The sequence below is a fragment of the Lagenorhynchus albirostris genome, chromosome 11, assembly GCF_949774975.1.
Source record: "Lagenorhynchus albirostris chromosome 11, mLagAlb1.1, whole genome shotgun sequence".
Taxonomy (NCBI): Eukaryota; Metazoa; Chordata; class Mammalia; order Artiodactyla; family Delphinidae; genus Lagenorhynchus; species Lagenorhynchus albirostris.
Genome location: NC_083105.1, coordinates 63,930,253 through 64,068,314, shown reverse-complemented (window position 1 = coordinate 64,068,314; position 138,062 = coordinate 63,930,253). Strand labels below are relative to the sequence as shown.

Below are 138,062 nucleotides of genomic sequence, written 5' to 3'. Positions count from 1 at the left end.
ATTTGTGTGTATGTGTGGGTGTGCATTAAAAAAAATGATACAGACTACCCAATAACTCAGCAATTCCATCTCTTGGTATATATATCCAAGAGAAATGTGTTCATATGTCTACCAAAAGACACATGTTCAAGAATGTTCATAGTAATTTTATTCATTATAGACAAAATTGGAAACATCCTAAGTGTTCATCAACAGGAGAATGGATAAATTATGGTATACTCTAACAATGGAATACCACACAGCAAGTTTTTTTTAAATAAAAGAGCAAAATGCTGATAAATGCCACAAAGATGAATCTTAAAAATGTAATATTGTGGGAAAGCTGCCAGATACAAGAGAGTACACACTGTACGATCCTTTTTATATGAGGTTCAAAAACAGGCAAATGTAATCTACGGTGATAAGAGCCTCAACAGCCATCACTACAAGAGGCTGGACACTGACCGTGAAGGGGCATAAGGAAAACTTCTGAGTGAGGGTTGTTACAGACCTTAATTTGGATGTGATTACACAGATATCGACATATAGACATATGTGCCCCAAAATTACGGAACTGTACATTTAACATATGTGCACTTTATACAATGGAGTTATATCTCAATTTTAAAAAAAATTTTTTTAAGAAAAAAGATATCCAGAAGAATTACACCAAAAGCGGTAATGGCAGTAATGTCTGGGTGGTGAGAATACTAATATGTTTTGATTTGTTTTGTCTTGTTGCTTGTCTGTATTTTCTAATTTTCTCCAATACGTAACCACTGCTTCTGTAATAATAAAAAGTTATTTTTAAACTACATTCCAAATACTCAATAATATCATTTATGCTGCTTCAGGGGAAAGTCAAGAAATGTACTTGCTGTGTTATTCCTGAAGGAGACAGGGGTGTGGCCAAGCATAAGACAGAGGAATGAAGTACTAATCGCTGTGGCATCCGGGTGTGGAGGACTTTTCAGGGCAAGTCCCCTGTGCTGAGCACGGGGTGAAAGGTCAGGGTGGACCAGAGTATCCGGCCCACACGGTAGAATGGAAAGAACCCAGGAGAGAGAATCTGAAGATCTGAGTCTGAAACCAGATGCAGCCACTGATTGTGGCCTTTGAAAAGTCATTTAACTTCAGAAGTGGAAGGACTATGGGTTAGCCACAGGGCACGGACTCCCGACAGGTTCTCTCCACTGTGTGCTGCTTCCCTGTTTATAATAACAACTAACTTTTACATAGGAATTTACGTTTTATGAAACACAAATATTCCTGTTGAATTCTCACAGAACCTCTTGAGCAAGCACTGTTCTTCCCCCCCCCCCTTTTTTTTTTTTTTGCGGTACGCGGGCCTCTCACTGTTGTGGCCTCTCCCGTTGCGGAGCACAGGCTCCGGACGCGCAGGCTCAGCGGCCATGGCTCACGGGCCCAGCCGCTCCGCGGCATGTGGACCCGCGTCCCCTGCATCGGCAGGCGGACTCTCAACCACTGCACCACCAGGGAAGCCCCTTTCCCCTTTTTAAAGGTAAGAAAACTGTTTTTAAGTGACTTGCCTGAACTAGTGAGTGATAGAATTAGGACTTGCCTGACGGTTTTTGGACTCCAAATCCTGCATTCTTTCCACCAATGGCTTACCTAGGACCCTGACACTTAACTATACCCACCCCTCACCCTTCCCATCTGCTGACACCCGCTTCCAGCAGCTCTGTGGTTCTCGTGCATTCTTGGCAGGCCCTTATTTCCCAGGCAGGGACAGAGGGCTCTACACAGAGCTCCCCTGAATGACCTAGTGCTGACTCAAAGGAGGATCCAGACTCCTTTCGGCTCTGTGTTACTCCAGAGGCATGTAGGAGTTCACACCTGCAACGCTGGGCAGCTCCTCCAGTCAAGGGTCTTCCAGGCTCATTTCCCAACCTGGGTCCAGGGTGGCCGCCAGCCCCCTCTGCCCTCCTGATCCATGATGAGGGGCCACAACTCTTCACCAGTCCTCTTCCCTCTTCCCTAGGAGGCTTGTCCCCAAGGCCTGAGTCAGCGCTTCCCCATCCCTATCCAGTTCCAGCCTCTGCTTAATACCTCCAGTTCCTAAGGCCTCTCCCTTCCCAGGTGCCCAGACCTCATCCCCCGCACAGCTGGTGAAGGAACAGTGAGAAGCAGAATAAGAGGCAATGGTGAGCCCAAGGGGCAGCCGTCCCAAGCAGCTAGCACAACGTTCCCTTCAATAATTCATTCCCGGGGAGGCTGCGAGCACCATGCCCTCATTCTGAGCTGGAGATGGCTACCACAGCTCAGATCCTTAAAATGACAGTGGTGGGAATCAGGAGGGCTGGAAGGCCAGGGCAAGCAAGTAGAAGGGTACCCAGTCTCCAGCCCCACCACAGGCACCTCTTGCCCTACTTCTTGTTAGAGAGGGGCCGGATCCAAACAGAGGTCAGGGATCCCGTGATAGATAAAGGAGCCTAGAAACTGCAGCGAGCCAGAGGGGCAGAGAGGAAGGACACAAACTCAGGGCCTCATCCCACTCACTCCAGCTATACATCAGGGTCAGCCTTATCCCCATTGCTCTGAGCCTTCTTGAAGCCACACTCAGCCTCTTGTCAGCAGCGCCACCTTCCTAAAGGAGGCACAAGTCTCCTCTGTCCCAGCTTTTGGAAGCCCTGGGATGCTTCCACTGCCCCCACTTGGGGAACTCTGCCCCCACTTAGGCCTCAGTAATCCAACTCTCAGCACCCCTCCCGGGGATTCCCCACCCCCATCCCATCTCTTTTCAACCCCAACTTCCCTGCCTCTGATGTTTACAAAGCCTGTAAATATATGGGAGTGGAGGAAGGACTTGAACTGGCCCCTTGGGCCGTGCCGTGATTCGGGGTCCTAAAGTGTTAAGAGTTTGGCAAGAGCAAAGGAGAGAAGGAGGCAAAGTCGAGGCCAGCCCCCCTTCCCAAGGCCACCCTGGGGATCCTGCCTCTCGTACCCCTTCCTCCACCTGGGGCAGCCCTAGAGTACTGCTCCTGTCCCAGCCTTGTTCCTCTGTCCAGTGCATTTTGTGGAACTGGAATCACCAATCACATGCAATGGAAACTGAGATCTCAGACTAAAATAAACATATGTCAAGCACCTACTGTGTGCCAGGCTGAACCAGACTCCGGGCAGAAAGAGAACGAGAACTAAGCATCTCAGCCCTCTCGCCTTCCCTCCTTCCCAGGTATGAAAAGGAACCCCCAAATCCACAGAGCAGTCACACCACTTGCCCCAGAGCAGGCAGGAGTTGGGCCTTGGAGCCACAGTCGAGAGCCCAGTCCCTCTAGAGAGGCCTGGTGTGGGAAGGAAGCTGCAGTCTTGCTGGGCACTGTCAGCAATAAACTCTTCAGACTTATTTATAGCAAATGCTGCATCAGGGGATGGAGCCTGAAAGTGCCTAGAAGCATCAAATATCACCATGGGCCCAGAGGCAGAGCCCAGAAAAAGAAGACAGAGATTGCAGCAGGAGGGATTGAGGTTTGATGTTAGAGGAACTTCCCCAGAGTAATATCTGGAGTTGGCAATGGGGATTCCATGTGGAAACGACTTCCACAGAGCTTCCTCAGAAGCTCACGGTAGAGTAGGTACAAAGGGATGGACATGGTGATCTTTGTTCTCTGTCCTTTGTGGTACACAGGTTTTCAAATGCTGGGGCCACTGAGTACAGCTGTGCGAGTTGTGCCTTGCTGACAAGGCAAGTGGGGGTTGAAATCCAACTCCAGATCAGTAGGGCAACCACCTATGCAGAGCTGCATCTGCACAAAGCCTAGTCAAAAGGGCTAGCAGAGGCCCCGTCAAATATCCTGAGGTCCTGACAACTTAGGAGGTTAGAGAAGAGGGGGAGCTGACCCTAGGGAGAAGGGATGAAGGCTGCCTGGGAAGCCCTGGGGGCCTGCAGCTGAAGGGGCCAAGCTAAGGTATGGCTCACAGGAGTGCCTCCAGGCTAGAGGCCCCTCTGAACAGAGTGCCAGATACTGTGAGGTCAGGGCCAGAAGTGGGGGTACTGAGGGAGGTAAAGTGGGGAGGAAGACTGTGTGGGTCCTGGACAGGGCCCAGAGAGGGATACTCCTGCCAGGCATCTCACATGCAAGGGGCTGGGAGAGGACTGTTCTGGGGACACGGGGGCTGGGCTCCCGGCTCTAGCTCTGAGGTTCCTACCTTCTCTCAGTGGCAGAAGAGAGAGGGCTGTGTGCTCCAGCAGCTGGAATGGAAATGAGAAAAAGTGAAGGGTGCAGAGCTGCCCCTATGCACTTAGATTCCCTCTGATAGGATCAGAGAGAAGTCACTGATATTTCTATTTTAAAGTAAGCGGTGGAGGGCGATGGTGTTCTAGGCTGTAAGTTCTTGCAGAGGAGGGAGGGAGGGGGAAGCCAGGGACAATTGCTTGCCTTGGCCAGCACCTCCCTCCCCCACTTCTCCTATGGAAACTTAAGCTGCCCCAAGGCCCAGAGGAGCTAGTCCATTAGCTGTGGTCAGCGGGGGTGTAGGGAGGGGCCTCTCTCCCTCGGGGTCTTATTGCCAAATGACAGGCAAAGCTTCTGCTCCCTCTATTAGAGCCAAAACAAAACAAAACAAAAACCCTCCACGCACATTTTAAAAACACACACACAACCTCTTTATCTCCTCTGAATAGATGAAGCTGAGTAACTTGGGGGTAGGTGGGCGGTAGGGGATCCATGTACTAGACCAGAGAGGGAGAGGAGAAGATGCCCTCCCAAAGAACTTTTCGGGTTAACCCTGAGGAGGAGCTGGGGGTGGAAAGCGGAGAATTGATTCTCCCCCAATGTACCTCCCTCTGGAATAGGGGCAAGGGCAGGGTCAGCTGAACAGAGAGGGAGGAAAGTCTTCCAAAGATCCCCAGAGGGTGGAAGGATGGGGGGGGAGGGTCGGAAACCCCCAGGGGAAAGGACTTAAAAGAAGAGCCAAGGAGGAGAGTGGAACGCCCTCGATCTGAAAGGGAAGAGTTCTAATTGATGCCGAGAGAGACGTTGAGGACCCCGGGTCACTCCGCTTCAGGATGAATCTGTCTCCGCAGCGGAGTCGGCCGCCGCCTCCCTCCAGCCGCCGTTTTTGGTGTGGAGGAGTGTCCAGCCTGGGGGTATTGGGGGTTTGGAGGGACCAATGAGAAGTTGATCCGCTCACAAGGGTGCAGGGAGAGAGCTGGCTGGGGCTACACCCCTGCTCCCCCTTTCCCCCGCCAGAACTTGGGCTTGTCCTATTTGATGTGCCCGCCGAACGGGGCGGGAGGGGGTACCGGTCCCGCGACTCCGTACTCCCTGCTACCCAGGCCCGGCCCGGACGCTGCCGGGCTTAGAGGGGGCGCCCCTGGAGACCAGGATGGAGGTAGGAGCGGCCAGGGCCCCAGAAGATCCAAAGATCTCAAAGGAGCCCCACGGGGGTGGGGATAGGGTGCAGCCTGGAGTCCCATACTAGGGGTCTGGAGGTGGGACCGCAGTTCCTGGAAAGAAGAACGGGTGAGGGGATCGTCCTAGGCTTCGGAGGGGGTCTGGCTCCGAGTTGCGCCGCCTCTGCTCTGCCCAGGGCAGCGCCTCCTGCTGGCAGGGCCGGACCCCTGCCGGCCTACAGACGGGACCCCGGACGGGTGCCACCACCTGGAGGGCGTGTGCGACCTCCGGGTGAATGAGCCCAGGGAGCGCTGCAGCCGGTCGGAGAGGAGCCGCTTCGCCTCGCTCTTCGCCTTTGCGGGCTGAGTCCCGCGGCCCCGGAACCCGGGAGAGAGCAGTGACAGGACAGCTTCCCCGGAACCCAGAGGGGGCGCTTGACGCTGGAGCTAGCGAGCCGTACACAAGCATTCTTCCTTTTCGATCCTTTCCTCTGCTGAGGACAGGTCGAAGCCGTCGCTGGGACCGCGGCGCCTTTCTTCCTCGGGCGCTGGAGGATGGGCGCCGGGCGCACAGAGCAGGGGCCTAAAGCCCCGGAGTCCAGGCAGCCCCCCAGCTACTGCCGCCCTTCTGCCTGTGGCGGTGGGAGCTCCGGAGTCCCTATCTTTTCTAGGGAGGGGTTTGAGGAAGAAGATGGGGGAGGGGGGGTCGGAGAAGGGAGGCGAGATATAGGGATGGAAGGACAGTAGCAGGCAACCAGATGAAGAGAACATGGACCGTAGAGAGGAGGAAGAGACGGAAATGGAGAGAGCAGGACTGAAGGGCGACAGGGGAGGGAGAGAGTGACAGAGGCGGAGAGAAAGGAAGAGAGAAGGGAGGGAGGGAAGGAGGGAGGAGGAAAGGGGGAGGGAACCCGGAGAGAGGGAAGGGAGCAGCCGTCGGAGCCTGGCGGTCGTGGGGCGAGGCCAGGCGTGCAGGCGGGAGCCAGTGTGCAGAGCAGCGGCCCGGTCCTGCTCCTGCCTCGGAGCCCCTGGCCCGGGGGAGGGGGAGAGGCCGCCAGCCCGGTCTATGTCTTTTTCTGACTCCAGTGCAACCTTCCTGCTGAATGAGGTAAACGCGAGGGTCCCCTCCCCAGTGGGTGGGAGGAGAGCCCCACTGCGAGCTAGGAAGAGGGCCCGCATTTGCGGGACACTGCAGCGATGGGGAGGGAGGGAGGCCGAGTAGGTGAGGCTAAGGGTAGAGGTGGCAGGTAGAAAAGGAGGGAGCGGCCAGTGCTGGCAGCTTCTAAGCACTGGGACTGGGATGGGGTGGGGGCGGGGGGAGGGAGGACTGTCTGGGGAGCCAGGAAAGGGGCTAGATGTGAGGACTGAGGAGGACTCTGCCAAGCACCCCCCACCCCGCGCGAGCCCTCCCGGGGTTCCCTGGGGGCAGCCCAGCAGCTAAATGCTAGGGGCTTTGGCTTTGTCCAGATCTTAAATACTGCGGGGGAGAAGGACTTCCTAGAGGTCCTAGCTCCTGCCTCAGCTTCCCCATTCAACACTCAGGGATTGGGATCTGTCCCGCTTCCTGGTGCACTTACAGGAGAAGCCAGAATGCATTCTGGAGGCCCCCAAGAATTCCAACTCCCAAACCTGGTTATTCAGGCTCCCCACCACCACCAAGACCCCCATGTCCTGCTTGCATGCCTTGAGTACCTGCCAGCTACCACTCTAATGACTCTCTCCTAAGAAAGAGGAAGGCAGGAGGAATCCTCTCCTTGAATCCTTTCTCCCCTCCCCGCCCCTCAGCTTTCTCTTCTTATGCTCAGCCAGGGAAAAGAAAAGGGGTTAGGGACCACATGGATACTGACAGGCACATGTCTTGTTACATGAGAACTAGAGCAGGCAGGTGTGGGTAAGGTGAGAAATGGAAGGCGGCAGTGAGTAGCAACTCAGAGAGAAGGGAACCAGGGAGAGGCTCCGAAGCTCCTGCAGGACCCAGGGGATGGGCCAGGTATGAGGAACCTGAACACATCTCCGGGGGTGGGGGTGGTTAGCATGGTAATTCATGCTCTGTGAGCAGACTTAGACACCACTGTCCCAGATGGGGATGAAGACAACAAGGTGTGTAAGGAAGGAGTGAGGTTGATGGCAGATCCACTGTTACCTACAATCCCATGGACACCCTGGTGGTGGGGAGGGTCCCTAAAGGAGAGGCCAGGAGAGTAAATACAGGGATGGGGAGAATCAGAAGCCCCAGTAGCTGTATTCTTCATTAGAATCATCTCCCAGGAGAGAGCACCTTGAGGGTCTTATCGTTTCACATTTCATGCCTCCTTTCTGCCCCTCTGGAAGGACAGAAGGAATTGAAGAGACAGAGAATAAAAGAGGATATAAGGAATACTGAGGAACTGGGAGAGGGCACAAAGTGAGAAGACAGTGTCTGAGAACTTCCAATACAGAAGAATCCAACATATAACCAAACCCCAAATGGTGCTGGCCTCAGGAGAGGGAACCGTGAAAGCAGACTGCTTCCCCCAATAGTGAGCCATAGGGGCTCCAACAAAGTTGTTCACCAAATTCAGCAGGAGCAAGATGCTGGGCAGGGCTGGAATGCACCACTCACAGGATGGTGACAGACTAAAGGCAGACTAAAGATAGTCTTAAGATGAGGCCCCTTCTCTTTTTCTTGCTAAGGGAACATGAATCAGTGACATAAGTGGGAAGCCAATTGGTTCGGGTGGTCTTCCTCTCTCTCCCACGTACAGTGCTTCCTACCGTAGATCTCACCCAACCCTGTCAGAGTTTTGGTTTACTAATTCCTCCGTAGCCCAGGAAGAAAAGGGATGAGCAAATTGCGGATTCACCCTCGTGGGTGTGAGACACTGGGAGTGGAGAAGGACTGAGCTGTGAAGCTCTCCAAGTGTAACCCTCTGTCTACCTCACATCCACCCCTACCCCCAGGGGACGGGGAGGGAGGGGATGAAGGGGTAGGTAGGCCATCAAAATTCAAAGGAATAATTTTGCTCTGGAGCTCAAATGGGTGGATCTTTGAGGAAGTTTCCTCAAGATAAGGGCTGCTGTTCAGTCTCCAACGTCAAATCTGGGTGCCCCTTTTGAAGGAGACTGACTGGTAGAGCAGCACATGTGGCTCCAACCCCAGATACTAGGCACCCCAGCCCAGCCTCATCCTTTGGCTAAGGAGGGGATCTGGCCTTACACTAGTGACTCTGGGGACACTTGCCCTTCCCCCTCCCAACCCCCGCGTGGCCAGGCTCTCTCACCTTCTGTCCAAGCCACGACCATCCCCCGACCTCGGCTCTCTGGTTTCTTTCCTCTTCCCTTTAGGCTCGCCTAAAACAGCCCCTCCCTACGCCAGTTCCCACGATGCCTTGGCAATGCCTGGCACAGTCCTTGGCAAGGAAGTGAGGAAGGGAACCCCCATCCTGGCCAGACTAGGATGAAATCTGCCCGCGCAACAGGTGTAGGGTGGCCGGGCCCCAATCCTCCCCCTTCGCACAGGTTGCGCAACAAGGTCCTTTGCTGCAAGAGTCCCAGCACTGAGGGGACCAAGCGCCTGGGGGCGGGGGACGGAGGGAGGGCAGGGGCTACTTTCTCAGCATTGGCCTGGGGTCGCTAAATCCATTCCTCCCCAGTACCATTGCGGGGTTTACGTTTGGAGTCTCGCGTGCCGCCAGGGCCCAGACACCCCGCCCTCTCACCTGCCGCCCCTCCCCCGTCTGCCCCCCCGCCCCCGCCCCGCCTCTTCTGTCTCCCTCAGTCTCCCACTTCCCTGCCTCCCCTCTTCCTCCCTCTGCCTCTGTACCTCCTTTCTCTCTCTCTCTCTCTCTCCTGTCTCTCCTTAACCTGCGCCCTCTCCTTTCTCGGTGGGGTCTCGTCTCCCAAGCAGTCTCCGCGTCCCCTCCCCCGCTCCAGCCCTTTGTTTCCCGGCGGAGTATTTCCTGGGTTGCCGTGTGTCTCTGTCTCTGCATCTCTCCTCGCCCCGCCTCCTCCAAGCCAGGATCCGCCCTGCCCGCAGTCTCTCCTCCCCTTCCTCTCCGCCGCCCCTCTGCCCCATAGGTGCTTGGGGACCCACCTTCTACCCGGCTCCCATCGGCCACCTCTCCCGGCCGGGTCTCGGGCTCCGCGGGTGGCCGGCGCCCCCCGCCGCCCCCCGCGCCCGCCCCCGGGGAGGGGGGGCAGGTGGGCGGGCACTATTGTTGTCGGAGCCGGCGCCAGATTCCTCAGCCGCGCTCGGGGTGGGACCGGCAGGGTTGGGGGGGGGTAAGGTGGGGGGAGCGGTGATTTGAGCTCGGAGCAGCTGGTCTTCGCGACTCGCTCCCTCCTTCGCGCTCTCGCTCTCCGCCGCCGCCCGCAGGGCTGCGGGGCTCGGTGGCATCTCCCGGGCGCGGCCCGCTGTCCTCGCCCCTGCCTCGGGGCCGCCCCCGCCCCTGGCGCCGCTCGCTTCCCCCCACCCGGACTCCCCCATGTATGACGACTCCTACGTGCCCGGGTTTGAGGACTCGGAGGCGGTGAGTGCCCACGGGGAGGGTGGGGGTGGGGAAGTTGGGGTGACACCTCATCTCCCTTGGACCCTTACCCCAGTTCAGGACTTTGAAAAACGCCTCTGCGGCGGGGCAGGGCGTGTAGGAGGGCGCTCCAGGAAAGTGGGGAGATGGGTTTTCATGCCAGAGGCTCCCCAGTGCCCCCGTCCTAGAGCAAGGGGTATCGGGTGTATGCCAAGAGGGGCCAGCGTGGGGGAAAGGCTCAGAGCAGGTGGCTCCACAGCCCAGGACAGAAGGGTGGAGGGAGGAGGGGCTGGAGGCTGAGGGCACAGAGGCTTTAGAGAGGCCTCATGCAACGTCTGGAGTTCCTAAGGGAGGATTTATGGGGTCTGAACACAACAGCTACAGGAGAAGCCGGGGCCCTTGCAGAGGGGGACAATCCAGACCTCCTGTGCCTCAAGTAAAGGACAAATTAGGGAGCCTGGAGAACAGCAGAGAATCCGATACCAGCCTCTTCAGACAGACGGATCATAAAACTTGAGGACCTCCATTATCCCCTTCTGCTGTCCATCCCTGAGCATTGCCTTATCTCCTCACCCTGCCTCCAGCCCAGCTTCTCTCCCAGGCTGAAAACTGGGCACCCAGCACATGGATGAGCCAGCTGACTGAGCCCCATCCATTCCACTCCTCCTGCTGAGGCATCCTCAGAGCAGCGGGCATCCTGAGCTCCTGCTCAGCATGGAGGGCCTGGGGATGGAGAGGAAGCTCTTCGCTCAGAGAACCAGGCAGCTGATAAATATTTAATTCTCCTCTTTGCTTTTATCTCCTGACCCACTGAGACAAATCAGCTCATTAGGCAGTGATTCCCGGAGCTCAGAGCGCAGGGAGAGTGCCTGGAAAGATGGGGGCAAGGATGGGCAGCAGCAGCTCAGTCCCTTCTCTCAAATATCCTACAAGAAGACCTCCTTAGGAGAGCAACTAGATGGCTTAGGAGGAGTCCCTGATAGGTATGGAGGGTAGAGCACTCCAGAGTCGAAAGGGGAGTGTTGGAGTCTTCTCCCATCTCTTGCTGCGAAGTCCAAGATAGATGAGTCCTAGGGCTCAGAATAGGCAGCTGTCAGTCCTTTCCTGGGACTGGGCTCCTGCTGGGGCCCAGTTCCCCGTTGATTGGGCCTCTGGGGCTAATTACATTGCGGCTAGAGCAGATGATTTTCAAGGCTGTGGTAACACCTCTTTCTGACAGTTGAAGGGACAGCTGGCACGGCCCAGGGTGCCAAGGTGAGCTTGAGAATGAACCTCTCTGTGGGGCTGGAGGGCCGTAGAAGGTTCTTCCTGTCCCTGGTTGAGAAGGCTAGGACTGTTGCAAGGTGAAGCCTGACGTGTGGATGGTGTTCGGGGCAGCCTGCTAACCCATCGCTCGCTCCCCACCCTTCTCTGGTTCCTGGATTACCCTCCCCCACTTCCCTTTCTCTTGCCTGGCTCCTTGCTCTCCCCAGGGCCCCCTCTGAAGCAGTAGGAGGGAAATCAGGCTCTAAATAAATCCAACGGCTCATCTCCCTCCTCTCCTTCCCCCGTGCCAGGCAAGAGTGGAGCTGCAGCCTGCCCACACACTCACCAGGCAAGGGGGGCACCACCAGGGCACTGTGCCAACTCCTGGCAGCTCCCAAGTACTGAGGCTCTGGCTGTTTGGGCATAACAGGGCTGGAGGAGGCAAGACCCCAGAGTATGCTTGGCCGGGCAGCCCTGTTCCCGGAGTGATGGGTGAGCTCTGAGGACTTGGGAATAACGGAGAGGGGATTTCAGTCTGAGCACGACTCACTAAACATTTAGGGAGAGATCCTGTCATTCCCGTCTTAGGGTGAGAGGCCAGGTAACCCAGGTGCCCCAGGCAGGGACACAAAGATGACTAAATTAGGCTGAGATCCTGGAGAACAGAGAGTAAAGGTCAGACTCCTGTCCCAGCACAGGTCTGGGCAACTAGGAGGCATCTGATGTACACTTATCAAAGCGAGTGGTCATCCTGCCTTGCCTCCTGCCTCCTAGCCTGTTGGCCCCTATTTACTTCAGATAGCCATTTCCCACAGAGGTGTCTCCTGTGCCCCAGGCCCCTGGAAGGAGGACCCCCAGTCGACTGACAGTGCAAAGGTTCTTCCTGGGGCTCAGCTGCTCTTTATCCTGCTGCCAAGCCAGCCTTATTTGGTTCTCAAGAGAGATGGGGAACATTATCTGTAATATGCAGGACTTTCCCTCCTTGTGCTATCTTCATGCCTTGGGTCTACCACAGACATCGTCTTTCGCTTACGCTCTAGGACCTGGGCTGACATCAGTCTGATCAGTCCTCTTGCCCATGGCGGGGCTGGGGCAGGTGTGTGAGTTTGTCTTCCCCACCAAGAATCTGGCCTCCGCTGCCTTTATGCACAGTAGGCTTGAAGGAATGTTCCTCACCCTGAGAACATTCTACTAAACACACATACACATACACATTCCCACACGGACCCTTTAGGCTTCTGCCTTATCTCTGCCACCTGCCCCTCAGAATTGATGGAAGTGTCACTTTCAGACTTCTGCCCATAAAGAGGGGAAACTGAAGCAGGAAACAAAAGACTCCCTTTTCCCTAGACTGAGGGGGAAACCCAGCCAGCCTGACTTCTGTCCTCCTGCCCTAAGGTCCAGCTTCCTTTGTTCAGTTGTGCATCTCCCTCATGGCCTTGAAGGTGAGCTCGGCAACCCTCCAAATGCACCTTCATTGCCCAAAGGCCCTTCCAATGGGCAGGACTCTGACACTCTCCTGGCTCAGGTTACCAAAGACCCTTTCCCTGCATCCCCAGGGTTGCTGCTGGCTGGGTTGCCTGGCACCACCTCAGCCTTCCTCCAGGGCTGATATCCCCTTGGGCAAGGGGTGGGGAGATGTAGGCCAGGTGGTAGGTGTGGCCCCACCTCACCCAGGCTTAGGGAGATAGCTTTGTGTCACTTGGTCAGTCTGTCTTGTTTGCTGCCCACACCTGGCCAGTTGTCCCAGCAGGTATGAGAGGAAAGAAAGTGGGGGTGGGGAGAGTAGAGAGGGAGTAACTTTCTGGAGTTGGGAGCTCTGTGGCCTCCTCTTCACCCTGGAAGAGTAGGGACTGGAGGAGATGGGATCTAAGGGGGTGGGTGGCTATATCCTGACACTCAGGACCAGTGCCTTGCCAACCAGTGTCTCCTGACTGTTGCTGGCTGGCTGTACTCCTCCCAGGCATTTTAAGGAAATAATTTCCAAGCTGCTTTGCAGGCTGATGTGAACAAGAGGGCTGGGTCTTTGGATTCCGAAGATTCCAAATCATCTCCAATATATCATCTTCAGTACATCTCACTTCCCTCTGCCTAACAGGACATGGTCAAGGGGAGAAAAGGGAGGAAGGAGGGAAGGGAAAGCTCTATTCGAGGCTGCAGTATTAATAGGCTTGGGGGGAGGGGCCCAGATCACAGCACATATGGGTTGGGCCGGCTTTTCTGCAGCCCCAGAGGCACTGGGGCCCTTCTTGGGGAGACAGGGGGGACTGGCGGGCCCAGCCACCCCCGTGGAGCTGGAGAGGCCGAGGTTAGCGGAGGCACCACTGTAGGGTTCGGAGGTGCCTCTCTAGTGCCCTTCACACCTGAGCCCATGGGTCACAGCCTCTCCCCCATGCCAGGGTTCAGCTGGCTCCTATACCAGCCGCCCATCTCTGGACTCAGACGTATCCCTGGAGGAGGACCGGGAGAGTGCCCGGCGTGAAGTGGAGAGCCAGGCTCAGCAGCAGCTTGAAAGGGCCAAGGTATCATCTTGCCGGCTGAGGGCAGGACAGGCCAGACTGGGTGGAAACTTGTGCTAGGTCCTAAGTCTCGAGGGGTCAATGGGCAGGATGTGTGTGAGTGTGAAAGGGTGTGTGTGTGGATGGGCAGACTGATGGGGCCTCCGCCCTCTGCTGATGGGGCACTGAAACTGGAAGGGGTGCTCTGAGGCTCCCCTCATTTGCACCAATGGTCAAATTCTCCAGCACAAACCTGTGGCGTTTGCTGTGAGGACCAATGTCAGCTACTGTGGTGTGCTGGATGAGGAATGCCCCGTCCAGGGCTCTGGAGTCAACTTTGAGGCCAAAGATTTCCTGCACATTAAAGAGGTGACCACCCCCCTCCAAATAGAAGCCACTTAATCTCTCTGCTTTTGCCCCAGTTCCCATTCCTCTTGCTTCGGTCCTCATTTATAAACAAGTTCCCCAAGCTCCTCAACTCTTATGCTTAACACACCCCCATAAAACCCTCATATCCAAGACCTAATCTTCAGGGTCTCCATCCTCCTAAGGCCTGGCTTGGGCCTCAGTCTCCATATCTGTAAAAGTAAGCCATTAGATTAGTTGCATCTTAGGTTCCCTGTGGCAGCTGTGATGCCTCACGCTGAAGTCTTGGGGGTCTCAAACCTGGCTGCCCTTCCCTCTGGTACCTTCTCCTGCCCCCCTCCCCTCGCGCTGCCTTCCTCAGACCCGCTCTCCCAATGCCTCCCTGGCTCCTTCACGTTGAAGTGCCAGGACTGAGGCCTGGGTCCCCTCCTCTCACCGCCCCTTCCGCTCCACCCCACCCCCAGAAGTACAGCAATGACTGGTGGATCGGGCGGCTAGTGAAAGAGGGTGGGGACATCGCCTTCATCCCCAGCCCCCAGCGCCTCGAGAGCATCCGGCTCAAGCAGGAGCAGAAGGCCAGGTGAGAGCAGGGCTGTGACTCAATAAACATACACCCCAGACGTGTGCACTTTACCCACAGTCCACATCACCACACATGCACACACATCCCCCCCCACAAATATGCACACTCACACCTAGCGTATGCATTCATAAATGCACACACATCAAAGCTCACACACACAAATGCTCCCGTCACATGCACTTCCCTCACTAGCTAAAATGTGAGGAGACGTATACAACTATTAAATACTGTCTAGAACAGACACACAAAGACGCTTATTGACCTCCCTTTCTGCTCTTAGGAGATCTGGGAACCCATCCAGCCTGAGTGACATTGGCAACCGACGCTCCCCTCCTCCATCTCTAGGTAGCCTCCCCTCAACCCACCTGTCTTGGGTAGGTGGGTAACTCGGATACAGGGGGAAGGGAGAGTCTCCCAGGTGAACAGTGTGGGAAGGGGTTGGAGCTGGGAGAAGCCCAGGGTCTCCCCTGGGGACGGGAATACCGTGCCCCCAGGGCCTTTCCCCGCTTCACCAACTTTAATCTTTTATTTCCTTTTCCAAAAAGCCAAGCAGAAGCAAAAGCAGGTGAGTCAAGGAAGGGACTGGGGCTTGGGGGGCTCATGGCTTCTGGCTGTGGGGACAGGTTTCTGGGTAGTCATTGTTGGAGGGGCAAGAAAACACAGAGGGGAGGGGGCCCAGAACTTCTGAATCTGCCCCACCCCAGTCAGGTGAAGGGCAGGCCACACAGCCATGACTTTGCCTGAACTCAGGTCAATTCTGCAGGCGGAACATATTCCCCCCTATGATGTGGTGCCCTCCATGCGGCCTGTGGTGCTGGTGGGACCCTCTCTGAAAGGTTATGAGGTGAGAAGAGGTCCCTGACCCCAGAGTTGCCTCTACCAAACCTGCCACAGGAAGGGCCCAGGGACAGGGGGAGGGGATGTTTCCCCCCTCCCCATCCCCCAAGGTCTGGGTGTGGAGGGGCTGGGCTCCATGGCCGCACCTGAGGATGCTGCCCCCCTCCAAGACGGCCCCCAGTCAGTTGCATGCCTTTCCCCTCACCCCTCCCACCCAGGTCACAGACATGATGCAGAAGGCTCTCTTCGACTTCCTCAAACATAGGTTTGATGGCAGGTAAGCTGCCCTGGCCTGCGGAGGCATGAGAACCAGGGAGAAATCATTGTCTCCTTCCAGATGCCTGTAGCAAGGGCTTCTCTAAAGTGAAAATTGGTAGGACCTGGGTAGGGAGGGGCCTAGGCTTGAAATTTAAAGGTGGGTTGTGCTTCTCCATGCCCACCCCAGGATCTCCATCACCCGAGTCACAGCGGACCTCTCACTGGCAAAGCGATCTGTGCTCAACAATCCCGGCAAAAGGACCATCATTGAGCGTTCCTCTGCCCGCTCCAGCATTGGTGAGAAGTCCCCATTCCTGCTTCTCTGCCCACTCAAGCGTTAGTGAGAACGTTTCTCCTACCTTTCTCTTCCCCGACAACTGCATTCCTGCCCAACCTCTTCTCCACCTGCCCCAGGATTGGCAAGAACCAAACCCAGTCTCAATTCTCTGTTCCTCTGCCTGCCCAGGCTTTGATGAACACGCTCTCCCTCCAGTCCCTTCCCATCCACAATTTGGGAGCCCCCAAAGCCCTGTTGGAGTCAGATGGGGTGGAGCCACTGGTGAGCATTGCGGCTCGCTCCCTCCCTCCCACCCTCCATAGCTGAAGTGCAGAGTGAGATCGAGCGCATATTCGAGCTGGCCAAGTCCCTGCAGCTAGTAGTGTTGGATGCTGACACCATCAACCACCCAGCACAGCTGGCCAAGACCTCACTGGCCCCCATCATCGTCTTTGTCAAAGTATCCTCACCGAAGGTAAGTCAGTGGTGGTGATGGAGAAGGCCCACAGGGCTGCCCTCCTAGAATGTGGTACAACTCTGCTTGGTCCCTGCCCAAGGGCTCCTGAATCCCCTTTTCCTGCTGCCCCTTAACACAATTCTAAGTCATCCTCGCCTGCTCCTCATGCAGTATCGCAGGTCGGGGACATGCCCAGTTCTTTGTAGGCCCAGCTCTGCCCTTTTCCCTCAGGTACTCCAGCGTCTCATCCGCTCCCGGGGGAAGTCACAGATGAAGCACCTGACTGTACAGATGATGGCATATGATAAGCTGGTTCAGTGCCCACCAGTGAGTGGTACTCCTGTGCCTGCTCTTGCTTTTCCAGGGCTGGGGGAGTGATGGAGATGGGTGGAGGGCTCCTGCTGAGAAGAAGCCAATATTCCCCCTTTTCCTTCCCTCCAGGAGTCATTTGATGTGATTCTGGATGAGAACCAGCTGGAGGATGCCTGTGAGCATCTGGCTGAGTACCTGGAGGTCTACTGGAGGGCCACCCACCACCCAGCCCCCGGCCCTGGACTTCTCGGCCCTCCCAGTACCATACCAGGACTTCAGGTAGCCATTTCCAAAAGCACAGATGCTCAGGCTAAGCCAGCCAAAACAATGCCCCCTCCCTGCCCGGAGGATCACCCTTCGCCTCCAGTTTGAAGGCCAAAGGGTCAGACAGCAGAGCTAGGGCATATGGGCGAAGGCACTTCCTGATGAGAGGGAATAAAGCAATGAGATGCGTGATCAAAGGCTATTTCTTTAGGACTCCAAAGAAACACACTTTCCAAACCCTTCTCCTTAGTCTGTCTTGAAGGCAGAGCCTGAATTTTGTGGGAGTCAGAAGCTCCAGTTTTCCGTGTCTGAAGTGGGAGAATGCTCCAGTATGCTTCTCCTTCCTTGCACTATTTCGTGTCCGCAGGGACTGAGAGTTGAGGGGGAAGAAATCCCCACCCTGCTAGAGGTGGCAGGGAGGCCAAGGCGAGGTCCGCATGGCCTCACTTAGAGCTTCTGTCTTGCCCCAGAACCAGCAGCTGCTAGGGGAGCGTGGCGAGGAGCACTCACCCCTCGAGCGGGACAGCTTGATGCCCTCCGATGAGGCCAGCGAGAGCTCCCGCCAAGCCTGGACAGGATCTTCGCAGCGCAGCTCCCGCCACCTGGAGGAGGACTATGCAGATGCCTATCAGGACCTGTACCAGCCTCACCGCCAACACACCTCGGGGCTGCCTAGTGCTAACGGGCACGACCCCCAAGACCGGCTCCTGGCACAGGACTCGGAGCACAACCACAATGACCGGAACTGGCAGCGCAACCGGCCCTGGCCCAAGGATAGCTACTGACAGCCTCCTGCTGCCCGACCCTGGCAGGCACAGGCACAGCTATCTGGGGCACCCGCTCCAGGCAGGTTGGAGTTAGACTGGCATTAGGCTGGCACTAGGCTCAGCCCCCAAAACCCCCTGCCCAGCCCCAGCTCCAGGGCTGCCTGCAGTCCCAAGGTTCTGGGAGAAGCGCGGGGCCCCCTCACCTCCTGGGCACAGTGACCCCCCTAGGCTCCCATTCCAGGTACTAGCTGTGTGTGCTGCACCCCTGGCACCTTCCTCTCCTCCTGCACAAGAAGCTGCCCCACTGGGCAGTGCCCTCAGGCCAGGATCCCCTTAGCAGGGGCCTTCCCACCAGACTCAGGGAAGGGATGCCCCCTCAAAGTGACAAGGAGGTGGGGTGTGGGCAGCATGACATGAGGAAGAAACAAGGTCCCTGAGCAGCTACTATCCTAACCCAAGGGACTCAGGGGTTGTGCTTTGGGGTCTGAGAGCCTCCACTCGCCTCACTGCCACACATTAGAAATGAGACAATCAAAGCCCAACAGGGTGGCACTCCCATCCATCAGCTGGGGTGGGGCATCCACACACGAGGCTGGAGCACAGGCAGGCTGGGCTAGGGCCAAAGGCCTCACAGTTGAAGCCCTTGAAGGGAAGGGCTCTCCTCACCTGCCAGGAAGCTTCCTAACATCTGAAGGACCAGGACATGGTCAGGCCAAATGGCAGACGGGAGCCAACCTGGATGGGGGCTTTGGGAAGGGAGGGCGTGTGTAGCGGAGAACGTATGGACAGCTTCAGAGGCCTTCTTGCTCCACTCATTCTTTTGCTCTTGCATCCTGTCATCTCTGTTCTTGGCCTTCATGCCTCCTGGGGGATACGGGCCTCAGACTTTATTCCCTGATTCATAGCAGCTGCTTGTTAAGTTAGGGTTAGAGGGGGAGAGATAGGACCCAGTGGACAGCCCCCAGAGGCCCTGTGTACCCACCTTAAGGCTCTAGTGTGTGACCTACAGAGCATGCTCCACAGGACCCTGCCCCACCTCACCGTCATCACTAATAAACACCACGCACCATCCCTCGGGCTCCTGGTGTATGTCTGCTGGCTCAAGTAGCCAAGTTCCTCACTGCATGGCCAAGTCTGGAGGAGGTAAAGAAGTATCCTGGCCTCCTCTCTCTCACAAAGAACCCATTAAATGGGAAGGGAAAAGGACAGAGCGGAGGCACTATACTCCCAGGTACCCCTCCATGCCCAGGGCCTGGAGGGAAACTTTCAGCAGCACAGAAGGGACTTGTTTGGGGAGGTGGAGAAGAGGCTTAGTCACCTTACACGGTCCCTACCTCAGGCCAAAAAGGTCCTGAAGTAGTTGCAACTTGAACTCCAGGTACTTGCCCAGCTCTTTGATGGGTAAGGAAGAGCATGTGATAAAGAGTACTGGGGGAGGACCCAGGCCATGCAGCCCTCTAGCCCTCTCCCCACAACCTACTCAGCCGGGCCCAGCTCACCTTTCCGTGGTGCCTCTGGTGCCTGTCTCCACAACCTCCCATGAGCAGTGGGCTCGGCAGTTAGGGAGCCACAAGCAAAGGTCCTGAAGACTTGGTGTCAAGCACACTGCACCAGGGCGGGAGAGTGGTTCTGACTGCTTCACCTGCCAAAGTTTCACAACTGCTTTCCTTTCTCACCCTTGTGCAAAGCTCCCTGGAGGGTGTCCAGGCCAGAGCTTCAAGTTCTGTGAAGCCAGAGCAGGGGAGGGAAGATGCATCGCGGTCCTGCTGTCGGTGCCTTTCCATCTCCCCTCAGGCACCTCCTATAGACTTAAACTATCAGCTCAGACCCTAGGCTCTTCTTTGAATGTTGATTTTCTTTCATCTCCCAAGTGAATCCACTGTGTCCAATGCTGTCCTCCTGGTCTTCTGTGGTACCAGGGAGGACCTGGGAGATGAGTTTAGCTAGAACTAAGACACAGCCTTAATATTCGTGTATTTATTCTCAGAACATACAAACTCTTCTCAGAGAATAGAAAACAGAAAGTTCACTCTGACTTCAAGGACTCAGCCAGCTCCCCATCCCCACACCTGCTAAAAAATTCCCCGGGTGAGGGATGCCTAGAGTGCACAGTACCCCTCGGCACAGGGGCCGTGCACAACTCTAAGCAAGGCTCTCCACTTGTTCTATAATCCGAAAGGGCAAACAGCTGTCAAAATGACAAGAAGAGTCCAAGATCCATACTCCTCAGTGCCAGACCCCTGGGTCACCTAGGGCAACGATGGTGCTGCAGCTTACGCAGTCACGTCTGTGCCGAAGAAGTCCCAGCCCGGCAGCCAGGTTTGTTCAGTCTAGGAGGCAGTGCCAATTGGCTGCCCCCATACCTGGCAAGAGCTGATGGCCCAATGCAATTCCAAAGCCCGCCGGAGGGGCAGGGCTGGACCAAAACCTAGGGTAATTTGTTCTCCTTGCCTCCTAGCTTCCTCTCCTCTTACAGCCCCACACTCAGGCCTTCAGAACTGAGGGTCTGGGCCAGGGAGTCTGATTGTTTCCTAAGCCCCCATAAGAGTGCGGACCTGGGAAGAGACGTGAGGGTGCTGAAGAACAGGCTCCAGGGCACAGCCTTGAACCGCAGGGAGAGTGCTGTGTCAGGCAAAGATGGTCTCTTCCCGGCGCTTCTTGGTGAGGATGGTGCCCGGCTTGTGCTGGGCATCGGGGTGGTTGGCTAGCTCTGGGGGGCAGGAGGACACCGGGCTCTCCAGGATGGCTTGCTTCAGCTCATAGAACACAGCAGAGTCCTCTTTGGTGAGGAAGGTGATGGCCACACCACTCTTGCCTGCTCGTCCCGTGCGGCCAATGCGGTGGATATAATCTGGGGAGGGGGAGGAATGTCACTCAGGGCGCCAGGCCAGATGCCCTGGTGAGCAGTGCGTGAAGCCTCCACTTCTAAAGGCTTCATCCTTGCCACCACACCTCTGAGGGCAGTAAACACAGCTCGCGCTGCCTGAATCTGCAGTGCCCACGGTGCTCTGCCCGCTAGCACTGCTGATGGTGGCCATCCTACCACATTAAGACGGAGTGGCCCAGCTCCGTTCTTCTCCATACTCAGAAGACAGAGTGCAATCCCAGGAGCTGGGACAACACACCCAAGAGAGATACAGGGCAGGAGCTCTTCTCACTGGGACAAGCAGCCCTAGGCTCAGAGCTGTGAGACTTGACAGCAGGAGCCTCCTCAGTGGAGCTATTCGAGGAGAAACGGGCAAGGAATCTCCCTTTACCTGGATTGAAGCTGCTTTCCCCTGCACTTACCTTCAATGTTTTTGGCCATATCATAGTTGACAACCATAGACACATCTTGGATGTCGATACCACGACCCGCCACATCTGTAGCCACCAAAATATCCTTGGCCCCAGCCTTGAGGTTGGATAGTGCAAACTCTCGCTGCTCCTGGCCTTTTCCACCATGCAGCGTACAAGCATTGTACTGTTGGAAGAATGGTGAGGTGAAGAAAGAGCAATGGGATCATGGAAAGACAGAAGTTAGAAGGGAGTGGACTGGGAGGAGGGAGGGTTGCAGAGAGCAGCAGGCGAGATGGAAAGGGGAAGGAGGCAGAAGAGAACAAGGGCAACTGAAGTAAGGAGAGAACAGATGAGCTGAAGAAAGGGATAGGAGAGATTGGGGGTGGTGGTGAGGGGAGACACAGACAGGGCAAGGTCAAAGGTAAAGCAATCAGGGGTGAGATGTGGAACCAAACAGATGAGAAGTAGTGAAAGAGAGAATGAGGGTAAGAGATGAGGGTGGAAAGCAGGGACCAAGAAATTTAAGGAAGTTTAAGCCTGAGTGGAAAGGACACACCCTTCCCCTCCAACACCAGTATCAGGAGTAAAGGACACTCATCACTAACATCTCCCTCCTGACAACACCATCCTCTCTCCCAAACATAAATAAACACGAAACACTTTGACCCACTCTACTCCATATCCTCAGATCCTGCCAGGATGTGTCTCATAACCTCTCCCTGGCCCCAGCACACTTGGAGGAAGACCCAAGGCAGCTGTGGCTGGCACTGCTGGAATGGACAGGGAGTCACAGCAATCGACCAAGTCCTCTTTATCCCCATCAACCACCCTTTTCCCTCTGACCCTGGCTTGTTAAATGTTGGAGAGGTTCAAGAGTAGGTAAGCACTGAAAGCAGAAGCCTAGGGGGCCCGTCTAGTTTCAGAAAGCAGCACCAAAGAGACCAGGCATTGCTCTCCCTCCCCAGACACACCCCCATCTTCTCCAGGGATTTGGCCAAAACATCACAGCCCTTCTTCTGGTTGACAAAAATGATGATGGGGGGATCAAAGCCTTGCTCCAAGATTGCCAGCAGCTTTTTCCTGGAGAGAAGAGGAAGAGAAAAATGAGATGCATACTACCCTCCACTCCAAGTGAAATGCCCAACACTGATCTACAAACACCAATTCCAGGATCTCCAATGCCCAGCTCTTCAACACGGCAGAACAGTCGCCCTCCAGCCACCACTCGCACTAAAAAAAGCCTCTTCTCCATTCTGTTTCCCCTGGCTCAGCTGCCCCCATACCTCTTTTCAGACTCTGACATGAGGAAGACCTTCTGTTCCACACGTTCGTGGGGCTTGCCGGCAGAGCCAATGTACACCACAGCAGGTCGCCGAAGATAGCTCCGGGCCAGACGCTCCACCGCTGGGGGCATGGTGGCCGTGAACATGACTGTCTATGAAAACAAGAGGTTCAGCCCTGGGCCCAGGCAGACACATCACACATCCCACCATCAGCACAGGCAGTGCAACCCAAGCTGCAGAACAGAAAATGAGCCATGGTGTGAGTTTTGACAGAAGTAGTGCCTGACAGAGAGAGAACTGTCCTTTGCCTTCCCACTTCTTTTCCTCAGTGCCTGTTCAGCAGAGTACTTTACATCTTATGCTAACAGGAAGGGCTGAGAGCATTTGCCAGCACCTGTGGCGGGCAGTAGCATGACTGTTTGGAATCATTTTTCCAGGGCTAAGAGGCTACACTGCTAGGACTGTGAGAGGACTGTACATGGGGAGCCATGCCTCACCATTCTGGAAACATGCACTTGCCTAGGGCAAGAAGGGCCCTGGAGCAGGTCTGGCAACTTGCCCAACTTTTCCCAGCCTAGGGAAGCAGCCTTACTTGGCGGTACTTATGTTTTCCTGACTCGAAGTTGGCCAACATCTTCTCAGGGTCCTCGGCCTCATCCGTGTCCGGCTTCTGGTTGCTGACAGGCATGTGCTCCAGGATCTTCTGGACGTCTGGCTCGAAGCCCATATCAATCATCCTGTCTGCCTCATCCAGAACCACATAGGTACAGCGGCTCAGCACCAGGTAGCGGTTCTCCAGCACATCAATCAGACGTCCTGGAGTAGCAATCACTATCTGGGGGGTACAGTGGAATCATGTGTGGCCCCAGCAGGTACCCCTTTCTTCTCTCTTCTGTGAACTATCCACCCAATAGATCCCCAATGCTAAGGAACTTTGACCCCAACCTCCAGTTATGTTTGGTAGTGAAAGTTCCTGAGAAGTGGCATGAAATCACTTGTTGCTACCTTGGATTTTTTTCAGGAATGAATGGGGTCTCTGAGTAAGGTCCAGGGATTAGACAGAAGAGGCAACATCAACAGAACTTTCTTTGACGGAAGAGAGACTAAGCGATACTATGGAGGGGGTTGGATAAAGGGATTACACCAAGAAGCCTGCAGAAGACTTGATTCCTACAGCAGACTTCTCGTAAAAAGCTCTCCTCCCCTACCCTAAGAAGAAGGCAACACAAAATCAACGACATGGTCTTTCAGAGCGATTAAGAGCACAGCCTTCACATATGAATCTCAGCTCTGCCCATCACCAGCTGTGACTTTGGGCAAGTTATTAACCTGATTCTCAGCTTCACCTGTAAAATGGAAATACCGTTATCTATTCTCTTTAAGGTGGTTGTGAGAATTAATGATATACAGAGTACAATCCCTGGTGCATAAGTCCCCCATAAATAACAGCACATACATACATACCAGCCCCTTTCTTCATTTACTGTACATCTATGGCAGAAACTAGAAACAGAACCCCCAGACAGAGAGCCCTCCCAAATGGTGGGCTGGCTGCTGGCTAGGTGAACAAACCTCACAACCCATGCGCAGCCTGAAGCCCTGGTCTTCTCTGGAGATGCCGCCAATGACAGCCACAGTGCGGATGCCTAGCGGCTTCCCAAACTTGATGGTCTCTTCCTCAATCTGCTGAGCCAGCTCACGAGTGGGGGCCAGGATGATGGCATAAGGGCCCTGGTCTGACTCTTCGATCCTGTGGTAAATGGGGCATTCCACAGTTTCATGAGCTTTGGTTCTCATCCAACCACAAACAGGAGCAAGACAAAGTCACTCTTAAGGGCAACTAAAGGGAATGAGGAGGGTGGTGGGAAAAGAATGTAACAATTGCTCTTAAAAATCAGACTCCGGGATAGCCAAGCTCTCCAGGGAGTGGTCCTTGCCAGCAATAAAATCATACACTTCTTTGATATCATGATCCAATTATTCCCTAATATCTGACCCAGACTAAAGGCTTCTGATTATAGACTTAAAAAGAAAACCAAATGCTCATTTGCCATTTCACCAACTGGTGTCAGCTGATGTCACCTGTCAATTTTGGGGAGAGTGGTAATCCAGACCAGCAACGGGATGAGGAAGGCTGCTGTCTTGCCGCTGCCAGTCTCAGCCACTCCAATGATGTCACGATTCTGTAGCCCAATGGGAATTGCCTGACGCTGGATAGGTGTTGGCTCCTGTAGTGACCCAGAGACAGTAACGTGTACAGGCAAAATTATACTACCTGGGCTGCTGCTGACAGAGTGGGCACATATGCTAGCACAATGGGAGGACACCAAGCACAGTGAACAGGAATGGGACCCGAGAAGAAACACAATCAACAAACAATACTTCCACCAGAAACTGAGAGACGTCACCTTGGTGCCCACTGGCAGAGAAGGCACCGAACAGTCTAGGAACAAAGTTCTCTGTTCTCAAATTAAATCCGTACCCCCTAGAATCTGGGAACACGTAAGGCCTTCTGGGCCAATCTGCTCCTTCATACCTTGTAGCCACACTTATCGATGACCTCCAAGATGTGTGGAGGCAGAGAAGAGTCTTTCCAGGATCGGATGGGATTGGGGATCTTGCCACCTTTGGTGGTGATGCTGTAGTCCTCACGGAAGATCCGCCAGTCCCTGTCTGTCATCTCATCCAACTTCTTCTGGGACCAATGCCTATCATCCCAGCGTTGCTTGGCTTCCTTCTTACGAAGTTTGCGGAGTCTTGCCCTGGAGCAGGACATGGGGAATGAAGGGGTTCGTATCCTCCATCTCCTTCCTGTAGACTCGGCTCTGCCCAACCACCTGCAGCCCTGCCCACTCACTCCTCCTGCTCCTTTTCTTCCAGCGTCCGCCTCTTCTCCATTAGGTCTCCATAGAAACGTGACTGCTCTCGTTTCTGCTGCTTTAGGTCAATGCCTGCAATGAAGCCTCGCCCCAACAACTGCACCTGGTGCCGTTCTTTGTACCTGGGATTGAGACAGAGGAAGAGGAAAAGAGAAGGAGCTGCTAAGCACAAGGATGGAGGTGCAGACTACCAACATTACCAGTTCCCCTTCCAGCCAGGGTCCTTCATCGCCCAGAGGGCTGGCTAACTACTATTTTACCCATCTCCTCATCCCAGCCTATCTTACTTCTATCTCTGTAGTCACTGGTTCTCTCTAGCAACTGCCTAGTTTAAAAGACCTAGCACTGAGGCCTGAAGACACTCACAGGGGGTTGTAGTCAATGGAAGTGTCCTCAGATGCATCCCACTCAAAGACAAACTTGCGGTCATTGAGATGCCTCGTCCGGCGCCGCTTCTTGATGCCACCCAGGTAACGCTCCTGCCCGGGCACAGAACACAAAGCCCATCAAACGGGAGGCCCAAACCTCATATACAGAGATCAGACTGGCCCAACAAGCAAGCCTCCTTAGTGTGTGAGGAGCGTGGGGCCACGAAGACAGAGCTGAGGCCTGCACCTTAATGGCATGCAGTTCCTTGCTCTTATCCTTCTCCTCCCGGATTTTCTGCCGCCCTTCCTCATCCTCATTTCCATTGGTCTCCCGCTCCATCCTCTCCCTGCGTTCCCGACGTTCCCGTTCCTGAGGGTCTTCTGTAGACCAAAGAAAGCAAAGCTGCAGAAGAACTCAGTGGAAGAAAAAAGAGGGCATGGAGGAGATCCAGACAACAGACACCAAATGAGTAAAAAAATGGGGGGGGGAGATTTATGATACAAGGGAAATGGAGACCTAACAGAAAGATATTTTTCTCAGAAACTTGCCCCATCCTTCCTTCTTCCAAACTCAGAGCAAATAGCTTTCTAGCTCTCCTAAGTTACACCACAATCCCATTCCCACCCTTCCCTACCCTGTCTAGGGGCCACAGGGTAAGAAAACGAACCCAACATTTTCCTGCCCAAGTCTTGGAACTGTTTCCTTTTCTTCCTCTCTTCCTCAAGCATCCTCTGCCGCTCCTCCACCTCCTGCTGCCGTCGCTTTAGGGCTTCAGCCTCTCGTTCTGCTTTGGAGAGGAACTTGGGCTACAAAACAGATTACAACTGTAAACAATGATCTAGGAACAGGGTATAATCACACCACTGATGGCAAGATGGCAGGGAGCCCAAAAATATTTGCTCAGGCATTAAACATGTTAAGGAAAACATAAATAGGCCCAGGACCCTGTCACAGGCTAAACTGTGTCTCCCTCAAAATTCACATGTTGAAGCCCTACCCTCCAGTACCTCAGAATGTGACTGTATTTGGAGACAGAGCCTTTAAAGAGGTGATTAAGGTAACCTGAGGCTCCAAGGTTGGGCCCTAAACCAATCTGACTGTGTCCTTATAAAAAGAGAAAATTTGGACACACAGAGATACCAGGAGCATACACACACAGAGGGAAGAGCATGTGAATATGGAAAAGACATCCATCTACAAGCCAAGGAGAGAAGCCTCAGAAGAAACAACCCCATCTGATCTCAGACTTCTAAGCTCCAGAACTGTGAGAAAATAAATTTCTGTTGTTTAAGTCACTCAGTCCGTGTGTTCTGTCATGGCAGCCCCAGCCAACTAATACAGACCTTCAAGCTCTTACCTTAGCCTCAGCTTCTTCCTCAGCCTTTTTCTTGGCCAGAAGTTCCTCCAGGGATAATGGCTGGGCCTGAAGATAAAACACAGGACTTCAGTCCACAGAGGCTCTCTCCCTATGAAGAACAAAGTTGGGCTTGAACTGAAGAGCAAGATGAGGAAAAAAATCCTTCCTCTTTTTACCTTAGGCTTCTTATCACCATGTTCATCCTCTTCATCCTTCCTAGAGTCTCTGTCTTTCCGAGATTTAAAATCTTTTCCTCGGCCAGGAGATAAACTTAAAGGCAAAGGAACAGGAAAAGTCCATATCACTCTTAGCCTAGCCCCTGGATGAGGCTCAGACTGAGCTCGCCAAAAGAGGATGGAAGTTTTCCCACGACTCAGCAAGACTGGCCCACGGTCATCCAACATGTCCTGAAGCTCCTTTTGCAGACCTGGTCACTCTGCCTGCTCGGAAACCTAACAATGACCCTATCTTGGCCCCATTCTACCTAAATCTCCTTTTCTGAGACTATTCTCTTCTGGGAAGTGGATCTTCACTACTGATACCAAAAATTATTTCCTCCAAATATTACTCAGCAATAAAAAAGAAGGAAATATTACCATTTGCAGCAACATGGATGGACCTAGAGATTATCACATTGAGTGAAGCCAGACAGAGAAAGACAAATATATGGTATCACTTATACGTGGAATCTAAAAAATAATACAAATGAATTATTTACAAAACAGAAACAAACTCACAGACACAGAAAACAAACTTACGGTTACCAAAGGGGAAGGGGGGCGTGGAAGGCTAAATTAGGAGTATGGGATTAACAGATACACATGACTATATATAAAATAAACAACAAGAATTTACTGTAGGGACTTCCCTGGTGGCACAGTGGTTAAGAATCTGCCTGCCAATGCAGGGGACATGGGTTCGAGCTCTGATCCGGGAAGCTGTCACATGCCGCGGAGCAACTAAGCCCGTGCACTACAACTACTGAGCCTGTGCTCTAGAGCCCACGAGCCACAACTACTGAGCCTGTGCTCTAGAACCCGCGAACCACAACTACTGAGCCTGCGTGCCACAATTACTGAAGCCCGTGCGTCTAGAGCCCGTGCTCCACAACGAGAAGCCACGGCAATGAGAAGCCTACGTACCACAACAAAGAGTATACCCCGCTCGCCGCAATTAGAGAAAGCCCGCGCACAGCAACGAAGACCCAACGCAGCCAAAAATAAATAAATTAAACTTTTTTAAAAATAAAAAACATACAATTAAAAAATTTCTTAAAAAAAAGAATTTACTGTATAGCACAGGGAACTATATTCAATATCTTGTAATATCCTATAATAGAAAAAAACCAGAAAATATACACGTGTGTGCGTGTGTGTGTGTGTGTGTGTGTGTATATATATATATATATATATATACGCGAAACTGGATCACTTTGCTATACACCTGAAACTAACCCCATACTGTAAATCAACTATATTTTGATTAAAAAATTATTTCCTCCAAACAGCATATGCATGTCAGTAGAAAAAAAAAATCCTGCATTACTTGAGAATACACAATAAATTTAGCCGACATGGCCACCCACATACACCCTTCCCAGATACAGCTATATATGTCCTTTCCTCATCTCTCCTTCCTACCAGCCCCAGCAATCTTTCCCCACACCTGCTATAAGCTTAATATGCAAGAGATCTCAACCCCACTGCGTTTGTTGCAAAAATTCTATTCTTTGCCCTGAATTCTAATCTACAGATTCAGAGCCTAATAAACTTTGTATAGAAAGTTTCCAGGGCTTCCCTGGTGGTGCAGTGGTTAAAAATCCGCCTGCCAGGGGCTTCCCTGGTGGCGCAGTGGTTGAGAGTCTGCCTGCCGATGCAGGGGACATGGGTTCGTGCCCCGGTCCGGGAAGATCCCACATGCCGCAGAGCGGCTGGGCCTGTGAGCCATGGCCACTGAGCCTGAGCATCCGGAGCCTGAACGTCCGGAGCCTGTGCTCCGCAACGGGAGAGGCCACAACAGTGAGAGGCCCACGTACCACCAAAAAAAAAAAAAAAAAAAATCTCCCTGTCAATGCAGGGGACACGGGTTCGAGCCCTGGTCCGGGAAGATCTCTCATGCCACGGAGCAACTAAGCTCATGCGCCACAACTACTGAGCCTGTGCTCTAGAGCCTGTGAGCCACAGCTACTGAGCCCGCGTGCCACAACTACTGAAGCCCACACACCTAGAGCCCGTGCTCTGCAACAAGAGACGCCACCGCAATGAGAAGCCGGCGCACCACAACAAAGAGTAGCCCCCACTCGCCGCAACTAGAGAAAGCCCACGCACAGCAACGAAGACCCAACGCAGCCAAAATATAAATAAGAAACAAATTAAAAAAAAAAAAAAGTTTCCAGAACAAAGAGATCAAGATACTGGTGCATTAAGCTATCCCAACAAATATATGTTGTACATTCTGGTTAGAAAACTGAATGGTCCGATGGAGCTGTTTTGTTGGGTGGTAACCTTTTCAAACTAAATTCTAAGAACAAGCTGACCCTCAAGAAGTGGTGACTTCACTAACTGGTTATCCTTTCTAAAGAAGGTGTGTGCCTTCTAAAAAAGACAGTTCTACTATAACTGCCAATAGGATTCGCTATGGAAAATTTACTTTCCCCCGAAGCTGAGCCAGCTGAGATGCAGAGAGGAAGCGACCAGAGTGTTGCCCTAAAGCCCACTCCCACTCCCTCAGGTACCTGGATCGCTTGCGGTCCCGTCTGTGCCCATCCTTATCCCGATCTCGGTCCTTCTTATTCCGATCACGCTCCTTATCTCGCTCTCGTTCTTTGTGCCGGCGTTCTCTGAAGACAGCACATTTAGGAAATTACATGACACTTCCTGAGTCCTGAGTATCCTGCTTCACTGCAGCCCTAAGAAGGTTCCCATGCTCTTTTCTCCCCAAAGTAATATTTTACAAATTGGAAAATGTGTTTCCCAAGAAGTTATGAGGGAATTCTAAGAAGGTCTAAGAGCTCAGAGCTGTACTGCTAAGTATCAGTGGCAATGATAGGCCATGGATTATGTGAACAGATGAACTATCTTCCTTGATCATCTGGACCTTCATCTTACAAGTTCCCTATTAACCTTTAAGAACTAAGAGAAATGTATGAAAGACTAATGCCCTAATATGGAGGCATCAGAGGAACCAAGAATAAAGGAGTTTGAAATGTACACTCCCTTTTCACGTAACAAACAGAAAATTACTTTACCTTTCTGTGGACTTGGAACGGGAACGGGAACGAGAACGGCTGCCTCCTCGACGCCTTTCCCTTGAACGATGCCGTTTCCTATCTTTAGATGGGGAAGACTTCCGGTCTCGGTCTCTATCCCGTTCTCTGTCAGGAGTCCGAGATCGCTTCCTTTCCTCCTTGGAAGGTGATGCCTCACGGTCCTTCTTATCAGCCAGCTCTCCTGCCATCTGTCATGGGTAAGAGGAGTATTTATTATGTACTAGGTACTGCTCTAAACTTTTTACAAATAATTTACTTAATCTCAAAACAGCCCTCTGAGGTAGATATACTGGTATGCATGCTTTATGGATGAAGAAGCTGAAGCTCAGATGTATAAAGTAACTTGCCTAAGGACACACGGGTGTTAAGTGTCACAGTTTTAGGCAGTCTGGCTCCAGAGGCCCATTCTTATTCATTAATGCTATGTTATTTCTCTGGGATTCCTTTTTGTAAATATTCATTTCCAAAAGTATACAATGAATATACCTTATTTTTATAATTAGACTGCAAGAGTATTAAAAGAAATGTTAGTTAATGAATAGTGTACTAGCTATCTCTAGAAACATCTTGTTTTGCCTATCTTAGGAGTCTATTGTGTCTGCCAGCCCACCAGGATCAGTCAACATATATACATCTAAGGGAGATAAGTTCTCTTGAGCTCACAAAGAAAGCTCAAAAGAGAAAAAAGGAGTTTAACTTAAGAGATTTGGGATTATGATCAGCACCTCAAGGAAACCTAAATTCAAATAGAGAAACTCACTTTTACTCAGATTAAAAGAAATGTATTTCTAGTTATACAATGGCAAAAACTTTGTGAAGGGTACATAGGACTCCATACACTTTGGTTTTACGACTTCCTTCCTTCCTACAATTATTTTAGAACTTAAAATAAGGGAGGGAGGAATGGAGAGAGGGAAGGAGGGGAAGAGGGAGGAAGAAGTGTACCAGAAACTAGAGATCACAGACGTGCTGACTCATGTTCCCTACTCAGATTTTCACAGCCTTGATTATGATCCAGTCCCATGAAAAGTTTGAGCAGGAATTTGTTCTGTCCCCATACTGCCTAGGGGACATTGAACACCATGCCACACTGTCAACTGTCCTTCAGACTACAAAATTTACTTCAGCCAGGTGCTAAATTCAGACAGCAAGTCTGAATCTGCCTCTATTCCACCATCACCACCACCATCACTAAGCCTCAGGATATATTTTTCAGAACTTACTTTAACCCCAAATGGTTCCAGGGAAATAACAGTTCCCTAAGCTTTAGCTTATGATCCCCCTTTCCCATGTAATTCCTGACATATATTTTTAAGAAGGGAGAGTATGTAAAGAAGAGAAAAAAATGAACAAGTAGCACTTTCAAAAGGCGGAGACAACCCATTTTACCTCAAAATTGCCAGTACGTCATGCATATCACGTGGAAATTATACTTATGTCTCGTCCACTTATAGCCCTAAGAAAACAATCCAGGGACTTCCCTGGTGGCACAGCGGTTAAGAATCCGCCTGCCAACGCAGGGGATACGGGTTCAATCCCTGGTCTGGGAAGATCCCACATGCCACAGAGCAACTAAGCCCACGGGCCACAACTACTGAGTCTGTGCTCTAGAGACCGCAAGCCACAGCTACTGAAGTCCATGAGCCTAGAGCCCGTGCTCTAGCCCATGCTTCACCTCAACGAGAAGCCCGCGCACCGCAACGAAGACCCAATGCAGCCAAAAATAAAAATAAGTAAATAAAATAAAATAGCCCTCTTCTATTAAAGAAAAAAAGAAAACAATCCAGAGGAAAGGCCATCTTCTCTATAAAGCATCCTGGACATCAGCATTCTTTCGACAAATATTCACTGAGTACCTGGTAGGTGCCAGAAACTATTCTGCGTACTAGAGGTACAGCAGTAAACAAAACAAAGTCTCTGATCTCATAATGCTTAAATTCCAGTGAAGCAGACAACAGTTAGGCAGAAAGATAAGAGAATTTCAAACAGTAATGAGTGCTAATGAAGAGAGTAAAACAGGGTGACGTGATGGGGAGCAGTATGAACAAGAGATAGAAGGCTCTGGAAAGAATTTTTTAGATGACATGTAAGCTGAGACTTGAATGATGGGAAATAGAGTCTGCAAAAATCAGAGGAAGAATTTACTGGGCAGAAGGGACAGTAAGGCACTGGGGCAAGAACTAGCTTAGTATGTTTGCCAATTAAAAATAGACTCGTGTGGGACTTCCCTGGTGGTCCAGTGGTAAAGAATCTGCCCTGCAATGCAGGGGACGAGGGTTCGATTCCTGATCAGGGAACTAAGATCCCACATGCTGCGGGGCAACTAAGCCCGTGCGCCACAACTACTGAGCCCGCACGCCTCAACTAGGGAGCGCGTATGCCGCAAACTACAGAGCCCACGCGCTCTGGAGCCCGTGCACCACAACTAGAGAGAAGCCCACGTGCCGCAACGAAGATCCTGCATGCCGCAACGAAGACCCACCGCAGCCAAAAATAAAAATAAAAAATAAGTAAAAAAATAAAAAAGACTCGTGTGAGGAACTCCTTGGAGGTCCAGCGGTTAGGATTCAACGCTTTCACTGCTGGGCATGGTCTGATCCCTGGTCAGGGAACTAAGATCCCGCAGGCTGCACGGCAGGGCCCAAACAAATAGACTCATGTGGCTCAGTGGCAGTGACCAAGGGGGAAGACTGATTCGCGATGAGTTCAGGGAGGTAGGCAGGGGTTAGATCATGGAAATGTGTTTCAGGCCAGGGTAAAGGAACTTGGATTTTAATCTAACTGCAGTGGGAACCTTAGAAAGGTGATAAACAGGAAGTGATGTGGTCTTATTTTACATTTTCAAAGAATTACTTTGGTGACTTGCAAGAAAACATACGGTAGGGAGGCAACAGTGGACACAGAACCACTGAGAATGCTATTACAGTAGTCTACACAAGAGATGACAGTGGCTTGTTCTAGGAAAGTGGCAATGGAGATGAAAAGAAGTAGAGGGCTTCAGGGTACATTTTGAAGGCAGAGCTGATAGGACTTACTGATGAAGGGAGGAAACAAAGAGGAGAGACAAATGTAACTCCTAAATTTACGGTCTGACCAACTGGTTAAATGGTTCACGGTGCCATTAGTGACCAGAGGAGACTGGGGAAGGAAAAGACTTAGAAGAAATCAAAAGTTTCATTTTGACCATATTGAGTGTAAGATATCAATAAGAAAACCAAGTGGAGATTCCAGAAAGGCAGTTGAAAATGTAATTCTGCAACTCAAGAGAGAGTCTGGAGACAGTAACTTGAGTTATCAATATATAGATTGCTTTTAAAGCCATGGGACGCTAAGTGATATTACCTAAGTAGGCATTCTAGTTAAAAAAGAAATTAGAGGAGGACCCAGGATTGACCTCCGGAACACTGTAACATTTAGAAGTCAGGCACAGGAGGAGCCAGAGGGAAAAACTGGAAAGAAACAACAGCCAGTGAGAAATAAGAAAAAATAGTAAAGTACGGCATCACAGAAATCAAAAATGTGTTTCAAGGAGGGAGGGGTTACCTGTGTCAAGTGGAGAAAGACTAGAAGATAAAGGAGTGACCCTTGCATTTGGAAAAACAGAGATGGCTTGGCGACCTTTGACAAGAGCTGTTTCAGTGGCATGGAGGGAGTAGAAGGCTGAGTGGAGTGAGCTTAGAAGAGAATGAGAAGTGCAAATAAGAAGAAAGTAAACGTAGGGAACTTTTATTATAGGTTCCACTTATTACAAACCTCCACATCTTTGAGTTCCTCAGTTCTTTAGGGCAGGGGCAGAGTCTTTTTTTCATTCAGTGAACTATGTACTAATCAAGCATCCACTATATGCAAGGCACCATGCTAGGCGCTGTGTGAGTTACAAAAGGAAATCAGGAAGATCCTGTCCACAGGAAGCTTACAAAACAAAAGAGGGTTATGAGACACATAGCAAGATGCAGGCTCAAATGAATTATTGCAGGAGTTCAAAGAAGAAGTTTACTTTCACTTGTAAAAGGGAATTTGGAAAGACTGTAGAGAAAGTAGCTCTTGAGCACTGAAATATAGGTAGAATCTGAAGATGTATAACTGAAGGTGCCAGGAAGAAGTCATTCCCGGAAAAAGAAATAATACAGGAGGCGCAGAGGCGGGAAAGCATGACTGGTTCTGGGAGAAAAACCAGAGTTTCAGTTCGGCTGGAGCAAGGGCTACTCGAAACATGAAGGAATAAAGTCGGACTGAGGGTATCACAGGTGCTGTGCGCGTGGGAAAAGGTCTGACCTGGAACATCGTCCAGGGACCTACCCTGTGCCCCCAGGAGCCAACACTCCCGCTGGGGCCCGCGCCCTTTCGCTCCTGCCCGCCAGAGCTTTCCAAGCTCGTGCCCCTTCCCTGAGGCGTTCTTCCCGTCTTATCCCGGAGACAGGAGCCACCGCTGTGCCCTCACTCTCGCCTTCTCTGCAAGCTCCTGGAAAACGCTTCCATCGCCCGAGACTCACCACTCTTGAGTCCGAACCGCCCAACGCGGCCTCAACGTCGCCGAGCAGTCGCCATCTTCCCCATTTCCTGGTCGCCGGGCTGCTCCCCAGGCCGCGCGGCAAGCTGGGAAGGCGAGTTCCTGGTGCTGAGCAGCGCAGGCCGAGAGCGAGGGCCTGAAAACTACCAATCCCAGAATACACGGTGAGAGCGTCGGCCCCTGGCCGCGGGGGCCGCTGGGCAATGTGGTTCGCCAAACATTTGAGCCTGCGGGAGAAAGAGTTTTTCGTGGGCCGGCTGTTCTCAAAAGGTTTTTCTCTCCGCGGGCGCAGTCCTCCTGGAATATGCTGGTTTTCCTAGAAACTGTAGTTAATGACATCATGGCCTGTGGCTTACAACGGAGAAATTTAAGGCCTTCCTTAGATAGCACGTAATTATTACTGGCAACTACAGTGACAACTATAAATACCGTTTATGGAAAAGCGTTTTTACAGAAAATCTTTGAGATAGATTATTAGCCCTATTTTACGGGTGGACAAACTAAAAGTTAAGTTACAGGAGCAGCCTAGTATTTCCCAATGAGGGTGGGACAATTCACGGTGTGAGACTATCCCAGGTTTAGGAGGACATTTTAGCAACCCTGGCGAGGCGGCAACACCCTGGTTAGTGTGACAACTCAAAATGAGCCCACACAATGGATTCCAAAGGCCTCCTGGAAGGATGGTATCTCCTGGGCTGTGGCACCTGGTTTTCTCAACATTCCAGATAGGACTTGCCTTCTTCACTCTTTTGCTGTTTGGAATCTGGCCAGTTGTTTGGGTTATCTTAATACTGTTTTGTTCTTTCTTTCTCCTAGTTTCCTCTTTTCAGTCCTCCAATGAGATTTTTTTCCCCCAAAATTGTACTTTCACTTTGTTTCTCTTTGGTCACATGGTTCATAATTCTACCCCCCTTCCTCCCAAACAAAAACAAAAACTCTGGCAACTTCTAGGACGGTTTAGATAGATACCAGGAAGTAACTAATGCCTCTTTCCTTCCCTTTTTCCCATCACCAGCTTTTTGGTTTCAATCCCACATAGCTTTAGTTCTGGTTTTTCTCTCTGAATGTGTTCAGTTCTACTGAAGCAGAGCCTAGGATAGGCCCAAATAATCCTAAAGCTCTGAGCCTCAAGCATAAAGGCCCAAATTAACTCTGGGATAGGCACATTTCTGCTCTTAGAACTCTGCAGTCTTTGAGCTGCCCACTTGGACCTCACAGAGAGAATGGAAAAGTTGTCTCAGGTCTGTTGGGTGTAATTCACCCAGTGAACACTGGAGGGCTATCCACTCACAGAATGGAGCTAACAATCAGACCAAAGGTGTAGAGCTGCGGTTGCTATTTACTAAGTATTGATACCTCCTAGTACCCAACTCTGTGCTGGACACTTAACTTACATTACTTTTTTTAAAAAAAATAAATTTATTTATTTCTATTTTTGGCTGCGTTGGGTCTTCCTTGCTGCACGCGGGCTTCTCTCTAGTTGTGGCGAGTGGGGGCTACTCTTCATTGCGGTGCGCGGGCTTCTTACTGCGGTGTAGAGCCCGGGCTCTAGGCACACGGGCTTCAGTAGTTGTGGCACGCGGGCTCAGTAGTTGTGGCTCACGGGCTCTAGGCGCATGGGCTTCAGTAGTTGTGGCGCATGGGCTTATTTGCTCCACGGCATGTGGAATCTTCCTGGACCAGGGCTCGAACCCGTGTCCCCTGCATTGGCAGGCGGATTCTCAACCACTGCCTCACCTGGGAAGCCCTAACTTTACTTGTTCTTCTAATAGTATAAGATGGGCATTATCTCCATTTTACTGATAAGGAGATTGTGGCCCAGAAAGATTCTAAGTCCACATAGTCAAAAGAATGGAGCCAGTATTCAACTCCAAGTTCATTTAATTTCAGAGTAGATACTCTTTCCCCATTTCCAGGCTACCATTCTCAGTCATCTTTAAAGATCAGTAAATTGAGACCCAGAAAGTTGATGAAGCTTGTCCAAGTTCAGAGTGGCAGAGTTCCCCCAGTACTGGTGCACACCTCTCTCACGGCACATGTAAGACATTGAGCTTAAAGGATACTTGCATGGTTTTTCCTACCCTGCTAGTTCTTTCACAAATATGCATCTTTGGAGATGGAGACAGAGGGACTACATTCTAGTAAGGACCATAGGGAGAGAGTCTCCTAGTTAGGTACCACATGGCTAGCAGTAAGGGGCCCATGGAATTACAGTTAACATTGAGACTGGGTTTGAATCCTGACTCTACTACTTAACCAGAGTATGATCTTGTACAAGTCATGTGGAATCTCTGGCTTTTCTATTTCTCCTTTTATAAAAGAGGGATAATAATACCATTTGCCACACAGGCTAGGATAGCAGAGCAGTAAAAAGTGCATGTTCTGTAGAGAACAAACTAGTGGTTACCAGAGGGGAGAGGGAAGGGGCAATATAGGGGTAGGGGGAAAAGAGAGTTATTATGGGATTATATGAAATCATGTGTGTGAAACTTTTGAAAATTGTAAAGCACTATAGAATGTGAAGACTCATTCAATTTTTAAAAAGTGAAAAAAAAAATTAAATGGTTAAACTGAAAAAAAAAAAGCACATGTTCTGGAGCCAGGTTGCCTGGATTTGTATCCACGTTCTATCACTTTCTAGCTGTGTGACCTGAGGCACATGAATCTCTCTGAACCTCAGTTTCCGTGTCTGTAGAATGACGTCAGTAGTACCCCATAGCGTTATCAGAGGAATAAGTAACCTATAAAGAACTTATAAGCAGCCCTGACCCATAGTAAACATTTAACAAATGTTAGCTATTTTCATTTATGAGGTTAAATGTGATAATGTAGAGAGGATCGGGAGTTTGGGATTGGCAGTTTAGGACGAGAATATGAAAAAGAATATATATATATATATATATATAGGTATAACTAAATTACTTTGCTGTACAGTAGAAATTAACACATCGTAAATCAACTATACGTCAATAAAATTTTTAAAAAATACTAAATTGAAAAAATTGTGATAATGTAGGTAAAGCACTCAGCACAATACTGAGCACATAGTAAGTACTCAATACACAGTAACTGTTTCCAGTACACTGTGAAAGTTGGAAAAAAGAGCTGTAAGCAGCTGAAGAGAAGGGATGTTAAGGCCCCTGAGCTGCCATCAACAGGCCATGGACTTGGAAGTTGCAGAAAGCAGAAGGCATCACCTCGCCTTGAACTCAGAGGAGACCAGAACCCTTGGAACCTCCCAGCCTTGGCTTCAGTCTGTCTATCTTCTGCAGGGGTTGGGATCTCAGCAGCTTGGATCTCCTTCTGATGATTCCGCTGAATCTTGTCTCTCTCCTCTAGACTCTCCACAGGGCAATGGTTCTCAACCACGAGTGATTTTGCACTGAGGGACATTTAGCAATATCTGGAGACATTTTTGGTTGTGACAACTTGGGGGTGTTACTGACACCTAGCTGGTAGAGGCCAGGGATGCTGTTAAACATCCTCCAGTGCACAAGACAGCCTCCACAACAAAGCATTATCTAGTCCAAAATGTCATTTGTTCTGAGGTTAAGAAACCCTGCTCTAGGGCTAAGGAGATTTCATTGGCTTAGCAAGACTTGGGTGGGGAAGGGGATAAGGCAGGGGGTGGGGCAGAGGGAGGAGATCCTTGTTGCCAGTGCCAGGGAACAGTGGAGGCAGCCACTCTGCAACCCACAGAAAGGACCTCAAGACAGTCTTCCTCATTATCGAAGACCAAAGGGAACAGAGACAGGAACTAAGAATACGGAGCCAACTTCTTTATATGTACTATATTGTTCAGTAATAAATAGGTTTTCTTCTTTAAACACAGAACATATAACAGACTGAAACACTCCCCCCTCCCCCCGGTTCCAAAGACAAGAGTCTATAAAACAAATGCCAGCTATACTGCCCTAAGGGCAGAAAAAGTCTGGTGACCCCCACCCAGCCCTGCGTCCTGCAGCACCACCACCCCCATGCTGCAAGAGAAGGGGGTCTGGGGCTTCTCCCTTGGACCCTGGGGACTTAGGTGAGAAGCATGTGAATGTATGATGTCACCTCTCCATGAGGCATGGGCTATGCAAAGATGAGGTTTCCTTCTCATTGGCTCTGACCAGCTCCTGCTCTTCTGATTTCAGTTACCAGTTACGAAGCACCTGGGCTCAGCTCCCAGAGGAGCTGCCTCTTGGCTTCCCCACTCTCCATTCCTCTGTGGCCTCCTCGGAGGGGAAGGGAAGGGCTCAGGGACCCCTCCCATCCCCTGGCCTGCATGGAAACGCTGTGTGGAAGAGGCATGATGCTGAAGGTGAGGCTCCTGTAGGCCCCCAACCAAAGCCATGAGGCCAGCATGCCCCCCCCCCAAAAGCCCCACACCTCTCCTGCCTCTGGAGCGGAGGGCACTGGGGCAGCCGGCCCCTCCACCACCTAGTGCCTGGCTTGGGGTATGATGGTTCTTTCGCAGTGTCAGGTCCTCAAGCTGGGCCTGGCTCTTTCCTTGTCCCATTCCTGTCTCCTTCCAAGCCCTCACCGTGGCCGTCTGAAAACCTCACGTCCAGTGTCCTAAATTGTCTCCTCCTCCCTCTCCCCATGCCTCTGCAACCCAAGGGGGGAAGTGGGAGGTTGTCTCCCTTCTCCAACCCCAACTTCACATAATGGAACAGCTTTTGGCCTTTTCCTTCTTGAAGGTGGAAGAGATGAGTTCGGAACGACTGGGGAGGTGGAGCAGTCGCTTGGAGAGGCTTCGGACAGGGCTCTTCGGGGGCACTGGGCTGGGCTTGTTCAGACACACCGTGGACGCCGTCCGGAAGATGCTGTGGATACTCTTTTCTGAGGTGAAAGCCGAGCCTTCCAGGTAGATTTCTGCACCCAGCTGCTTGGCTATTGCACAGCCCTGCGGGAGGAGTGAGGTCATCAATGCAGTGACCCCAAATGGCTCTGAAACACTGCCTTCTAAGGTTAGTGGTCCTCCCCAGGGCTGCTCAGTCTCCCACCACCACCCTCTGCTGATTATCTTCTGAAGGTGAAGCCTGACTGCACCTTAAGTCGCCTGGCACACTTTTTAAACCATACTGATGCCAGAACAAGTAAATCAGAATTTCTGGGGGTATGCCGAGGCGTCAGGATTTTCAAGAGCTCCCCAGATGATTGTAATGTGAAACACTGGTTTAAAAGAAACGATCCTTACACTCCCATGTGCATAAGAAGTTATCCAGGGACTTAATTAAAAATGCAATCCCCATACTTTTCTCCCAGAGTGACTCTATAGATAAGGAGTCAGGAATTCGAAAAAGCACCTCTAGTGATTCTAATGCAGGTGGCACACACAGGAACGGCTCACCTGCCAAACTATAGCATGAATCTGGGTAAACTGGTACCCAGCACCTCTATCCAGGTAACTAGTTTCCTGATTACAGATGGCCCCACAGAACACCAATTCTCTCTTGCCGTAGTGAGTGAGTGTGAGCAGGGGCCATATTTCAAGCCCTCTCCTGTAGCCTTCCCCAACTCAGCCCCCAACACACACGAGGGCCCCCCCACAGCACACACACACACCTGCTCGTAAGAGATGGGTGCCTGCTTCTGGTGGGACAGCTCCATCAGAGTGCTCAGGTCTGTTCGCAGGTCTGTCTTACAGCCAATAAGCAAGACGCGGGTGCTGGGACAATAATCGAGGATTTCCGTCCTCCACTGAAGAGCCGTGCAAGAAGATGGGAAGGAGAAAGGAAGGAGAGTCAGTGGCTGACGGACACCCGGAGAAACCCAGTTGGCAACATCACACACACCATCCAGTACACCACCAGCTCAGCCCTCCCTCTGAGTCACAGCACCACCACTGCACTAATTACATCATCTTCCTGCCCATGAGGGCTTTGGGGCCACAGGAATGCTGTTCCAAGAGTCTGTCCCCAAATTCAACAGCCCAGTCACCAGAGAGAGCACAGAGGCAAATCTCCCAGTCTCTGCCAAGCATATGGGGCGTGGGTCTGCCCCTTCAACCCAGAGGGCTTCACAAGTCCAGAAAGCCAAGAAGCCAACCGGTCTCTTTCCAAGGGAAGGAAATAATCCCAGAGTCTTCTGGGAAACTAGGCTAGTTCCACAAGCTTTCCTGGGACTCCTCAGTATGGGCCGACCTTGCTACTCGGACCAAGGCATTTCCTACCAGCAGTTCAGCTCAGGCCTGCCTGGCTTGCCCAGTCCAGAAGGCCTGGGATCAAGGTCAATGAAAGCTGCCACCAAAAGGCCCCTTCCCCGACCCTCAAACCATATCACCAGACGGTTCTCTCCTCTCAATCCCTCACTTCCTGAGTCTCAACACTTCCCTCCCTTGCTGGGCCTCTGACAGAGCAGTGCAGGAGAGGGGCAGAGGCAGGATGCAGAGGGGACTGGAGATCTGGGTTCTAGTCCTGGAGCTGTAGCTAGTGTGGCCTCAGGCAAATCTCTGCCTTCCCTGGCCTCAGTTTCTTCCTGTTACACAAGAGGGGATTAGATGACAAGGTCCCCAAGATTCCTTTTTGTTCTCAGGCTGAGCTAGAGATAGCAGAGTTTATCCAGCCTTACCTTCTTGAGTGCACTGTCCACTGTCTCTGGACGGCTGATATCAAAGCATAGTAATACTGCATCTGAGTCGCTGTAGCAGAGTGGACGGACATTGTCATAGTAGGGAGATCCTGGTAGAGACGAGAGAGAGCTGATGGTGAGCCATGGCATTCTCCCTCCCTACAGGCCTAAACCAAAAGAGCCCTGGGAATACCATGCTTGGTCCCTTAGGTGAGATGGCCCCACCCATGCCCCAGGGGAATGTGCTCCAGTGCGGAGCTTGGGACCTGACCGCCTTCTGCGGTACAAGAATATCATCTTCCTTAGTCCTAAAAAAGGGAAAGGGGGCAAAATGAAAGGGAGGTGGAGTATAATTTGGCCCTGTCTGGATCTCCTACAGTGGGCTTAGTTGAAGGTTCGCCAGTTTTCTGAGTCCCAGGGGCAGCTGCTCCTACCCCTACAGAGAGACCAGGCCTTGTTTAAGGTCTCTTTTCTGGAGTCTGCCTGCTGCCCAACCTCTGCTCTAGGGTCTCCCCAGTGAAGGAACAAATCTGCCTGTTACATAAGTGGCTGCCCCGCTTCTTTGCCGTGGGGTCAGAACTCTAGGAGGCTGGCAGGGGAGGGAGAGCATCAAGAATTCAGTGTCCCACTCCTCCCACCCAAATCAGCTTAGGCTGTAAAGGGCACAAGGAAAGCTGTAGCCCCTATCCCGAGATCTCAGGGAGGCGTTCTCAGAGACAGCAGCACCCATAGCTGGGATTTAGAGGCTCGAAAAAGGGTCCTTCACTGGGAGGGGAGTAGGCAATGCAGACTCAGGTGGTCCAATACGGGAGAATGCTAGGGGTTGAACCTGCCCCCCTCCACCCTGGGGAAGGAAGAGTAGCAGATTTGGAACCCAGACAATCCGTGCTCAGAATAGCAAGCAGCCCCTCTCCCTGAACCGCAATTGCCATGGAAACTGGGGGGAATCCAAGCTGAGGCGGTGGGGGGGGGGTTAGTTGTTTAAAAAAAAAGGAGTAAAGGGGAGTTGGGATAGCTGCTTGCTCCTTCAGCAATTGGTCTCCATCCCTCTCTGAGGTGGGGTCTTATCACAGCATCACTGAGCAAAGGGAGCACTGCAGCACTGGGGAAGGGGGAGGGGAGGAGGCCTCCATTCTGGCTCCAAGCGATCCCCCTCCCCTAAGACCAGCAAGTGAATAATGGGAACAGGTTCAACTCTGGCCCCAGTGCTGGGAAGCCCCACCCCACACACCCCTGCTTCTCCTTCTCCCTTGTGGGCACTTCATTTGCAAGAGGGAGTTTGAGGATGACCGATAGCCTGCATCCTTTCAGAACTCGGGGGGTGGGGGACGGGTTGGGGGGATGCGACACAGGGAATGGAGACCACCTTGCTGACTTTCTGTTATCTGGACTGGGATTCAAGGGCTGCATTCTGACTGTGGGAGGAGAAGGAGGGGCTCTTTGGGGTGGTGGTAGTGAAAAGAGATGAGCTGCAGTAAGATTCTGGGAAGATTGAGAGGTGGGCAGAGTATAGCAGACGAAAAACCATACATCATGCAGCCACGCTGCATTCCAGTCCAGTCCAGCCAGCACAGCACAGTCCAGGATAAACAGAATCCTGCCTCCCAGCCCCTGGAACTGCAACGGAGGAAAGCATGCCTCCATTGAGGTTGAGGAATCTGTTTTGTTTCGGGGAGTGGGGAGCAAAAGGAAGTCTCATTTTCCGTTTACCCATCCCCTACCTCCAATCTTTCGAGACCTCAAAATTGGATGCTGGGAATAACAGCTCTTTGGAGGAGTAGGATGGCATATTTATATGTAACAGGAAACCCATAGTGATTTATAGTTCCTCTTAAACTCAGCCTGAATATGCATTTTTTGGAGAGAAGTGGATTTTATTTTCTTTCTCCTATTCCTGGCTTTTAGTCCTTAATTGTGACTCTGAGCTCAGTCTATTAAAAAAAGGGCTGGGCTAAAGAGGTAATGAAGGGGTCAGAATCAAAGCAAAGGATAGACTAGCACTGAAGGTTTAGGGGTGAGAGGCTTGAAACATATTGCTTTCTACGATCCAGAAAGACAGAGCATCTTCTACCTCAGCCCAGTCAGAGCCAACAGCCCCCCCAACTATGTACAACGTGACCATGCCCCATATTAAGCCCCCACCCTCCAAAACACTGACGATGCATCGCTTCATCCCTCAGCCGCAGAGGTATGACAGTGGGGCTGAGCTGCGGCAGGCAAGCAGGCAGCAGTGGCCTGAGATGGAATGCAGGAGAGAAAACTGAGTCAGGAGCAATATTTCCCCCAAAGCAGGCTTGTCTCCTTGCCTCACCCACAACGGCCTCCAGCAGCACTGCCTCCTGCCTCTTCTTTGGCTTTGCTCTGGGGCAGTAAAGCCTGTGTGTGCGTGTGCTGGGTGGCAGGGAGTGGAAATGGAGAATCCCTAACTGCCTCCTCCAGTAGTCTTCCGGGGTCCATCCACCTCACCATCTCAGCCCTCTGAAGGATGGAGCCAGACCCAGAGAAGTGAGTAGCTTCTGGGGTTTATCCACTCTGAACCCCTGGACCAGCCAACTGAGTTGGCCCAACTCTCCCCACAACCCCAACCAAAGAATCTTCAGGTCCCCTTGTTTCAGTTTCCAGCAAGCACCAAACTCCTTCTCCCCGTCAAAGAGGGAAACAATTTCTAAAAGACAGCAGCTGCAGCAGACCAGTAGGGGTGGGAAGGCGGGGACTTGGGGCCAGCAGTCTTACCAGAGGTGTCCCAGAGACTGAGCTCCACTCTCTGTTCCTCTGTCTCCAAGCAGGCTGTGTAATTCTCAAACACAGTGGGCACATACGTCTGTGAAAAGAGAGGAACTATTCACACCCTGGGCGTCCCTACCCTTGTAACCCTCCAGTTAGTGCTGGCTACACAAGAAGCCACTCATCTTAGTGAGACACTAAAGTGTCAGGAGATAAGGAGAGGAGGGGATACCTGGGGCAGGAGGGACCACATGGGACAGAGGGAGGGGAGTGTAGAGGCACAGACAGTTTGCTCCATCCAAGTAAGAAATGTGAATGACTGCCTGCCAGGGACAAGCCCCCCATATCCTAGATGGTCAGGGAGACACACACAAAGATTCCTCTTGTCCCCAGATTTGTCTGTCTTCCAATGTCACAGCCACAAGCCAATTCTAGCGCTTTATCTTTTCCCCACAAGCCCCTTGGACCAGCAGGGCAGCAGAAAGGAGCAGCAGAAGCCTGCCTGGGGACAAGCGCATAGAATCTTTGAGGATGGGTGAAGGGACGGACAGGTATTACGTCAAGAAAAAAACCCAGACTCTCAAATGCTTCCAGTTCCCTCTCCCAAGAGCAGACCCCAGGATGAAGGGAGGTAGGAGGGGATTTGATGGGGGGACCTATGGGTGAAGAGGTGAGGAGGAGCCTTCGGGGCGGCAGAAGTGGAACAGGTCTCAGGGGAAGCTAAGGCAGGGCGGTCCTCCAGCCAGAAAGCGGCTGAGGATGGGGAGGGGTGGGGCGGGGTGAGACAGCTCCCCTGGGCGGGTGGGAATCTACCCCCAGCAGGCATGCGGGCAAGGAGGAAAGCTGGCCAGCCGTCGGGCGAGCAGCTCACCTCGGGATAGCAGTCTTTCGCCAACACCTGTAACATAGCTGTCTTCCCACACTGCACATCCCCCACCAGAACGAGCTTACATCTGGCCACGATTGGCTGGGGGGCCCGTCTCTCCTTCATGGCTGCAGCCTCCGCGGGACCTGGACTCGGATTCAGAGAGGATAACGTTGCGCCAGGTGCGTCTCAGCACACGACCAAGCCCGATTCCCTGTGTCTCTCCAACTGAAAAATAGGCCGGCACAGCCTCCTTATATCACCCTGGCTGAGCCAATCACAAGAGGGGGCGGACTCTGCCACAGCCAATCCCTGAGGTGGGATCCCCTCCAGCAGCCAATGGCAGGAGGTTCTGAGTCAGAGCCCTCTTTCTCTTTCTCTTAAAGCTCTTTCCCTTTCTCTTAAAGCTGCACCTTTGCGTCCTCTGAAAGGGGATTCCCACGTTGTTTTGCATTTGTATTGGGGTTGGGAGTAGGAGGGGGAATGAAGCAAAATTTAATGGTCTTGTGTGGCCACCAGTTAGTGTCAAAAACAAACTAGCAGGCGCAAGAGGGAAGAGATATGGGAACATATGTATATGTATAACTGATTCACTTCGTTATAAAGCAGAAACTAACACACCATTGTAAAGCAATTATACCCCAATAAAGATGTTTAAAAAAAAAAAAAAACTAGCTAAGAATGTGGATAGTGAGGTCGAGCTGGAGTTGTCCCAGGAGAAGAACAGGACTTGCCTAAATTGTAGACAGGTGACACCCCTTGGGGAAGGGGCGGTCCCAGAAATTTCTGACCCCTCTGTTCTATCTAATCCCCACCCAAACCAGTTCCCACAGAAGCTCCTGCTGGACCCCTTTCAACTCCCGTCTCTTTCTCAGAAATCACCTTCATCCAAAAATAAATAAGTTAAGAAACTTTCTTGCATCATCTGGAAAAAACCCACAGAGCTCCTGACCCACAGCTGGGCAGAGAGAAAGGAATGAGGGAGTCTGGCAAGTGGGGATGGGAGCAAGGAGTAGAAAACAAACAAAGTCGCTGTCTGTTCCGCCAGACAACCTCTCACTCCAGGCCTGGCAGGAGCTGCTTTAGGAGTGTTTGTTCTGCTGCTTGGGTTCAGCTTCCTGGATGAATCAGGCACAGGTCCAGTTTCAGGTTGACACCTACTGACGCTGAGGTACTGCATGTGTCACCTGGTTAAAGTCCAGAATGGAAGACTGGGACTGGGACTTTGGGGTTAGGAAGCTGGAGGGCAAGATGAGGTTGAGATGAGCTACGTAACTGCCTGCCAGCCCTCAGCCCTCAGGGCCTTCATCTTACTGCCTCTCTGCTAGACAGACCCATGGGATGTACGTCCGCAGCCTGAATAACCCACTGATTATTCAGGAACAAAGACAGCCCAGATGAGGCCTCCTGGGGATAAGGGATTGAAGTAAGACTGACCTTGGACAAAAGTGAGAGCACTCCAGACTTCTCTAGGTCCCTTCACCCCGTCAAGCCCAGTGCCTCTGGAGCACAGCCGGGGTCCTGTTCCATCTGAGCTTTACTCTAATTCACCATCATTGCTGCCCCACCCAGGGGTATTTTCCCTGTTACGAAGGATGTTTAAAAGTCTTCTCTGGGGAGCTTCCCTGGTGGCACAGTGGTTGAGAGTCCGCCTGCCGATGCAGGGGACATGGGTTCGTGCCCAGTCTGGGAAGATCCCACATGCCGCGGAGTGGCTGGGCCTGTGAGCCGCGGCCGCTGAGCCTGCGCATCCGGAGCCTGTGCTCCGCAACGGGAGAGGCCACAACAGTAACAGGCCCGCGTACCGCAAAAAAAAACCCACAAAAAGTCTTCCCTGGGGACTTCCCTGGTGGCACAGTAGTTAAGAATCTGCCTGCCAAGGCAGGGGACATGGGTTCGAGCTCTGATCCGGGAAGATCCTACATGCGTGGAGCAACTAAGCCTTGTGCCACAACTTCTGAGCCTGCGCTCAAGGGCCCATGTGCTGCAACTATTGAGCCTGCGTGCTGCAGCTACTGAAGCCCACGCCTCTAGAGCCCATGCTCCACAACAAGAGAAGCCACTGCAATGAGAAGCCCACACACCTTGGAAGAGTAGCCCCCGCTCGCTGCAACTGGAGAAAGCCCACACCAAGCAGCGACCAAGACCCAATGCGGCCATAAATTAATTAATTAATTTAAAACCTTCCCTGGACCCAAAGGGACAGATCTCTAAGGGTAAGATTGCAATGCCCTCGACAGACAGGAGAATGGAGAGCATTTTGAGAATGTAACCTAGCCAATGTGCCTCCCATCAAAGCCTATGGCATCCAAGTCCAAGTTGCTTGGCTAAGGGCTCTGAGGCTAAGTCTTGCACTGTCCTCTGCCCATCTCCTAAGGCTCCCCTTCCAGGGATCAGGAATCACCTCAGGGAACCTCCAGGGTAGAAGGACAGTTATCCAGGTGCTACCATTGGCTGGTTACCCTCCTTTCCCAGGCAGGCTCTCTGGAAGTTTCTTCCCCCTACCATTCCCCAGGCCTCATCCTCAGCCCTCAGGTAATGTTCTGCCTATAGAATTTGTCCTCTTCTTGCCCTTTTCCAGCAGGCTGGCAGCTTCTCTGAGTTGCCCATAAATATGGTTTGGGAGCGTTCCAGGAACAGCTGTAAGATCACAGTCTGCCTCAGCCTGGAGTCCCCTCCCTCAGCCTTTTTCCTGGTGTCTTCCTCCCTCAGTCTCATCTGGACTCAGTTCTGGAGGCATCAGTGGGGTTCCCATACAGCCTCTTAACCCTTAACTGGGTTCCCTCCAATGGCAGCCCCAAAGGCTTTAGCCCTCTCTCTCCCCCATGTTCTCTACCAGCCTGCGCCTACACATACCCCCGCCCAAGCCACTTCAAATAAACATTCAAATAAGTAAAAACTGTTCTTGCCCTGCAAACAGCTTCCTCTGGCTTCTAATAAGTTTGCCATTCATAAGGTCCACTGAGATAGGAATTCTGGGAGCTGGTGCTAACACTGCTTCTTCCCTGAGTGGCTGCATTTCAGGGAAGAGGAGCAGAAAGCCTGAGCCGTGAGATGGAGCAGCCCCCATCATGGCTGATTCTCAAGATGTGTCTCCAAAGGTATTTTGTGGGTCACAAGTTTATGAGTTGTGGTGTGTGTGTGTGTGTGTGTGTGTGTGTGTGTGTTCAGAAGGCAGCGTGGCAACGTGAAAAAAGGATGGAGCCAAGATTCAGCTGGTCTGGGTGTTGGACCAGCTCTGCCCTTAACAAGCTGTGTGTGTTTGGGAGTCTCTTCTCTCTCTGGGTCCCTGTTTCCTTGTAGGTAATGTGAGGGCTTTGGACTAAAGAAGGGTTTTTTAGCCTTTTTTTTTTTTTTTTTGCAGTTAGACTCCCTCCCCCAAGTTTGTTCAAACCTCTTCCAAGAGTCTTTATTTGAAAATCCAAAGCCAGAGTAATAAATTTATAAGATTGTTCTTTCCCACCAAGACCAGAAAAATTTTAAACAAGGTTATACTTGAAAGTGTTATCCTAAGGTGAAAGGAGCTAGTCACAAAAGGCCGCATATTATATGATTTCATTTGTATGAAATGTCCAGAACAAAGAAACAGAAAGTAGATGCGTGGTTGCCTGGGGCTCTAGGGGCTGGGGGAATGGAGAGTACTGCTAATGGGTACAGGGTTTCTTTTTGGGGTGATGAAACTTCTAAATTTGATTGTAGTGATGATTGTACAACTCTGTGAATATACTCAAAACCACTGAATTGTACAGTTTAAGTTGGTGAATTGTATGGTATGTGAATTATATCTTGATAAAGCTGTTACTTTTTTAAAAATAAGTTTATAATTCCAAATCTTCTTTATGGAATCTCCTTAACTTGTTGTTTTTTAATTCATTCATTTATTTATTTATTTTTGGCTGCATTGGGTCTCCATTGCTGCGCGTGGGCTTTCTCTAGTTGTGACTAAAGGGGGCTACTCTTCATTGCAGCACGCAGGCTCTAGGGCACAGGCTCAGTAGTTGTGGCGCATGGGCTTAGTTGCTCCGTGGCATGTGGGATCTTCCCGGACCAGGGCTTGAACCCATGTCTCCCACATTGGCAGACAGATTCTTAACCACTGCGCCACCAGGGAAGCCCTCCTTTAACTTTTTTTTTTTTAAACTTGTGTGGAAATGTTCAAACATTTAAAAAGGTAGAAAGAATAATACAATAAACCCGTAGGTAACCAACACCCAGCCTCAATAATCATCCACGCTATCTTGCTTCATCTATCCCCCCAGCCACTTCTCCCCACTACACCCTTACTGGATGATTTTATTTTTTATTTACTTTTTTAAAGGATTTTTTGGGGGGGCCACACCGTGTGGCATGTGAAATCATAGTTCCTGGATCAGGGATCGAACCCACGCCCCCAACGCATGCCCCCTGCACTGGAAGCACGGACTCTTAACCGCTGGACCGCCAGGGAAGTCCTGGATGATTTTAAAACAAATTTTGGACATCATATCATTTAATCCATAGAGATTTCAGTACTCATCTGTAAAAGAAAAGGATTCTTCGTTAACATAATCAAAATACCATTGTCACAAATAAGTAACTCCTTAATATCACCAAATATCCAGTCAGTGCTAAAATTTCCCCAATTGTGTCACACCTTGGTTTAGTTAAATCGGAATCTGAACAAGGTCCACTCGTTGAATTTCATTGATACGGCTCTTAAGTGTCTTTTATTTCATAGATTCCATCTCCTTTTTTTTTCCTCTCAATTTATTTGATGAAGAAACCAGTTGTTTATTCTATAGTGTTTTCCACATTCTGGATTTTGCTGATTGCATCTCCATGGTGTTGTTAACATGTATTCATAGTAAACTCCTTTACAAATTAAGTCTTATGCAGTATTCCAAAACGTGAAAAAAGATGAAAAACAAAACTGCAGTGGTTGGATCAGAATTAGGGACTTGCAGTGAGGCTCACTCAGCCTTCTCTCCCCTCCTGGCGTACCTCTAAGGAACAAACTCCAGGGAACACAGTTTAAAAACCACTAGCCTGTATAATGTGTGTGTGTGTGTGTGTGTGTGTGCCACACATTCAAAGCTCAGGGCTGCCTTATCTTTTTTTGGCTCTGATTACTGTGATAAGGTCCTTATCTGGGACAGTGGCATAATATACCAAGGTGTTCAGTGTGGTAGCAAATTCAAATCCACTCTGACTCTTACCAGAGCATACACAAACCCAGTACTTTCTCTGCCCTAGGGATCCTTACAAAGAACTCCCAGGCACCCTGCCACCCTGCCAGGGGTCTAGCAGGGCAAGGCCCATTCTCCCCTCCTTAGTATGACTCAGGTGTTCCACTTCTCAGTCCTACACCATAACTTCTCATGATCTCAGGGATCCCTGGCTCCTGGCCATGGGAACACCTGACCCTTTGGGCTTTTTAGCTGGAGCAGCCACTACAGTGTTAACCAAGTTTTTAAGGCTCAGTCCCTGGGCTTCCCTGGTGGCACAGTGGTTGAGAGTCCGCCTGCAGATGCAGGGGACACGGGTTCGTGCCCCGGTCCGGGAAGATCCCACATGCCGCGGAGTGGCTGGGCCCGTGAGCCATGGCCGCTGAGCCTGCACGTCCGGAGCCTGTGCTCCACAACGGGAGAGGCCACAGCAGTAAGAGGCCCGCGTACCGCAAAAAAAAAAAAAAAAGACTCACTCCCTGTCTTCATGGAGTTTACAGCAATGATGGGGAGATAAAGCAAAAGCCTGGTGGGTAATTGAAACCAAGTGCAGTAGGAGTGCTGAGGAGGGAAGGGTCAGATCTGGTTAGGTGATCCTGGAAGGCTTATCCAAGAGGGTGGTTTCACCTGGGCCTCAATGTTATTTATTTGTTTGTTCGTTTGTTTCGGCTGCGTGCGGGATCTCTAGTTGTGGCATACACGTGGGATCTAGTTCCCTGACCAGGGATCGAACTCGGGCCCCCTGCATTGGGAGCACAGAGTCTTAGCCGCTGGACCACCAGGAAAGTCCCTGGACCTCAATTTTGATACAAGATTGGTAAGGGCAGAGGACAGATGCAGGAAAATGCTAAGCGTGCCCAAGGACTGAAGAATCAATGCAACCAGCTAGAGCAGATGATTTGGGGGGGTGAGGCAGTTTGCCTGAAAACATAATTAGGAAAGGAAATCTGGTACTAAAATATCATTAAATACACTTAAAACCTGAAATATAGGAGTTTGTAATTTTAAAAAATACATACAAGTATACCTGTATGTTTTTCTTTTTTTAATTAATTTATTTTATTTTATTTATTTATTTTTGGCTGCGTTGTGTCTTTGTTGCTGCGCGCGGGCCCTTTCTAGTCGTGGCGAGCAGGGGCTACTCTTCATTGCGGTGCGCGGGCTTCTCATTTTGGGGCCTCTCCCATTGCAGAGCACGGGCTCTAGGTGCGCGGGCTTCAATAGTTGTGGCATGCGGGCTCAGTAGTTGTAGCTTGCGGGCTCTAGAGCACGGCTCAGTAGTTGCGGCACACGGGCTTAGTTGCTCCGTGGCATGTGGGATCCTCCCGGACCAGGGCTCCAACGCGTGTCCCCTGCACTGGCAGGTGGATTCCCAAGCACTGCACCGCCAGGGAAGTCCCTGTATGTTGTTCTTGATTGTCAACGTCCTCCAGCCAAAGACCACCAGCAGACACTTGTAGCTGAACAAAATTGGGTTTGTGGACTCATTTCAATAAGAACTCACACCATGGCGGAACTATGGGGCATCCAGGAAAAAGGCTTAGGATTTGGACTTATATTTTCTGATTGGGGGAGAGGTCGGGGAAGCGAGGTTGCTCTGGATTTGAGGCTGTCAGGAAGCTGGAGGATCCTACAGTTGGGTACCTTAAATAAGAATGAAGCAGGGGGACTTCCCTGGTGACGCAGTGGTTAAGAATCCACCTGCCAATGCAGGGGACACCGCTTTGAGCCCTGGTCCGGGAAGATCCCACATGCCGTGGAGCAACTAAGCCCGTGCGCCACAACTACTGAGCCTGCACTCTAGATCCCGCGAGCCACAACTACTGAGTCTGTGCGGCACAACTACTGAAGCCCGCATACCTAGAGCCCATGCTCTGCAACGAGAAGATACTGCAGTGAGAAGCCCACACACTGCAATGAAGTATAGCCCCAACTCACCACAACTAGAGAAAGCCCGTGTGCAGCAACGAAGACCCAACACAGCTTAAAAAAAAAAAAAAAAAAAAAGAATGAAGCAGGGCTAACACTGTGATTGGTAAAGGAGCAGCAGCCACTCGTATTAGCTAGGATAGGGGGGTGTTTGTTCTTTTTTTAAAATATTTATTTATTTGTTTGTTTTTGGCTGCATTGGGTCTTCGTTGCTGCACGTGGGCTTTCTCTAGTCGCGGCGAGCGGGAGCTACACTTCGTTGTGGTGCACAGGCTTCTTGCGGTGGCTTCTCTCGTTGCGAGCGCAGGCTCTAGGCGCACAGGCTTCAGTAGTTGTGGCACATGGGCTCAGTAGTTGTGGCTCATGGGCTCTAGAGCGCAGGCTCAGTAGTTGTGGTGCATAGGCTTAGTTGCTCCATGGCATGTGGGATCTTCCCGGACCGGGGCTCGAACCCATGTCCCCTGCATCGGCAGGCAGATTCTTAACCACTGCGCCACCAGGGAAGTCCCTGTTTGTTCATTTTTGTGGCTTGGACAATGTTCTTGTTTTTGCCTGTGTTTGGATGTGACTATGAAAAGGTCTTATTCTTTTTTTTTTTTTTTTTTTTTTTTGTGGTATGAGGGCCTCTCACTGTTGTGGCCTCTCCCGTTGCAGAGCACAGGCTCCGGACGCACAGGCTCAGTGGCCATGGCTCACGGGCCTAGCCGCTCTGCGGCATGTGGGATCTTCCCAGACCGGGGCACGAACCCGTGTCCCCTGCATCGGCAGGCGGACCCTCAACCACTTGCGCCACCAGGGAAGCCCCAAAAGGTCTTATTCTTGATCTGTCACGGGCATTGGGTGGCCTCGTTTGATCTTGGTATTCTGTGAAAGTGTTACGTTCTACAGGAGAAAGCCAAAATCTAGCTATGAAGGCCAGGCCTATTCCTGGGGCTTTTCTCTTTCTTGTGCTCTTGTGCTCCTCTTTGTGGGAGCTGGGTGATGTTATATGAATCTGGTGAGAGATCGGAAGGAAGAACAAAAGGAAAGAGAATTTTCTAGGAAAACTTCCTGGAGGAAGTAGCATTGAGCTATGATGTAAAACAAGAATAAGATGCTGAGAGGTGGGCCAGGGTATAGGCAATGTTCTAGGGGAATGGGATGGCATGGAAGCAAGAAATGGAGGAAGACGACCAGAGAATGCATGTGACGACCAGAGAATGCATGTGTGTGTGTGTGTGTGTGTGTGTGTGTGTGTGTGTGTGTGTAAAGGCTTATATAGGAGAAGAAAGATAAAAAGCTACCTGAACTAGACTAAGAATTAGGAGGAAAAAGACGGCTGAGGATGGGACAGGAGGGGAAATGGGGAGGCTGTAAGGACAGTGGTCCTGAAGAAGCCTTGTTCTGTCTGGTTTGGGCTGAGTTGGGGGGTGGGAGTGGGGAACAGAGGAGCAGAACGTGGCCAAAGTGAGTGCAGCTCCCATACATGGAATAGGCACTCAGAGCACAGGACAGTGGCGAGACCACAGCACGTAGGGCTTCCTGGCTTCTCTTGCCACCACCAGGGCTTGGTCAGGACCAAGGTGGCCGCTTGCTGAGTGAGTGGTAGGGAGCCCTCATACTAGGGGGAATTCTGTGGGGGGAGAGGACCTTAGGAACATGGGAGTCAGCTGGGAAATGATGTGAACCCTGAGCCAGACATACTCCCTGTCCAGTTTCCCATGTCCAGCCACTTCTTCATCCTCCAGTGGCAAATCCCTCACCCTCCTCTACTCTCTCAGTTCCTTCTGCTCCGCCTTCATTTACAGCCTCCCTGGGGACCTTTGTTTTGGGGGTTTTGTTTTTTCCTTTTTTTTTTTTTTTTTTTGGCTGTATTAGGTCTTCGTTACTGTGCGTGGGCATTCTCTAGTTGTGGCGAGTGTGGGCTACTCTTCCTTGAGGTGCACAGGCTTCTCGTTGCGGTGGCTTCTCTTATTGCAGAGCACAGGCTCTAGCCACACGGGCTTCAGTAGTTGTGACACGTGGGGGCTAGAGCACGCGGGCTTCAGCAGTTGCAGTGTGTAGGCTCAGTAGTCGTGGCGCACGGACTTAGTAGCTCCGCGGCATGTGGGATCTTCCCGGACCAAGGCTCGAACCTGTGTCCCCTGAGCTGGTAGGCAGATTCTTAACCACTGCGCCACCAGGGAAGTCCCTCCCTGGGGGCCTTTGTGTGTCCACTCTCCCAGGCTCCTCCAGGAGGTCCTTGATCAGGCAAAGATGGACAGAAGTATAACTTTCCTCTGCCTGCCCTCAAATTTCTTGCCTGCAAAAGCCAGGCAAACCTGTTTTGGTGGGAAAATGACTGTAAGTAAGGAGACTCAGTTTCTCTATTTCTAAATGGCAAGATTAAAACAAAACCAAGAAACTACACAGGTCATGTCCATCCTCTGCTTAAGTCTTCCTATGGGGTCAGGTTCACTTTGAATAAAGTCCAGTTTCTTTTAGAGCCATACCTGACCTGCCTTGCCCCCTGGCATTTTTCCCCTCTCCTACTATGCTCCAGCCATGCTGAACTTTTGCTTCCTCCAATCATGGCTCTCAAACTTTTCTGTCCCACGTCATAGTCAGAAATACATGTTACACAAAGCGAGAGAGAGGCATGGACATATATACACAACCAAACGTAAGGTAGATAGCTAGTGGGAAGCAGCCGCATAGCACAGGGAGATCAGCTCGGTGCTTTGTGACCGCCTGGAGGGGTGGGATAGGGAGGGTGGGAGGGAGGGAGATGCAAGAGGGAAGAGATATGGGAACATATGTATATGTATAACTGATTCACTTTGTTATACAGCAGAAACTAACACACCATTGTAAAGCAAATATACCCCAATAAAGATGTTAAAAAAAAAAGAAATACATGTTACATCACAGCCTAAAACATACACACACTCACAATTTATGTACATATACATTTACATATAAATACATATTTACAGCGCACACACACACACATTCATGCTGAAATTAAAGTTCCCCAAAACATTCACCTTTACCAGGTACAATGTACTCTACTTGTACCTGGGGCCTTTTCGCTGCATTCCCTCTGCCTGGAGTGCCCTGCTCTTTGATTATTGCCACTGGTACCATTTTATCCCTTAGTTCTTGGGTTTAGTGGCATCTGCCCAGAGAGGTCAACTCGACTCAAGTAGCCACTTGCCCATTCCCTTTCATGTTCTCTGGCACTTGTCACTATGATATTTTTCTGGCTTACTCTGATAAAGTGGACTTGGTGGGGTCTTTTCGCTACTGTTTCCTGCCGTATCCCCAGTGTCTAGAATGGTGCCTGGAGCACGGCAGTGCTCGGTGAATGTTGATAGAACGAAGGAATGACCCTGATCCAGCCTCTCTCTCTCTTTGGGCCCCAGCATCCTCATCTACAAAGTGCGAGGCTGGACTTACTCTCTGGATGCCTTCCGGCTTACCTACAGTCCAGTCTTCCAGGGCACACCAAGGATGTGCTCCAGATAACCAGAGTCTGGCAGTGGGTGGGATGGAGAGGGTCAGGCGGTCACCTGTTAGCCCACAATCCTGTTTATTGAGGACAGATACTGAAGAAGGACAGAAACTTGCTTCTAGGTTAGTGAAGGCCAAAGGTATAAACCCAGGCACAGAGCAAAACACGGAAAGGCAGAACCGGAGCCAGCCAGACATAACGAGAACAAGCATGTTGGTCCTTCCTGTGTGCTGTGCCCTGTCTGCGTTGTCTCACTCAATCCTCAGTCCTCTGAGGGTCCAAGAGGTGATCCAGGACTTCATTAGCACCTCCGCTCAGGAGTCAGCCCCACCGGGTACAAAACCTGACTCAATGCTTCCAGAGGCAGCACAGGTGGAGAGCCCAGGCTCAAGCCACGCGGCCCAGGTTTGAATCCTGTTCCCAGCAGTTCCTAGTTATGTGAACTGGGTGAGATTTCTCACGTCTCCAGTAATTGCATTACTTCACATTCTTGCCAGCACTTCCTGGGGATTGGGAATCTTAAGCAAACTAGGAGTCTCCGCTGGGCTTGCCATCCCATCTGACCCCCTGGGACTCCTGGCCTCTGGCTACAGCAAGCCGGTTGAAAGCCTTGGCTCTGTGTCCAGTGGGCTGAGGTCTGTGTCCAAGACCTCAAGCATTTGCTACCTTGTGACCTTAGGCAACCTCTGTGAGCCTTGGTTTCCTTGGCAGGGACGTGGATTTCCTGAGCCAGGGTTTCAACCACAGCTGCGACATTCTTCTGCTCACCAATCTTAGTCTCTCCACCCCAACACTTCCTCTTCCCTGAGGGAGAGAAAACAGAATTTGACACAGAGAGCCCTGAAGTCCGTTATTATTAAGAGGCTTGCCTTCCTCCTTCCGATTTTCTCCAGACTGAATAATCCAAATCCTTTTCTCTGGCTTCGCAAATCTAATTCTCAGCCCTTCCCACACCTCTCCTCTGCCGCCTCTCGATATCACCTGTGTCTTCAGACACTGGCGGCACCGAGTCCAGCTCCAGGACTCAGACTGGCACGTGGATGGAGTTGAATGAAAGAGGGCTGAGAAATAGCCCCGCGTCCTGGAGGACCCTCAGGTTCATTGAATGACAGCTCCACTATCAAGGCCTTTGCCACCTACAAGGCACTGTGCTCAGTACTTCCCTTGCATTATTTCACTTAAACTTCTCTACAACTCTATTAGGTAAATGCTGTTTTATTGATGACGAAGCCTAAACCTAATTGGTGGGGTGCAGGTTCCTCGGTTCATCCGGCTCCCCAGCTCCTCCTTTGAATCAGGGTGCTGTCACAGTGGGACAAGCCAAGAACTGCAGAAATAGAACTGCAGAAATAGAGCTGCCTCTTCTGAAGGGAGGGGAAAAAAACGCCAGAGTGGGAGAAGTTTCCAGGAGGGAAACAAGACAAAAGTATAGAAAGGATGAAAGACCCAGAGACACATACGGTTCAGAATCATGTTAAAATCGACATTTATCTGTGCTGAGGGGATGGGAGAGGCAGTGGATGAAAGATGGGTGGGATAAGTCTGGAAATTTTCAGCGGAAGGTAAGAATGGATGGGGTGGGGCAGGGTTGAAGAATGGTCATGGAAAGAAATGTCCCAACCCCCATGCCTGTGAAGAAACGAAAGATCAGGTGGGTGCTAGTGTGTGAATTGTGTTTATTTTTTCCGAAGTCTAAAAATACAGTGAAAAGGAAACACACACACACACACACACACACACACACACACACGGACTAACCTAACCAGAAACGGGGAAAAAGTGGTCATGGCAACAGCTGAGAAATCGGAGTTAGGAATTTCAGGAACTGGCATAACTTGGTGACCTGAGCTTGGAAATTCCACCTCATGACGAAGCTCTTGAAAGCTGCCAGCTTCCCATCAGAGGCTGGAGCACTTTCCCAGCCTGGGGCGGGGCAGAGAAAGGAGGAAGGAGGAGGTGAGTGCCTCCTACTGAGAGGGCAGACCTGTCACTTTGAGGGGCTGTGGGTGTGGAATGAATAAGGGGGTGGGGTCCTCCACTTAGCTCCCTCTCATAGTAATAATAACTATGACAAGAATAACCCCTTACCAAGTGCTCACCAGATATCAACAATCTTGCGGAGGAAGTAAGAATTATGATCCCTACTTTACAGGTGAGGACTCAGAGAGGTTAAGTCATTTGCCTAAGCTCTCACAGCTAGCAAATGGCAGATCTAGGGAGTTTGAAATCACAGATCCCTTTTGTGGATCTGAGGAAAGCTAAGTACCCAGTACCCAGGAAAAAAGCTTATAATGAACTTATATACAACATTTTATATTCAATTTCAGGGGCTTCGAAGAGCAGTTGGGTCGTAGGGCCAGTGCTGAATTAGCTCCCACTCTACCCCATCCCATCTCCAATCCACTAGTCCAGTAAACAAAGCCAGGGGAGGGGGTGGCTTATAGCTACTGCCTGCCCCGCCCCCCCCCCAAGCCCTGCTCTTCTGGGACGTGGGGTTTGCCCTGGCTGTTTTGAGAGGTCTCCCCAGCCTGCTCTGGTGTGAGGTGGGGAGAGGGCTGGTAGGGCCAGGGGGTTGGGAATGCTATAATGGGCTCTGTGGAGAAGCCAGAATTGTGCTATATTGGAGGACAATGCTCTTACCTCACCCCCTCAGGGTATCCTTTTCGGGTAGAGATTTGGAACTGCCCAGACTAGAAGAGATGAAGTCCTCCTCCCTTAATTAAATGCCCAGGGGTTGCTATGGAAACCAGAGCTTCCAAATCCTGGTCAGACAATGGGGAGAGGAGCTGCCTCCAGCCTAGACAAGTGAAGCTTCAGGGACCTTGTCGGGGAAAGGAATGGGGGCCAGAGGGTGAGAAAAAGGGGGTGCCAGCCAAGGAGTTCAGCCTCCCCTCTCTGTGGAACTGTGGGAGGGGGCCTCTCCGAACCGAGGGGTCTGCCTGAGATGGAGGAAGTGGGGGGTGGGGGCATGGCTCCGGGAGAGAGGAAGGGAATGGGGGCAGCCAGCTGGAGCCAGGCACTGCCCAGAACTGAACACCTCCTTTGTTCCCAGAGGAGAAGGCCAGCCAAGTTGGTAAACAAAGGGAAGAGGCCAGAGGGCAGACAGCTAAGCGATAAGGCTGGGGACTGCGAACAGCTGAGTAAGGGAGCCTGAGAGACAGAGGGGAAGTTCCCGAGTCCCTCTGACAGGCAGAACGTTGGCATATATTGTCACCTGGACATACACAGTCACTAGAGCCACACGGGACCCGCGCTGACACACACCTCTACAGGAACAGTGTGCACTGAAGCACCTGCCTTTGGGGACACTCAGACCCCCAATGCCTTTGTCCCCCCAGCTCCCCTCTGGAGCCCTTTCTTCACCCCCGGCCTTTGGAGCGTCTCCATAGGGAAGGCAGTGGACAGCCCTCTGTAATCAGCCCAGCCTCCCGCACGTGGGGCAGCAGCATATTGGGGTCAGGGTCTTCAGTGGGTCTTGGATCTTGTTACCACACGTGGAGGGAAAAGATCCCCAGTTTGAAAACAGTGCAACACCTACCATTAATCGGCACTTACGTGTCAGGCAACTCTGCAATGACGGTCCTCCTTTCCTAGAGAAAGGAACCTGAGGGGAAGTTAAGTAAGGCAGGCCTCACAGCCATCAGGAAGCGGCAAAGCTGGGACTTGAACCCAGGTTTGTCTGGTTCTAAAGCCCGTGTGCCTTCCCACTTGCCCCCCCTTTGCTTCAAAAACCTCTTGGAAACTTTTCTGAACAAGCCCACTCTGTTCTCGTCCCTTCGCTCTCCCACTCGGTGTTACCTAAATACTTCTCCAGAAGCAATTCCCAATTTGTAAGCTGGTTATCTAAAGGGTCTATATATAACTTGGTTGTTTGGTACCCAAACATATTTTTTCCCAGAGAAAAGGTATTAAATGGGTCCAGAAAGGCCACTTGACCTAGAATGCAGCTGACAAGTACATCTGGTTCAGGACTAGCCCGGGGCCCCAACCATAGTTAAATATTATTGTTTCCTGGAGAAACACATCCCCAGTTCACTGGAGAGAAAGAAACAGCTTTCTGTTCTCACTTTGTCCACCCTCTCCATCATCCTGCTGTACCTGTATCCCAGCTGATGGAGTGGCTGAGGCTGGCGGGTGACAATTTATAAATCAGGCTACATTCTGAGTGCTGACCGAAGTGGGTGTTTCTTGAGAAAACGGCCCAGGGTGGAGAGGGTTAAGAAACCAAGCCTTGCAAAGCTGAAAGAACTGGTTGAGTGGCACAGAGAAGGCTTGAGGGTGGAGGGGCGAGCAGGATGGCTTCTACAACTGCTTAAAGGACTGTCCTGATTGCATCTAGCTCCAGAGGGCCAAACTAGGACCAAGTTGTAACAGGGAGCCAGATTTTGTTTTTAAAAGGAAGAACTTTCTAACTATTAAATCTCTTCAAAAATGGAATGGGCGTCTTGGTGAAGTGGTGTGTTCTCTGACACTAGGAATATTCAAGGAGAAAGTAGATGACTGCCTACTCGGCACACAGTAGAGGGAAGGAAGCGTTGGACCAGTAGATCTCTGAAAGGCCTCTAAATTCGTATACTCGTTTAGCAAAATGTTATGAAGTGTCTATATGTGCCTAGCACTATGCTAGGAGCAAGATTTAGAGTGAGAATACGGTGGGACCCTTGCCCTCAGGGAGCTGGCGGTCTAATCGGAGAGTCAAGCATTAAGCACAACTGGATCTATAACCTAGGTTATAGGGTTATAGATAGGTTATAAGGGGCTATAAGGGGAAATAATCGGTTATAGGTTATAAGGGGAAATAATCGGTTACTACTATGAGAGAATAACAGAAGGGATCTAATTCAGAGGTGGGATCCAAGAGGGCCTCTCTGAAGAACCCACAGTGAGGCTGAGATCTGAAGGATGAGTGGGGGTCAGCCTGGGAAAAGGGGAGGGGGTGTGTATCTGTGTGCAGGGGGTGGGGTCGTTCCCGGCAGAGGCCACAGCAAGTGGCCTGGGGCAGGAAAGAACAGTGTGACTAAAAACATTGTGAGTGAGGAGACAAGGGCAAGAGATGACCTTGGTAAGGGAGGAAGGGGCTGGTACACCTTACCTGGTCCCCTGACCTTCTCGCTTACCTAGTTGCCCTTCCCCGGTCCTGGAGCCTTGGCCTTAGTCTAGCAGCTCCCCAAAGCTGCAAGTGCCCACCATTTCCCATGCCTCCTCCCACTGCCCTGGGACCCCCACAGAGCAGCCCTCCTAGCACTTTATCAGTGTCCTAGGAGGTGGAATGGTAGAATTCTCACCTGCCTTATGTGGGAGGCCCAGGTTCAATTCTTAGCTCTTGCCACTGCCTTCCTTTCAAGAAGGTAGCATAGCTCAGTGGTGAAGAGCACAGACTGCAGGCAGCCTGGGTTCCGATGGTGGCTCTGTCACTTGCTTGATCTTGCCAAGGCACTTAACTGCTCTGTCCCTCATTTTCCCCATGTGTAAAATGACACTGATGATCATGCCTATTTCCTAGGAGTGTTAGGAATTAAAATTTGTTAAGCGTTTAGAACAGTGCCTGGCCTGTAGTAAGTACCAGATGAGTGTTTGTTAAATAAAATAAATCCCTGGCAATAAATCATTGCAACATCTGCTACCCTGTCTCATCCCGTGCTCTTCCACTTGCACCCCTAATTCTACAGCAGGGATCCGGGGGCCAAGTCTACTGCTCTCCTCACCTGCTTTTCTAGCCAGGGCTGCTTCTGGCCACAACTCCGGTACTTAAAAAACTAGGCAGAGCTCAGCTCACTCCAGCCCAGCCGTCCTAACCCCCAGAATAAAAGATGTTCCTAACCGTAAGCTGCAGTCAAACCCAGGTGCACTCGTGATCGCTCCCTCAGCATTCATCCTCCAGCTGTTTTCAGAGGCTGAGGGCCTTCTGGATACGCCGAATGTATCCTGAGCCTCATGTCCTGGGCCCTAGGCCTGATCCCCAAGACTGAGCATAAAACTACTCCCAGGTGCTCCCACACTGCCCTAGGCTCACTCTCAGGGTTGAACTTACACTTCTACAGCATAAGCACCGGCTTTCCTGCCGGTGTCCTTGAGGGCGGCAGCGGTCTCCCTGTTTTCTGTTTTTGTTGCATCCCAGGGGCTACATATAGCACTTATCCTCTAGCCCCATTTCTCATGAGTTCTCCGCCTGGCATCTCTGAGCCAGCCACACAGGCCTGCTGTCGGTTTCTCAGGTTTGCTGTTCTCTCTCCTCAGGGCCTTTCCGTGTGCTTTTCTCCCTGCCTAACGTGTTCTTCCTCAGGCCTTTGCTTGACCGGCCCCTGTTCCTTCTTCAGGTCTCAGCTTACCTGTCACTTTCTCCAGGAAGCTTTCCATCAGGGCCCTGGTCTAGGTCCTGGTGGGTCTCCCAGCCCCTGCATTTCCCCATTGTATTTTAAGCATTTCCTTACTTATCTGTGTCGACGAAAATAATCAATAAACAATCTATAATAGGAATAAAGTTTTACTCGAGCCAAACTGAGGACTAGAGCCAGGAAGACAGCCTCTCAGGTAACTCTGAGGAACTGTTCTAGAAAAGCATAGTTTTCAGCACAGAACAAAGAACTTCAAACAAGTCAGGGATACATTCCTTGAAGGTTTCAAAACAAAAACCCAGACCAGCACATACACAGTGAGTCAGTATGGCCTTGGCACGTGGGAAGGGAGTCTTTATCATCAATAGAGTACCAGCACTGGCTTTCTGGGAAGGGAGGTATTTCATCTTTATTTTTTATTTTATTTTATTGTTTTGATTTCCCATTTAGTTTTTTTTTTAACATCTTTATTGGGGTATAATTGCTTTACAATGGTGTGTTAGTTTCTGCTTTATAACAAAGTGAATCAGTTATACATATACATATGTTCCCATATCTCTTCCCTCTTGCGTCTCCCTCCCTCCCACCCTCCCTCATCTTTATTTTTAATATGGACGTTCTTTACTTCTGGTCAATGTGCCCTTTTCCTTAATAATTAAAGCAGATGTACAATGTATGTTTGATAGGCCATAAACACACTGTTCTTGTTAGCATCAGATTCAAGTTAACTCATGTATAAGCCAGAATGACTTCCCCGTACCTCAACATGTGAAAATTTCTTTTGTCATCTGTGTCTCCCACTAGCCTGTCAAGTTCAGGCAGGGTGGGGATCTTGTTTAGCTAATTTGTATCGTACCCTTAGTGCCCAAAGCAGGGCTCATAATAAGCCAGGAGTTTAAGTCCTGGGGCCCACGGATGAGCTCCCAGGAGTTCATGAGGCTCCCAAAATCATATAACAGTTTTTGTAGATTTGTAGTGGATTCTTTCTGGGAGAGAGTCTGTATTTTTATCATAACCTCAAAGGATATATAACGCCATCCCCTCACCCCGCAAAAGGTTAAGAACCACTGTGCAGGCATTCCGTAAAGGCTTGTTTTTGATTGGATGCATTCATCTGTGAATATAATCGTTGATACTCAATAAACAGTTATAGAATGGATGATTAAGCCTCCTCTTCAGGGTTAGGGTGCTTTTAATGTTTTCAACGGATCAAGAGAAACCTTTGCCAGTAAAGGTTAAAGTGCCCTTGCCTCAGCCACTGACTCGGTGGCCCTAAATACCCCCTCTCCCTTCCCCGGGCGCACAGCCTAAGACTAAACCTTCAGAGGCTCACAGCCCCTGCCAGAACTCATCTCCTGTCCTGAAATCCACCTACTGCGCCTTTGCAGCCTGTCAGCTGAAAATAATCCTGGTGAGAACAGGGGTGGCAGGAGCAGAGTCCTACAGAAGGTTTGACGGAGGGAGACTCTGCCCCCTGCTGGCTGCCCTGCTCCCCTTCATCCGCCCGGCCGCGCCTCCAAAGAATGAGGTCAGAGCAGGGAAGAGGGGAGCAAGGTGAGGCAGAGGGGCCAGGGGAGGGGGCGGCCCCCCAACCGGGCAGTCTCTCCCATCAAGATTAGGCTCTGTCTTCAAACAAGTCAGGGGCGGTAGCTTCTGCTTTGAAACGCCCACCGCTTCCCCTCTCAGGGCTCCTACAGTCTACTCCCAAATTAGGAGCTTGGGGAGGGCAGGGGCTGCCATGGGGGTGGAAGTCCTTCTGGAGCTCAAAGGGAGGTCCAGTCACTCAGACTTGGCTTTCTCATCGATCTCTTTTCCTGGAGCCTGGCTACTGCCGACACCTTGGGATCCGGAGCCAATTCTCTGCATCGCCTACACTTGGCGTGTGGTGTACCAGCCTCCCCACATCACCATGGAAACAGGAGCCTCTGCATCCATCCCAGAACTGATTTGTGAAGCTAAGAGAAGAATCTGAATTTCAGGGTGGGGTGCATAGGAAGGGCAAAGAGAAAACGTTCACAGAAATTGTGGGGAGAGGGAGAGAGACATCAGGGTGGTGGAGGGATTGCTTTATAAGGGTTACTGGAATAACTTGTACCCTGTGAAGAGAAGCAGCTTCCTTGACAGACCATAAAGGCAGTCCTCTCATGGGCTACTGGTCAGCTCAAACTAACCAATCCCTCCACAGGCTGTCCTTCGTAGCTGTATAATCTTGAGTGAGTTCCTTAATCCCTCTAAGCATCACTTTTCTCATCTGTAAAATAAAAATAATAGCAGCGCTTACTTCACAGGGTTATTGTAAGAATCCAATGAGGTAATGCATACACAGCACTTAATATAGTGCTTAGCACACAGTGAGTGCTCAAAAATGTATTGTTGCACATGCTTATGTTTCTATATATTTATATATTTTTTAACATCTTTATTGGAGTATAACTGCTCGACAATGGTGTGTTAGTTTCTGCTTTATAACAAAGTGAATCAGCTATACATATATCCCCATATCGCCTCCCTCCTGCATGTCCCTTCCACCCTCCCTATTCTACATTTTTTAAAATATTTACTCATTTATTTATTATTTGGTTGCACCGGGTCTTAGTTGCGGTCCGTGCGCTCCTTAGTTATGGCAGGTGGGCTCCTTACTTGTGGCACGTGAACTCTTAGTTGCAGCATGCATGTGGGATCTAGTTCCCTGACCAGGGATCGAACCCGGGCCCCTTTCATTGGGAGCGTGGAGTCATCCACTGCACCACCAGGGAAGTCCCCCTATAGTTATTATTTGTGTCTCCTTAGCTAAATTGCCAGCCCTTCAATAATACTTGAATACTTCACAATTTTTAAAGTGCTTTTGCACACATTTCTCTCATTTGTCCCACCCCAGTCCTGAAAAATAGGAGATTACTCTCCCCACTTGGTAGGCAAAGATGCAGATTCAGAATTTAAGCTTGTTCAAAAGCTCAGCTCTAACCTGGTGCTAAAACTCAGGGTTCTATAGAGCCTGGGTTCGTTGCCCTGTTCACTCATATCCTTTCTGCATCCCAGCACAGTGACACAGATGGTCAGTGCCTCATTGTTTGCTGACACTGATCCTGGAGCAGGAGTCTCTGGGAAAAGCTAGTCCTGAAGTGTGGACCTTGGGTTTGACCATGAAGGAAGCATAAAACTCTTAATTGAATCTATAATTAAAAACATTGCCACAAAAAGGGAGTGACTGCTAATGGTTTGGGGTTTCTTTTTGGAGTGTTGAAAGTGTTCTAAAATTTTTTTCTTAATTTATTTATTTTAATTTCTTTATTTTTGGCTGTGTTGGGTCTTCGCTGCTGCATGCGGGCTTTCTCTAGTTGCAGCGAGCAGGGGCTACTCTTCGTCGCGATGCACGGGCTTCTTACTGCGGTGGCTTCTCTTGTTGCAGAGCACGGGCTCTAGGCGTGAGGGCTTCAGCAGTTGTGGCTCGTGGGCTCTAGAGCACAGGCTCAGTAGTTGTGGCGTGCGGGCTTAGTTGCTCCGCGGCATGTAGGATCCTCCCGGACCAGGGCTCAAACCAGTGTCCCCTGCATTAGCAGGCGGATTCTTAACCACTGCACCACCAGGGAAGCCCCTGACTATGTTAAATTTTTAAAATATTGTGTTGGTTAAAAACAAGCAAACCATTAAAGAGATGAAAAGGAAAAGGAAGAATATTACGGTATATAAATTAAATTTTTTTAAAAAGTAAAGAAAGTGGAAAGGTAAACCACTGAACTGGAAAGTATAAATGCAAGGGAGTAATAAGATCCCAGGGTTGCAAGGGCCAAGTAGCAGCACTCAACCATCAAAGGTCAGGTGAGAGTGGCTACCTCAATGGAGAGCAGATTCAAAGCAGAATTCAGAATATCAGGACTTCTCTGGTGGCACAGTGGTTAGGAATCCGCCTGCCAATGCAGGGGACACGGGTTTGAGCCCTGGTCTGGGAAGATCCCATATGCCGCAGAGCAACTAAGCCTGTGAGCCACAACTACTGAGCCCACATGCCACAACTACTGAAGCCCGTGCACCTAGAGCCCACGCTCCACAACAAGAGAAGCCACCACAATGAGAAGCCTGCGCACCACAATGAAGAGTTGCCCCCGCTTGCCTCAAGTAGAGAAAGCCCGTGCATAGCAACGAAGACCCAATGCAGCCATAAATAAATAAATGAATAAATAAAATAAAACAAAATAAAATAAGCAATCAGAACATCTGACTCACAAAGACAGTGATTGACGTTGGTCATGGTGTTCCTAGAAGTGACCTAAACAGGAAGCCTACTAAATTCTTACTTGATCCGTATAAGCAGAAAAATTCTAGGTCAAGGGAACAAAATTCTAACCAGAATCATAAAAACAGAGTCTTAACCCCTCAGTCAATTCCCAGACTTGAGTCACTTTACATACCCAGAGCCCTTTAAATGAAGAAGAGGTTGGGTCTTCTTGAGGAAGAACCCCAGTACACTGCCAGGACACTGTTCATCTTTATCCTAGCCTTCCCCAAAAGGCCTTTTACCAGGGTTACTGTGCATTGGGGAAAAGGAAATAATCAGACTTTTCAGGAACACTTTCTCTGAACTGACACTAATTCCAGGAGACCCAAAATGTCACTGTGGTCCACCAATCAGAGTAGGGGCTTCCGGAGATCATAAGATGATCAATCAGGTCTATCTCACAGTGGGCTAGTGAGTCCCTGAACCCATCCTAGGGGTATTTTCCCAGTTCTGCAATGCATTATTGAAATATACTAAGCAGCTGCCAGAATAATGACATTAGTTCCCTGACTTGTGGACTGAGGGCTATTATGGTGGGAAAGGCCAAGTGGAAGCCACTAGAACTGCCTCTACCTAGGAAGATAGTAAAGCAAAAGCAATGCCACATTCCTGAAGGGATTACACAGATTACTACCATCCTTAAGTTCTTGAAAGATGCAGCAGTGGTGATTTCCACCACATCACCATTCAACTCACCTATTTGGCCTGTGCAGAAGACAGATGGATCTTGGAGGATAAGAGTGGATTATTGTAAGCTTAACCAGGTGGTGACTCCAATTGCCAGATGTGGTTTCATTGCTTGACCAAATTAACACACCCCTTGGTGCCTGATATGCAGCGATTGATGTGGCAAGTGCCTTTTTCTCCATCCTTGCCAATAAGGACCACTGGAAGCAGTTTGCTTTTAGATGGCAAGGCCAGCAATACACCTTCACGGTTCTACCTCAGGGTTATATCACCTCTGTAGCCCTATGTCATCATTTAGTTCACAGAGATCTCGATCACCTTTTGTTGAAAAAGCCAGTCTCGTGCTCACAATATTTCATCCCCCACTCAGCAACATAAGAATGGACCTTGGGGTTGGAACACTTTCTTACCAAGAGGTAAAGTGCCCGCACAGCCTGTGCACATTGTGTGGGAATCTCTCTCTTTCATGCTCAATGTGTACTCGTTTGTTCTACTTAAGCAAATGCATCAGTGGTCCCCAGGCATGCCCCCAGCTATTTCATATTCTATGGGGGAGGGGGAGGGATCCTTTTACTTGGCACCAGAGGGGGTGCATGAGGGCAATTGCCCAGCATCTGCTTCCAGGAGGGACCCACTGGCCTTCAGGGACCAGCACCCACTACGGAAGTTGATCCTACTCTGTCTCTTCTCTTTGTGAGTAAAGCACTGTTCCATCCAGTGCCTGACTACATTGTTTTCCTTGGCAACTCTGTTACCAAGATGCAGTGGGCAGAAATGTTTAGACTTCTGTTCCTGGTGGCCAAACAGCACTGTGATGACCTCAGCTCTTCCTCCATGTAGTGGGAGTCCTCCCCTGACACTGGTCATCAATATATGATGTTCTGCTTGACACCTTTCTGATCCACAAGATATCAAACCTGCCCATTACATTGATGACATTATGTAGATTGGATCTAGTGAGCAAGAAGTAGCAACTACTGCCTGAGTAGCTCAGCTGGGAGAGCATCAGACTTTTAATCTGAGGGCCCAGGGTTCACGTCCCTATCCAGGCGCCAAGAACAAATAAATAAACGGAAGAAGTAGCAACTGCGGCAGACATTGGTTTTTATTGGTGAAACATATGTGTGTCAGAGGATGGGAAATAAATCTGGCTAAAGTTCGAGGCCTTTCCAGCTCAGGGAAATTTCAAGGGTCCAGGGGTGTGGGGCACATCAAGATATCCCTTCTAAAGTGAAGGATCAGGGAGCGAGGGAGACGCAAGAGGGAAGAGATATGGGAACCTATGTATGTGTATCACTGATTCACTTTGTTATAAAGCAGAAACTAACACACCATCGTAAAGCAATTATACTCCAATAAAGATGTAAAAAAAAATAAAAATAAAATAAAGCGAAGGATCAGTTGTGGCATCTGGCCCCTTCTACAACCAAAGAGAGGCACGACACCTTATCGGGCCTCTTTGGATTTTGGAGGCAGCATATTCCTCATTTGGGTGTGCTATTCTGGCCGATTCACCAAGTGACCTGAAAAGCTACCAACTCTGAGCCGGGCCAGAACAAAAGAAGCCTCTGCAACAGGCCAAACTGCTGTGCAAGCTGCTCTGCCGCGGGGGCCCCACAATCCAGTAGGTCCAGTGGCGCCTGAAGTGGCAGTGGCATACAGCCATGCTGTTTGGAGCCTTTGGGAGCGCCTATAGGTGAATCGCTGCACAGGCCCTGAGGACTTTGGAGCAAAGTCCTGCAGTCCTCCACAGATAACTACTCCTCTTTTGAGAAACAGCTCTTGGCCTGCTACTGGGTCTTAGAAGAGACTGAATGCTCCGAATGGACCACCAAATGACTGTGTGACCTGAGCTGTCCATCAAGCCATAAAGTTGGGTGTGCAAAGCTGCACTCCATCATCAAATTAAAGTGGTATGTAAGAGATCAGGCCTGACTAGGCCCTGCAGGCACGAGTAAGTTACATGAAGAAATGGTTCAAATTCTCATGGCCTCCCACACACTTCCCTTCCAGCCTGCACCCATGGCCTCAGGGGAAATTCCCTATGGTCAGCTAATGGAAGAAGAGAAGACTCTGGCCTGGTTTGCAGTTGGTTCTGCACAATACACAGGCACCACCCACAAGAGAACAGCTGTAATACTACTGACTCTTCTGGGGACATCCTGAAGGACATTGTGAAGGGGAATGGTCCCAGGAGGCAGAACGTAGAGCCCTACACCTGGTTGTTCACTTCGTTTGAAAGAAGAAATGACCAGACATGTGATTATATTGTTATATTAGCTCCTGGGCTGTGGCCAATGGCTTGGCTGAATTGTCAGGGACTTGGAAGGAACATGATTGGAAAATTTGTGACACGGAAATTTGGGGAAGAGCTATGTGATAAAACTCTCTGAATGGGCAAAAAACATGAAGATATTTGTGTTCCAAGAAAAAGCTCACAAAGAGTGACCTCAGCAGAGGAGGATCTTAATAATCAATGGATAGGATGACCTGTTATGGGAATACCGTCCATCTTTTTTCCCAGCCACCCCTGTCATTGCACAATGGGCCCATGAACAAAGCAGCCATTTTGGCCAGGACAGAGGTTATGCGTGGACTCAGCAACACGAGCGTTCACTCACCAAGGCCAACCTGGCTAAGGCAATCACTGAGGGCCCAATCTGGCAGCAGCAGAGACCAACACTGGGCCCCCTGCATTGTATCATCCCCCTGGGTGAACAAGTTGATTATACTGGACCACTTCCATCCTGGAAAGGGCAGTGTTTTTTTCTTAATGGAATAGATATTTACTCTGGATACACACCTGCCTTCTCTGCATGCAAGTCTTCTGCCCAAATTACCATCTGTGGATTTACGAATGCCTTATCCACCATTGTGGTATTCCACAGAGCATGGCTTCTGATCATGGAAATTAGTTCTCAGCAAATGAAGTGTGGCAACGGGCCCATGCTCATGGAATTCACTGGTCTTACCATGTTTTCTGCCATCTTAAAGCAGCTGGTTTGAGAGAATGGTGGAATGGCCTTTTGAAGACTTGGTTACAGTACCAGCAATAGTGGCAATCCAGGCAGGACTACTAATGGCCCAGACCTTTCAGGAATGAGAGTTTGGGTCACCCCACCAGGTAAAGAACCATGACCAGCTGAGGTGCTTGCTGAAGGCAAAAAGAATGCAGAATGACTAGTAGAAGAAGGTAGTTATAAATTTCCAGTACAGCAAGATGACCAATTACAGAAATATAAATTTCCAGTACAGCAAGATGACCAATTACAGGACTGTAACAGTTATATTTCCTTCTTGTCTTGTTATGAATATGTTTGTGTGTGTATAAAAATAAAATATCTTTGTTTTTCCCCTCTCTTATTCCTTATCATGTAACATAAAATATATCGATTTTATTTTATAATATTTCAGTACTATGACCTGGTTATAGTCTTTATTTGGAGATTAGGTATGGTTTAAGAACGTGTGTATTGACGAGCAGTGGACTTGTGATGGTAAATTTTATGTGCCAGCTTGACTGAGCCACAGCGTGTCCAGATATTTGGTCAAACATTATTCTGGGTATGTCTGTGAGGGTATTTCTTTTTTTTTTTTTTTTTTTGCGGTACACGGGCCTCTCACTGTTGTGGCCTCTCCCGTTGCGGAGCACAGGCTCCGGACGCGCAGGCTCAGCGGCCATGGCTCACGGGCCCAGCCGCTCCGCGGCATGTGGGATCTTCCCGGACCGGGGCACGAACCCGTGTCCCCTGCATCGGCAGGCGGACTCTCAACCACTGCGCCACCAGGGAAGCCCCTGTGAGGGTATTTCTTGATGCGATTAGCATTTTAATCAGTAGACTGAGTAAAGCAGATTGCTCTCCCTTATGTGGGTGGGTCTTATCCAATCAGCTGAAGGCCTGAACAGAATAAAAGGGCTGAGTAAGATGGAACTCCTCCTGCCTGACTGCTTGAGTTGGGACTTTGGTCTTTTCTGGCCTTTGGACTCAGACTGAAACATCAGATGGATGGAAATATATATTTTATGTTGTAAATATTTATATTTTAAATATTATATATTTAAAATATTGGTTCTGTTTCTCTGGAGGACTCTGATACAGGCATTATATCTCACATTTAAAACAACTTTATTGAGGCACATTTTGCATATCATAATTTGCCCTTTTCAAGTATATAATGCAATGATTTTTTTAACCCAAATTCATCAAGTTGTCCAAAATAAATCACTTTCAGAACATTTTCATCAACCCAATATGATCTCTCATGTGCATTTAATGTTAATCTCCCCCCCTCCCTCCAAGCAATTTGTAGTTTACTTTGCATCTTTATAGCTTTGCCTTTTCTGGGTAGTTCATATAAATGGAAACTTACAATATGTGGCCTCTTGGCTTCTGCGGTTTATCCACATTGCAGCATGCATGCATAGTCTGTTCCTTTTTTATTGTTGAATAGTATTCCACTGTGTGGAAAGAGCATATTTTGTCTCCCATTCACTTGTTTTGGGACATTTCGGCTGTTTCCAATTGGGCTATTATGAGTAATGCTGCTAAGAACATTCCTGTGCAAGTCTTCATGTGGATACACTCTCATTTCTTTTAGATGGATGTCTGAAAGTGAAACTGCTGGTTCACACTGTGAATTTATGTTTAACATTTTAAGACACTGCCAAAGTGTCTTCCAAAGTGGCTGTACCATTTTGCATTCCCACCACCAGTGTATGAGGGTTCCTGTTTCTCCATATATCTCCAAAACTTGTTATTACTTGTATTTTAAAATATGGCCATTATGTGAAAAATAATCCAAAAAAGATTTTTAAATGGTCATTGGGGAAGCTAGGGATTTTGAGAAGTAAAAGACCCTCTCTCAAAAACTGACTGCGGTCCTCCAGCCGGCAGAGAGCGCACCGAGCCAAGACCTCTTCTCCTAGACGTTACAGCGCCATCTTAGCGAGATCCCCGTTGCTAGGAGACGGAGATGCGTCTTTTGGTTTGGGAGCCTTGCCTCACCGCTATCCCAGGCTATCTCCTGCCTGAGGTCTGAGATCTAAGGTCCAACTACCCTCCAGGGGCAGTTCCAGAAGTCACCTTTCTGGGGACATTTTCCTCCTACCCCCTCTAGCGCTGGCCCTGGCAGGCGGAGGATCCTCGCCCAGATCCAGCTATGTCTAAGAAAGGGAAAAAGGCCAAGATGCCCTTGTCCGATGAAGAGCAGCTGCTTCTGTTTCAGCAGAAGTTGCTGGCAGAGGAGGAGATGGCCAAGAAGAAAGAGAGGCTCCTGAACCAGTTCTTAAAGGTGATGGATTTTTGCATTAACTCTCTGCCCAATCCCACACGCCCCCTGCACTGGTCCTGTTGCCTTGCCCCTGTCATTGTGGGAGCCTCATTTTCATGCTAGCCTCCGCTCCTCTGGAAATCTTAAGACCCAGATATACTTAGATTTCAGGCAATATTGTCTGGGGGAAGGGGCAGTTCTCCGTGAAGCATGGAGGGAGGAAGGTGGTGTAGAGCTTGACAATCACTCCTGAGCCCCAGAACTGGGACAGTAGGTGCTATCAGCTGTCTGAGCTGTCTGAAATCGTGATGTTCTCCCTCGAGATGGGTCATTACAAACAATATCCTGCTCTGATGCTTCCACTCAGAAGGAAGTTCACGCTAGCTCTCCCTAAAATGCCATTGGGCTGCTCCTTTCTTACTTCAGACCCTCCCAAAACAAGAACAGGAACTCCTGAGTGTTAGCCATGAGGAGCTTTGGTCCCTCAGAAAAGAAGAAGGGTGATCTTGTTTGTTGTACTGTATCAGGGCTTTTAACCCTGACCTCTGGGAGGGGGTGGTTATTTATTCCTTCACACAGGACAAGCTGGCCAAGGAGGAGCACAACTGTGCCCTGAACCTTAGTAAAATTAACACACAGTGGAGGACGGTCCTTCGGGAAGTCAAGACCAGAGAGCTTCATAAGGACATTGAGATCCTCAGCCGAACATTTGAACGAGTGGTGGACTGCAAGGACGGTGTCATCAAGGCAAGCTCTCTTCCCAAAGAAACACTCGACTATGACTGTCTTGATCTCTTAATAGAATGGGCCTAGTGAAGTAATTGATCTTAAAGCCCTCCCAAGACACATGAAATGAAAACTAGAATATTGAGCCGTCACCCTTCTCCCTCTGTTAGAGGAGCCATTCTCCTTGGTCATCTACTGCCTCAAACCAGTACTATATTAGAGTTGTAAGGCACAGTAGACATCACCTAATGACTTGAACTTAGTTCTATACCTTTGTTTCAATGTGAGAAGACTCAGTTCCAGAGGCAGGAACCAGTTTGCTCAAGGTCACACAGCTAGTCAGTGAGAGAGCTATGACTACACACGGATTTCTTGACCCCCACTCCAGTGCTTTATTCAACCAAATTCTGTTTGGCCTCTTTGATTCAACTTCAGTGGCCCTGGATGAGGTTGAGAAGATCTCCATCGGTAAGAGCAGTTCTGTATCTCTAAGCAATTCAATCAGCCAACCTTATGTTTTGGGGAGGTTCTTGAGTTGGGTATATACCATCTTTTCTTCTAAGGGATTTCTTCTCTTGAGTTCCAAATCCCTTATTCAGGATCCCTCGATATCTGTTCCTGGCTGTGTCACTGTCCTCAAAACTGAGCTCATGAGCTCCTCCTTCTCTAGCCAGCCCCATTTCCCATCCTCCACCATCTGATCTTCCTCATACTCTCTATTTGGGTAGGACCATTCACCAGATCACCCAACCCAGGAATCTGGGAATCATCCCAGCTTTTGCTTCCATTCCTAACTTCTGTTACTAAGTCTTGTATAAATCTTCTGCTTAAATATTTTTCAAAGTCACACCCTGCTCTTCTTCCTCACTGTCCTGCTGTAGTTGAGACGGGCATTATCTATTGCAATAGTCTCTTTTTTTATTTTTTAATTTAATTTAATTTATTTATTTTGGGCTGTATTGGGTCTCCATTGCTGTGTGCAGGCTTTCTCTAGTTGTGGCGAGCGGGGGCTACTCTTTGTTGCGGTGCGCGGGCTTCTCACCGCGGTGGCTTTTCTTGTTGCGGAGCACGGACTCTGGGCGCAAGGGCTTCAGTAGTTGTAGCGCGAGGGCTTTGGTAGTTGTAGCACACGGGCTCAGTAGTTGTGGCTCACAGGCTCTAGAGCGCAGGCTCAGTAGGTGTGGCGCACAGGCTTAGTTGCTCCACGGCATGTGGGATCTTCCCAGACCAGGGCTCAAACCTGTGTCCCATGCACTGGCAGGTGTATTCCTAACCACTGCGCCACCAGGGAAATCCTCACCAGGATTATCTTTCTAAAGCAAATATCTGATCCTGTTACTCCACTGTGTAAATCTCCTTAGTGGCTCCCCTCTTCTACAGAAAAAATCGAAACTCCTTGGAAGGAACATCAAACATCAAAGCCCTTCATGATCTGGCCTCTACCTGTACCTTTCACATAGCCAGCCTTCTTTCCTGTGCCTTTGCACATGCCATTCCCTATCTCCCCAGTTTTCCTGGCAAGCTCTCACTCCTGCTTCAAGAGTGATACAAATGATATCTCTTCTATGAAGCCCTCCTCAGTGCTCTTAGTCAGATGTAGGCACTAAGTCCTTTATATCCCATTGTCACTGGGAAATCATCAACCTCATAGCATTTTTCATGCTGTAATTTCTTTTCAGAATTTACAAAATCAGAATTTAATCTGAACTTTATACCTGGGGTTTTTTGGGGTTTTTTTTTCAGAATTTATTGTAATTTTCTACTTATATAACTTTTCCTGCTGCAAGACTTCAAGCTCCTTTGGGTGCACTGAGAATGTCTTTTGATCTCTGAATCCTCAGCATCCAGCAGGGTGCTGGTACATAGCAGGTTTAGTAAACGTTTCTTGAGTGAGTGAATAGTCTTCCATTACCAGCACCTATTTCAGATCTCTTTCATACTAAACATGTAAGGTAAAAGCTAGCAATGTGGTAGTTTACAGTGAGTGGATCATGCGGGCATTTGGTAAATGCTTTTTTGCTTTATTCACTTTAATTTGTTTTACTTTTTTGAATAGGTAGTTCACTCACAATATTCAAAATTCAAAAGATAAAAAAGTTATATAGAGAAAAGTTCCCTCCCACTGGTGCCTTTCAGCCACCCAGTGCCCCTCCCAATAATTTTAGTTTCATGAGTAAACCTTTTTTTTTACACAAATGGTAGTATTACATAGTGTTCTGCCCCTTGCCTTTTTCACTTAATAATATATTCTGGGGATTATTCAACATTAGCCCATAAAGAGCTTCTCATTTTTTTTTTTAACAACTGCATAGTATACTGTATTGTAGTTCAACATGTTACTTTGTCCTCGGTATTTCCTGTGTCTTGGTAATTCGATCTAGAAGCTTGCAGGTGTTGTGTTCTTCTATTAGGAGGCACATTTGTGATGTTAGCAGCTGTTGATTATCTATTAATTCATTGGGGGTTGCAAAATGCTGATTTTCTAATAGTATTCTTTTTTCATTTATTAGTTTGAATACTTCTATAAAGAGATACTATCATTTACCATTCAGTTACCCAGAGGTATACTTTATATAAGAAATGCTTATATACACTATAGGTTATATAAGAAATGCTCTTTCTCTTCCCTTGTCTGGCATCCTCTAATGGTAACTGATTTTTTTTAAAAGTATCCTGATAAACTCATAATCAAACATATTTGATATGTTTTGATCCATTGCAGTTCTTATCCATATTGATGCTCACACGGTCCCTTTTTTTTCTAGTGGACATGTTCTCATTTTTTATTGCTACATCACAAACCACCCTAAATTAGCGACTTACGACAACAATTTATTTCACTCTGTCTCGTGGTTCTGCAGGTTGACTTAGCTTACCAGGGAGGTTCTTGCCTGACATCTCTCGTACGGTTTTCAGTCAGATGTCATTTGGGGCTGCAGTCATCTGAAGGCTTGACTGAGCTGGATGTGTAAGATGACTGACAGTTGATTCTGACTATCCGCTGGGAGCTCAGCTGGGCCGTTGACTGGAATGAATGCTTCCACATGGCCCCTTCACCAGCACTGGCTTCTCACATTCACAAGTGGCAGAGCCAGAGCTCCCAGAGCCAAAGGATTGGCTTTAGAGACTAGGGAAAATATGAACTAGCTAGCCGAATACATTTTTATTTTCTCACAGAGATGCCATTCAGCCAAAATGGTAACTCTGTGTTTCCTACCCAGTCGTTAGTGAAGGACCTGTCCGAAGCTGAGGAGCAGTACGCCCACGCGCTGCGCAGCCACTTGCACAACATTGACCGGCTCTTGGCCCTGCAGAGACGCCGGCTCAGCCTCCTAGAGGAAAGTTACAACGTGGAGCTGGAGGCCCTAACCAAGGAGTTTGAGACAGAAAGGTATGGGGACCTAAGAGGAGATATGGGGGGGTTGAGCCCAGGGGACTATGTAGAGCCTATGTCAAGATGCTGGCTGTAAGCAGCCACCCACTTTCAACTATCAAAATCCTACGCATCTACCTCTCTGGGGGACAGGGATGGGAAGGAGACTTTTCACTGCAACCTTTTGTACTTTTTGATTTTTGTATCATATGAATGTATTACCTATTCAAAAATCAAAATAATCTTATTCATTCTTTCTGGCCCTGAAAAGAAGAGAACCCGCCTTCCCTCTGTCCTTCTTCAGTACCTAAGAGTTTGTACCGTTCATATAGTTTTATTACATACTGCTTTGCATTGTCATTATTGATCCCTATGCTTTATGCCTCAGAGCAGAGACAGTATCTTATCTCCTACAGGAAGACAATTATTGACCAACATGAAAAAGAGATTCACTACCTACAAGATGTCTTCGTGGCCATGGAGCAGAACTGCCTAGATTCTGAGTACGAAAGCAAGCTGGAGTTCCAGAGCATGTGGGAAGATCTCAAAAACAAGGTACAGAGGGAGAGCAGAAGGGCAGGAACTGGGAGAAAGTGAGAGAAAATCGCTCAAGGCTAGTAGAGCTAGAAGAGATCCCTTTAACCAACATGGCCAATAAAATGCCTGTTGCCGCTGTAGGTACCCCTACTGCTTTTTGTAATTTTGTGAAAATTGGTGGGGAGGGGGAACCATTCTGAAATGTCAAGGAAGTGCATTTTAGAGCTAACGCACACAAAGGAGATCGTCTGGCTTCTCCTCTGTGATTTGTAGATGAAGAAATTAAGGCCCAAAGAAGTGAAATGACCTGCCAAAGTCATGCTGCTGGTCTGTGGTAGAGCCAGGGGGAGAGTCCAGTTCTCCTGTCCCTTGGTCCCAAGAGCTTCCACCACCCTGGAAGCTGCAGACTTAGCCAGCCTGCAGACCTGGATTTGGGGGGTGGGGCCCTTTGCTTCTTTTTGGCTGCGTTGGGTCTTCGTTGCTGTGCGCAGGCTTTCTCTAGTTGCGGTGAGTGGGGACTACTCTTCGTTGTGGTGCTGGGCTTCTCATCACGTTGCCTTCTCTTGTTGCAGAGCATGGGCTCTAGGCATGGGGGCTTCAGTAGTTGTGGCACGCAGGCTCAGTAGTTGTGGCTCGCGGGCTCTAGAGCACAGGCTCAGTAGTTGTGGCGCACGGGCGTAGTTGCTCCGCGGCATGCGGGATCCTCCCGGACCAGGGCTCGAACCCGTGTCCCCTGCATTGGCAGGTGGAGTCTTAACCACTGCGCCACCAGGGAAGCCCCCGCTTTGTTTTTATTTTGCCTCATAACGTTTCATTAAAAATTTTTATAAGCTCTCTACATTTAAAAATTGGAAGATTTCACATAAAAATCCAAATTTTCAGCTTCCCTTGAAAAATGTAAAGATCTGGTAACACTGGGCCACATTCCAAATGGAGACATTCATGTGAAGCTGAGCAGCTGTGCTCCCACCCCCCCAAACACAGACCAATGGAGCATTTCCTCTCTGGTTCGCCACAGGCCCCAGCTAGCCCACAGCGCTTATTTATATCATCTGCCTGGTTTGTAGGCATTTTCACTGGCAACCTCTGCACCACGCTGTGCTACAAACAGTTCAAGAGGGGGAGGTTGCTGGTGGAAGTGAAAGGGTGCTAATAGGGTAATTCCAAGCACTGGCTATTTTGGGGCCACTTCCCAGAATTTAGAAGAGAAGCACTTTCTAAGACTGCAACTGGAGCATACAGTAGAAGATCTGTGGAGAAGGTTCCAGGATGCACTCAAGAATTACACTGATGCCACAGAGGATCGAAAGATCGCCTTCGAGACTCTAAAGGCAAAGGACGAGAAGAGCTGCAAAGAGATTGAAGCACAGATGAAAAAAATACAGAGACTACAGGTTAGTGCAGCCCACCCGAAAGACTCACTGCTTTAACTGTTCCATTATCCCCTGTTCTCCTTTCCCCAGTTTCTACTGGGCCTCATCACTGGTTGGGGAAAGATGGTATGCTCTGGTATCAGTCCCCAGACAGTCCTTTTACCTGCTCCCTGAAGACCCTCACCTAGTCAACTGTTTCCTCTAACCTACCTTGTTCCTCTAGGATTCCATAATTATTTTAAAAGGCAAGATCATGGTGCACGGCCGCGAGAGTGAAGAACAGAACCAGGACATTCGTGAGGACAAGGAGTTGGTCCTTGTACAACTGCGAAAACTTAAGGCCCAAAGGACTCAGGCCCGGGGAATATCACAGGAGAACTTAGTCAAACTCACCCTGGAAAGTAATGCCACCCTCAAGGCCCTGAGGAAGATTGTCGACAAGGTAACAAAGGGGAGAAGACAGCCAGAACAGAACCAAGGAAGACGGCTCCCTGTGAAGCGAAAGGGGCTGGGGAGACATAGAGGGCTTCCCCCTGCTTCCTGCCTGAGTGCACACTTGGAATGCCTATTCTATTCCATGTTCCCTCTCCTCTCACATTTTAAGTGAAATTACCTCATGATGAGTGAATTTTAGAAGAGTATAAAATACTTGGAATAGTGCTTGGCACATAGCTCTCTCTGTTGGATGTATTTATTATTTTTGTTTCCCATTTGGATAAGTAGCCCCCCTGGTTTGAAGCAGGGGAACCAAATCCACTATTTCCCCTCCCCACCCCCTTTCCTAATGAAAGGTCTCTTCTTGCTTCCAATAGGGTGAAAAGGTCCTTAAACTTGCTGAAATATGTAGGAAATTTGAAACAGAGGAAGAAAAAGTGCTGCCTTTTTATTCGTCGGTATTGACTCCCGAGGAGCAGGACATAAAGATTGACCCAGAGGAGTTTACTGAGGAGCTTGGAAAGGTAAGCTTCCTACGGCCCGGAGGCCACCGCCCAAGGCTGGGGCTACACTTGCTAATGGGTGCTACCACACCCCTTCTCCCTTTAATTCAATTCCCAGGTGATAATGGACTACATAGGGATGGAGAATTTCTGGAAAAGGTACAACAAAGTGAAACTGGAGCAACTGAGCCTTCAACACAGACGTGCCCAGTTGTTGGAAATCAATGAGAAGCTGCGGGAGATGCTCAAGCAGTACTTGGATGGCATCTCAGTGAGTGATGAAGTGCTGAGCCAGCTCAGCCCACGCTTCATCGTCAATCAAAGCAGGAACTTACCCCAGCCCCTGTCCATGCCTACAGCCCAGCCAGGTGGCCAAAAACCTCCAGCCACTTACAACATCATTGAAGCAGCCCATGTGATCGCCCACATCCTGTGATACAAGGAGAAAATCTCTTTTCAACCCCCAGAGAATGTTTTGAGAGACCTGAGGACTTTGCTATTAAAAATCTCCATGGAGTTTATGAGCTCCTTGTATCTTTGACATGTTGGATAGAACAGTCTACTTGGAGGACACTAGGAATACAGCGGCCCTAGGGGGTAAAGAGAGTAGCTAGGCAACTACCCAGAGGCTTACTTCTCAGTGATGGATTGCTCCTCAGTCAGGACGCCATGGGAGCCAAAACACATACCTTCGGGACCCAGAGATCCCATGGTCCTTGGGGTAAGTCAGGACAGGAAGAGGGCCAGGAGAAGAGATCCAAGGCCTCCAACCACCCCCATGCCAGGCAAGACCCAACGAAGAATGCCCTTTCTCCCCAGCCCTTTACCTTATTCCCACTTACAAAGGTAGCAGCAGAAAGTATCCGGTGAAAAGTGCAAAGATTTTTAAAAATTATTTTTTATTTCTTTTTGCTCTTGTTTCTTTTCTCTTCCTTGAGCTTCTTTTTGGAGACTTTAGGTCTGCTGGCCTTTTTGTATAGGTGATACCCAATGAGGCCCAGGAGGGTTGGCACCATGGCCATGCCTACCAGAGGCAAAATGCCCTTCACCAGCTTTTGCCAGTAGTTGGCTCGGATCAGTGCAATGAGCTCCACGTCAAAATGCAGCTCTGCATCCGCTGGAGGCAGAGAGGAGGTGAAGGTTAGAATCCCTGTGCATGTTACCCAGGACTCAAATCTGAATGAAAGCGGGGAGGGCAGACCACAACCACAGCACCAACTGTAAAGCTGGCGAGATTTAAATGTGGGGCTGAGTTCTCTTACAAAGGCAGAAGCAGAGGAGGGTTACGAGCTATCTAGTTATAGTCACGTTTACCTCAAATATACAAGTGTGGCTTGTAGTCACTGACAGGTCTTTGCCAGGACAGAAAAACTTTCTGTGAAAAGTACTTGTAAAGTCCATTTGTAAGTTAGAGACCGCTGTACTAACTGTATTCCATTTCTAAACAGCCACATGGAGAGAATCTTTGCGGGGCTGAAATTAATTGGATTTAAACTAGACTTTTTAAAATTTCGCCAACCAATGAGCACACCTCAATGTGATTGTTAAAAAAAAAATAGGTGTTTCACCATAAAGGCTAGAGAGGAAGAAGGATGTGGTTTAAGATGTAAGGACTGGGGCTTTCCTGGTGGCGCAGTGGTTGAGAGTCCGCCTGCCGATGCAGGGGACACGGGTTCGTGCCCCGGTCCGGGAAGATCCCACATGCCTAGCGGAGCGGCTAGGCCCGTGAGCCATGGCCGCTGAGCCTGCGCGTCCGGAGCCTGTGCTCCACAACGGGAGAGGCCACAACAGTGAGAGGCCCGCGTACCGCAAAAAAAAAAAAAAAAAAAGGAGTGGAGGAATGGACAGGAATGAGTTGGGGGAGAAATGCAAACAGGCAGCACTGGAAATGAGGAGGTAACAGAACTTTGGGTAAAAGAATTTCTCTTTAGTCCCCTGACCCTCTCTATGGGTCTCTGTCTAAGCTGGAACTCGGATGAGAACTTTTATCCCAATACTCTGAAGTACAAGTCATTTTCGCTAGTAGAACATTTCTTATAACCAAAAGCAAGAGATATGCATCTTGGGAAATCTGTCCAGTCTCAGGCCTTCAAAAATCGGTATCAGCAGTGACCTGTGAGGGCTTTTAAAGTTAGGGGGTAGGCTTGGCTTTTTTTTTTTTTTAAAACTTATTTTTAATTTTTATTTATTTAATTTATCTTGGTTGCACCAGGTCTTAGTTGCAGCATGTATGTGGGATCTAGTTCCCTGACCAGGGATCAAACCCGAGTCCCCTGCATTGGAGGGAAGATTCTTAACCACTGCACCACCAGGGAAGTCCCAGGCTTGGATTTTAAAAGTTGTTTTTTGTTTTATTTTGTTTTGAATTACTTGACTGTGATCATCCTGGTGGAGGCTGAAAGGAACGGTGGAGATGTGGTGAGAAGCCATGCCAACTGCACAACCAACAGTTTGGAGTTGTAGGAAAAGGGCAGGAAAGAAGTCCAGAGTTCTCGGAGAGGTGGCACAGGCAGCAGACTCGTGTGGCTCAAGCAGGTGTCTGCTCCCTAAAAAGTTGCTGTCTGCCAGAGGACAAGCCAGTGGCTTTAACAGGTTATATATTCCTAGTCCCTGCTGGTGATCTGAGGAGGAAGAAGGTGGCCCTGCAGAAGGAAGCCTCAGCCACTCCTGTACCTTTCAGGAAGCTGGGTTTAGACCTTCTCAAGCTCCAGACAAAGTGTACGTGGCTCCTTGTACGTGGCTCTTAAAGACTGGGTGTTTTTGTTTGTTTTTGCTGCACAGTGCAGCATGTGGGATCTTAGTTCCCAAATCATGGATCCAACCTGCGCCCCGTGCATTGGAAGCATAGGGTCTTAACCACTGGACTGCCAGGGAAGTCCCTGGGACTGGGTATTTTGATAGCCACAGAGAGAGGCCTAGTCAGATTACCTGGGATAGATGGCGGAAATCCCCGTTTTCCATAGGCCAAGTGAGAAGGAACGATTACCCTTCGCTTCTCTCTGAGGGAAGGAATGTGAGTCATAGCCAGAGGTGGGAACAGGTGGGCCAGCCACCTCAGTCCATCTGAAGCCCCACCAACAAAACCCTCTGGATATTCACACTCAAAACGTGAACTTTCCCACCTGAGCACCAAACAGGTTGACCAGCCAAGGCGTCCATCCCCCCACATGTCTCAACTCCACCAACAAAATCCACAGCCAGGAAGCCTGAGGCTTCATCCAAAGCCTCAGTGCCCAGTGACCTTGACCTGCCCAGTGTGACGCCAAAGCCCATTCTCCTGCCTCCTCTAGGAGCAGGGATAGCAGAGCCATGCAGAGGGGGTACCCAAGCCCACCTGCCCAGATACTCACCCCACACACATGTCTAGAAGGCTCTGCTCCAGACCTTGAGGAAGAAGACACAACTGAATAGGAAACTACCTACATTCCCCAAATCCCAGGAGAGGAGGCTCAAAGGCTCCCCATGGACCCTCAGTTGAGCTCCCCACTGCTGGAATCTCTGGCTTCCAATGTGGTGTGGGGCAAGAGGAGTACTAGAAGCGGGGTTTGAACCTCAGGAGGTGGCTGGTAGAGCCCGGGGGTCTTATTCCAGGGGACATTTCCACTGTAGCTTAGGAGTTGAAGAAGCTAAGCAAGGGCTTAGGTTGGGAAGAAGTGGAATGGGAGGTACGGCTCACATACCTGGTATCACCTGCTTTTGGCCAAGTTCTATAACCAGAGGATCTCTGGTCAGAGAAGTGTCAAAGATGCGTCCATCTACCAAGCTGCCCTGGGTGGGGGCGGGGGGGGGGAAGAGCTTCTAGAGCACACACCTAGTACCTCTCCCTCCCAGCAGGGCGCGCACACACCTGGGCCTCGGTCGGCAACCCGCTAGTGACTGCTGCCTAGCATTCCCCTCGGGGCAGAAAGGGCTGGCGCTTCTCGGAGATCCCTCCACCCTTCACTTCTCAGGGCCCGGGAGGAACTGGCGGAAAAGCAGGGAGGTAAAAAGGGTAGGGAAGAGGAGCGCCCCTCCCCCGGCCACGTGCTGGAGGACCCCCAGAGCCGGAGTGACTCGCGAACCGCTTGCCACGTGTCCAAGCTAAAGCTGACGTGTTGCTGCAGGGCGCCGCCCCCCCAGGCCCCGCCCCGGCCCCCCAGGCCCCTCACCGAGTAGTGTATGTGAAGCGTGTCTCCAAAGGCAGCAGGCTCAGCACACGGTTCCGGGGGCTCCACCTATGATCGCACTACAGGAGTCACGGAGGCTCCTCCAAAGATCCCGTTCTTGCCCTTAGACTCAGCACCCCCAATTCAGTGCCCGCACTGCCTCTCCTCCCCGCTCCCAGGTTCCTTGAGACCACGGCATTCTCCTCACGAGGCCCGACCTCCAAAGAGCCCGCCCGGGACTATCTCCTCCTCACCAGGGTCTCTACTTGGAGGGTCCGGACGGGACTTTCGGTTTCGAACCCAGCGTCAGCCCGGCACACCGCCCCACTGAGCAGCAGCGGCAGCAGCAGCAGCACACGGAGCGGGAGAAGTGAGGGGCGCAGGGTCATGACTGGATGGGCGCAGGTCACGGGACACCCAGGACCGGCTGTTGGGTGGCAGCGGCTAGGACCGAAAGTTCCTTCAGCGCCCAGGCCAGACTGGACGGGACGGGGCGGGTCGCGACGCGCGCCAGCTCCTCCTCCCGCAGCCCTTCCTCCACCTTGTCCCCACCTCCTGGAGGGAGGAGGCCGCGGGAGCGCTCCCTGCCCTGAGATTCTGACCTGTCCGTTAGCCGTTCGGTCCCATCGCGAGGGGCTGGGCCACATAATGGCACCCATTTACGACTACGTATTGTGTTCCAGACACTTGTCTGTAATCCTCAAAACCACCTTGAAAGGTAGGCATGGTTGTTTCCATTTTACAGATGACGAACTGGGTGTTCAGGTTAAGTAAGTTGCTCAAGGTCATCTAGCTAGGTGGTGACAGAGACAGGATTCAAACCCAGGACTACCTGAGTCCAGCCAGTTTGCGCTCTGGTCTTTCCTCTTAAAGATATGTGTGTCCTCACACCTATCCTGGCAGTGTCTGGCTGGCCCACCGCAACCCAGCAGCTGCCGAAGGTCGTATCCCTCTCCCATATCCAGCCCTTCAGCTTGATTTTCTGGAGGTCATATACCCAAAAGGAGGGAGGGTGTTGTCCCATCACCCTGTCCTTAAGTTAACTGAAAAGAGCACAGGTTATTTCACTGTAAGGGTGGGATGAATCCCTGATCTTTTCCTCTGACATTACCATTTCCTTTCTCCTTTCATCAACAAAATTGTCAAAAGACCAGCTACATACACCCATTTTATGTTTGTGCAAGGACTTCGGGTTTTTTGTTTGTTTTTAGAAATTCTTTTTATTTATTTTGGCTGCATTGGGTCTTCGTTGCTGCGCGCGGACTTTCTCTAGTTGCAGCCAGCAGGGGCTGCTCTTCGTTGAGGTGGCTTCTCTTGTAGGCTTCAGTAGTTGTGGCACACGGGCTCAGTAGTTGTGGCTTGCAGGCTGTAGAGCACAGGCTCAGTAGTTGTAGCGCATGGGCTTAGTTGCTCCGCAGCATGCGGGATCTTCTCGGACCAGGGCTCAAACCCGTGTCCCCTGCATTGACAGGTGTTTTTTTTTTTTTTTTTTTTTTTTTGCGGTACGCGGGCCTCTCACCGCTGTGGCCTTTCCCGTTGCGGAACACAGGCTCCGGACGCGCAGGCCCAGCGGCCACGGCCCACGGGCCCAGCCGCTCCGCGGCATGTGGGATCCTCCCGGACCGGGGCACGAACCCGCGTCCCCTGCATCGGCGGACTCTCAACCACTGCGCCAACAGGGAAGCGCCCTGACAGGTGGATTCTTAACCACTGCGCCACCAGGGAAGTCCCAGGACTTCAGTTTTTAAAAGACTTTTTAAGTTATTTCGGGTGACCCTACCAATCCCCTTGTGCAAGATTTAAGCCCTCACTGCCCACTCAGGCCTTGGGTATCTGGATTCTGCTCCCTCAAAGGTCCAGTGAGCTCACAGTCACCATATTTTGGATCACTTCTTAGGTCTTGTCCTCTTAAGCATCTCTCTGGTCCATGATGCCATTGAGCTCTGACTGCCCTCCTAAGCTCTAGGCGCCACTGTGTACTGGGGATCTCCACCTGGATGTTTGACCAGCACCGCAAATCAACACACACAATACCGTACTCATTCCTCTTTCTCCTTCCATCCCACCTGCAACAATCTAGACTTCACTCCCAACCTCCTGTTTCTGTTCCTGGTTCTGCTATCAGCACTCTCTTTGATTCTCCTCTCACATCCAACCAGTCTGCTTTGGATTTTCCCTCCACAGCCTCTCCAGCTCTTTCTTTCCATTCCCACAGCTACCACCCTAATTAAACCTTCATTATTTCTCTTTTGGGTTTTTTCTTTTCTTTTTTTTAAAAAGCCCCCTCAGCAGGAGGAAATTTCTGGGGGTGATGGAATGCTCCATATCTTGATAGGGATGTGGGTTACATGGGTGTATGCCTGTCAAAACTTATCAAACTGTATAAGATCTGTGCATTGCACTTTATGCAAATTATTCCTCAAATTCTTTAAAAAGGAAAAAAAAATCAAACACAAACAGAACTATATTTCCACGTCTCCCTTAAAGTTGTATAAGGCCACGTGACTAAGTTCTGGCCTATAAGACATAAACCAAAGTGTTTGAAATATTGTCCTGGACTTCCAGGCAGGCTGCTTAAAGGAAGTTAATTTAACGAAGCAGTGTGTCGCAGTGCCCCACCTCCTCCCCCCCAGTCTCCTTCCCTTCCTTCTTTCTGCTGCCTGGAATACAGATGAGATGAATTACACTCTAGCAGCCGTATTAGACCATGAGGCGACCATGAGGCTGTAAGTAGGATAGCGAACAAAAAGAAGTCATCGGAGACTGGTAACCGTAGAGCCACCATACCAGTCCTGATTGCCTACCACCAGACACCTTTTAACTGAGGCAGAAATGAACTTCTAGGGACTTCCCTGGCAGTCTAGTGGTTAAGACTCTGTGCTTCCACTGCAGGGGGCATGGGTTCGACCCCTGGTTGGGGAACTAAGATCCCACAGGCCACGCGGTGTGGCCAAAAATTAAAAAGAAATAAACTTCTATCTTGTTAAAACAAAAAACAACAAAATAAGCCCCTCGGCCTCAGCCTCTCCCTGCTCTAGCCCATTCTGTTCACTGTTGCCATCTGTTCAGCGTCAGTCACGTTACCTACCCACCCACTAAAAAGCCTGCATGGCTCCACACTGTCCAGTGAATTAAATGCAGACTACCTGCTATGCCAGTTGAAAGCTTTCATCATCTGGTCTTAACCTGCCCTTCCAAACCTGGCTTTGATTCCATTAAAATGAAAGCCTTTTAAAGACAGGAACCTCGTATTTCTCATTTCTATATTCTCATTGCCTAGTATGATGTCTGACACATTTGATGCTTGATAAATGTTTATAAATTGAATCAAATCCCCTTCACGCTCATGGCATCAGATGAACCTGCGTTGTGTGTTTTCATCTCTGTGTGCAGTTCATGCTCGTCCTTCACCTGTCAAGCTCCTTCCAGGCCAAGCTTGAAGATCACCTCCGCTGTTAAGTCCTGACCCCCTTAGCTAGAAGTGACTTCTCTTATTTCGGAACTTCAGGCACACTTGGGGACTTTAATGTATTTTCCCTTGTGTTGTGGTTATTTGTGTATTCCCGCTCCTCCGTCCCCCTCTCCTCTAAAGAGCGAGCTCACTGATGGCGAGGACAAGATATCTGGAGTCCCTTAGATGCTAGCTGCACAATACCCTCCATATAACAGATTCCAGACAAATATGTTTTATTCTGAGTAAATACTATATACTATGCAGTACTGAGAAACCATTAAAAAGGAAAACCTAACTATACTAATATAGAAAACCTCTAAGACAAACATATATACCTTAAAGTTTAAAAAAAAAAAGGTAGAATAATAGATGTGATGAGTCCCTTTATATTTTAACCCCTCCCCAAATGTGTGTATAGACACATATATTTAGAAAAGGAACTAGAGGATGCACACCAAATAGCCGAGGGTGGTAACCTTTGCGGACAGAGTGAGCAGAGGGGAACAAGTCCTACATGCTGCTCTGAACACTTCGGTATTGTCTGGATCTTTTGCAATAAAAATTATTTTGGTTACAAAGATAAATTCTGAAATTAAAATACTGCATGAATGAACATGAGACACAGCAATCCAAGGCGATGTGTGGGAGGTGTTGAGGGAGTTGTGCTAGCGGAGCTAAAGGAGCCAGGCCAGGAGAAAAACGTCCTTGTGACTAGAGGCCATGGCAGCTTTGCATACCTTAAAGGAAAGCAGTGTTTCTAAACAAGGGAGAAAGGGTATAAAGGCAGAGGGCCAGATATTTGGGGAAAATGAACCGACCAGTTTGGCTAAAGTAAGGGATTTAGCCAGAAGACCAGACAGAGGTAATTGGAGAGAGAAGGGAGAGCTGGTTGTGGAGAGCCTTGAATGGCAGTGGGAACCCACTGAAAGCTTCTGAGCAAAGGGTGACCACGCACACTGCACTGAGGCATCGGCTGACTGGAATGGTGCCACTGAGGTGGACGGCTACTGTCTTGTCCAGCTCTGAGGCTTTGTTTGGTAGGTAATCTGAATGGGAAGGGGTGAGAGAGGATGGTAGCAGAAAAGGGCAAAACTAAGACAACGTCACCCACAGAGGGCAGCAAAGCCCTCTTGGACCCGGAAGGGACCATGGAGGAAGGAGTTTTCTCCTTGGATCAAGTTAGGAGGAACCTGAAGGACAGAGAAAAGTAGCACGGTCCTGGGAAAGGCAGGGGAGCAGGCCCAATCCTGACTCAAGGCACAAGTTAATCAGAGGGCCACTTCTGGAGAGGTTTCCACCTTCAAAGGTGTCTGTCAGCAAGTACGAGAAACTACCACAGACCCCTGGCTTCCAAGACTCATGGGGCACCCATCATGTCCAGTTTGGTCAAGGGCAATGACGTCTGTTCATTCATCAAGGTTGAGTGACTATCATGCGCCAGATAGTAAGCAAGGCACTGCTTTCTAAATGGTTTTAATATGTTTGACCGATTGTTAATAAAGTCAGCATATACAAATCTGGGTTCGAAATCGAATGGCATGTTTTCAGGAGCATGCCTACGCCCTGGCTGACTAGATGTTTTCTTTTCAGGTATGGTTATGCGCTCGTAACCAGGAATGAAGCATGACCTCCCTCGCGCACCCTGCCCTTTGGCTGTTCTAGCCAGGGATGTCTCATCCCATCAATGCAACATCTGGCATAGGCAAGAACAGATTCTCCATCTCCTATTTATTACCTAAAGGCAGTATTCCTATATTCAGAACCCAGAAAAAAGCTAGCATCCAAATCCCTGTGACGCATCGCCCCACGCTAAGCCCTCCAACCCTTACAAGGCCTTGCACTCTGTCTTAGGACAGCTCTCAACGCTTGTGGGAGGAAATGCCAGGTGGCCAAGTTCATTCTCAAACCTCCTGCCTGGCCCAGACTCACTGTCCAGACCTCCCCAGAGACAGCTCTCAATGCACCCGGTTTGGAGGAAGGGTCGGGCAGGAAGGGTGCCTGGGCAGAACTGGTCAGCTCTGGGAACAGAGAGCCAGAGTTCTGGCTTGCGAGGCACCCTCTCTACTCCACCACATTCAGCTCAGAAGCCAGCTTTGCTCCTAAGCTCGAGAAAGCCCAGATACTCTCTTCTGCAGCTCATGGCCATAGTGACACAAACAAGGAGACGCTTACCTTCAAGGCTTGATGGTGAACAGTCCTGGCCCAGGTTCCTCACTTCCAGACTCCAACCACTGCCTTCAGCAGCATTGTGCCCTTTACCACACTCAAGGCTCAGATTTCCTCAGGCCTAACCCTTTCTTCCCTTTGCTCAGGAACTCAGGATCATCCTTACCCATCCCAGTAATCAGGGCCAGGAAACCTAATTTGAATGAAAAACCTGCAGAGGAAAAAAGGCACCTGGATCCTGTGACTCCCCAGTGACCAGCCTGATACTCTAACCTCCAGTTACCAGGCTAGAAAGTAGAAAACTGGACTTTGACCCTTCTACCCCCACACCCTTCTGAACTGGGAAAGAGACTATTCTCGGTAGTATAACTGCCTGCAAAGATGCCACTCTCTGCTGCAAGCAGCAAGGGGATATCCCCCCTACACACTTACTCCCCAACTCTCACTACCCCACGTGGTACTCTACGCTTATCCCAAGGATTCCAGAGTATCTCAGAAATAGATTCCCTGGTCTCTCCCTCAGTACCGTGGTTTGACTCCATTCTTAGCACATGTCTGGAAACACAGGAGGTACAAAATAAATACCTGTCAGTTTTCTGCTTTGACCAGTGTAGGTACTTGAAACTGGAAATGATGCAGTGACTCCCCGAAGCCTTCAGACCTTATACCTCTAGTCTGAAAAAGTCATACATACTCACACTCATTCTCCCTGTCACTGCCTCCATCCCACCTGGACCAATCCAAGTACTTCCAATGGCTTTCTCCAGGCTCATTTTAGAAGCTCCCTTGCCCAGATTATCCTGAAGTGGATCCTAGGCCCAGATCCTCTCCCAAGCCATGAATGAAGAGCTATTCGTGTTTCTGGGAAGACAAGGTCGCTGTCTGTCCTAAGAGCTGGATGCTAAACATTTACCTTCCAGGTTAAGTCTCCCTTTCATCTCCACATGTCCCCCCCAACCCCAAAAGATGGAAAGTTTAAGCAAAAGCCACAAGAGAGCTCCCTCCACCTCCTTCCTGGCATCCTAGACAGCCTACTGAGGGACAGAGGGACTAGGTCATCCTCTTCCCCAAGTTGTCAGGGGTCAAAAGACCCCCACTGGCCTGCCATCCAGCTAAAGTCCTCTCCATTATCATGATCTTATGCGAGGTTGTAGCTCTAGAAGTTATCTATTTACTAGTATACAAATAACGTGCTTGGGAAAGTGCTCCTAACTTATCGGTCACCTCAGTCACCAAGCAGGACTTCTGAGGAGCCTAGAAGCAGAAAAGCATCATCTGATTTTGAGCGGTAAGTGGGTAGTGTTCAAAGCTGAAGAGGTTAATAAAGTGATGTCTGGTTGGAGCAGTTTAAGGGTTTCATAAAGGCAGAAGCACTGGTCCTTGAGGGTGATGACTTATTTTAATAGCAAGAGAGGGGCTGAAAAGGAGAATTACCAGGGGAGGCAGCAGGGAAGTAACTGAATACAAATGATATACTTCACACTGGTACTTGGGGCTCTCAGACCTATTATATGCCTAAATCCTGTCCCTTTCCCATATCAACAGGTTGGGAAGACCTCTGTCCTCAAAGCTTAAGAAAGTGGTAAGAGTCGGGAAGACCTGCCGGGCTCATCCAGACCTCACCCCACCCCCACCCCAAGAAAGGGTAGCACCACCCCTTTCTTTGCCTGAGTAATAGCAGGAGAGGAACACAGGAGTGGTGGGAGTGGGATGGGAGGATAGAGGCTTGTCTTTTGCCTCGAAACATTATCTCTGGATGAGGCTTGGCTTCCTGACAATGGGGAACCACACACCTAAAGCAGAGGTGACGCAGGGCCATCGGCTGTAAGGAGGATCGAGTTCATTATACTACCCAGACCTCTACCCTTCACGCTTACTCACTACCAAAATCCAGAACTAGATGGGTGAACAGACTCCAATCTATGGATGAGGGGACCCTGTTCCAACTGGAAGCACCTGATGTGCAGGCCTGGGGAGATCTGAGAGTGGAGGCAGTGTGGGGCACTCCAAATTCAGGGCCCTCTAGCTAGTGAAGTCCCTAATGTCTACTAAAAGGTGATAAATATGGCTAAGTTCAGGGTTAAACCCTTTACAATTAGAAAGGCAAAGTCACGAAGCCCTCACACTCTGGGGCCCAATTCATTTAAGCTCCCTTTTGGGGTATGACGGGAAATAGTAAGCAGTGTGGAGATGAACCTAAGCTCCTCTATAACCTCACTCTCCCCAGTCAGGGGTACGCTTTACCCCGCTGCTGAGGGAAAGAGCAGTCTGGAGAGCGGGACCAGAAGCAGAAGTACCCTCACCATTCAACACTGTCCCAGGGCTGCTGCACATCAAGGATGAAGGTCTGCTCCAGAGCTGCATAAAACAAGTTTAATTTCCAACCAGGGTCACAGTCATCGCGTATCCCACATTTTGAGCAAGGAGAGAGAAGGTGAGTTATTAAACATATACAGTCTACATTCCAGAGGAGGAAAAAAGAAGAGAAAAACCAGTTCAGAACTGCAGTTACCACTGTAACACCACAAACTTTTAGGGGGGAAATTTAGGGGAAATCCCCAGGGAGAAGAAAGGCTGGAACAAAGGAAAGCAAAAAATTAAACCTACCGGAGGAGAGTGGGGGAGGGAGTGGGCAGAAATGGAATGAAACACCCAATCCCAAAAGAGCTTTTAGGTGAATGGGAATGTAGAAAGGGCCAGCCTAGCAGCCTGGGATACTACCAAGATCACTTACTGCCCCCTGCTGGACAGATCCCCAAGCAGCACTTACATAACCTCTAAGGCTGCTTCCTAACACCCTCAGCCCCACTAGTCCCTGAAGCCCCCCAAACCAAGGTGGAGGTGGGTCTAAAATGAGAAGAACCCATTTAGGACTGGCATCTACCTAGGCAGGGTCAGAGAGGGCGTGAGGAAGGAGAAGAGGCAAAGTCCTCACCAACCACAAAGGTACAGAGTGAAGAATCCTAAGTAGGAAAGAACCAAGGAAAGGGGAGACAAATAGGCAACAGCAGTGACTAAGTTGAGAAGGCAAAGGAAAGGGTTCAGGGAGGGAGAGGCAACAGGGGCAGGAGCAAAAAAAATCGGACAAAATAGAGACAGAGGCAAAGAAAAAGTGTGGAGGGAAGCATCTGTGGGGTCAGGGGAATGAGCGCATGTTAAAATGAGACAGAAGCTCCAGCACCCCCCTCCCCCCACCAAACACACACACACACACACACACACACGCATACACACATACAAGGCCTAGAGAGCAAGAGACCTGCATACACCCGCTGCACCTCGGGTAAGTAACACATCACTAAGGAGCTGGCACTGAGGGAGACACCCCTGGAACCTCTCTTTCACAGTTCAGTCTGGGGTGGGGTGGGGGGTATTGATCCTCCTGCTGTAGACAAAGGTGACAGGAAGCCTAGTCCCATGGGGTGGGGCTTGGGACAGCCCTTCTGGGAAGGGGTCCCCCAGCCACGCTGTGGAGGCCCTGGGCCCTGACGTTAGCAGAAAGGTTACGGGCGGCTGTCTTGGAGCTCAGGGCGCAGCCAGCACACACAGGAGCCCACAGAAAAGCCACGGCTTCACAGAAACCTCAGAAGTCAGGACCCAGGCCAGGATCTCAGGGACAAGCGCCTCCTGTAGACAGAGACATAGTAGCAGCAGCTTCTGAACAACTACATAATGATGAAGGGAGGACTCTGAAGACCGCCGCATCCCACCAGCACCAACAACCACTTCAGAGTCCTATTCCCTCCATTCCAACGCCCAGACCCATTTATGGGAGGCGGGTGAAGAGGGCAGGAAAAAGCTGTTGGGATGGAGAGGGAGGACAGCAGGATGGTCTGAGGGTCTGGAAACAAAGTTTTCACCCTTCAGCACATCCTGGACTAGAGAGAACTGGAGAACAGGGGTATTGATACTGAGGTCTGCTATGTCACCCCCACTCCCCGCTCCTCATTAAACCAGCCAGCCAGCTCTGGTCAGACCAGCACAACTACCAGGGTGAGGAAGCTTCTGACAAAGGACAGATGAACCACCCAGCCCCAAGATCAGAAGATGGGGGGATAGGAAGGCAGGAATAGGACTGATCTGTGTATCACCTTCTCCTAATAACAAAAGAGGATGAAGATGGAAAACCTGAGCCCCTCTCCCCAGTGCCCTGGGTCCCAAATACACCCCATGGTCTTGCTACCTATCCCCACCTCCCACCTAAAGCTCCTGAGGAACAGATTTAAGGATGAGGGGGAGGATCAGCTGAACACTCTGAGCTGGTAAGAGTGAGTGGGTTCCTCTCTCCTTCCCACTAAAAGGCAGGGCAGAATGGCATCTCCTTGGGAACCGTCATCTAGAGATAAATGCCACCCCCCTGCCCTAAGCGGGGTGGAGAGGGATAAAGGAAGATGGTGGCAGAAAGTCCATCATCTGTCCTATCATCCAGGAAAACACCTACCTGCAGAGGAGAGGAACCAGTGCAGGACTGGGGCAGCCTTCCCTCCCCCTCCTTCCCTTTATCTCAACAACAAGGGAGGGGAAGATGATCGGCGAGAGTGGGCAATGTCCTGGCTCCAAGCCCTGAGCTGCACTCCACCCTCCACCCGCTCCTTGGCCCCCATTATATATCTCTCTATACAGGTATATACACGCGCACACATGCACGCACACAGAGAGGCCCGTGCAGTTTCCATGTAGAACAGGGGGAGAGCGGCAAAGGAAAGGAAGACGGGGAGCAGGAGAGGGGCCTATGGGGAGAGAGGAGGGACTCAGATGCCAAGAGCACACCAACCGGAGCCAAACGAAACCAGCTGGAGAGAAAACCCCATCCCACCTCCCAACCCCAGAGCTTGGGGAGGGGGGCACCCCATGAAACCATAACAACCTTGTTTTTGTTTTAAATCCGGTAAATTGGAATGATTCATCATTACGACAGCAACTGGGGACTGGTCATGGAGGGGGGAGGGGAGGGAAGGGGAGGCAGGACTCCTGTTGGGCATACGGACATGATACCCAGGGCCCTGGCCACGCTGGCAACAGGAAGGAAGGGCAGGGCTGGGGCAGGGAGACAGCAGGGGCGGGTGGGGCGGTCGGACAGGGCTGGTGTCTGGCTCTCACTTCTTGTTTTTGAGCTGATTGGCCAGCCAGTCCAGGCCTTCGTACAGCCCGTCCCCGCTGGTGGCACAGGTGGCCTGAATGTACCAGTTGCGGTGACGCAGGGAATGCAGGCCCAACTTGTCTGTGATCTCAGCAGCGTTCATAGCATTAGGCAAATCCTGGAGCACAAGGGAGACACACGAAAAGGAGCTTCAGGATCTTTCGAAGGCTTCTAGAGCGACCATCTACCACAGACTTGTAGACTAGCACCCTCTCCTCCTCCTTCAGTGTAGGAACCCAGAGCAAGATCCTAAAGAACTACTTTGGATTTAATCATCCTAGAACTCCGGATCCAAGGCACTAAAGATCATTCCACTGAGGAGGTGGAAACCAAATATGGGTTGGCAGGGAAGTGGAGATGTGATTCAGACTGGACGTACAATCAGGTCTGTCTGACCATAAGAGTGAGGGCAGTTCCACCAAAGTAGACAATAGGTAAGAAAAAAGAGGGACAGGAGGTGAAGGATCTACCACACCAGTCCCTCTGGACAGAAATGTTGCTAATTAAACCTGGGATGGGATGGGGTGGGGACAAGAAGAAGAGCATAAAGAAGCCAACTAATCATATTTCCCACACTTTCAAAATTGAGAGCATAGTCATGGGGCTTCCCACACAGTGGGCCCCAAGACCCCATGATTTCCACGGCCAGGCTGCCCTCTCTCAAACCCAGGGGTAGGGAGATGTCACACCTGCTTGTTTGCAAAGACAAGGAGCACAGCATCCCGGAGCTCATCCTCTGCCAGCATCCTCATCAGCTCCTCCCGGGCCTCATTTACTCGCTCCCGATCATTGCTGTCGACCACAAATATCAACCCTAGGGAGGCAGAACATGGGCTGCACAGAGACGACAGATCAACTCCCCTCCCCCACCACCAAAAGATAACACCCTCCTTATACCCTCCAAATATCTGCTCCCTTTTCTCCTTGTCTCTCACCCCTAGGAACCGCAGCAGGGCAAAAGTTGGTTACCGATAACCAAGAACAATAGCCATACTCTCTGCTCACACCCAACCAACCCATGCCAGTCCATGGGCAATTCACATGCCCTACCTTGGGTGTTCTGGAAGTAGTGTCTCCAGAGAGGCCGAATCTTGTCCTGGCCACCCACATCCCAGACTGTGAAGCTGATGTTCTTGTACTCCACTGTCTCCACGTTGAACCCTTTGGCAAAAACAGACAATGGTCACTTGGCCTGAAACACCAGGCCTGCAAACGATGCCCCAGTGGGCTGTTTGTTTCCCCCAGCCGTGGCCATGTCCTAGCAAGGGAAAGAAAGCTAGGGCTTCCTCAGACCTGGTGTTCCTTGACTTAGTCGTGGAAAGGCCAAAAAGAAAGCCTACGAGAAGTGGAAGAGGACGAAGAGGGCCAGTCAGGAAGTTCACAGTCACCTCGGTGAGACAACCTTCCCCGTTCATTCTCTCAGTTTTTGACTCTCCCTCCTGCAAAAGAAATGACTCAGCCCCACTCCTGTACCTTGGCCACGAGAGTCTGCCTCAGCTAAGAAGTAAGGCCTGTGAGGCAGAGTGAAGAACAAGAAGTGAGCTATAGTCCTGGAGCCCCAAATACAGAACCAGCTGCTGCTGCTGATCTGGAGCCGCCTTTACAAGGCACATGTTCTCTCTCCTGCAGACAGGACTTAGCCGGGATCAGGGCCACCAAGGATCTAAACTGAAGCAATTCCAGGCCTCTGGCAGGAACATCAAAGCCCTTCACCTGCTTTTCAAACAACAGAGAACAAACCAGCTCAGTGCCTGAGGGCCACTGTCAGGTGCCAGGCTGAAGTTCCCGCATTAGAGAGGGTGAGGGTAGACAGGCAAACAGCAGCCCCAGCACCTGCTAGTAAGCTAAATAACCATTCTTCCCTGAACCCCACAAACTGCAAGGACTTGCCTGGTGGCCAGATGGGGGATCTAGGAATGGGGCCCCTGTCTGGCTCAGCGGCTGGCATGAAAGCCTACATCCAAGCTGTGCCCTTACCAATGGTGGGAATGGTGGTGACGATCTCGCCCAGTTTTAGCTTGTACAGGATGGTGGTCTTTCCTGCGGCATCCAGGCCCACCATCAGGATGCGCATCTCCTTCTTCCCAATCAGGCTCTTGAGAAGGTTTCCAAAGATATTACCCATGATCACAGCAGCCGCTTTCTGAGGACAGCGGGGCGCAGTGAGGGCAGTGGCAGTCTTGTTTTGGCTTGGTCCCTGGTATGGAGGACTTGATCCTAGGCAAAGAAATGCAAACTTATTACCACCATCTGCTTGTCAGGATTTCACATTAATGGCACTGGCTAAAGTCATGGCTGGAGTTCTTTCATGACAAACTGAGAGCCTGAGGGTACTAAGAAGATCAAGGCCCACTCAGACACATCCTGAGCCTTTGGGAGCAGAGATAAAGCAGTGAACATCCAGGACCCCTGTTTCTGCCAGTAATCTACCCATGTGACTTTGGATGAGTTATTTCACCTGTCCTTATCTGCACCTGTAAATGGAGGGGGTTGAACTAGATGATTTCTAAAGTCCCTTCAGTCCTGAAATTCTACTCTATACCCCAAGGCATTGGGAGACCATTAATGCCTCTGCCTCCCCCAACCTTACCCTGAGACTTCTGGAAAGGGTGGGAGAGGAGGGAGTGGAATGAGGAGTGGCTCTTTGTGACTCCTAACGAGGTTCAGGCTTGCCAGGTTCCCAAGGTTTATGCTCTCAGCTCTAATCAAGACACTCTGCTTCTTCCCTTCCTATATCTCTACACCTTCCTTCTACACACCAAAATTAATGAGGAAGAAATAAGAAAGCAGCACTCCTAAGAGAGGCTGATCTTTTCCACTCTGTGAAATGCCAGCTGCTAACATCATGCCCTGTTCATACAACAGTGCACTGAGAGCTGGGAGATGGGGTAGCGAGAGGCTGCCCCTCATTCCTCAGCCACATAGGTCCTAGGCTTGCCGTGGCCCGTCCCAGGACAGCTGCTCCACATGGCCACCTGCAATGAGGCAGTCAGCTCATCCTCTGCCTCTGCTCTAAGCCCCTTCGGTCTATTCTCCACAGAGCAGCCAGACTGATTTTAAAGCCAAAACCAGGTCATGTTGATCCTCTATTCAAAACCCTCTCTGGGCTTCATAGCTCCTTTTCAGTAAAACCCAAAGCCATACCACGGCCTATAAAGTCCGGCACAATCTGCATTCCTGTTTCTCTCATCAGATCTCCTACTCTCCCCTGTGTATACTCCCACTTCAGTTCCCCAATACCTTCCTGCCTCAAAGCTTCTGTCCTTGCTGTTCACTCTGCCTGGAACGCTCCTCTCCCAGACAACCTTCAGGGAGCACTCCCTCACATCCTTCGGGCATCTGTTCGACCATCACTTTATCAAAGAGGCCTTCCATAACCACCTATAACACACACACACCACTCTACACCATTTATCCCACTTTATTTTTCTTCATAGCATTTATCACCATCTGACACGTTACGTATTTGTTTCCTGCTGTACTGTTTTTCTCCTCCTACTGTAATGTCAGCTCCTTATCTATTTTGTTCCCTGCTGTGTTCCCTACCTTGACTAGTACCTGGCACACAGGAGCTGAATAACTGAACTAACTCCCAGGTCTCTACTGACCTGACTAGCAGTTCACTCAGGTTAGACATTTCTGCCTGCTACATAATCGGGAAAGATGAAGGGAGCAGTTGGAACACTACAAAAATACAAAATGCCTCTCTGCCCACCCCATCCACCGCCCCCGACAGACAGAATCAGAGTCATTCATTCCCTCTCTTCTTCCCTCCCTTCTCTATGGCTCAGGACAGCCACAGAAATGAATCTTTGAAACAACAATGAAACGGGGGTTCAGAGTCACCCGTGCCAGCCAGTTCTCTGGGCCCGCGGGAGACATGCATCAGCGGGCAGCTTATTCGGCAATCGCCATATGCCAGCAGCTGGCATTCTCTACAGAGTCTAGGAACCAGAGATAAACACACGCACACCCCAAACCCAGTAGGCGAAAGAACAGGTTAAGACAGAGTGCACCCAAACCCAAGAATGTGAAAGGTGGATGGGGAGGAACCCTATTTACAAGCTAAAGCATGGCGGGGTTTGGTGGGAGTTTAGTTGTTTTTTCAAAAACGATTTCAGGTTTTTTTGTTTGTTTCCTACTCTCCTCAGTTTGCAGCGAATTCCAGACCAGTACAAAGGAGCCAGATCATCAGCTCCTGGAGACCAAAGTACTAGTTTGTCCAAAAAACAGAAACAATGAGTGCTTATGGAGTGTTTCATCTTCAAAGACCTCCCCAGACATCCACTAATGAGCCAGGCGTGGTGCTCCGGGTAGGTTCTGCAGATGAGCCCTGCCCCTGACCCAGAGCGCTCACATCCGGGGGGAGGGCCTGGCTCAACTTTGGCCTCAACTTCAGTCAAGTCGCCCACTAGCCATCCTCCCTGCTCATCCTGCCTCAACCACCCAGGCAGACAGATTCCCGAGGATTCCTGAGGCAGGAGGGGACACCTGCCCAGCTAATAAGATCAGATCCCGCCAACCTTGGTAATCTGTGGTAGACAGACTTCTGGTTCTGCTGCCATCACTTCCAGAAATTTAGACCTTCCCCAAGTCTTCCTAGTTTTTATCTTGTCTCCAGTTCAGGTGTCATTTCCTTCAGCTCCAGATGATACTCTGCTTTAAAGCTTAAGTAACAGGCTTTGGCCCAGATTCTGAACTGAATTTATACCATACATTTACCTTGCTTTCCTTCATGACTGGAACTGTTGCTGGCTGAATGATTACCAACTGTGAGTCGAGCAGTGGCTGAAAGATATCCCTTGCCGCAGAACATGCATACACTGTCCTTTGGTTTGCTCCTTTGCGAAGCTCTCATGCTAAAGTCTTGGTTCAAAATCTGATCCCAGTGTTACACTTATTTCTATTTTCTGGCATGCTACATAAAGCACCCTGAATTATCTGAACCACTCAAGTGGCACTACGTTATGGACTTTTTTCTTCTTTTATAAGTCTGTATGTTTACCGTCTCCCCAAGTTAACTGTGTACTCACCACGGGCAAGGACTATGCCTTTTATTTATTTGGGATCTTTCCTTGCTCCCAGTGCCAAGCCCCCCGTAGGAGTTCAGTCAAGCACACTGGCTAATTTTAGCCTCATCTGAGGAGGTCCTTCTATCATTTCTTCTGTCCCAGCGGTTATCTCCGGGTAATGCACAGATGGTTGCTTAGCTTTCCTGTCAATTCTTGGCCATTTTCCACATATACTGACCGCAAGACTGGTTTGGGAAAGCCATGAAAGGATCAGAAGACTAAAATTGGTAAAATTTTCTCTTGTCATTTAATACTCAGTGGGGCTGATAGATAACTAACAAAATATTCAAGTAGTTACCATGTGTCCCCCATGACAGCCCAAAGCCTTGAAATTAATGGACATTACAACTCTTCTTTAATATAATCAGGAGCTTGACTCAGATGAACATTCCAAAGAGGGTGCTGGCTTTCTTGTCTTGGCTTTCCCTGTCCCTGCCTGTTTCCAGATAGCATACTGCCCCTACCATCAGGATGGTGGCCACTTTCAGCTTTGTGCCATGAATACAAATCTATGGCTATCTAGCCAATTCTCACTTTCACCATAATGCATTCCTAGAGAAAGCTCTGGGAAGCAGATGGCAAACAAACAAAACCTGGATTGTATCCCTACGTACTGTACTGCCTATAGTCATTCTCTTTTGCCACAGATGGCACTCCTGTGTCAAGAGGGCAAAATACCAGGGTTCTATGGGCTGGCAGAAACAGGAAGCAGTTAAAACTAAAGGTGAGTGGCTCGAGATGAAAAATGGAATATAGTAATATCTCTATGAACAAAGAGTATGTCTCAACATTCTATTCTACAGTTACAAACTTTGTTATCTCCTCCCTGTGCGCGACACTGCAGGAGTTCAACCAAGCACACTGGCTGATTTAAGCCTCACCTGAGGATGTCCTCACCGACAATCACTTACTGCCCCCAATCCCTCTCTCCCACCCTCCAGGAGGGGCAGGCCATTGCTGTCACTGTTCAGTTATCTGGACTTGAGGCATGCCTGCTCCACCCTCCAGGGGATTCTGAGAGTCACAGCTCAGTCTGCCACACACACTGCCCACTCCTGATGCAGGAATGTGTCCTGAGACACCCCGAGGGGACTCCTGATCCAGCACCTCCTCTTCAGGCTGCATGGGCCCAGGGAAAGGACGACCAGAGCTTCCCAAATCCTGTGCTGCCCAGGCAGGGTGCACTAAACTGCAGGTGCAGCTTTATTCCCAAACAACCTTCAAATTGAGATAATCACGAATAGAATCTCTATTAGATGCTATTTTTAGCACAGCCAATGGAGCAGACCAAAAAATTTAAGAAAACCAAAGCAGGGTCTGCCTGTATTTAGTTTCCTTAGTGCAGCTGGCTTGTGACCTCTGTAAACTTTCCGAATTTTTGCCTCAAGAGCACTGTAATCAGCACACAAGAACTCCCAGATTAGTATCTCAATGAATTCTATTAGGCTCAAAGATTTCCCAAAGCCAAGAAACAGCTTCTGATGCCAGCTTCCATCCATTCATTAAACATTTATTGAGTATAATGAACCAGGGATACAGAGGAAGACAGTTTCTGCCTTCATGAAACTCAGTCAATGGGAGAGAAAGACTAGGAAACAGAGGATTACTGTGGGAAGATAAGAGTGGGATAAGCACATAGTTTTACGGGGACAGAAAGCTGGAGCAGTTACTCAAGACTGGAGGATAAAGGACGATTCCCAGACATGATTCTCAGGTCACACCTGAGCTGACTCTTAAAGGAAGAATAGGAAATAATCAGACACTAAGGAATAGGGAAGGTGGGAGAGGGAACAGAGTGTGCACAGGCACAAAGACCTGAGTTAGAGAGGGCATTTATTAGCCAAATACAGGTGCGACTGGGAGGTCATTTATGTGGATGCAGCATGGTGAGTAAAAGGAAGGATGAGGCTGGAGAGAGAAGCAGGAGCTAAATCATGAAGGGCCTTAAAGGTCATACTGGGTAACATGATCAGATACGTGCTTTAGAGACCATCCTGGGCTTCCCTGGCGGCGCAGTGGTTAAGAATCCGCCTGCCAATGCGGCAGGCACGGGTTCAAGCCCTGGCCTGGGAATATCCCACATGCCGCGGAGCAACTAAGCCCGTGCGCCATGACTACTGAGCCTGCGCTCTAGAGCCCGCGAGCCACAACTACTGAAGCCCTAGCTCTAGCGCACCTAGAGCCCGTGCTCCGCAACAAGAGAAGCCACTGCAACGAGAAGCCCACGCACCACAATGAAGAGTAGCCCCCACTCGCCACAACCAGAGAAAGCCTGCGCACAGCAACGAAGACCCAACGCAGCCAAAATTTTAAAATAAAAAATAAATGAAGATCATTCTGTGGTTAAGAATCTGCCTGCCAATGCAGGGGACACGAGCCCTGGTCCGGGAAGATCCCACATGCCACGGAGCAACTAAGCCCGTGCGCCACAACTACTGAGCCTGAGTTATAGAGCCTGCGAGCCACAACTACTGAGCCCGCGAGCCAAAATTACTGAAGCCCGCACGGCTAGAGCCCGTGCTCCGCAACAAGAGAAGCCACTGTAATGAGAAGCCGGCACACTGCAACGAAGAGTAGCCCCAGCTCGCCGCAACTAGAGAAAGCCCGCACGCAGCTACTAAGACCCAACTCAGCCATAAATAAATAAATAAATAAATAAAAGACCATTCTGACAGCAGTTTAGGGAATAAGTTAAAAGGGGGAAAGACTGGAAGCATAGAGACCACTTGGGAGGTACAGTAATACAGATAAGAAAAGTTCTGAAACAGAGGTGGCAATAGAGAGGACAGAACAGATTTGAAACAACAAAATAGTAAAATCCACAGGATTTAATGACTAATTAAATGTAGGAAGGAAGAGAAGAGTCAAAGATGTTTCCCAGGTTTCTGGCCTGTGTGATTCAGTGGCAATTCTTTAGGCAGAAAACATAAGAGGAACAGATCTGAGAGCGAAGATGTTTGTTTTTAGATTAACGCGAATTTTGAGGTGCTAAGGTATGAAGCTCAGGAGAAAAGTCTGGTCTGGGTATATGGAATCATCTGCATAGATAGTAACTGAAGCCCCAAGAGGAACCAAGATGATCCAGTATGGCAGCAGTTACGGGCTGCCTACCAACAGCCACCTTCCCCTTCTTTCTTCTAACAGAACCCCTACTTTGTTCAGATGTTGGCAGGGAGTGGGTATGAACTACCCCTCGCCAGCCCTAGGGTATGAAAACTGATCAGCTGAAGGGATGTGGGCATTCCATTTCTCTTGCCAATGACCGAGTCACGAATGTTTAGGCACTACCTAGGGCAATAAAGATGTAAGGAAAGTCTGCTGGGAGTATCTGGGAAAGTTTTCCTCAATCTTAAAAAAGAACATATGTCAATGCTCTCTCGTCCAGCCTTTGGATGTTAATGTAGAAGGGTGAGATGCTGGAGTATCTTGGGTACATGAAGGGACAGACATAAGAACACTAGGATATCAGAGCAGAAAAACTGAGAAAACTTGGGTCCTTAATAACACTGTCAAGTTGCTGGATTAAAAAAATAAATAAAAAGTTATGTGGCAGGCTGGAAGGGAGGGGAGTTTGGAGAATGGATACATGTATATGCATGGCTGAGTCACTTTGCTGTGCACCTGAAACACAAAGAAACACTGAGTCACTTTGCTGTGCACACAAACACAGCAAGGATTAACACTGAAATTAACGATTAACCTGCAACGATTAACATTGTTAATCGGCTATACTCCGATATAAAATAAAAGGTTAAAAAAAAAAATAAGTGTTCTACCCCTGGACTACTTCTGTGTGTGGTAGAATATACATAACATAAAATTTACCATTTTAACCATTTTTAAGTGTACAGTTCAGTGGCATTAAGTACACTCACACTATTGCACAACCATCACCACCATGCATCTCCAGAACTTTTTCATCTTCCCAAACTGAAACTCTGTACCTATTAGACAATAACCCCCCTCTCCAGCCCCTGGAAACAACCACTCTACTTTCTGTTTCTGAATTTGACTATTCTAGGTATCTCATAAATGTGGAATCAAACAATATTTGTCCTTTTGTGTCTGGCTTATGTCACCTAGACTTGTTGCTACATGTTTAATAAATCCTTTGATTGTTTGAGCCACAGGTGTGTTTTCTATCTTTTGCAACTGATACATCTTAATTGATATATCTAGGAAGAGTGTGTACAGTGAGACAGGAGAAAAGGCCAAAGTCAGAAACCTAGGGCACATCAACATTTAAAGCAGTGGGCAAAAAAGAAGGCCAGGAAAGAGAGTAGGAAGCAACCAAAAGGGTAGAAAGGAAATCAAGAGAGTGAGACATCAGAGACACCAATGAGGAAAGAACATTTAAAAAAAAAGGAGGGTCAAAGGCTGTAGAAAGGTCAAATTAAGATAAGGCCTGAAAAATACCTACTGAACTTAACTACTAGGCAATCAGTGATGACCTTGTTATAAATTAGAACATATCTAACTAAAATTAGCCTCCATTTAACTCAACTAGCAGCATTTAGGCTCAAGCCAGAATCCTACGCCAGTTTCCCTTCTAGTCTGAGAGGAAGACTCCAGTACAGGATGACCTGAAGGAGGCCACAACACCAAGTGAAGAAGGATTCTAAATTGCCCTGATAAAGACCCAAACACCGAGAAAGGGTATGGCTTTTCCTACGGACAACCCTCAGCAAATGAGTCAGAGCAGAGCATTAAGTCTGTTTCAGAATACATGACTTCGCTAGATAAAACAGTGGCCGGATAAAAACTAGACTCATTTGTTTCCTTGGAACATTCTGTGGCACTACCCTCTCACCAAAGCTTTCAGCTTGCCCTATTCTTAGAACCTGACCAGTTTACAACTGCACCATCTCCTGATATTTGATGGCTGCTCCAATGCCCACATCGATAGCCTTGGATATCCAGAACACTGTACTTTCCTAATTATAAAATCACTTAAATTCCATGAGTAATCAGCCTAAAGCCCTAGTAAATCTTTGCCCCAATCTGGTCCCACTATGCAGGTCAAGATGGAACTGCCAATCTTAAAATGTGTATGGAGACACAAAAGACCCCGAATAGCCAAAGCAGTCTTGAGGGAAAAAAACGGAGCTGGAGGAATCAGACTCCCTGACTTCAGACTATGCTACAAAGCTACAGTAATCAAGACAGTATGGTACTGGCACAAAAACAGAAATATAGATCAATAGAACAAGATAGAAAGCCCAGAGATAAACCCACACACCTATGGTCAGCTAATCTATGACAAAGGAGGCAAGGATATACAATGGAGAAAACACAGTCTCTTCAATAAGTGGTGCTGGGAAAACTGGACAGCTACATGTAAAAGAATGAAATTAGAACACTCCCTAACACCATACACAAAAATAAACTCAAAATGGATTAGAGACCTAAATGTAAGACCAGACACTATAAAACTCTTAGAGAAAAACATAGGAAGAACATTCTTTGACATAAACCACAGCAAGATCTTTTTTGATCCACCTCCTAGAGTAATGGAAATAAAAACAAAAATAAACAAGTGGGACCTAATGAAACTTCAAAGCTTCTGCACAGCAAAGGAAACCATAAATAAGATGAAAAGACAACCCTCAGAATGGGAGAAAATATTTGCAAATGAAGCAACGGACAAAGGATTAATCTCCCAAATATATAAACAGCTCATGCAGCTCAATATTAAAACAACAAATAACCCAATCCAAAAATGGGCAGAAGACCTAAATAGACATTTCTCCAAAGAAGACATACAGATGGCCAAGAAGCACGTGAAACGCTGCTCAACATCACTAATTATTAGACAAATGCAAATCAAAACTACAATGAGGTATCACCTCACACCAGTTAGAATGGGCATCATCAGAAAATCTACAAACAACAAATGCTGGAGAGGGTGTGGAGAAAAAGGAACCCTCTTGCACTGTTGGTGGGAATGTAAATTGATACAGCCACTATGGAGAACAGTATGGAGGTTCCTTAAAAAACTAAAACTGGAATTACCATACGACCCAGCAATCCCACTACTGGGCATATACCCAGAGAAAACCATAATTCAAAAAGACACATGCACCCCAATGTTCACTGCAGCACTATTTACAATAGCCAGGTCATGGAAGCAACCTAGATGCCCATCGACAGACGAATGGATAAAGAAGATGTGGTACATATATACAATGGAATATTACTCAGCCATAAAAAGGACTGAAATTGGGGTCATTTGTTGAGACGTGGATGGATCTAGAGACTGTCATACAGAGTGAAGTAAGTCAGAAAGAGAAAAACAAATATCGTATATTAACGCATATATGTGGAACCTAGAAAAATGGTACAGATGAATCGGTGTGCAGGGCAGAAACTGAGACACAGATGTAGAGAACAAATGTATGGACACCAAGGGGGGAAAGCGGCAGCGGGGGCAGGGGTGGTGGTGGTGTGATGAATTGGGAGATTGGGATTGACATGTATACACTGATGGGTATAAAATGGATGACTAATAAGAACCTGCTGTATAAAAAAATAAATTAAATTAAATTAAAACATTTTTTAAAAAAAGATGGAATTGCCAGTGCACAGATGAAAACAGGAGGCAATGATTTGGACAAAGCCACCCATCATAGAGCAACCTAAGGATACAGAAGACAGGGAATCACCTGCCTTGAGCGATAAGAGCCATCTGTGATCCCCTAGCACCTCAAACACACTTCTACTCTTATTCACCTTTGTGGGTTTTGCTTCCCAGAGCTGGAACTTCCCAAATAATGTGCCTTTAATGCAATACAGGTCAGCTGGAGATACTGGTCCTGTCAATACTGGACAGCTAGGCAGGGCTTAGGGTGGCTAGAGCCCATGGGCCAGTCATCTCAGGTTGCAAGCAGCTATGCCTATTTCACTATTACCATTTTCTCTGTATGCCATGGTGGGAAAAAGTTTGGGAAGTATTTCACTAGACTCTCAGTCCCTTGCCAGCAGGGACCATGCCTTACTCATGTTCCCAGCACGGACCATGCCTTACTCATGTTCCCAGCACCCAGCTCCATGACTGATCTGTAGCTAGTGACTGATATGCTTGTTGCTGAACACGGTTCTACTGATGATGGCAAACGTCTGCGAGGTTGAGGAAGACAGTACTCTTTAGGTGATCTCCAATCCTTTTCCTGTATCTGACAAACTGGAGAAGTGGCTTCCACATTCTCAGAGCCCTAGGGTTCCCGGGATGGGATTCAGAGCCTGCCTGGGGAAAAGGGAGAACTATATGAGAGGCTCTAATAATGTTCGCCACTCTCCACCACTACCACAGCAGCAGCACTGTTATGCATTTTACGTATCAGACTTCAAATAAGATTTTATATAAGGTAAAGTTCAATTGCTTTTTTAAAAAAAAGTGGAGGATAGGGGACAAAACCACTCCAATAGAGAGCAAATGTTATTCTGCATCCTAAATCATGTTGAAATTTAAACATTTATGCTTGACACTCTTGTGTTTAAGCTCATAAAGGACAGGTTATGGGAATTCCCTGGAGGTCCAGTGGTTTGGACTCTGCGCTTTCACTGCCGAGGGCCTGGGTTCAATCCCTGGTTGTCAGGGAACTAAGATCTGCTACACCCAGGCATTTCACCTTTCTTCAGGAATATGGTGCTAATGGTGGATCCCTGAAATCTTGAGCCATTTCCCTTCTGGTCCATATGGTGCAGCAGATCCTTTGCAGAAGTCCATGACAAATCTCTAACACCTTCATAGACTCCCTACCTCAGTCAGTTCTTTCCTAGACTACAATACAAAGCCTTCAAACATTTGTAGAACTTTCTCCAAAGGCTCCCCATGTCCTTTCATTATCAAAAAGCTTTATTAGCATTCTACCTATATTTGCAATAGATTTTGGAAAAGGTACAGTACACAGAATTACAGATATCGCAACTCTGGATCCTAATACAGTACATTCTGAAACAAAGGCAGACATTTAAAGGAGATATGACTAAGTGAAAAGAGTGGCCCAGGAAATGGAGGATGCTAAAATACTATCTGAAATCTAAAATGATGGGAGCCAGGAAACTAAATGCCCAACCTAGGACAATCAGGGTGCTCTTTTATGGAAGAGTCAACCATTACCTCAGAGTCACACTGAACACTATTTTTGAGCCCCCATATCCTCACCCTACATCCAAGTTGATAGTTCAGGGCCCCTGCCTTGCTCCAGCTTCACCTCCCACTCAGGCAACAGGAGCTGCCTCTGTGAGGCTGATGCTGAAAAAAAGATTTCATTGCTCGTAAGCCTACGACCAGCACAAGAAGTCATGGTAACAATCATCCCTCTACACAGGCGCTTCAGGCGGCAAGTTGTTCTTTTGTAAACCTCCTCTTTAAGGCAGCCCTGAGTGCTCATGTTATTATTTCTATGATGATGGTGATTATTAATAGCAGCTAACATTTACTTGAGGCTTACTATGTGTACTTTGTTTAATACTAAGTGCTTTACATGTATTATCTCATTTAATTCTCAGGCCAACAGTATGCATAGGTACTATCATTATCATACCCTTTACAGATGAGGAAAATGAAGCTAAAAGAGGACAAATAATTTCACCAAAATCACACAACTAGTAATTAGCAGAGGCAGGATTTGAACTCAATTTTGTCTAATTCCAAGGTCCACACTCTTAATTACCATACCATTTTGCCTCCAAATTCACCTGCAACAAAAATGGTGAAGGGGGGCTTCCCTGGTGGTGCAGTGGTTGAGAGTCCAGCTGCCGATGCAGGGGACACGGGTTCGTGCCCCGGTCCGGGAAGATCCCACATACCGCGGAGCGGCTGGGCCCGTGAGCCATGGCCACTGAGCCTGAGCATCTGGAGCCTGTTCTCCACAATGGGAGAGGCCATAACAGTGAGAGGCCCGCGTACCACAAAAAAAAAAAAAAAAAAAAAAAAAAAGGTAAAGGGAACTATGCATACACCTGAAACTAAAACAATACTGTAAATCAACCATACCTCAATTTAAAAAAAAAAATGGTGAGGAGAGCCAAATACAGTGACATGTTTTGAGTCTCAAGCCTCTTGACATCCACTTCTAAAGGTATTCCACAGAAAGCAGATTCCATCTGTAAGCAGATTCCACAATTTCCCTCAGTTATTGATTCAACTTTAACAAACCTGGTTTTAAAGAACTTCCTCCTTCTGACCAACAAATCCCACCCACTGTCCTCTGAGTCCATTTTCTCTATTATGACTCCAGTGGAAGAGACTAGCAGAGGTAAACACACTTTATGACCCTTTGTGCACTTAAGACTTCACTTCCACTCTTTTAGCCTGCTGTCTGCTCTCCTTTACACTTGCATTCAGTTTAATAATAGCAGCTACCATTCACGGGCACCAATTCTATGCCAGGCACCACATACATACACTGGCTCCCTTCTCCGTAATTACCAGGATCCCAATCTGCAGACAACACTCTGAAGGACTTAGGTCTAATGGAGAGACCCCTTTGCCCACAATGGGGAAGCAGGAGATCTGGGATTTCTGATAAATAATGACTCTGTGTTCTAATATTTTTCTTTTGGGGTCTTATTTTCATTTTCCATGACTGTTTTTTGCCTCTTAGGAAGGTGGAGAGACCAAGACTTCTTAATTACAAAGGCTAAGGACCTTTACACTCTCACTCAGCTATCTTCAGGCACTCTCCTTGACAGCCAAGCCCTCTCCTCCTCTTTCCTTAAACTGTGGTCAGAAAACCTGAGTTCTGTTCATTCACATCCTGTATTCATCGTGAGTGCCTACTGTGTGCCCAGATAGTGTGGGAGATACAAGATGGGATCCAATTCCTGAACTCAAAAAGCTTCTTTTCTTTGGAAAAGCAAGACATACACATAAAAATTTTGACTACGCAAGGTAATAACTATGCTGGGAGGCAGGAGGCATGTGTATATGGGATACAGGAGGACCCTTCCCAGCTGAATTCCACGGTCAATGATCCATTCTGTGAAAAGGTGAGTCAGCTTCTTTCTTAGACTGAGCTTTTCTAGACGTGTTATTCAAACTCGGGTCTAAGGTACAATGACCAATTCACTGACCCATTCCAGTCATAGCAAGTGGAGACCCCCCAACAACAAGCTCAAGACAAAATGGCAGCAAAAACTGTCAACACCTGATTAGGGACACGGAAGAAAGTATGCAGAGACTAGATTCTGCCCTGTTGCACTGACCCAAGCAATCAGACTCCTTGCAGCAGATCTCCTACCAAATAAAACTTTCATGCCATAGACCAGGGGTGACCCAATCCAACCGCGGCAGAGACAGGTTTTAAGTTACATTTCTCCCTCACCCGATGACCTCACTATTTCTTCTCACTCCTGACCACATACCACACTCCTCCTGGCCTGGCCAGAGAGAGACCAGCAGTAATACAACCCAGAAAGAAGGCAACTCCCCCAAAAGAGGAGCTACCACTTTGCTAATCAAGTGGCCCGTTTTCAACAGGGAATTCCACACACCCCCGCCCCCTTCCCGCAGACATTGGTATAAGCAATGGCTCCATTTTCTGTTCCGGGAATCCTGGTACTTCCTAAAGAAAGAAAGCGGATTGGAAGACAGAAACTCTGAGCCAGTGACAAGATGCTCCCTCCTCCTGTGAGACCGCCCCCGCTTCGCCTGGGGGAGGAAGGCACCACCTCTCTTCTCCAAGCAAGATCAGATCCCCTCCCCCTCCTCCTGCCTCCTCTCCTCTTGCTCCCCACCTGCTGCCCTCTTCCCGACTTGCCGGTCCCCAAGACCCGAAAGCTCAGCCTCCACCAAATAGTGCCCCTGGAGTGCCCCACTAGCCTGTGTTCCCGGTTAATCCCTAAACCCCCTAAACACCCCTGCGCCACGATGCGGGGAGGGGGTGTCACCATAGCAAGGCTTCTCTCTGGTCTATTACTAAGGTGGAGAGGGAGAAGGGGTAGGAAAAAGCGACATTCCCTAGCCCTTTAATAGGAAAAAGATACAAAACAGCCATCACCGCCCCCGCGTCACCTCACCTTAGACTGCTTTCCTCCCCCTCAACCCCAACCCTTCAAAAGCCCACCTCCTGCAGGCGAGGGGAACCTAACTGCAGCCCAGGTCGCCCCCTTGTGCGAGGCGGAGGACAAATTCATGTGCGCCCTCCACCCCCACCCCAGCTCCGTGTCCTTCAAATGCGGGGGCAGGCGTGTGGCTGGCCCGGCGCCCCCTCTCCAAGCTCTCTGGTGGGAAGGACCACACCGGCCCATGCCAAGCAGTGCCGGGCGGGCGAGCGAGCAAGCGGGGGTGGGGGTGGGGGTCTACCTTCTCAGCTCCCACCCCGAGTCTCTCCTCTACCGGGACCCGCCTTCCCTCCTCCCCAGCCCCTCACCTGTTCCTGCTCCCAGCTCCGCCGCTGCGGCCGCCGCCTCCGCCCCCGCAGGTTCCGCTCGGCTCTCGCTCCACTCTCTCCGGCTCCCTCCGCCGATTTCAGCGCGGCTGCTCCCCTGGCCCCGCTCCCAGCTCCCTCCTTCCTTCCCTCCACCTAGCACCGGAAACCGCGAAGGCTACAGGAGCTGTACGGCGCACCCTCACCCCCAGACCAGGATACTTCCCACCTCCCCGATCGCGCGAGAACTGCGCGGCGGCGAGCGGCAGTTCTCGCGAGATCCATCACCATGGCAGCTGCTGCAGCAGAGGCAGCGGGCATGTGAGTGGAAGACCTGGCGGAGGCCGATGTGGGGGCTGGAAACTGCGGGCGGCGGAGGCGGGAGCTAGGAAATGGGGGTGAGACAGTGGGGACAGAGGTGAGAATCGCAAGCCTCAGAGCCATGTCTGTTATTTAAGGACTGGGCCGCATAATGGGCACACTGGAGACTGGGTCTCCTTGGGCAAAGTCAGGAAGGAGCAGAAAATGAGTGAACAGCCCTTGCTTTGGACCTTAGCTCTCATCTTCATTTTTTTTAAACTTTTTTTATATATACATTTATTTATTTATTTTTGGCTGCGTTGGGTCTTCGTTGCTGTGCGCGGGCTTTCTCTAGTTGCGGCAAACGGGAGCTACTGTTAGTCGTTGCGGTGCACAGTCTTCTCATTGCGGTGGCTTCTCTTGTTGCGGAGCACGGGCTCTAGGCGCGCGGGCTTCAGTAGTTGTGGCTCGCGGGCTCTAGAGCGCAGGCTCAGTAGTTGTGGCGCACGGGCTTAGTTGTTCCGCAGCATGTGGGATCTTCCCGCGCCAGGGCTTGAACCCGTGTCCCCTGAATTGGCAGGCGGATTCTTAACCATTGCACCACCAGGGAAGTCCTCAGCTTCATTTCTTAATCAGGGCTACGTGCACCCCCCTGAGAGCCCTCACTGCACCAGCGTTTCTACTCACTACTAAGACTAGGTTGCTTGGGGGTGAGAATCAAGAGATCCTTTCCATAGGGAAGAGGGAGAGTGATGAATTTAAGAGACTGAAGGAAACAGCTGGACACTGGGTCAGTTAGGAAGTTGGAACTTGAAAGACAAACGGTTGAAGACCAGTATTCAGAGGTATGGTTTGAGGATGTATACCTAGATGAGTATGAATTTTAGGATTACAAGGAAAGTGAGGGATTTTGCACCCGTGTTTCTCTATTCCTGCCAACCCCCACTTTCCTCACACTCATTTCTGCAGCTGGTCTAGACATGCAAATCTGCCTTGGAACAGTCACAGCTGTGATACAAGAAGGGCGCTAGTAATGCTAAGAATGGAAAAAGGTTCTTGAAGTGCCCTTTCTCCTCATTTACAGCAGTACAGATCCTCCTCAGCTTACAATGGGTTACATCCCAATAAACCCATCGTAAGTTAAAACATCTTAAGTCAAAAATGCGTTTGCACCTAACCTACCGAACATAATAGCTTAGCCTAGCCTGCCTTAAACATGTTCAGAACACTTACATTAGCCTACAGTTGGGCAAAATAATCTAACACAAAGCCTATTTTATAATAAAGTGTTGAATATCTTATGTAATCTATTGAATACTATACTGTACTTAAAGTGGAAAACAGAATGCTTGTATGGGCACAGAATGGTTGTAAGTGTATCAGTTGTTTACCCTTGTGATGGCGTGGCTGACTGGGAGCTGCAACTAGCTGCCACTGCCTAGCATCACAACAGGCAGATCACTTTTGCACCATCATAAAGTAAAAAAATCGTAAGTCAAACCATTGTAAGTTGGGACCATCTGTACAAGGGAACACATGGCTCTTCCCTAAAGCTTGAGCCAAAATTGTTGCTTTTTAAATTTGTTTTTGTTTTTGTTTTTACCTTGTTTCTTGTCTCCTTCCAAGAAGAACTAGACTGGTAGATAGCTACATTCTGTCTACCCTGTATCCCTATCAATCCTTGGTGTATGAATTCACCAGTCCCTTCCTCTTATTTCAGTTTGGGTTTTTTTTTTGTTTTAAAGTCTTTATTGACTTTGTTACAATATTGCTTTATTGACTTTGTTACAATATTGTCTTGTATTGACTCTGTTACAATATTGCTTTGTTACAACATTGTTTTTTGTTTTGGTTTTTTGGCTGGAGGCATGTGGGATCCTAGCTCCCCAACCAGGGATGGAACCCACACCCCCTGCATTGGAAGACAAAGTCTTAACCACTGGACCGCCAGGGAAGTACCCCCAGTTTGTTTTCTCTCTTATTTTAACCTGAAGAATAACACAACTCTGGAATGTGGAGTCAAGAGGCCCTTAATTTAAGATGGTGAAGGATGAGTGATAACCTACATGAGAAAAGAATCCAAAAAAGAATGCATATATGTATATGTATAACTGAATCACTTTGCTGTACACCTGAAACTAATACAACATTGTAAATCAACTATACTCCAATAAAATTAAGATATTATTTAAAAACAGAAAAAGGATGGTGAAGGATGATTGAAAACAAACTTATGGTTACCAAAGGGGAAATGTCTGGGGCAGGGGAGAGGGCAAGGAGGGTTAAATGAGGAGCTTGGGATTAACATACAGACACTACTATATTTTTTTTAATAAATTTATTTATTTTTGGCTGTGTTGGGTCTTCGTTGCTGCAAGCGGGCTGTCTCTAGTTGTGGCGAGTGGGGGCTACTCTTCATTGCGGTGCACGTGCTTCTCATTGTGGTGGCTTCTCTTGTTGCAGAGCACAAGCTCTAGGCGCGCGGGCTTCAGTAGTTGTGGCACACGGGCTCGGTAGTTGTGGCTCGCAGGCTCTAGAGCGCAGGCTCAGTAGTTGTGGCGCATGGGCTTAGCTGCTCCGCAGCACGTGGGATCTTTCTGGACCAGGGATCGAACCTGTGTCCCCCGCCTTGGCAGGCGGATTCTTAACAACTGCACCACCAGGGAAGTCCCCACACTACTATATGTAAGATAGGTAACCAATAAGGACTTAATGTACAGCACAGGGAACTCTACTCAATATTCTGTGATAACCTATATGAGAAAAGAATCTGAAAAAGAATGAATATATGTATACATATAACTGAATCACTTTGCTGTACACTTGAAACTAACACAACAGTGTAAATCAACTGTACTCCAATAAAAGAAAAGAAAAGGTGGTGAAGGGTGAGATGGATAACAAGGATCATGTTTATAACAAAGAGAGTTGTATCCATCCTGGGCTATTGCCATTAAGGGCCTTTGCCCTCCTAAGCTCTCTGTTTTAAATGGCAGAAGACTCCTCTAGTGTTATTACAGACTCCTAGAGTGGGCCCTGTGATACCTCCACATGATTACTCTTCTCTTTTCCTAGAATTTTCTAGGCACACCCCACCAGGTTATGCCCACACACTGATCACCAAAATTATGCTTTGCAACTGCCCTTGCTAGTGCCTCAACCATACCAACATGCCTTGTGGGACTCTGACAGGAGGTGACACCTGTCAATGTTCCTGCCGAAGTCTTCAGATCCTCTCAAGGTTGGGCCCAGGTGTGACAGAAGGATGGAAATGGTGACAGTCTAGTATGGTTAGCAGCAAGTACCATGATATTTGAGTCAGAACTGTTGAATGGAACTGGAGAATCTCCCAGCCCTTCTATCCTTCACCGCCTGGAGTCTGGAGAGGAAAGTGTCTGTTGCAGCATTACTGGGCACTTCCCATGGAGCAAAGAGGAGCACAGACAGGAGGGGTGCTGCTCAGCTGGCAATAAGCCAGCCAGTGCCACTCCCCAGCTCCCCAGCCACTTGAAAAGCTAAGGGAAGAAGAGCTCTGTCCAGAGCTGAAGGAGGCCAAGAGGCCCGACTTACAGTTCATCAGTCTTTCTCCCTCCCTCTGGCTGCCATTGGCGCTAACTAAAGCTGAAATTTTAGCCACCCGCTCTGTGGGTTGCACACTCCCCCTCCCGTCACTGACCCCAGGCCTGGGCCTGAGCCCAGAGCGTGTGCCGGGAGCAGGGGTGGGGAGGGGGGTGTTGGCCTTGCTGACAAAATCTATTTGGAATTTCTCAAGGTTGTGGTTTGGGGCTTAAGTTTGCCACAGAGTGTGTCTGACGAAAGAAGAGAGAATGCTAGAAAGAGAAAGGGAGCCAAAGAGAGCACAGAGGAAGGAAATAGGGGTAAAACTGAAATACTCCTGCTGTGATTTCATTGGACCTTCTCCTCCCTCTTCCTGAGTGTGAGAAATTCCCATTCTGGATATTCCTTATCATTATTCTCTCTCATATCCTGTGTGTATTCTAGCTGCATCCCTCTCTCCCCAACTATCCCATATATACGTTAGGCTCAGTCAGTGCCTAAAGCCTACCTCCATCAAATTTCCAAATCAAGAATTCTCAGTGCACAAGCAGAAATTCAGGACATAAAGTTTTGCCATAAACTACTGGCCTAAACCAACACCCCTTGCGGTTCTTGCTACCCTGATGCTACCGTCATTTCACCTGATTTTGAGGGTAATTTGGGTAGCAGATAGAGCTATTGCCTAGAGGAGCGAAAAGGACTATTTCTACATCCCCTAGCCAAGGAGATGACCTGATAGAGTCAGCATCTTGCAACTCCATAAATATTCAGTTATTTGTAAAGTTCTAAATTTGTGATGCAGATTCCTTTTCTGAATTGAAAATAATTGTTTCTTTTCTTTTTTTAATAAATTATTTATTGTATATATATATATATTTTTTAAATTTTGGGCTACGTTGGGTCTTCGTTGCTGTGCACGGGCTTTCTCTAGTTGCGGCGGGGAGCGTTGGGTCTTCGTTGTGGTGTGCGGGCTTCTCATCGTGGTGGCTTCTCTTGTTGCGGAGCGGAGCACAGGCTCTAGGCGCACAGGCTTCAGTAGTTGTGGCACACAGCCTCAGTAGTTGTGGCTCGCGGGCTCTATAGCGCAGGCTCAGTAGCTGTGGCACACGGGCTTAGTTGCTCCGCGGCACGTGGTATCTTCCCGGACCAGGGATCGAACCCGTGTCCCCTGCATTGGCAGGCGGATTCTCAACCACTGCGCCACCAGGTAAGCCCTAATTGTTTATTTTCAATGATACTGGGCTAGGAATAGAAAGAAATCAGGATTGAAATAAAAGAAATTCTGTTTTCTCTAGTTATGGTTATCTCCTAAAAGATAAAGGCATTGTTTTATTGAGATTAAATGCAGAAGAGCTCTGAATAAGGAAAGACAGACTACATAGGCAAATAATTCAGTGGGAGAGCATGCTGGTTTTTCTGGTTTCCAAAGTAAAAAACTCCAATTTTGAGCGTAGGAATCCTTTATATATGTTTCCCATTAGTCTTGCATCTATCTCCAAGTTCTTTGATTTGGAGCCAGAGAGAAAAGAACCTGCCCTTTTGGGTCCAGGTTCAATGTCGGGACATCTTCAGGACTTGAAAACCCCAGAAAGGAGGTGACCTCATGGTGTGTAGGGTAGGGGTCAAAAACCACAGCCAGAGGACCAAATCTGGTCCCGCAGTCCATTTCTGTGAATTAAGTTTTATTGGACATAGCCATGCCCATTTGCTTATGTATGGTCTATGGCTGCTTTTGAGTAATTATGACAGAGTTGAGTAGTTTCAACGAAGTCCGAAAGCCTAATGTATCTACCATCAAGCCCTTTACAGGGGGGAAAAAAAAAGCCAACCCCTGTTTTAGGGCAGTGACCAAGGCAAAATTTGGAGTTGAGGCACAGAGAACGTAAATAGGGCCTATGTTTACATCTCTAGTCCCTCACACCTAGAAGTCCCCCCGCCCCGCCCAGGTTTTTCCACACTAAAAGTCGCCAGGTCACCTGCAGACCATCTGAAATCCTTTGTGGAACCAGGCATGATATACAAAAAGTCACTGAGTGTGGGAGGGTAGGAGAAATCACCCGGCAAAGAATCCAGGACTGGGATCCAAAGTGTGGGTAGAAATATCACCATCTGTATTCACTGGTCCAGTAACTTAATTTATTTTTGTTACAAACAAGAACCAAGAACAAGTCTCGGTACAATAAATTATCCATTCCCACCCCCACTGCTGAAGAAAGAAGAAGAGGCTCAGAGAATCTTAGGTAAAATTCTTCCTTTGGAGGGTTCCCTTTAACATCTGAATTGGGGAGACAGCTTCCCTAAGGGCCTAGACAGACAACTTTCAGGGTTTTTGAGTGCCCTGTGCTCTGTCCCTTCCCTAAGAAAAACCTCTCTACAACCATCTCCCATTACTTGCTAAGAGGGGGCCCAGGCTGCAGTAAAGGAGCTTGGGAACAAGCAAATAGGAGAGAGTGGTCTCCTGGATACAGGTCTTATGGCCCCACACAATGCCTAGGGCTATCCCTCAAGAGGAAAGAGTGGTCAAACTATAGGGACTCCCCAGCCAAAAGGAATGTGAGTTAAAGGGACCCCAGGTTGGGTAGAGGGGGGCAATACAGTTCATCTCATCTTAGTCCATTCGGATGTTCGAGGAGCAGAAGAGGGTGACAGCTCCCCCTCAAGGCCCTCCTACTGTGGGGGAGAAGGCCACACATCACAGACTCCACCTGACCCCTACCACCCCCAAAGCTGTTTCTAGGTAGATACTTTGAGCTTCCAGGGGCCAAGATTGACCCTGGATAGAAATCAGAGCAAAAGGCTGCAAGGGTGCCCCTCCCCTTCCCCAGCCCCTCAGTGAGGCTGACCCTCACTTACACACGTTGACCCATTCTGTGACCTTGCACTCATCGCATAGCACGTAGCAGCACCAGTGGAAGCGGCAATGACAGCGCTCAACTCGTGTCTGCCGGAGCACGTTGTGGCCGCGGCCACAGCACAGGCTGCCACAGCCGTCCAGCAGGCGGCTGGTCTTGTTGCAGGCCCGGCCCCGCGTGCCTGGGGAGCCCATGGTGGGGTCTCGCTCACAGAAGTCAGGAGACTTCTCAAAGTAGACCAGTTCTCCTGAGAGGCGACGGGGACGAAGGCGGGGTTGAAAGGCTCCAGAGTTGCGGTTGTGAGTATCAATGAAGATGGCCCGGCCCAGCCGCTCCCTCAAGGCCGCCCCTACCACCCGGAACTCTGGGGCTGACCTCCAGCACGTCTTGAACTGGCAGCTGCCTGATGTGCCATGACACTTGCATTTCCGCTTCAGGTTTTCAGTTACCACCTAGAGCATCAGCAGGGAAGAGGTGAAAGGGGAGGGCAGCAAATGGACAGAGCACAAAGGCACAGGAGAGGGGAGGGAACAGAGGGCACAGACGGACAAATAGAGGCAAGAATGACAAGGAAATATCAGACGAGAAAGGGCACTTCGAGGCTGGCTAATAGCCCATCTCCCTCATGTTATGGTTGCAGAACTGAAGCCAGAGCAGAGTGTAATTTGCCCATCTTCAATAACTAGCTGGCAACAGGACTCAGCTCCAGTTGTCCTGACTCCCAGTCCAGTGCTCTTTCCAGAGTGAGCACTGCTAAACCAGGGAGTCTCGCACCCCTAAATTCTGTAGGGAAGACAGCTATAATAATAGCTACCATGTAATGAGCACCTGTCAAGGACTAGGCACTATTCTGGGTGCTCTATGTGCTAGCTCAGTCTTAATGACACTGTAAGGTAGGTATCATGAGACTCTTTTTACAGATGCAAAACTGAGGCCACCCAGCTGGTGAGTGACAGTCACCCACCACATCCTCTTACTATGCTGTGCCTCCCAAGATCTAGCCGGGCCTCGAAAGCTCGGGAGACGGAGGGCAAGTTGCACACACATACCTGACGCCCCACCCTGTTGTTGTGGATTCGCATTCGTGCCTGGATGTCCCGGGGAGCTTCCCTGGAATCCAAGAAATCCCGAGAGAACTTCTCTCCAAAGTCCATGTCATGGTTACAGCCACCCCATTCCCATGTGTCCTGGGGGCCAGGGCTGGGGCCTGAGCCGGGGCCCGGGCTGGGCAGGGAGTGGGGAAAACTCTTGCCCCGGGACAGTGCCTGCAGCTGCAGCAGTTTGGCCCTCAGCCGATCCTGCTCGCCACTGCCCTTCCAGCCGCAGCTGCAGCTCACCAGCTTGCCCAGGCTGCAGGCCGTGGCTACCGCATGCATGACCCCAGCAGCCAGCATGGAGAAGGAAAAAGCGCTCTCTCGGAAACCTGGGGATGAAAAGGTTATGATGGTAGGGGTAAGTCTGACAGGCAGCTGAAAGTAAGGGGGCCAACGGAAATAAACAGCCACACTCCAATTCCAGAAACTCCTGACTCCTGGTCCTGCCTTTTACCAGCTGAGTAATTTGGGAGCAAGTCACACGGGAAGTAAGGGAACCGAGAGCACAGAGCCTCAGTTTCCTCATCTTTAAAGGGAGAGGATGGTTTGAGATCATCCCTGAGGCCCATTCTTGCTCTGTAAGTCTGGGATTTTCAGGTATGGATGAAAGAGCTAGCCTAAAGGGAAAGACCCCTGGGGTTGAGAGATGACTAAAAGAGAGTCCCTGAGGCCTTTGAAGATGTGTTCACTCAGTTCTACATCTGAAAGCCTTAGAAATTCCCCAGCCCTGCAGGTGGGGTGGAAGCAGAGTCCTTTGGGTGTGTGTGTGTGTATGTGTGTGTGTGTGTGTGTGTGTGTGTGTGTGTGTGTGTGTGTGTGTGTGTGTAATTCAAGGTTATTTTAATCAGTCTTTTAACCAACCTACCCTCCACCACTCCAACATCCCCAAAGTACGGGAGCTGTGGAGCTGCCCTTCCTCTTTCCAGCTTCTAGTTTTATATTTGCCCATTAAGACTAGCCTTTATGTTTATCCTAACCTGCTATTACTCTATAAAACACTGGGAGAGGGAGAGAGGTGTGGGTGATTCTCCCTAAGGCCCTCTTAAAATGTTGGCTTCTTTGTTATGTTTTGGGGGTCACAGAGGCTCAGGATGACAAGCCTTTCCCAGGCTTAGATAGGCATGCTTCTCATTTAGGCATCAAAGCCTTCGCCTACACTAGGCCCTGTGGAAATGGAGGGGGTCCCTCACTTCCTTCTAGGCAGGGGCTCTCTGGAGCCCTGAGTGGATGAGAGACAGCCCCTCTCTAGGGGCCAGGCCTCTCCCACCCCGGGATGCAGGGCTCCTGGCCCAGCCTCCCGATCCTCCAGCCCCAGCCCTCCAGGGGGGAAGCTGTCTGCACAAGTCTTGGGAATTCCCCTGAAGATGGTAGCTGCCTATTAACCCTGTGGTCCCCAAAGTATTGCCCCCACCCTTGGGCTGAGCCTGAGATGGATGTTTACTCCTCTAGGGAGTAAACTCCGGCATGGCCTGGCAAGAGACAGGGCTGCCGCTCAGACCAGGGCCCCCAGACCAGGCCCCGCAGTGACCTGTTCTCCGCCCCTCTAGCCGCTCCTCACCTGCTCAGGTGAGAGCCACCTGGGGCCCTCACAGCACAGAGGAGGGGGATGCTCCCCGACTTCAAAGCCATCAGGGTCTTTGTTCCCACCTTCTGCTCCTGGGAACCCCAGTAATTAGGGGAGTAGGTTTAACCCTTAAACGGTTGGGGGCGTCACCCCACCCCCGCTGAGGCTCTGGGGACACCAGCCTGGGCTTGTCCCATGGAGAGGGAGGGACAGAAAACTGGGGGAGGGGAAGAAGGGGGGCATTTGAAGTTTCCAGGGCTGGGGACATCTCTTGCTCACAGGGGCAGCCCAGATCAGCTGGGCGGAGGCAGGAAAGGGGCGGGGGCGCCTAGGGTAGGGGAGCAGGGACCCAGCTGCCTTGCCGGCAGTGCGCAGGTGGAAGTCAGAAGCACGGGGCCCCAGACGGGTGGCCAGACCCTACTCCGCGCGCGGCTCCGGGGGGAATTCCCGGAGAGGCCCCTCCCGGAGTCGTGAACTCGTCCCTTCCCGCCTCCGCTCGCCTCGGCCTGCCCCCCGCCCCCCAGCCCCGGCGGCGGCACAGACCCGCCCCGCCAGGCTCACCGCGCTTGAGGATGGCGCTGTGGTGCGGCAGGCGACCGCCGCCCTCGAGCGCCGAGCAGTTCCAGCGCTGGTCACGCAGCTGGTGCTGACACTCGTGGACCGCGATGTGCAGGCCCTGAAGCGCGGACGCCGTCACGTCGGGGCTGCGCAGGCACAGGCCTAACTGCCGTTTGCTCAGGCCCGACAGCGTCAAGCATACGGTGTTGGCGGTCAGCGGCGGCTCGCCGGGCAGCTTCAGACCCAGAATCTCATTGCTTAGGGCCCTGGGAACCGAGAAGGCATTTGAGGGTCAGTGGTCCAGGCCTCGCGCCCCCTCTGACTCCTCCCGCCCCGCCTCTAGCCCAGAGCTTTCTCTCGTGGGCTGGGTGACAGGGGAACTGCTCACCGACTGCACAAAGCCAGGAACAGGAGACCCGCGAGGCCCGAGGGCGGAGGCCGCGGCCGCGGCTCCTCCCGCATGTCGAATCCCGGGCCCGAAGGCCCCGGTGGGCAGATCGATCAGGGCCTGCGGGACAGGGAGACTTAAGGAGGGCTCCGGAATAGGGTGGCTCGCCTAGGCAACCAAAGGATGCTCAACTTCGGGCTCCTAACTCACCAGTGCCACCCCACCGACCGTTCTCACCCCCCTCAAACAAAACAATAAAGATCACGCCTTGATTCCCAGAGTACCTGGGCCCTGGAGGAAGAGTCCCCGCCTAGAAGCTGGGACTTACGCTAGTGCTCTGGAGCCGATCTAGCCAGACACAATGCCTGGCACACAGACACACTCACGTGCAAACAGAGGTATAGACTCACAAACAGCTCTCCACTACCTTGCCCACCGCTCCCTTTTCAAGGGCCCCAAGACTGGCTTCCCCTGCCCAACACAGCTTCACCCTCTCACTGGGCTGCTGGGCAGGACTGAGAGAGGGTTCCCCAGCACCCCCAGATGGCAGGGCGGGAGTGGGGGGTTATCGCCTCCAGGTGCCGTCTAAGGCCAGCAACTTCTCTGAAAAGGGTGGAGAAATGGGCTCCCCATCCCACTCTGCCCGCTTCGGCCCCAGTAGGGAGCGAGGGGAGGCTCCAGGTGCGGCAAAGTCAGGGAGGGGACTTTGGTTCCCTCCTGAAAGGGACCGTGGCGCAAGCTGAGACCTCTTCCTCATCTGCCACCTTTCCTAACTACATGTTCCCCTCCTCCTAGCATCGCCCCTCTGGTCCCCACCAGGTCCCCAGTCTCAGTCCCCACCCCTTTGCTCTCGTTCATTGCCCTCCAAATCTGGGGCCACTCCTTTATTTGTGGTGTCTTTATTTCTGGCGATATCCCTGGCTCTCTCCGCATCTCTGTGCCCCCGTGGGCGGATGCGTGTCTGTCTGTCTGACTGCCACTGTGCCCGTCTCGTCCCCGTGTGCGAGTCCCTGCCCTCCCTGCTCTCCCGGTCCCGATTACCTCCAGCTGCTCTCGTGCAGAGTCCGCCACTGGCGCGGTTGGGTAGCCTGGGCTCGGGCTGTTCAAACCGTGGGGAGACTGCGTCGGGTTCTGCCCCCTCGGCAGAGCCGCATTCTTCCAGGGCAGGGCCACTCCTCTTCGCCGCTTCCCCAGCGCCGCCGCGGCCGCCGGGAGGAAGGGAGGGAGGAAGGGAGGGAGTGATCGAGAAAGCTAGCAGGCGGGCGAGCAAAGGACTGGGGGCTCTGGCTCGACTCGCGCCGAGCTCACCGGCGGCTCTGCCGCGGCTGACAGAGCTGCGGCCCCTCCCCGAGCCCGGGGCATCCCCACCCCACTCCTCGCACCCCCCGCCATGACCCGGGGAGCCCAGCCGCTCCCCCTCCTCCCAGCGCACAGGCTTGGCCCCGCTGAAGGGGGAGGTGGGCCAGAGTTCCGCTCACCTGCTCTGGGACCGCCCAGGCTGCAAGAAGGGTGCAGTGACCCAGTCTAGGGAGCCAGGACCCTGGTCCCAAGTGGTCATTTCTCTTTGCCTCAGTTTCCCACTGATAGTTGGATGGCTGCAAGGTGCCCTTGAGAAGATGAAGATGGAGCTGAGATCGAGCTTCTGTCGCTGGACAGTCTTGGGTAGAGCCCTCAGAGAGAGCACAGTGCAGGGCAATCGGAGCCGGCAGGAGCAGCTCCCTTCTGGGTGGCTTGGCTTCCGCCCACCTCCGAGCCCTACGCCTGCCCCTTGGGAGGGGTCAGCTCTGGCCTCAGAGTTTGGCTTTAGCAGCGGCTCGGGTAACTCCAGAGATCTTCAGCCTGCCCCAATGCTTCCCCTTAGCTTACAGGCATCCTTGCCAGCAGAGGTCTCCTGCCCTTCCTAGGATCCCGGGTCTGCACTCCGCGTGGCCCATATTCCTGCTCCAGACTCTCAGACTTGCTTCACGTGGAAGGAGGAGGGCCTCGGTATCCCGAGCTGAGCCCGGCCCAAGGACAGCCAGGGAAAGAGCCTGATCCTGGGTTGCAGATACGGAGGCAAACCACCTTAGGGAGCCCCAGTGGCAGCGAAGGGGTTAGGCGCTGCTGCGCTCCTGCCTGACTCACCCTCCCAGCTCTAACCACTGTGGGCTATTTTTGCCAGAGAGGGGCCCCAGGCTTCCCAGCCGCCCCCCGCCCCTGCCAGACCGCAGCCCAAGGCACCGCTGGCCCCGCGCGCCCAAGGCTGGCACGTTGACTCAGAGACAGGCCCCCCGGGGAAGCAGGGCCACGGGGCTGAAACCCACAGCCCCAGTCATCGCTTCCTTGGTACTGGCCATGTAGCTCTGCTGGGCAGCCAGCCTGCAGTCTGTGTGGCTGCAGGTCCTGCCCCGTGCTGCAGGGGGCATTGCTGTCTAGGGGGCGAAGCTGTCTGAGGGAGATTAATGACTTTCATCTGGTAGGAAATGTATTAATCACCTTCCTGTGCCAGGCCTCAAGCAGGCTAGGGAGGTGAAAGCGCCATGGTCCTGACACTGGACAGCTGTGACCACGGAGGTTGCTTGCTCCCCTCTGCTGTCCTACCTTGGGGGGAGAGGGGAGTATAGGAGAAGGAGCCCTAGAGCTCTTGCCCCTCCTTCCTGTTTAGGGGCCAAGAACCAAACCGTGTATGGCTTTTGAGGCCACCAGAATCTGCACCCTGACTCAGTAGCTTTTGTCCTTACACCTGGATTCGGTGATCCTCACCAGTGTCCTTGTCCTTCTCCCTGGATGTCAGCCTGGAAGTTTACCTAGGGCCCTGGAAGGGGGGACGAGGTCTCCTATGCCCCTCTTCTCCCACAGGGGGACCTCTTGGACGCTCGTATTTCTCCATGTGTCTCCAGTTTCAGACTGTTCCTTCTTATTCTACCCTTGTTGGGCTGCCGTATAGCCAGGTGCCAAGGAAGGGCCAGGGTCAGAACTACTGCCACAGATTCCAACTTCTTGGTGACCCCAGGGCTCCCCAAGCTGGCCTATCCCAAGTCCAAGGACCCATACTCCTGTTCCCTCTCCCTGCAGAAGCCCAGCTCTGGGACATGAGGCCACAGGCAGGCAGACTGGGTGGCCTGAGCTGGCCCCCAGTGCCCTTGGCCCGACCGGCTGGCCTGAGCACTGACCCGCAGGCGGCTGGAGGGTGGTGTGGCAGGCGGGGCCTGGAGAGGGCTGCGGGTACACACCCATTGCCTAATACCCCAAGCACGCGGCCAGCTCCAGGAAAGGAGAGGGGCGGGAACCAGAGGGACCTTGACAAGGGTTGGGGCCATGACAGCAGGGGGAAAGTGAGGGACTGTCATCGCTTCAGGGAGGGAAATGGGAGCAAACTGATCCCCCTTCCCCTCAATGGGAAGGGTAGGGGGCTGCCTTCCCATCATGGGGATGGACGCACCGAGAGCAATCTGAGAAGAACACTGGGGCCCTATAGGGCGGGGGTCAAAGAAAAGGGAGATTGGGGGATCGAGCAACTGAGGCGTCGGCTAAAGCTGAGTACAGTCTCGAAAGCCTCCTCCTCTTCCTCCCCCTCCTCCCCCCACCCCGTGTTTGCCTTGGCCCAGGGTCCCGGGTGACTCATCTATTGCTGAGCCGCTGATAGGGGCGGCCAGGCCCGGGGAACCCAAATTATAGGCCCTGGAGGGATGGATGCGCCCGCGGCGGCGGTGAGCTCAGCTGCGCTGCCCACCCTCCGCCTCTCACGCCTTCTGCTGCAACACCGTAGGCCACCACCCGGAGGCACCAGAGGTTCCGCAGCCCGACTACGCTGGACTCCCGAGAACCCCCCCCCCACACACACACCCAAGCTATCTGTGAGATTACCCTCGACAGAACTTTGCCCCCTTCTCTACCAGGGACTGATGCCTTCCCAGCCCAAGGAGACAGTGCCACCTGCTGGTGCTTCAAAGGAAGGTAGGCTCCTCTGCCAATAACTCTCAGCCCTGGCCCCCTGCTTCCTCCCCAGACCCCATCTAGGTAAAGCCTCTCTCCCCTCTGACATATCGCTCTCATTTCTATTTCAACGGGGGCGGTGGCTTGCTCCTAATTTTCTACTTTAAGTCTTTAAAGTTATCCATGGTCAAAAGTGATACAAAGAAAAATAAAGCAGGGTAAAGGAGATAGGTAGTGGAATTAACATTTTATACAGGGGGAGGAAAAGGGAAGCAACAAATTCATGGAGATAGCTGAGGAAGGGCATTCCAGAAGACAGAAAAGCAGGTGCAAAGATCTTGGGACAGACACTTAATTGGTACGTTCAAGGAATTAGCAAGGAGGCCGGTGTGGCTGGAGGGAGGAACCCACAGGGGAGAGAGTGGTAGGCAATGAAGTTAGAGGACAAGGAAGGAGCAAGGTCAGATTATATAGAGCCTTGTAGGCAAAAATAAAGATTTTGCCTTTTCCTTTGAGTGAGATAGGGAATCACTGGAAAATTCTGAGCAGAGAATGAAACGATCTTACTTTGTTTTAGAAAGAATGGCTCTGTGGAAAATAGACTATGGGGCCCAAGGACTGGGGCAGGGAGAGCTGTTAGGAGGTTATTGCAATAGTACAGGAGAGAGATATGATGGTGGCTCTGACCAGTGTTGTAGAAGTGGAATGGTAAGAATGGATCCGATTCTACATATATTTTGAAGACAGAAGGGCAAGACTGTTTTCTTTTCTTTTTTTTACTGATTTGACACAGATTATAAGAAAACAGATGAGTCAAGGATGGCTCTAAGATTCTTGTCCTGAGCGACTGAAAGGATGGAGTTGCGATTTACTGGGATGGGGATGACTGAAAAAAGAGCAGGTGCAAGGGAAGAACTGGAAGTTCAGTTTTGGACATTGTACATTTTGAGGTGTTTATTCAAGTGTTAGATATGCAAGTCCAGAGTTCAGGGCCAGAGATAAAAGTAGGGAGCATGAGACTGGATAGTTCACCAAAGGAGTGAGTGTAGACTGAGAAGAAGCTCCAGATTGAACTGGGGTGCAGTTCAATGAGTTATGTAGAAATTGGGTACAAAGGTGGAACCAGATAAAGAGACTGAGCAGCCAGGGAGGTAGGAACGGTGCTCCAGAAATTGAGAGAGAATATTTCAAGGAGGAAGTGTTCAACTTTGTCTGCTATTCCTAAAAAGTTTGTTAGGATGAGAACTGAGATTTGACTGTAGAGCAAAACGGAGGTCATGGATGATTTTTATAAGGAAATGTAGTGGGTTAGAAGGTGTGATTAGGGTGGTGGAAAGACAGAATAAAGAAAAGAAACCGGCATTGGTGATTAAAGCAACGCTTTTGAGTTCTGCAGTAAAAGACAGCAGAGAGGGGATTCCCTGGTGGCGCAGTGGTTAAGAATCTGCCTGCCAATGCAGGGGACACAGGTTCCAGCCCTGGTCCGGGAAGATCCCACATGTCGCGGAGCAACGAAGCCTGTGCGCCACAGCTACTGAGCCCACGTGCCACAACTACTGAAGCCCGTGCTCTGCAGCAAGAGAAGCCACTGCAATGAGAAGCCCGCACGCCACAATGAGGAGTAACCCCCGCTCTCCACAACTAGAGAAAGCCCTTGCACGGCAATGAAGACCCAATGCAGCCAAAAATAAATTTATATATATATATATATATATATATATATATATAAAGACAGCAGAGAAATGGGGCAACGTTGGGTGGTAATGTGAAGTCAAACAAAGTTCTGGGGTTTTTTAGATGGGAGACATTACAGCATATTTGTATGCTGATGGGTATGATCCAGTAGCTAGGTAAACCGATGACGCAGGAAAGAAGGAGAGGACGATTGATAGAGCGACGATTTGATCTAAATAGGAATTTGGGCCAGGTCATACAGAGTGTGACCAGACCTAGAGCCCTCCCACTCTTCCCCACTATTCCTGGTGGGTGGAATGGTGGAACAAAGGATACTGAATCCTTCTTTCCTCTCTTCCCACCTCTGCTTGTCACCAGTGGCCACAGACAGGACTGCCCTGTCTTCGAGCCCAGCTCCCTCCTCCATGATGTTTTATCAACCCACCAAGCCAAAAGATGTGACCCAGGCCCCAGTGGGAAGAAAATCCTAAGGGACAAAGGACAGGCTGCCCATGGTACACTGTCTATTTACTTGAGCCATCTGTGCTGGGTGGCCTCTGCAGAGGCCACTGGCTTTTAGACCCGTGGAAGATGCTGGGCCAGTACACCTTGTCCCTCAGGGGCAAATCCTTGGAGGGGACAAGCATGCTGGACTGGGCAAAGGGCCTGGAAAATACATTCCCCTCAAAAATAACCTCCATCAGGCTTCATTTGTGTTAATATGCATCTCTTTTAAAATGCAAGTGCCCCAGGAAGATTAATTAAACTTATCAAGCATTTATTTCTTAGAGTGATTTCCCTGCATTGGAGGGGAAGCCTGATCACTTCTGGGACTTGGAACACTTTAGGATCAGGCCTGGGTATATTGCTCAGTCAAAAAGCATCCGAAAGGCAGAGGAGAGGGAAAAGAGAGGATCAAAAAGGGAGGCAATCAGCTCGGTGCTTTGTGACCACCTAGAGTTGTGGGGTAGGGAGGGTGGGAGGGAGACGCAAGAGGGAGGAGATAAGGGTATATAGGTATATGTATAGCTGATTCACTTTGTTATAAAGCAGAAACTAACACAACACTGTAAAGCAATTATACTCCAATAAAGATGTTAAAAAAAAAAAAAAGGGAGCGACTTCCCTGGTGTTCCAGTGGTTAAGACTCCACGCTCCACATGTAGGGGCCCAGGTTCGATCCCTAGTCAGGGAACTAGATCCCACATGCTGCAACTAAGACCTGGTACAGCCAAACAAATAAATAATTTTTTTAAAAAAAAAAAGGAGAGGCAGGAAGATCCTAAAGACCATTTTTCTTTATCTGCCAATTTCAGGAAGAGCTCCCAGCCTGCTATTGCTGCACAGTCACAAGCAGCCAGTAAGGTGGAAAGAGCATGCATGGGCTTTGAGTCAAAACAGTCTGGGTTTTAACCTGGCTCTACCGTTTATTCCCTCGTTAGCTGTGTGGCCCTTGGATAACTGCCCAATGTAGTTTTTCCTCGGTAAAATGGAGAGACAGGAGAGACCTAAAGGAGGAGATCCTCCGTCTTCCAGGGGCCACCTGTGTGTGGTGGTGGGGCATGAGAACCAGGCTGGCAGTGCCCCCTATGCCCCATATAGGGAACAGCTGCCACTTCTTCGATAGGAGGCAGAGGTGGCCTTGAGGCTGAGATGGAGTCCTAGGAGGAGGGACTCCCAGGACTCGTAGAGATGGTCGCAGGTGCTCTAGGTAACCTGGCACGGTGAGAGTGAAGAGAGCCAGAGTTTGGGGGGGAGAAGACAGAAACCTGGCAGAAAAATTCAGAAAGAAGCAGAAACTTGGAGACACAAGTTCCCTCTTCTGGGTTCAGTTTAGCCAGCAGCCCTTCTCTTCCCAGCCCCTCCATGTACACCCCTGACATCTGCTCCACTGCCCTTTCTTTCTGAGCCTAGTCCTTAGAGACACTGCCACTCATCCATCTTGATACCACCTTGGTTACAGGCATAGTCCCCCTCCCCCAGTGACATGCACAGGCTGACACATGCCACAGGGTGACACACTATAGGATGGCATGAGGTACGCCGGGTGAGAGTGACACACCTATGCATATTTAATCGCCCACTCAACCGCCCACCTCCGCACACAGTTCCAGACACTCTTTGTTCCTCGGCCAACCTTCTGGGTCTCTCCTGACGTAGCTGCCACCTCCTTCCCGACACCTAGGAGATGATGCACTGCCCCAGGTGGTGACAAGACGACTAGATGACCCTTTCTGTCCTGAGCTAAGTTCCAAGATTCCTGGGAAAGGCTCCTCACATCCCTCTTCTGAACATGGATTTTCTGTGCACAAGGACACCCGTGAGTGTGCGCTCTCAGAACACACTCACACATATTCTCACCCGGAGTCTCATTTGCACTGTCCCACTTTAGCGCGCACACACGCAGCCACTTGTGCACTCCTTCCAGCCCACCTCACAAGCACAGACTGCCGCTGCCTCAGGTCCCTCTCCATGGTGGGGCTCTGTGTGGTCAGCGCATCCCCCAACCCACCCCTGGGACTTCCCTGACCACAGCCCCAGCCCCACCCCAGTCTCCCCCCTTTTCCTTCCCTGTCCAGCCGTCGGGGGGTCCTGGGAGGGGAGGTATCTCCCCAGAGTCGCTGCCCAGAACCACAGCTTTCCTTCTTCCACTCAGGATGGGGGAGAGAGGAGACGCCGGCGGGGACCGGGGTGACGTCGAGGGGACAGCCCCACAGCAGGCAGCGAAGCGGTTGAGCTCCCGGCAGTTTGTGCCCGCAGCACACTGGTCGCCGCGCCCCCTGGCGGACGCTGGTCCCCGACGGGCTCCGGACGCGGAGAGGAGTGAGGCGGGCGCGCGTGGGAGGGCGTCCCAAGGGGAGGGGTCGGCGGCCAGTGCAGGTCCGGAGGCGGGAGCCACCGGGTAGGGGGCGGGGGTGAGCCCCGACGGCCAGCCCGTCAGCTCTCGGGTCAGACGGGCGGGAGCCACGGCCCCGCTCGCTGCCCATTGTCTGCGCCCCTGACCGGTGTGCCCTGGTGCCACAGTGCGGCCCGGCGGGGCAGCCTCCTATCGTCACTTCAGCCAGCGCCACAACTATAAGAGGCGGTGCCGCCCGCCGTGGCTGCCTCAGCCCACCAGCTGGGACCGCGAGCCATGCAGCCCGTCGCCCGCCCCCGGGGCTGTTAGAGCCAGACTGCGGACTCTCGCCACAGCCGCCACTGCCGCGTCCAGTCCCACCGCCGCGGGCAGCAGCCAAAGCCGCCCCAACTGCAGCACAGAGCGGGCAAGGCCGGGCAGGCCATGGGGCACTGGGCGCTGCTGCCTGGCTGGGTTTCCGCTACGCTGTTGCTGGCGCTGGCCGCTCTGCCTGCAGCCCTGGCCGCCAACAGCAGTGGCCGATGGTGGTAAGTGAGCTGGTGCGGGGTCGCCACTTGTCTCGGGGCACAGAGCCAGGGGCCAGCCCCATCCAGCTCCCACGCTCTGGGATCCGTCCGCAGACAGGCTCTCTCCAGCGCTCTGACTTCCCTTTGAGACACCGAGGGGCGCTCTGGGGCGGAGCTGCTCCAGAGGATCCAGCTCTGCTTAAGTGGGGTGAATGGTCCGCCCGGTGGCCCACGATACTCCAGCCAGGGAGCCCACTCCCATCTAGCACCGCCCTTCTTCCAAGAGCCCCAAACCGAGCCTCACAGCGGTAGTCACACCACAGGTTTCCCAGCCTCGGGAGAGAAAGGGCAGGCGTGCACTCAGAAAGAAGCCAAGTAGAGGGTGGAACTCCCAAGCATTTCACGCCTTGGGTGGGCATGGATGGCAGGCCAGGGTTTGCTCACCAGGCTGCCCGGAAGCAGGCTCTGAGAACCAAGGTGAATATCTAGTCTCCGGTTCTCCGTGCCTCTGCTGTCCAGCTCCGGGCGCAGGGCCCCCGAGCAGCCCTAAGATCCCTGGGAACACAAAACTCTGGACGCCAAGTCCTTTCAAACTAGTGAGCCTGGGAGCGCGGAACTGTTACCTTGCTATTGATCCCGCCGCTCTCGCCAGCAAATAGCTCCAGGAAGAGGACAGGGTGGGCATGACCTTTCTGGTTAGGGTGCAGGTCCCCTTCCAGAGCTTGAGCTCCTATCGTGCGTCTCACCAGGGGCATCGTGAACGTAGCCTCCTCCACGAACCTGCTGACCGACTCCAAGAGCCTGCAACTGGTACTCGAGCCCAGTCTGCAGCTGCTGAGCCGCAAACAGCGGCGGCTGATCCGCCAGAACCCGGGGATCCTGCACAGTGTGAGCGGGGGGCTGCAGAGCGCTGTGCGAGAGTGCAAGTGGCAGTTCCGGAACCGCCGCTGGAACTGTCCCACAGCTTCGGGGCCCCACCTCTTCGGCAAGATCGTCAACCGAGGTGGGTACCCAGGAAGGTGACGCTTCCTGGACCAGGGGAACGCACGGTCACCCCCAGGGCAGGGGCGGGCAAGTGCAGGGAAGATGTCCGGGGCACCTGCAGGGTCACACGATCCACCCGCCAAGAGCTTCATGCCAGCACTAGCTCTGGGCCAGACTCGTTCTACCAGGGGCTTTCAAGCCGTGCACCTCGGGCACGAAGCTAACTTTTCTGAGCCACTGCCCCAGAGAAAGGGAGTTCCGAGTCGTGGACGCTGGCTGGCCACTGCTGTCCCTCAGCCCCTCTCAAAGCTGGTCTCTGCGGGCGTCTCTTACCTCCAGCCCAGCAAGTCTTGCATCGCTGACGAGGGCCGGGCCGAAAGTTTGGGCTGCGGAGAGGTCTTGGCGGTGCAGAATTCCTCCACTCCCCTCTTTCCGGCTTTTCTCTCTGGGGCTGCCCCACTTCCACCGAGAAGCCAGAATGCTCCCTGAGTCTCAGTAACGTGTGATTACAAGCGTGGCCGTGGTTGCGTGCCCACGCACTTGCTTTCTCCGTGAGACCAGCTTCCCAACACAGCCCGTCGCCGGGCTTTCAGGAATCTAAGGAAGGATTTGGGGCGTGGGACTCAAGGGTCCCAAGCCCTCCACTGAAGGTGCCTGCTGCCCCCCCGCGTGCCCCCTAGCTGATCCCCGCTCCCTTCCCCAACAGGCTGTCGGGAAACAGCATTTATCTTTGCCATCACCTCGGCCGGGGTCACCCATTCGGTGGCGCGCTCCTGCTCGGAGGGCTCCATCGAGTCCTGCACGTGCGACTACCGGCGGCGCGGTCCTGGGGGCCCCGATTGGCACTGGGGAGGCTGCAGCGACAACATCGACTTCGGCCGCCTCTTTGGCCGGGAGTTTGTGGACTCCGGGGAGAAGGGGCGGGACCTGCGCTTCCTCATGAACCTTCACAACAACGAGGCGGGCCGCACGGTGAGCGGGCTTGAGGGTCACCGCACCCGAAACGGAATGGCAGGGTTCTCGGAGTCCCTCGCAGAGGCTAACCTCGAACTTGGGAAGTAACGGTCGGTGATAAGGTCATGGGGTAGGGTAAGGAGCCAGGCGAGGGCGTCCGGAGAGCGCGGAGGCTTGGAAGGAAGCCAGAGAATGAAAGAGACAGTGGCTGACAACTGAGAGGTTAGAAGTCATGTAACCCATAGACTGTATTGCCTACAGCCCCTCCACTGTACAGGTTCAAAAAACCAGGTTGAGAGGCAGAGACAGATTCGCCGGGTGGAGCAGAGTTGGGCTTAGTGTCCAAATCTCTGCGGGACATTTCGCGCCTCCCTTCCTCTGTGCGCGGCTAGGCCTGGGCCTTTGCTGAGGTTCCGGCGACGTCCGGGAGGGGGCGGTATCTGGGAAGGTGGCCCTGACTCTGACAGTGCCCTGGAACACCCTTTCTTCTCCGTTTCCCCCAGACCGTGTTCTCCGAGATGCGCCAGGAGTGCAAGTGCCACGGGATGTCCGGCTCGTGCACGGTGCGCACGTGCTGGATGCGGCTGCCCACGCTGCGCGCCGTGGGCGACGTGCTGCGGGACCGCTTCGACGGCGCCTCGCGCGTCCTGTACGGCAATCGCGGCAACAACCGCGCCTCGCGGGCGGAACTGCTGCGCCTCGAGCCCGAGGACCCCGCTCACAAGCCTCCCTCCCCCCACGATCTCGTCTACTTCGAGAAATCGCCCAACTTCTGCACATACAGCGGACGCCTGGGTACAGCGGGCACGGCAGGGCGCGCCTGCAACAGCTCGTCGCCCGCGCTGGACGGCTGCGAGCTGCTCTGCTGTGGCCGGGGCCACCGCACGCGCACGCAGCGCGTCACCGAGCGCTGCAACTGCACCTTCCACTGGTGCTGCCACGTCAGCTGCCGCAACTGCACGCACACTCGCGTACTGCACGAGTGCCTGTGAGGCGCTGCGCGGACTCATCCCTAGGAGCGTTCTCGTCAAGCCCACCCCCAAACAGATTCGCTGGCACCTAAGACCCCGATCCTCGCCCACCCAGCCCCTTCAGCCACACTCCGCGACTCCTACGTATCCGATCATTTCTCCCACCTGCTCCTACCTGGGGATTCCTGAAACCACTTGCCTGGGGCGGCATGAACCCTCTTGCCATCCTGACTGACCTGCCCCGGACCTACCTCCCTCCACCTCCGCGGGAGACCCCTTGTTGCACTGCCCCTGCTTGGCCAGGAGGTGGGAGAAGGATTCGTCCCCTCCTCCATCAGCGTCAGCTCCTGACGTGTAGCTCTGTCTCCTCCACCGCGCCAGCAACCTGCCTGCCTCTCTCCCTCTCCTTTATCCTCCGTTTTTTCCAGGTCCCCACATGCCCTTCCCATTCTCCTGCCAAGGGTGCAGACCCTGAACACACACCTGAGCATCAGGGCCTTTGTCCTCCCCACCTACAGCTGAAGCGGGAGGTTCCAGGGTGAAAGGGCAGCTGTGGTGATGTGGAACATGAGGCTGGGGGACCCCGCAGAAATATCCCCATTCTTCCAGCCTCTGTCGTGGAGCCATTGAACAGCTGCCAGCCATGCCTCCCTCAGCCACCTCCTACCCCCTTCCTGTCCTGCCTCCTCATCAGTGTGTAAATAATTTGCACTGAAACGTGGATAAAAAGCCACAAGTTTGGTTGTTGTAAATAAAACTATTTATTGTGCTGGGTTCCAGCCTGGTTTGCAGAGACCACCTCCACCCAACCCAATCCTCTCCATTCTTCTCTCCTTTTGCCCTCCAGCCTTTTGTGACCCCTCTTTTCCTCTCCCCAATTTCTCAAAGATGCCTTTGCATACCGGAATCAGTATTTCCTTCCACTGTAGCTATTAGTGGCTCCTCGCCCCCACCCATGTAGTATCTTCCTCTGCAGAATAAAATCTCTATTTTTATCAATGACTTGGTGGCTTTTCCTTGAATCCAGAACACACTATTGCTTACCTCCTTTAAACAAATAAGATACATTGATGGGGAACTGGTTTCCTGACCCTGAAAGAGGACTCTGAGATCCTGTCCCTTGGATGGCCCTGATGAGGTCGCTGGGGATCCAGATCTCCAGAAGAACCCGGTCAGGAGTCAAAAGATGCTGCAGGGTCCTTCTTCCTCTTTGAACACCAACTGGCTCTGTGATATCAGGCAAGTCCATAACTCCCTCAGTTTCTTCCCTTGCGGAGAGGGGATGAAACAAACAAACTTGGAGCCTGCCTTTCCTATGTAGATGAGCTGTTGTGAAAATCGCTCTAACTGAGTGATGGCTATGATGGTGTTCTGAAAAGAAACCAAAGAAGAAAGAGAAACCCCAAACAGAAGGGGTGCTGCTGCTCCTGGTGTAGAGCTTTCGGTCCCCAAAGCCTATCTGGGCCAGCTGTGGTCAGGGTGTTGGGCAATGGGGAAGCCACTCCCCTTCCCAAGACAAGGAAATGCCACATTAGGATGCCAGCTTCCAAACCTTGGGCTACGTAGGATCCAGGTAACAGGTGATAGGCTCTATGCCTGGACCCAAAAGCTCAGAGATGATGATGGGGGAGAAGAAAGGAGCAGGAGGGTTAGAACTCAAATAGAGGCTAGTCGTAAACCAGTGTAACTGAAAGGAAACCCAGGTGTGGTCCATAACCTAACCATGAAGCTAGCCATTTCCACAAAGAGCCCAAATGAGGATTGTTACTAACTACACCAATATGATACTTCTGTGTGCATTTCACCAGATTGGAGGGGAGTACTAATCCTGCCCACAGCCCGAAACCTACCTCTAACTCGAATCCACTCCCTTTCCCTAGGTCTAGGCCCACCCTTAGGCTTAACCTTACTTCAGACAAACACCAACTGCTTCCTAAGCTCTAATGCCTGTCCCTCATCCTAACACGTCCCCCTAGGGGAGGACCCAAAGAGCAGGGGGGAGCTATGAAGCACCGCACCCCCAAGGGCAACAACTGATCCCAGCCTACTAGAGAATTTCCCCCTCTCCCCGGGACTCTTGCTGTTGTTGCTGCCTCCCACCTCTCCCTGGGTGTGTGAACTCTGACCCCTGCTGGTCTTTGGGATATGTGTGGGGGTAGGGGAGTGGAGCCAGGAGCTGCTCAACCCTGCAATGACATCCCTTTCCCTTTCTCTCCATCCAGCAAGCTAGCATCAGCTCAGCTCTGATGGGCAGTTGAGGGGGAGGAATAGAAATCTTATTGATCCTGGGTAGAAGGCACCTGACAGGCCTTGGTTTCCAGTAAAGAACGCCCTGCAAAGAATGTCCAGTTTATAATCCAACGAGTTATTAGATCCCCCAGATCCCAAAGCACGAAGTTAATGGGCTGCCAGAGGCAGGAGGGGGGCTTGGGACCCTGCTAGACGATACCCAGATTCGGGGAGGAGCAGCAGGGTGGGGAGGCGAAGGGTTCACGGCTGTACCCAGCCACTCTTGCCTAATTTCTAACTCTAAAAACTAGAATCAGTATCTGCTTTCAGGCCTGGAAGCTGGGAGGCTCTGAGCTGAGCTGACACATAGGAGCTGGAAGAAGAGCAAGGGAAAAAGTGAATCCTGTTCTGGTCCCAACTAGACTTTCAAAAATTCCGTTCCTTTCTCAGCCTCAGTGGTTTTGTCTATTCAACGGGGATGGTTAATGGTACTTAGTCTTCTTCAGGAAGGTGATAAAGTTGAGATGCGATCATGTACGTGAAACCTCGTGTCATTTGAACACTTGCTGACACCTGTTCTGTGCCAGGCGTATATGCCAAATGCTGGGGATACGGTGATATATGAGCCATAGAGTCTGCCTGGAGAAGTTCACAGTCTGGCCAGGGAATCAAGCACGTCAAAAGATGTTGTCACGATAATGGGGGCAGCGCAGTGAGGGCTCAGTGAAGTGTAAAGCCCTCTGCACATGCGTGAAGTTTAAGGACAGACTCCCGTACTCAAGTCCTCAGCATGGAGGCCCTTTGCTTCCAGGCACTGGGACTTCAAGGGAGGGGGTAGGGAAGTACAGAATGGGGCTGGCCTTCAAGGGGGCGCGCAACGATAAAAAGGAAAAAAGCAAGTAAAAGGGCTGTAGGGTCTGCAAAGCACTACATAGGAGCTAATTATTTATTATGATCATCTGTGCCGTCCTCACACCGGGCAGGTAAATCCTGGGGAGGAAACAGCTGTGCCTAGAGAGAGGCCTCACAAAGGTCTTAGGGCCCAGAGCGGGCTGGGGGGGTCCCCATAGGCTGGTGCTATCAGGAATGGGCCTGATGCCCCAGCTAGCCCTACCTACCCAGGCTATCCTCCTGCCCACCTCTGATCTTCCGGTGGTATCTGAGACTGGCAGGGACCCCGGACACAGGGTCGTCCTCAGTGAGTGAGGGAGGCACTTGTCCTGAAATATCCTGGGCGGGGGGAGGGCGGAAAAGCTGAGAGGACTGAGCCTGCACAGTCCCCGGGGGGTCAGCAAGCTGGTACCACACACACCCTGCCACACGCACCCTGGAAAAATCCTGTCAGTGGGGCTGCAAATACCCCAGGGTCTAGCGCCCACCCCCCAACCTCAGGCTGGCTCAGTCCTCCTCTCCAGGCCAGAGGGAGAAAAATAACAAAATGAGGAGAAAATAAGCTGTTTGGCTGTGGTGTGAGCAGGAATATCCATGCAGAGCTGCCCACCACTCACCCTTACTCACTCTTTCCACACCCAGCCAGGGCGCCCAGCATGAGACAGACCACCCCCCTGCCCCCTCCCCCGTCTGGGCTAAAAGCAGACACTGGTGAGCGAGCAGCAGGTTATAAATACGCCCAGGGAACTGCCGCCAACTCGCTCCCTTGTCATCCCCTGGGAGGGTATAGGGTGGGGTAGCTCCTAGGGAGGAGCCAGGGCTGCCCTGTTCCCTGGGGCCCAGGAGGAAGTGGGGCTTCCAAGAGGCTACTGCTTTTTTTTTTTTTTTTTTTTTTTTGCCCTTTTCAAAGGGAAGGAGCCACTGCCACTTCATTTTTCCTGGACATTTTCTCATCTGCTCAGAGGTGGGGTCCCCAGCCTCCTTGGGCCATGGCTGGAAGCTCTGAACGAAAGGGCCCAAGTCCATTCACTGTGTGTCACGGTGGAGCCCGGCGCCACTGCTCCTCCTCACACCCGATACCAAAATTCATTCATTCACTCGACAGATATTAACAGAGGGCCTGCTGAATGCCCTGTGCACAAGCATGTCTCACATACAAGCATATGCCCGTGTATGTACACGCACACAGCAGCCCCTGCTCCCACGCACTCACACCAGCTCCAGCCCCTCCTACAGACTTCTTGGCTTTAACCTGGCAGCCTCATCAGGAAGGGTAAAGCTTCAGGCTCCTGGTCCTGGCTCGGAGCAGGTTGGGCAGGGGGAAGGGGGGACATTGAGAAGAGGGCCCCTAAACATTCCTGCTTCTACTACCTCCCTGATAAATGAGAGGGTCCTTTCTCTCCTCCCTGTCCAATCATCCTACCAATGTAGGTGCCACACAAGGAAGAAAGAGCCACTCTGTAGGATGCTGGGGGGCACCTGCCTGGGCTGCCAGAGCCTCCTGCTTCCCAGCCACTCGCCAAGTAGGTAGCAGGCTGGGCAAGAGGGGGCAGTGCCATCCTGGAGAGCTCCCAGCTCTCCCCCCACCAGAGCCAAACCCCTCCCTTTTCTATCCTCCCTATTAATCCTCGGAAGTGAAGGGGCCGGCCCTGGCAGACCCTCAGCCCTATTGTGGCCCCTCGCCCTCCTCGGCTGGCGTCTAATTAACTCCTCCTGCCCCCGGTTTTGTGCGCCCCCCTTACCCCACCTTGTCGGCCCCGCCCCTCCGCTCGGCCGGCTCCCCCCCACGGACATTCCAGCCCGGCCGGGCTGGTGTGCCAGGGCAACCAAGGCCGGACCGAGGCCTAATCCCCCCGCCGCCTGGCCCGGCTCGGGGAGCCCCACTCACCTCCCCGCTCTCTGGGGGCTGCCCGGCTCTGCTGTGGCGGAGACACACAATCGGGACAAAGGCGCAGCCCCCAGGGGGCTAACTCAGCCTTCACGCCCAGGTTGTGCGGCATTTGGGGAGTTTAATGAATTGTCCATCACGCCTTTCAGGGCCCGCCCGTCAGCCTGGATTAATCTTTGGAGCCCTGGTGGGGTAGGAGACACTAAGCCTGTATTTATTACTCTCCCATTGTCACTAATTGAGGTAATTATCTGTGACTCTGGCCTGGCCAACAATGCGGCATTCACTCCTGGGACCTCGATGGGCCTGGCTCCCACTCTCAGCACCAACCCTCCCTCCTCTCCTCTCCCAAACCCGCCAAGGGCTGAGTGGAGCCCTGGAGCATGATGGGAAAGTGGACAATGCCCCATAATGCTTCACCTCCCCACCAGTATGGAGTTGCAGCCAGGGAGAGGCCTGGTGCCTCCAAAGCAGGCGAGAAAATAGGGCAGCCTGTCTGGGGACAGGTTTGGCTGGCAGAGCCCTCAAGCCACAGAGGGGCATGTCTTGAGGTCTTTGGTTTTCTGGACTCTCCAACGCCCCATCTCTGGGTTTCTGGCGCCAGGGTCTCCCA

General features: G+C 50.7%; 8 protein-coding genes across 12 annotated transcripts; 3 read left to right on the top strand and 5 right to left on the bottom strand.

Annotated features, from left to right (window-relative positions):
* Positions 1-6,386: 6,386 nt before the first annotated feature.
* On the top strand, positions 6,387-18,775 carry CACNB3 (calcium voltage-gated channel auxiliary subunit beta 3). 3 transcript variants are annotated; one of them, XM_060166363.1, is made up of 13 exons: positions 6,387-6,443; positions 13,485-13,607; positions 13,830-13,952; positions 14,414-14,529; positions 14,813-14,877; positions 15,078-15,097; positions 15,296-15,376; positions 15,588-15,646; positions 15,815-15,924; positions 16,228-16,379; positions 16,593-16,688; positions 16,803-16,952; positions 17,408-18,775. In XM_060166363.1, exons 1-13 carry the CDS (start codon positions 6,402-6,404, stop codon positions 17,720-17,722), a joined length of 1,452 nt encoding a protein of 483 aa, XP_060022346.1. In that variant the 5' UTR covers positions 6,387-6,401; the 3' UTR covers positions 17,723-18,775. The 3 variants fall into 3 exon arrangements, with proteins under 3 accessions (XP_060022346.1, XP_060022345.1, XP_060022347.1); XM_060166362.1 differs by lacking the exon at positions 6,387-6,443 and adding an exon at positions 9,616-9,843; XM_060166364.1 differs by lacking the exons at positions 6,387-6,443; positions 13,485-13,607 and adding an exon at positions 9,616-9,843.
* Positions 18,776-19,666: 891 nt separating this feature from the next.
* Positions 19,667-34,740, bottom strand: DDX23 (DEAD-box helicase 23). The gene is made up of 17 exons (XM_060166361.1): positions 34,633-34,740; positions 30,119-30,327; positions 29,606-29,710; positions 27,048-27,141; positions 26,872-26,937; positions 26,182-26,320; positions 25,761-25,894; positions 25,512-25,624; positions 25,124-25,267; positions 24,803-25,028; positions 24,349-24,494; positions 23,839-24,016; positions 22,859-23,101; positions 22,267-22,418; positions 21,955-22,063; positions 20,993-21,167; positions 19,667-20,555 (listed from the first exon to the last, which is right to left on the bottom strand). Exons 2-17 carry the CDS (start codon positions 30,325-30,327, stop codon positions 20,332-20,334), a joined length of 2,457 nt encoding a protein of 818 aa, XP_060022344.1. The 5' UTR covers positions 34,633-34,740; the 3' UTR covers positions 19,667-20,331.
* Positions 34,741-38,520: 3,780 nt separating this feature from the next.
* Positions 38,521-45,006, bottom strand: RND1 (Rho family GTPase 1). Its single transcript, XM_060164991.1, has 5 exons — positions 44,803-45,006; positions 43,944-44,028; positions 41,208-41,320; positions 40,203-40,337; positions 38,521-39,540 (listed from the first exon to the last, which is right to left on the bottom strand). The coding sequence occupies exons 1-5, from the start codon at positions 44,920-44,922 to the stop codon at positions 39,295-39,297; spliced, it is 699 nt and encodes a 232-aa protein (XP_060020974.1). The 5' UTR covers positions 44,923-45,006; the 3' UTR covers positions 38,521-39,294.
* Positions 45,007-71,701: 26,695 nt separating this feature from the next.
* CCDC65 (coiled-coil domain containing 65) lies at positions 71,702-79,737 on the top strand. The gene is made up of 8 exons (XM_060166356.1): positions 71,702-71,991; positions 72,550-72,717; positions 75,918-76,087; positions 76,486-76,624; positions 77,803-78,000; positions 78,203-78,421; positions 78,792-78,938; positions 79,036-79,737. The coding sequence occupies exons 1-8, from the start codon at positions 71,860-71,862 to the stop codon at positions 79,351-79,353; spliced, it is 1,491 nt and encodes a 496-aa protein (XP_060022339.1). The 5' UTR covers positions 71,702-71,859; the 3' UTR covers positions 79,354-79,737.
* Positions 79,738-79,799: 62 nt separating this feature from the next.
* FKBP11 (FKBP prolyl isomerase 11) lies at positions 79,800-85,615 on the bottom strand. Of its 2 annotated transcripts, XM_060166357.1 has the most exons (6): positions 83,317-85,605; positions 83,066-83,131; positions 82,598-82,685; positions 82,268-82,301; positions 81,846-81,916; positions 79,800-80,034 (listed from the first exon to the last, which is right to left on the bottom strand). In XM_060166357.1, exons 1-6 carry the CDS (start codon positions 83,719-83,721, stop codon positions 79,817-79,819), a joined length of 882 nt encoding a protein of 293 aa, XP_060022340.1. In that variant the 5' UTR covers positions 83,722-85,605; the 3' UTR covers positions 79,800-79,816. The 2 variants fall into 2 exon arrangements, with proteins under 2 accessions (XP_060022340.1, XP_060022341.1); XM_060166358.1 differs by lacking the exon at positions 82,598-82,685 and having other exon boundaries at positions 83,317-85,615.
* Positions 85,616-91,041: 5,426 nt separating this feature from the next.
* On the bottom strand, positions 91,042-110,467 carry ARF3 (ADP ribosylation factor 3). 2 transcript variants are annotated; one of them, XM_060166359.1, is made up of 5 exons: positions 110,270-110,459; positions 95,800-96,039; positions 94,873-94,983; positions 94,512-94,636; positions 91,042-93,940 (listed from the first exon to the last, which is right to left on the bottom strand). In XM_060166359.1, exons 2-5 carry the CDS (start codon positions 95,945-95,947, stop codon positions 93,779-93,781), a joined length of 546 nt encoding a protein of 181 aa, XP_060022342.1. In that variant the 5' UTR covers positions 95,948-96,039; positions 110,270-110,459; the 3' UTR covers positions 91,042-93,778. The 2 variants fall into 2 exon arrangements, with proteins under 2 accessions (XP_060022342.1, XP_060022343.1); XM_060166360.1 differs by lacking the exon at positions 91,042-93,940 and having other exon boundaries at positions 94,544-94,656; positions 110,270-110,467.
* A 4,872-nt stretch (positions 110,468-115,339) lies between these two features.
* WNT10B (Wnt family member 10B) lies at positions 115,340-121,755 on the bottom strand. The gene is made up of 6 exons (XM_060164987.1): positions 121,622-121,755; positions 120,581-120,700; positions 120,196-120,458; positions 118,026-118,399; positions 116,978-117,428; positions 115,340-115,366 (listed from the first exon to the last, which is right to left on the bottom strand). Exons 2-6 carry the CDS (start codon positions 120,652-120,654, stop codon positions 115,353-115,355), a joined length of 1,176 nt encoding a protein of 391 aa, XP_060020970.1. The 5' UTR covers positions 120,655-120,700; positions 121,622-121,755; the 3' UTR covers positions 115,340-115,352.
* A 7,694-nt stretch (positions 121,756-129,449) lies between these two features.
* WNT1 (Wnt family member 1) lies at positions 129,450-132,462 on the top strand. The gene is made up of 4 exons (XM_060166401.1): positions 129,450-129,553; positions 130,282-130,535; positions 131,223-131,488; positions 131,974-132,462. The coding sequence occupies exons 1-4, from the start codon at positions 129,450-129,452 to the stop codon at positions 132,460-132,462; spliced, it is 1,113 nt and encodes a 370-aa protein (XP_060022384.1).
* Positions 132,463-138,062: the final 5,600 nt, after the last annotated feature.

Bases quoted from the DNA above. Each gene is read 5' to 3' on its own strand.
- CCDC65 (XM_060166356.1), top strand. From the start codon at position 71,860: ATGTCTAAGAAAGGGAAAAAGGCCAAGATGCCCTTGTCCGATGAAGAG. The intron at 78,001-78,202 runs GTTAGTGCAGCC...TTGTTCCTCTAG, and splicing joins AAAAAATACAGAGACTACAG to GATTCCATAATTATTTTAAA. The intron at 78,422-78,791 runs GTAACAAAGGGG...TGCTTCCAATAG, and splicing joins TGAGGAAGATTGTCGACAAG to GGTGAAAAGGTCCTTAAACT.
- ARF3 (XM_060166359.1), bottom strand. From the start codon at position 95,947: ATGGGTAATATCTTTGGAAACCTTCTCAAGAGCCTGATTGGGAAGAAG. The intron at 94,637-94,872 runs GTAGGGCATGTG...CTGCCTCCCTAG, and splicing joins CTACTTCCAGAACACCCAAG to GGTTGATATTTGTGGTCGAC. The intron at 93,941-94,511 runs GTGTGACATCTC...CTTGTGCTCCAG, and splicing joins TTGTCTTTGCAAACAAGCAG to GATTTGCCTAATGCTATGAA.
- DDX23 (XM_060166361.1), bottom strand. From the start codon at position 30,327: ATGGCAGGAGAGCTGGCTGATAAGAAGGACCGTGAGGCATCACCTTCC. The intron at 26,321-26,871 runs GTAAGAGCTTGA...TCTGTTTTGTAG, and splicing joins AGGAAGAAGCTGAGGCTAAG to CCCAAGTTCCTCTCCAAAGC. The intron at 20,556-20,992 runs GTAAGTGCAGGG...CCCCCTCCCCAG, and splicing joins TATGGCCAAAAACATTGAAG to ATTATATCCACCGCATTGGC.
- RND1 (XM_060164991.1), bottom strand. From the start codon at position 44,922: ATGAAGGAGAGACGGGCCCCCCAGCCAATCGTGGCCAGATGTAAGCTC. The intron at 44,029-44,802 runs GTGAGCTGCTCG...CTCTTTTCACAG, and splicing joins CGAAAGACTGCTATCCCGAG to ACGTATGTGCCCACTGTGTT. The intron at 39,541-40,202 runs GTGTGTGTGTGT...CTCCTCCCGCAG, and splicing joins CACCCATCTCTTACGAGCAG to GGCTGTGCAATAGCCAAGCA.
- WNT10B (XM_060164987.1), bottom strand. From the start codon at position 120,654: ATGCGGGAGGAGCCGCGGCCGCGGCCTCCGCCCTCGGGCCTCGCGGGT. The intron at 120,459-120,580 runs GTGAGCAGTTCC...CTCGGTTCCCAG, and splicing joins TTCCTGGCTTTGTGCAGTCG to GGCCCTAAGCAATGAGATTC. The intron at 117,429-118,025 runs GTATGTGTGTGC...CTGATGCTCTAG, and splicing joins ACAACAGGGTGGGGCGTCAG to GTGGTAACTGAAAACCTGAA.
- FKBP11 (XM_060166357.1), bottom strand. From the start codon at position 83,721: ATGGGTGCCATTATGTGGCCCAGCCCCTCGCGATGGGACCGAACGGCT. The intron at 81,917-82,267 runs GTGAGTATCTGG...TCCTTCCCTCAG, and splicing joins CTTCTAGACATGTGTGTGGG to AGAGAAGCGAAGGGTAATCG. The intron at 80,035-81,845 runs GTAATCTGACTA...CTCTGCCTCCAG, and splicing joins ATTTCCGCCATCTATCCCAG to CGGATGCAGAGCTGCATTTT.
- CACNB3 (XM_060166362.1), top strand. From the start codon at position 9,799: ATGTATGACGACTCCTACGTGCCCGGGTTTGAGGACTCGGAGGCG. The intron at 15,647-15,814 runs GTAAGCTGCCCT...TGCCCACCCCAG, and splicing joins AAACATAGGTTTGATGGCAG to GATCTCCATCACCCGAGTCA. The intron at 16,689-16,802 runs GTGAGTGGTACT...CCTTCCCTCCAG, and splicing joins AGCTGGTTCAGTGCCCACCA to GAGTCATTTGATGTGATTCT.
- WNT1 (XM_060166401.1), top strand. From the start codon at position 129,450: ATGGGGCACTGGGCGCTGCTGCCTGGCTGGGTTTCCGCTACGCTGTTG. The intron at 130,536-131,222 runs GTGGGTACCCAG...CTTCCCCAACAG, and splicing joins CGGCAAGATCGTCAACCGAG to GCTGTCGGGAAACAGCATTT. The intron at 131,489-131,973 runs GTGAGCGGGCTT...CGTTTCCCCCAG, and splicing joins ACAACGAGGCGGGCCGCACG to ACCGTGTTCTCCGAGATGCG.